Genomic DNA, 144,179 nt, shown 5'->3' with positions numbered 1-144,179 from the left:
TGCCTGGGCCACCAGGCGCACCTAGGTGGGCTGTGCCCCCCTTGGGCCACCGCTCTAGTACTTCCTTGGCGCATTGGTGGTCTTCTGGTCCAAAAAAATCTCCAAAAAGTTTTGCCGCGTTTGGACTCCGTTTGGTATTGATTTTTTCTATGATGTAAAAAAGAAGCAAAAAACAGCAACTGGCACTGGGCACTATGTCAATAGGTTAGTCCCAAAAAATGATATTCAGTTGCTATAAAATGATTGTAAAACATAGAAGAATGATAATATAACAACATGAATACTTAATAAGATACGTTGGAGACATATCATACACCTGTGGAATTGTTTGGGCCTACCACAAGGATGCCCAGCGACACATATGGACCAGGCCCGGGGCTCCTGTCTATGCGGCAAACATTTTTGTTTGCCGCCCGGAATTGTGCATAGGCCTACTGACGATCATGCACCAATTACCAAGACATGACACAAGATAATCCAGAGATATCGCTAATCGTGTGATCAAGGAGTGCATTAAGAAGATCAAGTCAACAGGAGAACTCCTCAGGAAGGACTCCCTTGCCAGGCAGGAGAACCTGCCTAGGTCGAGACTGCCCCCAACGACTAAGCCTAAATCGCCTCGGCAAGGCTCCTAGGGCCATCAAGGTGAGATACCAGCAGGATCTGTACCCACAGGCCTCCGCCAAGACGCCATCGCTCCACCCCATCGCATGTAAGTCATTAATTGATGCAGTGTCGAGCTCTCAACTAGCTAGGTGGATCCTGTCAGATATGCTGCAACCTGCCGGATAGAGATTAGCTTTATTGACACCTGTCCAGATGGCGTGTCATCCTAATAAATAGTAGATGGATAAGCGGCGCGGTAGGCTTTCCATACTTCAACCTCAACATGACACCTAGCAGTGCATTTAATGCACTTTATCCTAACTGCCAGAGTTAGGTATGATAGCACTGTTAGCTATATAATCATACTAAAATAACTATTTTGCCACTGTGGTGGCCTCTTAATCTATAAAAGGAGGCCCGAGGCAACCTCGCAAATGAGTTCAAACTTTTTCAACGCATCAACACTCGTATGTGAGCGCTGCTCTCCCTGAGGCACACTTTGCGGGCTTGAGCTCGTCGCATCTTTGTGTTCCTCTAGATCAATCCACCATAGTAGAAGTAGGCTTTTACGCTGCAAAGCGGCCCGAACCTGGGTAAAAGAGAGGTGTCCATCATCGTGTTGCCCTACTATTTCTGCTCTTTGTGGAATGTGACCATCTGCTTGCCGAACCATAAAGGGAAAGCCTTGCCCCATAGGTGACAAATGTCTGCTTATTTTATAACTCCCCCAATAATAATTAACTGACTGAACCTGATGTGTCTAATCAAGTTTCTAGTGCAAACATACAAGCTCATGTTGTTCTTGAGCCTGTAATGTATAACGAACAAACTCCTAATGAAGGATTTTATGCAAACATTTTACATCCTCCTATTGATGAACGTCTGTCTAATGAGGGACCTAACGCAAGCATTTTGCAAGCTCCCATTGAAGGATTTCGTGTCTATTGATGATCTGCTATGTTGCGAGAGAGAGAGAGATTTGCAGGAATTGATGACAAGCAAATTATAGTACTATGACGCCCCAAGACCGATGCTCGAGAAGACTTCCATAGGTTCCGGGTTTCTCTGTGTGTTTCATTTTTGCTTGCTCCTTTTATTTTTTGCATTGCATAATGTCATCATGTCATCATGTCATAAATCTTATGCGTCTCAACTAAATAATTTGTGTGGATGTTTGATCCATTTAAATCGAGGGAAGAGTGACTTCTCTTTATAACATTATCCTCCTAATATTTAGGAAGCTATTATAAATATTCCATTAATTTGGAATCATCATAACACACTTGCCAAGTAATTCCATGTATTTTTCTACTTCAAGTTTGGTCCTCAAACTTTGCCCATAATTTTCTTTCATCGCTTTCCTGATCTCCACAAAATTCCCGAACATATTTGGAAACTTCTCAAACCCGTCCTAGTTGAAACCATTTGAATTGAATTCAAAGGAATTTGAATTTAATCTTTCTTTCATGCCCACTCCTATTTTTCTTGGCTCAAGCTCCTTTTTATGAGTCCAAGAAAATTGGCGTCCTGCTCGAATTCTTCTCCTATTTCTCTCTACATTTCTTAAGTCCCTGTTTTTTTTTGTTAAACAAGGAAAATAGTCTGGGGGCAGAGAGAGAGGCTGCCTGCTCCGCTGCCCACTTGGGCCTCCCCCCAGGCCGGCCCAACCATCTCCCATTCCCTCAGCCCACCAAATCCCTAAACCAAACCTAGAGCCCGATTCCTCCCTCGACACCTCTCCCCTTCCTTCGTTCCCTTCCGTCCCGCTGCCAGAGGAGTCCCCCTCCTCGATCTCCCTCGAACCCATACTATGGCACTAGACCTTGCCCCTAGCTCGCGACTGCTACGCTCCTCCTGCCATGCTCCAGCGCTGCGCCGTTGCATCCTTGCTGCGTGCTGAGGCGCTGCCTCCTCTGCACGTCGCGCCCGAGGCCTCGCGATCCTCCCGCTCGTCCACTGTACCTCCTCCCCTCCGCAGGCCCCATCCTTGGCGCCCTTATCCTCCACCTCCTGGTGCCTGTGGAGCCGCACGCCCCTTGCCCTCCTGCTTCTCAGCCAACCTCCTTCCTCCATGGCGCCTCCTCGCCACCCGAGGCCTGCAGCCCCATGCCTCCCTCCGCGGGCGGGCTTGAGCAGGAGCTCCCCGAATCGGTGCCCGTCGGTCACCTCCACATGCTCTCCGTCGTCCGCTTCCGGCGCCTCCGACCCTCCTCTACATCGTATCCCCATCACCATGGCCTCGCCTCTGCTCGAAGTAGATGAACAACAGCGTCCGCCGCACGCTTCCTTTGCTTCGGCACGTCCGCGCCAAGTCCTATTTGTGGATTTCATCAAGTTCGAGCTTCGTTGAACGAGGGCTTTTGCCTTGCTCATTCTGGGACGCGACAAGTTCATCTTCGAAAGTACGTCTACATGATGACCTGACAAGTACCGTGGCACCGAAGACCTTTCATGCGTCAAGTCCATCTCCGAGGATTTCACCAAGTACCACGACGGCCGTTATTCGTCCAGTACCCCTTCGGATCACCAAGTTTCGGCTACCATCATCGTGAACTACTTTCAAAACGTGTATCACTAACGCCAAGTACTAGTTCTATGAGGACCACCAAGTTCGTCTTCTGTCGTCTCCGAAATCGTCAAGTACCATGTCGATACGAGAACAACTACCCTCGACATGCATTTTGCCAAGTAACACTACCGTTGACCCTCGAGGACACCGTGGACGTCAAGTTTCTTGCCGTGACCCTGAACATCTATGAAAACTTGTGCGACTAAGAACGTGAATGACTACCGTCGTGAGAACGTCCACTTCCCCTACACCGCATCGAACTTGAACCCCTCCGATAACGCACGCCTCGAAGGTATAACCCCGAGACGACCGCTAGTGAACGAATGCATGTGTGATGCATGAGATGCTCGTGGTTGCTCCATGCTCGAATTGTCGGTGCACATTGCTCCTCTTTTGCCTTGTCACCGTCATCGAACCATGGGAACCCAGTAACCAGGATCACCCCACCATCTTTTGACATGCCCCCATCACTTTTCCTTTTGCACCGGCATCTCAATCGAGTTACCGGACCGGAATGTTGCTGTGGCACCATTTCCGTTGTGGTTGCCGTGACACCCCTTTCATTTCTGCCACGATGACAAAAGCCTCATATCTTATCATGTCAACATTTTCATAAATACTGCATAAAACTTGCACATGTCCTTCGCATCATGATAATAACATTTAAATGTTTAAAATTGTTGTTGCACCAAATTGATAATTGCATATGGGGATTTACCAGATTTGTTGTTTGTTATATCCGGCCCCATTTGAATTGTTTAGATAGTATAGTTTTGTTATGCTCCACCTCTTGCCATGTTAACCAACATTTAATATTTTTTAGTACATAAACGAGAGAGAACTAAATAATTGATGTGGTGTTCCGTTAATATGCAGCTCATTGCATATTGAGCTCCACTTAACTTGTAGTTTTGTTTGTGCCCTTTGCCATGCCATGCATATTTAAACCAGACATGCATCATACTTGTTTGCGCATCATGCCATGTTTATGTGATGGTTGTTTACTATGTTGTTTGCTTCTTTCCGGGTTGCTTCTCGCGTTAGCTTCAGTTTTGTTCCGGAGTTGTGAGGATCCGTTCGACTACGTCCGTTTGTCTTCTTCAAGGACTCGTTCTTTTTCCTTGTTGGATCTCAGGCAAGATGACCATACCCTCGAAATCACTTCTATCTTTGCTTGCTAGTTGCTCGCTCTTTTGCTATGCCGTGATACCTACCACTTGCTATATCATGCCTCCCATGTTGCCATGTCCAGCCTCTAACCCACCTTGTCCTAGCAAACCGTTGTTTGGCTATGTTACCGCTTTGCTCAGACCCTCTTATAGCGTTGCTAGTTGCACGTGAAGATGGAGTTTGTTCCTTGTTGGAACATGTTTTTGTTGGGATATGGATATGTTGGGATATCACAATATCTCTTATTTAATTAATGCATCTATATACTTGGTAAAGGGTGGAAGGCTCGGCCTTATGCCTGGTGCTTTGTTCCACTCTTGCCGCCCTAGTTTCCGTCATACCGGTGTTATGTTCCTTGATTTTGCGTTCCTTACACAGTTGGGTTATAATGGGAACCCCTTGACAGTTCGCCTTGAATAAAACTCCTCCAGCAAGGCCCAACCTTGGTTTTACAATTTGCCACCTAGCCTTTTTCCCTTGGGTTCTACAGACTCAAGGGTCATCTTTATTTTAACCCCCCGGGCCAGTGCTTCTCTAAGTGTTGGTCCGAAATAGAGCCACTTGCGGCGCCACCTCGGGCAAACTTGAGGGCTGGTTTTAGCTGTACGTAGTGTTCATCCGGTGTTGCCCTGAGAATGAGATATGTGCAGCTCCTATCAGGATGTCGGCGCATCAGGCGGTCTTGCTGGTCTTGTTTTACCATTGTCAAAATGTCTTGTAACCGGGATTCCGAGCCTGATCGGGTCTTCCTGGGAGAAGGAGTAATCTTCGTTGACCGTGAGAGCTTGTGATGGGCTAAGTTGGGACACCCCTGCAGGGTTTTGAACTTTCGAAAGCCGTGCCCGCGGTTATGGGCAGATGGGAATTTGTTAATGTCCGGTTGTAGAAAACTTGACACCTAACTTTAACTAAAATGCATCAACCGCGTGTGTAGCCGTGATGGTCTCTTTCCGGCGGAGTCCGGGAAGTGAACACGGTTTCAGAGTTATGTTTGAACGTAAGTAGTTTCAGGATCACTTCTTGATCACTTCTAGTTCACGACCGTGCTTTGCTTCTCTTCTCGCTCTCTTTTGCGTAAGTTGGCCACCATATATGCTAGTGCTTGCTGCAGCTCCACCTCACTACCTTTTCCCTACCCATAAGCATAAATAGTGTTGATCGCGAGGGTGTGAGATTGTTGAGTCCCCGTGACTCACCAATTACTTCAAACAGTTGCAGGTGCCGATGATAACCGTATAGGTGACGCAATCCGAGCTCAAGGAGGAGCTCGATGAAGATCGTGTCCGTTGTGTTGTTTCTTTTCCAGTTGATCAGTAGTGGAGCCCAGTCGGGGCGATCGGGGATCTTTTGCATTAGGGGTAGTCTTCTTTTATTTTGGTTCCCTAGTCGGACCTTGTTTGTATCTGGATGATGTAATGCTATATTCATGTATTGTGTGAAGTGGTGATTGTAAGCCAACTCTTTATCCCTCTCTTATTCAGTACATGGGATGTGTAAAGATTACCCCTCTTGCGAGATGACTACAATGCGGTTATGCCTCTAAGTCATGCTCCGACACATGGGAGATATAGCCGCATCGTGGGTGTTACAAGTTGGTATCAGAGCCTTCCCCGACTTAGGAGCCCCCTACTTGATCGAATCGCTGGCATTGTTGAGTCTAGAAAAATGTTTTGAGTCTTTAGGATTATATATATCGGAGAATAGGATTCTTTTTACTCCTCAGTCCCTTCGTCGCTCTGGTGAGGTATCCTGACGTAGAGTTTTGACTCTTCTCTTCTCAAATTTCACTAAAAAAAATTTAGGATCACGCGGCTATCTTGGAATCCTTCCGATGGTTTTGTGATGAGAACATTGTTCTTGGTGCCTCTTGACATTTAGGGGTTGTGGCAGTGTCCCGGGGAGTTGAGCTCCGAGGTGTTGTCATCACAATTTTATCGTTGCAGTTCTGGAATACCCGAGTTCGCCGACATCGAGAATCTCTTTTATGCAGTTGTTGGTGAGATAACCTCGATGCCACCCAGTACTGGGGCGGGAGTTCGGGAGTATTGCCATAACTCGTATAACGGATGCTTTTTGAAGGTTGAGGTAAACGATTTTTGAAGGTTTCTTGGTTATGTGTTGAAGGATGGATACAACTGGATGTAGGATTTGTTAGTTTTGGGTGAGATATTATGCTTCCCCTATATCCCCAACACCTGATTGCATAACCAGAAAATTTCGGTTGTTTAAAAGTGGGAATTCAAGTAGCTCCTAGGATAGCTTTCTGACAGATCTATGATATGAAATTGGGGTTCGACGTCTAGTGGTCCGCCCATCCACGGTTCGTTTTACAGTGGTCTCATTGTGTCTTAAAGATTCCTTGGCTATGCTGCCTCGGGGACGCTTCCTATGTCATGTGCACTACCTTGTACATGATGGCGTTGTACGATCGAGCCCGTGTGGGCCCCACCACGAAAACTTTAGACGAAATCTCTATCATATGTTTGTTTCCGGCTGGTTCTGCAAGCCAATCCTTTGTTTTGTTTTGATTGTGGTATTCGAGTTGCTTCAATGTCAAGTGTTGATTCCATACTTTTCCTAAGTGGTGTTCTCATACTTCTATGTGGATACTAATCCTTCATGATAATCGAGATTGTCATGTCAATCCTTCTCAACCGGCGTATTTCTCTTCAAGTGGATCCGATCGTTTTCAACATCCGCAAGATCAACTCAAGTCTTCTCAACGGTGTTCGTTTCATCCGTTCCTAAGTAGCTTTTGTTTTTCCCGCCCTCCCACCCTTGTTTCTTCAAGAACTCAGATTTGTTTATCAAGTATCCATCTTATGGATGTGAAGTTTCTTCGTTCCTTCCATCAATGTTTTTATCTGGTGATTCTCAGGAAGATTCTGACGGAGCTTCAAGATCATCATTCATCATTCTTTTTCTTCTCCGGTGGATTCAAGTCAAGCTTTGTTGACCATATCCTTTCCTTGTTTCAACGCTTTCTCATGCCGGTGCACCTCTTAATCATCCACTTCTTGCCATTCATTTGTTTTCGAGAGCTGAAGATATATCGAAGATTTGTGTTTCCACTCTGCTTTCGTTCAAGCTCTTTCGAGGATGTTATCTCATTCAAGCGATTTAATTCAACCGGTGCAATCACTCTTCAATTCATTTCAATTGTGTTTCTTTTGAGTGGGCCCTAGCCCACATGTATTTTTCCAGGATCTTACCTGACTCTTCTTTTCCCGGTGTTATTCTCAAATTCATTTTAAAGTTTGACGTAAGAATGAATTATCATCAGTCATATGTCTTTCTCCAAGATCTTTCAAATTCTTTTCATCATTGGTTCAACCTTTCAATTCGTCATCCCGGAGTATCTCAACTAGTCATGGTTGTGGTGATCATCGTCATTCTCTGATTTTGATGACCGAAGAAGAGTTTTTCCTCCAAAATTTGTCCATTCTCTCGAAGATTCGTGGTTCTATCTTAATGCCTTCCTCACATAATTGTTTTCGAATATGGGAATTCTTTTCAACCATCTAGAGTAATTCAGAGTATTTTTAGTTTGTTTCTCCCGAGCCCATCATCTCAGAATTATTCATTCTAGCTTTCAGCTCTCGTTATCCGAATCTTACCGGTGCATTATTCAAGTGATCTCTAATCAGCTCGTGTTCTCTTCGTTCTCATGTATCTAAATTATGTCAAGTATCATCATTCGTTCTCTAATTCTTTCCGTTGTTTCTTTATCTTTTATGCGTTCATTTTCAATTCTTATGGTGGTTTTCTCACGATTCTCTTCCATGGTTATCATATTTATTTATTCGTTCTTTCAAATCCTACCGGTGGTTTGTTGAAGACCTTCCCATGTTTGTGCTACATCTATCTTAATCCTTGCAACGAGAATAAGTAGTATGCAAAAATTCGTTGCTTGTCATCAATTTAAATTGGTGGAGGATACGCATAACATAATTCTTATTCTTGTTCCATCCAAGTGATTAATTCCTTATTTCGGAGGTTCATCAAATTCTCGGTTTCAATTGTTTCATCTTTTTCTTTTCCCAGAGTTCCAAGCTCTCTCAGTTATCTCGTCGTGAGCTCCATCTAAATCATCGCAAGGCTTGACCTTTTGTTTTCAACTTCTCTTTCCTTTTGTTTGATCATCCTTTTGTTACCAGAGTTGGTCATGGAGGTTACATGGTGGTTCGTCAAGGATCCTTTTTCACTCTTCTATTGTTCTTCAAGATATCTCTCGAAGCTATGACCTGTCAAACTCTACTTCAAGTATTCTTCATCTTGCGTTCCGAAGTACAATTCGTTCTATCTTATCTTTTGAGGTGGTGTTATGTCATTGTTGATAATTTCCCTTCGTGTTTCATGATTCACAAGTTATCAAGAATGAGATAATTTAAATCCATGAATCTCGTCATTGGAGTTATCTTGGGTTATATTTCACCTAAAGCCTTCCCTAAGGATTGTTGCTATTTATGGTGCTTATAAATGACCCAAGTTCTTCTTTTATCCTCCCGGTGAAATAGTTTCTTGTCTCCTTGTTCTTATCAATCCAATCTTTTACGTGAGTGGCAGGTTGTCACCTCATAATTTTGAGATGTATTCCATAAGACCATATCAAGTTTATGCTTTTTGTTGTTGATAATCCAACAACTCCATACCAGCATTTGTTGTAAGCATGCTCTCTGTCGGCATTCTGGCAACGGGGGTTCCCAGACTTGCCTGCCTGCGGCCTGCGGCGTGGCTCAAGTGGGGGCCTACCACGACCCATCTTCATCAGCTCAAGCTCAAGACCCTCGCGAGGGGCCAAGCCTCGCGGGGCGGACGACAGAAAGCTTCCTCAGAGGCGGCCTCATCCGGCAGGCTCGCGAGGAGGCGGAGAGATCAAGGCAGGCATACCTCGCGAGGAACCCGTGACGCAAGCCATACGATCGAGACCAGGGGGGCGCCAGGTGGGCGCTGGCCTACTCAGTGTCCTTGTTTCCCCTTTGGTGCAAAGGGGGCAAGCACAGGCCAAGGCATCAGGCAAAGGTTGCCATTCCGGTGCAACAAGAACTAGACCAGCAGAGCGGCAGGCCGGAGGTCACCGTGGAGCCCAAGACGACATCATCTCTAGTACTTTTGGCAGTCGAAGACCACCTTTGGTCAGGATAACTTGTACTAGATGTTACCCTTCAAAATGGCCAATTGTTGGCGCCCTCCCCGCTCATTATTTGGGGAGAGGCCCAGGGCCTCTATAAATAGAGCTAGCCACCACAGCGTAGATACATCGAGGGGAGATGGACAAATCTGGTAGAGCCCTAACATAGAGAGAGAGAGAGAGAGGCGACTGAACCCACCCTAGCAGTTCATCGCACCAGCTCAAGAACACCTCTCGCGAGGCTGTTCTTCCTTTGTACTGTTTGGCATCAGCCCCCTCAGGCAATCCACCACACCACACACTGGAGTAGGGTATTACACCACAACGGTGGCCCAAACCAGTATAAACCTTGTGCCCCATGTGTTGTTCGTGGTTTCTAGTTTAGATCACGCGAGGAGATTGGACGTAGATCAGTAGGGGAGAGAGCACCGCGCGCACCCCATTGTTCGAACCTCAAGGGTCTGCTGGAACCCGAAATCCGACATTTGGCGCGCCATGTAGGGGTGCACCGGAATCCTTCTTCCCTCGCATCGCGTTCCATCGCTTCGCTGTTCAGATGTCAACCGACCTGGCAGCCAACGCCGACCGCTGGGCAGCGTGGCCCACCCACGCCGTGGCACCAGCCCAGGCCGACCTCAACCTTGCGCCTCAGGCAGCCCGCGCCCCGCAGGGCGCTGCGGGGTGTGGGCGACGCGGCCAGACGCCGCCTGCCCTCACACCACGGCAGGTGCGGGCCGCAGCAAGGGCCTCAGACCATGCCGCGGCCACGGCACCGTACACCTAACGGGAGCAAGCAAATTCCAGGGCCGCGCTCATGGTGGCCCGAGAGCTGCTACGGTGCCGACTGCTGGAGCGTGGCAGCGACGTGTTGTTGGAGCGAGTAGCTGAGCTCCTGGATGCCGCCACCTCTGGAACACCTCCTTTCTGCGTGCAGCTGCCACCCCAGACCCAAGGCGGGCCGCATGGCGGCATCGTGCGCACGCACACGGCATCCAGTGGACTCCAGGAAACATCCGACGCCAACTCCTCCACCAGCACCGGGCGACAAGTCATGCTAGCCCCCTCTCAGGCCAGCGAAGGGGTGCACGCCGCGGCCTTCGGCCTCGGCGGACTGCTGCGCCATCACCCCCAAGAGGGCGCTCCAAGCCAGGCTGCATGGCATGCGGGGCGCTACGGCGGGGCGCACAGGGCGGCGACCACGGAACCTTATGTGCCCCGCATGGTGGATCAGGGGTGCGCACTGGAGGAAGATCATGGCTCGTTCCTTGGGCCAGGCTGGGACGAGGAGACGCCAAAGGCTGAGGTCTTTCGGGAACCCCAGGAGAGCCTCGACAACCGCACCGGTGGTGGCAATTATCGGGTACCACTCATCCCTCAGGAGCAAGCTTATGCTAACCATGGGTCGCAGGAGATACAGGTCACCGCGGTAGGTGGCTGCCCCAATTCTGCAGCCTCATACCCCTCAGGAGGAGGGCGCATGGGGCTGCAGGAGAGGGGCCGAGATTCGGGTTCGTCACCGCGGCGGTCGGAGCAAGGCGTTCTCAGGAGGTAGGCCCCCTGTCAGGGAGGTGCCCCAAGGCCTGCCCCCGGCAGGGGACCCGTGGTCGTCGGGGGAACCGCTGGCGACCGCTCTGCCTCATTGGCGTCGTCCTGGTTTCCGGTCGCTGTGGATGGCGGAAGATTTTGGCGCAAGGCAGGGCCCTTGCCTGGCGATATGAAGCAAGGCCGGTACCTGTGAAGAAGGTCCACTTCCTGTGAAGCTCGTCGCCCGTGACACTCTCACGTAATAATGAGTGGGGCTGTACAAGCCCCGGAGTCTCCGGAGAGCCGCCCTTGGGCCTCGGGGGCTCCCGCCCACGCCCAGTGGCAGCACTTAGCTCCGCGCTGGTGAGAAGACGTCGAAGACTAGACTAGGTGCCGAACGCGGCCTTTTGCTTTTGCCTTTCCTTTTTGACAAGTTCTTCGATTTGGATTTAAGTTGGATTTGAGCTCGATGCTTGCGTGTGTTTGGGGGAAGGGGTGTTTAGTCTCGTTTGCCCAATCTCTCACGTTCTGGTTTCAGCTTTGCATCTAAAGTCAGCATCGGCTGCCCCCCTCGCGAGCCCCTCGCGAGCCGGGCCGGGCCAGGCACGTTTACAACCAGGACCGTTGTTACCGCACCCTTTCCGGAGGTTTTCATCGCGGAACCTACAAGTTAATCAGAAGACACCCGAGGTGCAGCGGCCCCCGCAGGCCCGCTCAGGACTCGTCGGGGTCGGAAGGTACACAAGTCAGCTGACCCATCACCGGGCCAGCGGCTAAGTTCACACGCAACATTATGCTTGCCAGGGTACTAATTGCAAACCTTTACATGAGGGGCCACCCCTCCCAAAATGCTCTTACATTCTTCAGGGCCAAGCCCGAACCTTCTTCGTGTAGGATAAACAACAGTGACATGCGGTCCGTCGGACAAATCACTCACCGCGTCTTCTCAGGCATCCTCGGAGTCACCGTTGCTGTCGTTGACATCGCCCCACCGCCGCCAGCATCTCCGTCAGCGCAAGGCTCATCCACGACCATGCCATCATCATCAGATGCAAAGGCCCTGACGAGGGTGTTCACTTTGCCCTCCACCCATCACGCTAGGGCGCCCTAGACGGCTATGGGCACGGGTGCGATGGCAGCATCGAAGTCAAAGTGGGGGTCCCTGTCCAGCAGATAGCTGAAGACACGGGAGAATGCACGCCCGAGCAAGGCTCGGCTCCTCTCTTTGACAAGCCAACTGGACCTTTCGGAGCGGTTCTCCAGAAGCGTCACCACATCAGTGAAAAACTAGAGGTTGCCGGCGTAGTTGACCTCGTGCGGCTCCTTGGCGGCAGCCTCGCAGATGTTACCCAAAGCTGTGTTGGCCCTTTCTCTGAGCGTTTGAAGCATGGGGGCATGATCATGCTCCAGGACCCGTCGCCGATGGATCTCGTCCTCATTCCGCTGTGTGATGGCCTCGGCGTCATCAACCCTCTGTTGGAGAAGAAGTTGCTCGGCCCGAGAAGAGGACAGCTCCGCCTGTGCTGCACTAAGGGCGGCTGCAGAGGAGTTTGCATGGCGCGTCACTTCAGCCAGTTTGGCCCTGAGGGCCGCAGTCCTGCCCTCAGCCTCGGCCTTGATCATCCCAACCTCATCTCGTATTCGCGCTCAAGGGCCGAGCGAGCTTCCGCCACGCGACGATCGACTTCTTCCTGGGCCCGTGCTTCCCGCGCGGCAAAGTCATCCTCCGCCCGAGCCACCAGGCACTCCCTCGTCTCCCACCACTCAAGATCAAGGTTGCGCTCGGCGGCCTCCAGCGTCAGCACCTCCTCGCACTTCAGAAGCTCTGCCCGATCAACAGGGGCCCCCTCCATCGACTCAAGGGATGCCTAGCGCAGTTCCACTTGCTACTCCAGGGAGTTGCCCCAGGCCAGGAGCTCCCACGAGCGCTCCTCCACATCCTTGCGCAGTCGGTCTGCTTCCCGAGCCTCCTCGACAGCCTGGGAGCAGGCCTCCCGCGAAGCTGCCAACGACGCTTCAGTCTTTGCGTTCTCGAGATCACGCTGGTGACGCGCGAGGGCAATGGCTACCTTTAGTTTGTGTCTCTCCTCAGCGAGGCGCAAACCTTCGGCCTCGAGGCGCGCATCCTCGTTAGCAAGCTCTGCCCTGATCCGGCTCATCGCATCCACCGCCCTCTGGAGGAACTCTTCGTGAAGGGCGCGTCGCTCCTGAGCGCGCCTGAGCACGTCTTCCGCATCACCCTCTTCCACCGGAGCATGCGGAGGGCCCCGAGGCGTCAGGCCCCCTCCCGGCGCGGGGCTGGGGGCTGGCGCCCTAGCCATCGCCGAACGGGCCTCTCTGGGAATCCGGCCTGGCGTCGGTCCACCCACGGCGGAGGACCCAAAGACAGACTTCAGCCATTCACCATCTATGATCAGAGGAGGAGCACGGGGCAGGACGGATGTGCCCCAGGAGGACTCATGAAGAAAGGACAGCGGGCGCGCAGGCTCGAGGTGCCCTATGGAACGGACCACTCCATCAACTAGTCTGGCAGCAGGGGTGCCGCTCGAGCTCGGCGAGCCCAAGGCCAGTAGAGAAGGCGAAGCTTGGGGGATAGCTCCCGGGCTGGCTCAGTGGGTTCCGCAGGTCAGGGCCTGAAAGGGCCACACTTAGTCGCAGGGATAGCAAAGTAAACGAGCAAGTAAAGAAGAAGACTTACTCGTCCATGGCAAGGTACTTCCTGCGATTCAACAAGCGGCAAGGGCGGTCGTTGCCACCCGAGGCCTCCTTCCTCTTGCGGAGGGCCTCGAAGTCTATGCGGAACCGACCTAAGCGCCCGGCGCAGGGGTCGGCCCCTGGTGTGGAAGAAGCGTCAAGATGATCAGCGCTGGAGGAATCATCCTGGGAGCGCCGTCAGGCGTCGCCTCGCAAGGAACGGCTAGGTGCTTGGGAGCCCCGGCCTGAGGAACCACAGGCCACAACTCCACACCTGCCGCCACTCCAGGGCGGGCATCGGGAGACGTCGCCTTCGAGGCTTCTCGCGGCATCAGCACCTCGACATCGGGCGCCTCAACTCTCGCCGGTTCTCGTCTCCCTGCCCTGTCGCCTGAGGAAGGACCGCTGTGGGCAACAGGAGAAGCAACCACAGCGGCTGGGTTCTCACGGGGCCCCATGAAGCCAGCAGGGCGCAGTCCCCAATCGTCGAAGCTGGGCATCTGCCTCACAAAATCGGCCCTGCCAGAGCAAAGATACAAGAGGACACCATTACTCCGAAGGCTGCCTGGGGAAGGATCGCCAGTTAAGACCCTGAGCACCGTCTGCAGCACTTCAGGCGCCAAGTCCTCCTCCTGAAGCCGCATGCGGTCTCTGTGCCCCACAAAGTCCCACATCCGTCGAGAGTGGCGCTGGAGAGGAGCAATGCGACATTGGAGGAACTCCTTCACCACCTTGGGCGCTTTCACGTTGAGCGTCCTCTAACTCTGGAAGCGGCGCCAGACGAAGGCGAGCCGGGGGCTCGCGAGCACCTCGTGATCCCAACCGGCATGGGAAACAGTAGGCGAGGTCGGATGCGAGAGCAATGGGTTGGGCACTCCAACATCCACATACAGCCACCGCTCTCTGAACCTGGCCTCAGGAGAAGGAAGGCTGAAGTCGCTCCCTGACGCGGCCGTCTCTGGCACGACGAAGAAGCTCACGCACCCTGAGCACTGAGTGGGGTCGCTCAAGCGCAAGGAAAAGAAGTGGCGCAGCAGGGCCACGGAAGGAGGAATGCCAATCATCGCCTCATAGACAAAAGCAAAGACAGCCAGAAGAGTAATGGACTCTGGCCAGAGGTGCATCATGCGGATCTGATAATGGGAGAGCACCGCGTTGAAGAAGGCAGAAAAGGGGGGAACCAGACCCGCGCATCGGCTAAGAATCGGACCTTCATGATGATCCTATCAAGGGAGGCATGGGATGCAGGCCAGGCCGTGGTCCTGCCGCACTCGTTGAAGATAGTTGCAAGGGCAGAGCGGACCTTATCCAAAGCTTCTGGATTGAGTATGATCGACCAGGCGACGGCAGGGGTCGCCACTTGAGGTGTGCGGGGCAAAGGCGCAGGCTTCTTTCCCCTTCCTTTCTTCATTGGCGCCATGGCGGTGAGGAAGAGGAAGAACTCAAGCCGGATTGGCGGCGGAGGCTGGAGCTCAAAGAAGAAGGAAAGTAGGAGGCGGGCGAGCAGCGGAAAGGAGGAACAACTATGTGCAACTACAGGTTCGCTTAGCCGGGCGCGTAACAAGGCATCGTGGGGAAGCGCAGACGCCCACGTCCAATCAATTGCAACATGGCGCCCAAGGCCGCAGGCTGTTAGGACCCGGGGTGCTTCGCGCTTGCCCCTTCACCTTCCTGCTAGGCCAAGCCCAGGCATGCCTTGGGCCCGGGGGCTATTGTCGGCGTTCTGGGAATGGGGGTCCCCAGACTTGCCTGCCTGCGGTGTGGCTCAAGTGGGGGCCCAGCGTGACCCATCTTCATCAGCTCAAGCTCAAGACCCTCGCGAGGGGCCAAGCCTTGCAGGGCGGACGACAGAAAGCTTCCTCAGAGGCAGCCTCATCCGACAGGCTCGCGAGGAGGCAGAGAGATCAAGGCGGGGATACCTCGCGAGGAACCCGTGATGCAAGCCATGACGATCGAGACCAGGAGGGCGCTAGGCAGGCGCCGGCCTGCACAGTGTCCTTGTTTCCCCTTTGGTGCAAAGGGGGCAAGCACAGGCCAAGACATCGGGCAAAGGTTGCCATTCTGGTGCAACAAGACCAAGACCAGCAGAGCGGCAGGACGAAGGTCACTGTGGAGCCCAAGACAGGGTCATCACCAGTACTTTTGGCAGCCGAAGACCACCCTTTGGTCAGGATAACTTGTACTAGATGTTCCCCTTCAAAATGGCCAATTGCTGGCGCCCTTCCCACTCATTATTTGGGGAGAGGCCCAGGGCCTCTATAAATAGAGCTAGCCACCACAGAGTAGAGACATCGAGGGGAGATGGAGAAATCTGTTAGAGCCCTAATAGAGAGAGAGAGAGAGAGAGAGAGAGAGAGAGAGAGAGAGAGCCGACTGAACTCACCCTAGCAGTTCATCGCACCAGCTCAAGAACACCTCTCGCGAGGCTGTTCTTCCTTTGTACTGTTCATCATCAGCCCCCTGAGGCAATCCACCACACCACACACTAGAGTAGGGTATTACACCACAACGGTGGACCGAACCAATATAAACCTTGTGTCCCTTGTGTTGTTCGTGGTTTCTATTTTAGATCACGCGAGGAGATTGGGGGCGAGATCTCCGTTCGCACCTCATTGTTCGAACCTCAAGGGTCTGCCGGAACCAGAAATACGACACTCTCTCAAGATCTTGTTCCCCTCCATCCATTCCATTCCATTCTTTCATTTCTTCCGGAGGCTTTGTGATGTTTCTCTCTTCACCCATCATCCCATTTTTGTCAAGTTCATGTTCAATTCCTTCCATTTACAGCCGGAGTGTTGCCCAAATTATATCAGTCTTATTCCTTCTCTACCTTATTTTAACTGGAGTGTTGTGTCCTCTGCTCATGTTCTTTTCATCTTATCAAGTCTTGCATCTCGTTTCTACCGGAGTGCTTGCATGTACTTCTTGTCCATTGCAACCCTTTTCTTATGTCTTTCAACCTACAACATTCTAGTAATGTTCCTTGTTACTCTTTTCTAACGGAGTGTTTTCAACCATGTTCATCATCGTTGTTTTCTTTCTTTCAAGTTTTTCTACCTCTCAAGGTTCTTTGATTTCACTCATTTGTCAAAGAAGCAACTTAGTTTTACCTCTTCCCCTTCCTCTTTCGTTTTGCCCGATGCCATCCTAGATCTCGGGACGAGATCCTCTTGTAGTGGTGGAGTGTTGTGACGCCCCAAGACCGATGCTCGAGAAGACATCCATAGGTTCCGGGTTTCTCCGTGTGTTTCATTTTTGCTTGCTCTTTTTATTTTTTGCATTGCATCATGTCATCATGTCATCATGTCATAAATCTTTCACATCTCAACTAAATAATTTGTGTGGATCTTCGATCCATTTAAATCGAGGGAAGAGTGACTTCTCTTTATAACATTATCCTCCTAATATTTAGGGAGCTATTATTAATATTCCATTAATTTGGAATCATCATAACACACTTGCCAAGTAATTCCATGTATTTTTCTACTTCAAGTTTGGTCCTCAAACTTTGCCCATAATTTTCTTTCATCGCTTTCCCGATCTCCACAAAATTCCTGAACATTTTTGGACACTTCTCAAACTGGTCCTAGTTGAAACCATTTGAATTAAATTCAAAGCAATTTGAATTTAATCTTTCTTTCATGCCCACTCCTATTTTTCTTGGGTCAAGTTCCTTTTTATAAGTCCAAGAAAATTGGCGTCCTGCTCAAATTCTTCTCCTATTTCTCTCTACATTTCTTAACTCTCTGTTTTTTTGTTAAACAAGGAAAATAGTCTGGGGGGAGAGAGGCGGCCTGCTCCGCTGACCACTTGGGCCTCCCCTTAGGCCGGCCCAACCATCTCCCATTCCCTCAGCCCACCAAATCCCTAAACCTAACCTAGAGCCCGATTCCTCCCTCGACCCCTCTCCCCTTCCTTCGTTCCCTTCCGCCCCGCGCCGCCAGAGGAGTCCCTCTCCTCGATCTCCCTCGAACCCCTCCTATAGTGCTGCACCTTGCCCCGAGCTCACGATTGCTACGCTCCTCCTGCCATGCTCCAGCGCTGCGTCGTTGCATCCTTGCTACGCGCTGTGGCGCTGTATGCTTTGCATGTCAAGCCCGAGGCCCCGCGAGCCTCCCGCTCGTCCGTCGTACCTCCTCCCCTCCGCAGGCCCCATCCATGGAACCCCTTCTCATCCACCGCTTGGTGCCTCCGTAGCCGCACGGCCCTCGCCCTCCTGCTTCTCAGCCAGAATCCTTCCTCCATGGTGCCTCCTCGCCGCCCGAGGCCTGCAGCCCCGTGCCTCCCTCCACGGGTGAGCTTGAGAAGGAGCTCCCCGAGTCGGTGCCCGTCGGTCACCTCCACACGCTCTCCGTCGTCCACTTCTAGCACCTCTGACCCTCCTCTGCATCGCCTCCCCATCACCATGGACTTGCCTCTGCTCGAAGTAGATGAACAACAGCGTCCGTCGCATGCTTCCTTTGCTTCGTCACGTCCGCGCCAAGTCCTATTTGTGGATTTCGTCAAGTTCGAGCTTCGTTGAACAAGGGTTTTTTCCTAGCTTATTTTGGGACGTGATAAGTTCATCTTCGAAAGTACGTCTACATGATGACCTGACAAGTACCGTGGCACCGAAGACCTTTCATGCGTCAATCCATCTCCGAGGATTTCACCAAGTACCACGACAGCCGTTATTCGTCAAGTACCCCTTTGGATCACCAAGTTTCGGCTACCATCGTCATGAACTGCTTTCGAAATGTGTATCACTAACGCCAAGTACTAGTTCTACGAGGATCGCCAAGTTCATCTTCTGTCGTCTCCGAAATCGCCAAGTACCACGTCGATACGAGAACAACTACCCTCGACGTGCATTTTGCCAAGTACCACTACCGTCGACCCTCGAGGACACCGTGGACGTCAAGTTTCTGGCCGTGACCCTGAAAACTGGAACCCCTCCGATAATGCACGCCTCTAAGGTATAACCCCGAGACGACCGCGTGTGAACGAATGCATGTGTGATGCATGAGATGCTCGTTCTTGCTCCATGCTCGAATTGTTGGTGCACGTTGCCCCTCTTTTGCCTTGTCACCGTCGTTGAACCGTGGGAACCCGGTAACCGGGATCACCCCACCATCTTTTGACACGCCCCCGTCACTTTTCCTTTTGCACAGGCATCTCAATCGAGTTACCGGAACCGGAATGTTGCCGTGGCACCATTTCCGTTGTCGTTGCCCTGGCACCCCTTTCGTTTCCGCCACGATGACAAATGCCTCATATCTTATCATGTCAACATTTTCATTAATACTACATAAAACTTGCACATTTCATTCGCATCATGATAATAACATTTAAATGTTTAAAATTCCTGTTGCACCAAATTGATAATTGCATATGGGGATTTACCGGATTTGTTGTTTGTTATATCCAGCCCCATTTAAATTGTTTAGATAGTATAGTTTTGTTATGCGCCACCTCTTGCCATGTTAACCAACATTTAATATTGTTGAGTACATAAACGAGAGAGAACTAAATAATTGATGTGGTGTTCCGTCAATATGCAACTTGTTGCATATTGAGCTCCACTTAACTTGTAGTTTTGTTTGTGCCCTTTTCCATGCCATGCATATTTAAACCATACATGCATCATACTTGTTTGCGCATCATGCCATGTTTATGTGATGGTTGTTTACTATGTTGTTTGCTTCTTTCCGGGTTGCTTCTCGCGTTAGCTTCGGTTTCGTTCCGGAGTTGTGAGGATCCGTTCGACTACGTCCGTTTAACTTCTTCATGGACCCGTTCTTCTTCCTTGCGGGATCTCAGGCAAGATGACCATACCCTCGAAATCACTTCTATCTTTGCTAGCAAGTTGCTCGCTCTTTTGCTATGCCGCGATACCTACCACTTGCTATATCATGCCACCCATGTTGCCATGTCCAGCCCCTAACCCACCTTGTCCTAGCAAACCGTTGTTTGACTATGTTACCGCTTTGCTCAACCCCTCTTAGAGCATTGCTAGTTGTAGGTGAAGATGGAGTTTGTTCCTTGTTGGAACATGTTTTTTTGGGATATGGATATGTTGGGATATCACAATATCTCTTATTTAATTAATGCATCTATATACTTGGTAAAGGGTCAAAGGATCGGCCTTATGCCTGGTGTTTTGTTCCACTCTTGCTGCCCTATTTTCCGTCATACAGGTGTTATGTTCCTTGATTTTGTATTCCTTACGCGGTTGGGTTATAATGGGAACCCCTTGACAGTTCGCCTTGAATAAAAATCCTCCAGCAAGGCCCAACCTTGGTTTTACCATTTACCACCTAGACTTTTTCCCTTGGGTTCTCCAGACTCAAGGGTCATCTGTATTTTAACCCCCCTGGGCTAGTGCTTCTCTAAGTGTTGGTCCGAAATAGAGCCACTTGCGGCGCCACCTCGGGGAAACTTGAGGGCTGGTTTTAGCTGTATGTAGTGTTCATTTGGTGTTGCCCTGAGAACGAGATATGTGCAGCTCCTATCAGGATGTCGGCGCATCGGCGGTCTTGCTGGTCTTGTTTTACCATTGTCGAAATGTCTTGTAACCGGGATTCCGAGCATGATCGGGTCTTCCTGGGAGAAGGAATATCCTTCGTTGACCATGAGAGCTTGTGATGGCCTAAGTTGGGACACCCCTGCAGGGTTTTGAACTTTCGAAAGCCGTGCCCGTGGTTATGGGCAGATGGGAATTTGTTAATGTCCGATTGTAGAAAACTTGACACTTAACTTTAACTAAAATGCATCAACCGCGTGTGTAGCCGTGATGGTCTCTTTCCGGCGGAGTCCGAGAAGTGAACACAGTTTCGGAGTTATGTTTGAACGTAAGTAGTTTCAGGATAACTTCTTGATCACTTCATGCTTCATTAAAAAATGGTTTTGCTTGTTTTATATGATATTTCTTGAAGAAATAAGTGTTAAAGTTAGAGTTGCATAGGTGTGTAAGCTAAGAGAGCAGTAAAAGGATATCGAAACATCGTCGGAATAGTGCACATGGGAGCACTACAAAAAAAGACACATCTATGACATTTTGGGCCGAACAATTTTTTTCTGTCATGCTTATGACGATAATTGTGACAAAACCCAGTATCATCATAGATGTGGTGGGCTCCTACTTATATGACAAAAAATCTTGACAGAAAATGGGCTTTTTGTCCTGGGCGGGCCGGAGACACAGCTGCATGACATTCTTTGGGCCGTCCATGATGGAAAAACCATGGTAGAAGCGCGGGCGAGGAAAATATTGGAGGAGTTCCCGGTTCAGTGGGTGGTTAGGACCCTAGCGATGCGCATTCCTCTTGTACATACGCACGTGTGTGCGAGGCGTTTCGCTCTAACTGAACCCGAGCGAGGCATTGGGCTCTAACTGAACCCGAGCGATTGCACTAGCTACGTTACTGAACCCGGGTTATTCCCTGACTACTGCTGCTAACTGAAGCTGATCGATGCTACCTCTTGATGAAAAGTGAGCGTTGTTGGGGGTTTGGATGAACAATTCACGGTGGGGGTTGGATGAACAGGACCCCGTGGTGTTGTCGCTGGATGAACAGTACCCCGATCGATTGAGCCGATGGGTAAACAGGACCCCATCGATCCTTTGACGTAAGTATGAGTTATCATCAGTCAAATATCTTTCTCCAAGATCTTTCAAATTATTTTCATCGTGGGTTAAACCTTTCTAATTTTCATTTTGGAGTACCTCAACAATTCATGGTGGTGTTTCTCGTCATCATTCTCAGATTTTGAAGACCAAAGAAGAGTTTTCCTCCAAATCCTACCCGTTCTTCCAAAGACGTGAAGTTCAAGCTTGGTGCCATCCTCTCATAATTGTTTTTGATCGTGAGAATTCTTTTCACCCATCCAGAGCAATTTAGGAGTCTTTTCAATTTGATTATCCGGAGCTCGTCATCTCAGAATTATTCATTTCATCTTTCAGCCCTCGTTCTCGAATTCTTCCGATGCATTGTTCAAGTATTCTCCAATTATCTCGTGATCTCTTCGTTCACTTGTATCTAAATTCTCTCAAGTATCTTTGTTGAATTTACAATTCTTCCTGGTGATTCGTGCTTTTACCTTCATGTGTTTCAAGGTCCTACGGCGGTTTGTTCAAGATTCCTCTTCCTATATTCTCATAATAATTTATTCGTTGTTTCAATCCTACCGGTGGTTCGTTGAGGATCTTCTCAAGATTACGCTATATCTCTCCTGAATCCTTTCTAATGAGAATTTGTAGTATGCCAAATCCGTTGTGTGTCATAAATTTAATTGATGAAGGATAAGCAAAATGTAATTCTTATTCTTGTTTCATCGAGTGAATTCAATTCCTTATTCTGGAGGTTCATCAAAATTCTCGGTTTCAATTGTTTCATCTTTCTTTTTCCGGAGTTCCAAGTTTTCCGCATTATCTTGTCGCGAAGCCCCATCTAAATCATCGCAAGGCTTCACCTTGTGTTTTCATCTTCTCTTTCTTTTTGATCATTCTTTTACTACCGGAGTTCTTCATGGTGGCTACATGGTGGTTCGTCAAGGATTCTTTTCATTCTTCAATTGTTCTTCACGATATCTCTCGAAGTTATGATCCACCAAGCTATACTCAAAATTAAACAGGGTGCTTAACACATGTTTTGTTTTGAGGAGTTCAAGTATTCTTCATCTTGCATTCCGAAATGCAATCCGTTCTACTTTATCTTTCGAGGTGGTGTTATGTCACTCTTGACAATTTCCCTTCGTGTGTCATGATTCAACAGTTGTCAAGAATGAGATAGTAAAACCATAAATTTCTTAAAGCATGAGCTCTTCTCAATCCATCAATCTCTTTGTTGGAGTTATCTTGGGTTATATTTTACCTAAATCCTTCCCTAAGGAATGTTGCTAATTATGGTGCTATTTATTGATCCAAGTTTCCTCCTACACACGCGGAGAAAGAAGTTTTTACCATCTCTCCGTTCCATTCAGCTAATCAATCTTTTGGTAGTGGCAGAATTTCACCTCAAGTTTTGGGATGTTTTCCATAAGCCGACAAAAAGTTTATTATTTTCATTGTTCATTTCCCAACAACTCCGTCCAATCCTCTATGGAAGGATGCTTTCAAATTCATTCGACGTAGAAGATGTTGTTTTCTTCTTTGTCACGTTCAGTCCGTACTATGTTTTGTTTCGGGGGCATTGAGATGTCGCACACTTCGACCCATCATCCCATTTTTGTCAATGATCTTGTTCTTTCCTTTGCTTATCCATTCAAGTGGAGTGTCGTGTCCTCTTTCGAAGTTCTTCCCATTCTGTCAAGTTTTGCCTCCCTTCTCAACCGGAGTGCTGTTTGAAATCTTTCTTACCCACTGTGCCGTTCTTTTAATAGTTCCGGAGGCAGTGTGTTGTTGATTTAATCAAGTATACTCTCATCTTGTCAAGTTCATGTTCAATTCCTTCCATTTACAGTTGGAGTGTTGTCCCAATTATATCATTCTTATTCCTTCTCTATCTTGTTTTAACCGAAGTGGTGTGTCTATCATTCCTCTTCTAAGCGGAGTCTCATCCATGTGCTTTCATTTTTCCAAGTACATATTATTGCCTTCCATTTCCACCCGGAGTGTTGTCGTAATTGATCTTTATCATTCCTTGTACAACTCGTTTCAACCGGAGTGCTTGCGTGTACTTCTTATCCATTGCAACCCTTTTCTTATGTCGTTAAACCTACATGGTTATAGTAATGTTCCTTGTTCCTCTTTTCTAACGAAGTGTTTTCAACTTTCTTCATCTTTGTTGCATTCTGTCTTTCAATTTGTTCAACCTCTCAAGGTTTGTGGTTTCACTCATTTCTCCAAGAAGCAACTTAGTTTTACCTCTTCTCTTCCTTTTCCGTTTCCCTCCGGTGCCATCCTTAGATCTCGGGACTTGATCCTCTTGCAGTGGTGGAGTGTTGTGACGCCCCGAGTCTGATGCGCCAGGTGTCTTCTAGTTATTTCGCTGTTGTTGCCTTATCATTCGCTTGCATGTAGCATCTTGCCATGTCATCATGTGCATTGCATCATCATGTTTTCAAAACTTGCATCCGTCCGGGTTCCCCAAGTTCTCTCCGTTGTACGTTCTGATCCCAGGCACACTCGCACTCGCCCGCGGCACGTCCGAAATAGTATTTTTATAAGTGCCCGGAAAATGTTCTCGGAATGGGCTGAAAGTTGGCATGCGGTGTTGCTATGTTGTCAGTAGGCCGCCTGCCAAGTTTCATCGCATTCGTAGTTTGTTTGATGCCCCAACGGGTAACTAGAATGGCCTTGGTCTTTTCGTCAAACGTTTTCGGTCTTCGGAAACCTTATCGGGTTGCATTTCCATCTCTCTCTTCTCAGCCCAAGGCCCCTCTTCACGGCCCACTCCCACTCTAAACCAGCCCACCAAACCCCACCTCCGACCAAAACCGTCTGGTCGACATCGGAGGGTCCAGAAATAACCCCTAGACCCAAACCCTAGCAATTTTGCTATATATGTACATGCTCCTTCCAAATTTGGCATCCGCTAGTCTCCACCTACCCCTAGCCGCAGCCAACCCCGCCTTCCGCGTTTTCAGCGCCAAGCCACCCCGCCGCCGCCACTTGTCGCCGGCCGCCACCACCCGTCGTCGGCACCGGCCAATCCTCTTGCTCCAAGCCGCCAACCTAGCGCCTCCTCATCCAACGCCGCACCTCCATGTCGCCCCTGCGTCCCTCCACCTCCTGCAGGGCCCACTGAAGCTCATCTCAGGCCCACCCTGACCTGGATCAGGGCCCGGACGATATTGATATGCTCACAACTAAATAACAGTGCATCGGTTTAAAAAAAACTTTATATGAAAAATGCTTAGAATTTCATCTAGTTTCCTTTTATGCAACGTTCATGCATGTTTGAATTGTTTAAATGTGTAGTTTGATTGAATTTGCTCATATGCCATGTTAAAATGATTTATTTCATAACTAAATAACCATAACTCCAATTTCAACAAACTTTATATGTAAATGGGGAAGAAAAACGCATAGATTAACATGGTGGCATTACTTTGCATGTTTAGCAACTCTAAAATATGGTTTAGGGAAGAACAGTACCAGCTCTAAAATTTGCATATGACGATTTTCTGGAATTGTTGTTTGTTGTTTCCGGCCTCACTTAAACTTGCCTAAATAGCTAGTTTATATATGTTTCACCTCTTGCCTTGTTTAGCAACATTTAATATTGAAGAGTACATAACCGAGAGAGAACTAAATAAGTCATGTGGTGTTTCGTCAATATGCAACTCATTACATATTGAGCTCCGCTTAACTTATAGTGTTGTTTGTGCCCTTTGACATGCCATGCCTCTTTAAACCGGACATGCATCATACTTGATTGTGCATCATGCTATGTTTATGCTTGTTGGTTTACCATGTGGTTTTCTCCTTTCCGGTGTTGCTTCTTCTTGTTAGTTCCGGTAACGTCGCCTTTGTGAGGATCCGTTTGACTACGTCTGTTTGTCTTCTTCATGGACTCCTTCTTCTTCCTTGCGGGATTTCAGGCAAGATGACTATTACTCTCGATATCACTTTTACCTTCGCTTGCTAGTTGTTCGCTCTATCACTATGTCACACTACTTACCACTTGTTTATCATGCCTCCCATATTGCCATGTCAAGCCTCTAACCCACCTTCCTAGCAAACCGTTGTTTGGCTATGCTACCGCTTTGCTCAGCCCCTCTTATAGCGTTGCTAGTTGCAGGTGTCTTGTAGGTTGTTCCATGCTGGAACATGGATATGTTTGGGATATCATATTATCTATTCTTTAATTTAATGCATATATATACTTGTTAAAGAGTGGAAGGCTCGACCTTTTGCCTGGTGTTTTGTTCCACTCTTGTCGCCCTAGTTTCCGTCATACCGGTGTTATGTTGCTTGATTTTGTGTTCCTAATGCGGTTGGGGTTATGGGACCCCCTTCATAGTTTGCTTTGAATAAAACTCCTCCAGCAAGTCCCAACCTTGGTTTTAACATTTGCTGCCTATTCCTTTTCCCTTGGTAGTCGCGCTCCCAAGGGTTATCTTTATTTTAACCATCCCGGGCCAGTGCTCCTCTGAGTGTTGGTCCAAACTAGAGCCCTTTCCAGCGCCACCTCGGGGAAACTTGAGGGCATGTTTTAGTTGTACGGATTGCTCATCCGGTGTGCCATGAGAATGAGATATATGCAGATCCTATCGGGATTTGTCGGCACAGTCGGGTGGTCTTGCTGGTCTTGTTTTACCATTGTCGAAATGTCTTGTAACCGGGATTCCGAGACTGATCGGGTTTTTCTGGGAGAAGGAATATCCTTCGTTGAGCGTGTGAGCTTGTGATGGGCTAAGTTGGGACACCCTGGCAGGGTATAAACTTTCGAGAGTCGTGCCCGCGGTTATGTGGCAGATGGGAATTTCCTAATATTCGGTTGTAGAGAACTTGACACTTGACTTAATTAAAATTAATCAACCGCGTGTGTACCTGTGATGGTCTCTTTTCGGCGGAGTCTGGGAAGTGAAAACGGTCTTGTGTTATGCTTGAACGTAAGTAGTTTCAGGATCACTTCTTGATCACTGGTAGCTTCACGACCATTGTGTAGCTTCTCATCTTACTCTTACATGCGTATGTTAGCCACCATATTGGCTTAGCGCTTGCTGCCGCACCACCTCATTACAACATCCGACCCATAAGCTTAAATAGTCTTGATCTCGCGGGTTTGAGATTGCTGAGTCCTCATGACTCTCGGATACTTCCAAACAGTTGCAGGTGCCAATGATACTAGTGCAGGTGGCGTAACCGAGCTCAAGTGGGAGCTCGATGAAGATCTCGGTCATTGTTATGTGTTGTCGGTGTCAAAACCAGTAGATCTCTGGTAGGGGGTCCCGAACTGTGCATCTAAGGCGGATGGTAACAGGAGGTAGGGACACAATGGTTTACCCAGGTTCGGGCCCTCTTGATGGAGGTAAAACCCTACGTCCTGCTTGATTAATATTGACGATATGGGTAGTACAAGAGTAGATCTACCACGAGATCAGAGAGGCTAAACCCTAGAAGCTAGCCTATGGTATGATTGTATGTTGTAGTTGTTGTGTCCTACGGACTAAAACCCTCCGGTTTATATAGACACCGGAGAAGGTTAGGGTTACACAAGGTCGGTTACAAAGAAGGAGATACACATATCTGTATTTCCTAGCTTGCCTTCCACGCCAAGTAGAGTCCCATCTAGACACGAGACGAAGTATTCAATCTTGTATCTTCATAGTCTGACAGTCCGGCCAATGGATATAGTCCGGCTGTCTGGAGACCCCCCAATCCAGGACCCCCACAGTAGCCCCTGAACCAGGCTTTCAATGACGATGAGTTCGGCGCGCCGTATTGCCTTCGGCATTGCAAGGTGGGTTCCTCCTCCGAATAGACCACGGAAGAATTTGAATATAAGGATAGTGTCTGACCCTGCAAAATAAGTTCCACATACCACCGTAGAGAGAATAATATTTCCACAAATCCAATTTGCTGATTTTTTTGGCAACACGACATTACATCACGGCCCGGTGATTATTTGAACCGTTTCTTTTAACTAGCCGCACGCATAAAGCAAGGCAGTTTTTGGACACATCTCGCCAAAGCAGAGATCGTGTCCCCTTATCACAGAACTCTCATCAATACGGGGGTGGGTAACGCAACTGCGTCTAGGACTCCTAGATTATAGGCAAGTCACAAACGGCCGTGGAGAGGATGCTTGGTATTCACCCTCTTTGTAAAGGGCCAAGGTTTTCACTCTTTTCCCTCCCGTGCTCAGTCGAATCCTTCCCCCGCCTCGAGTTCCAACACCCAAAGCCCAGGCCAGGTGCTCCGGGTCTTCAACCATGTCCAGATCCAGCCTACAAGGCCGATGGATGCCCTCCTCCGTTACGGAAGAAGACATCAAGAAGTTGAGGGAGGCCAGATACCTGACCGCCGAGGTTTCGCATAGGCTGCCTGCCCGAGGGTAGGTCGTCCCTACTCCTGAACCCAACGAAGATGTCGTGTTCATCTCCCACTTCCTCCGAGGTCTAGGCCTCGCTCTAGATCCCTTTGTAAGGGGTTTGATGTTTTACTACGGGCTAGACTTCCACGATCTAGCCCCGGACTCCTTTCTTCACATCTCGGCATTTATTGTCGTATGTGAGGCCTTCCTCCGCAATAGCCCCCACTTCGGCCTATGGCTTAAGACCTTTGACGTGAAGCCGAAGACAATCGAGGGACAGCACGCAGCGTGCGGAGGAGCACTAATAAACAAGATTGCGGGAGCTCCGTGGCCAAAAGGTTCCTTTCCAGAGGTGTCCAGAATGTGGCAACAGGAGTGGTTCTACGTCACAGCTCCCAGAAGTGCCAAGTGGGTGGCTTCCCCCGCTTTCCGCTCGGGCCCCCCACCACAACTGATGTCATGGATTAGCAGAGGGTTGAGCTGGGGGTCCAGCCAAGGACGTGCCCATACCGCAAAGCCGCATTCAATATCTCTTCGAGGGAGATTTTAATTTGGTTATGGTAATGCAAGTCATGTTGGTTCGTCGAGTCCAGCCTTGCAAACGCCGGCCCATTCGCTTGTGGGAGTTCAACCCAGAAGGACCGCACGCTATTCAAAGTTTCCTTGGCCTGACGCACGAGGAGATGTACAAGTCATTCTTCGGACCTCAAATAGAGTGTCCGGACACTACCGAGGACATGGGCCTGAGTAGCAACCGCACCGCCAAACAAGTAAGTAATCCTCAAGCCGAACACACCGTATTTTATTTATCATGACGTCATTTCTGAGAAATCGCCTTTTGAGCAGGACTGGCTAACCAAGGCGAAGATGATTCAGTGTTCGGCCCCCCTCCTGAGGTTTTGGAAAATCCGGCGCTGGAAAAGATGCTCGAGCGCGCACCTTGCCCGGAGCCCCCGAAGGAAGATGCGGGGGGGGGGGGATGATATGGGCGCAAGCGGGCCCCCATCGCTGCCAGTTCCAACCGAGGGAACGAGCGCCTCCACAAGGGAGGATAACCAAGGAGAAGATTCTGGTCTTCTCTCGCTATGGGGGAGGAAGAGGACTGCCTCTGAGGATCCAGAAACCTAGGCCTCCAAACGGGAGAAGAAGTCTCCAACAGAGGGTCCTGCTTCGGGGGGTGCTCTTGCCGCACAAAGTCCGCGTGGGGACCAGCCCTCCAACGAGCCCTAAGTGATCAAAAAAATACTTTAATAGTGAAGGTATACTACCTTTCTTCTGAGAAAAATAACCGAAGCATATATCTTGCAGTTCGGATCTTAGCCCTTCTGAGCTGAGCTCATCTTCAGGGGATCTTCTTCCGGAGATGATGGAGAGCGAAACACCTCCCCCGAACTCCCCCGCTCAAGAAGCGGGCGACCTTGAAGTGTCGTCACGGAGGGCCTCTCCGGGTCCAGTGAGGCCAGAAGACAATCCCGTAGTCACCCGAAGTGCCCAGCGTCCGGCTCTTGAAGAGAGCAAACAGAAGAGTCTGGCACCGTCTGGTATGTGGTCGGACGTTCTGAGGGAGCTCTTGGAGTGAGCGGCCATCTCAGAAGAAGACCGTACTTTGATGGATACGGTGATGGAAAGAATTTCGTCTGCCGAAAGCGGATTACATGAAGCCTTTATGAGTCTACTGACGGGCTTTGAGGTACGTGAAATGATATACTTTTTGATAGTACCGCACATGTTAAGTGTGCCCTGTGTAGATAGTAGCCCCTAAGACTCTGGTTGTCATCGAGAATGGCGGCGAACAGAGGATCATAGTCCCAGGTAATAACCAGACTTCCTTTATCACTACTAGGAAAAGGGCTATAGATAGGATTGATACTAATGGCGCACCATGGAAGCAGTGCGCCACTACTATATGCTAATGGCGCACCGGTTGGTGATGCGCCATTAGTGTGGAAGACACTAATGGCGCACCAAAAACAGGGTGCGCCACTAGTATTAAATTATTTTTTTCCATTTTTCCATACATACTAATGGCGCATCAGGTCGAAGTGCGCCATTACTAGTTCTAAGTAGTAATGGCGCACCAAGCAGACAGTGCACCATTACTGTAAAAAAAAATTATTCTTTTTTTGCAAAACTACTAATGGCGCATCGTTTCACAGTGTGCCATTACTAGTTTAAACTAGTAATGGCGCACTATTACCCGGTGCGCCATTAGTATATATATATTTTTACTTTTTTGCAAAACTACTAATGGCGCACCACCTGCAGGTGCGCCATTAGTCACCAGGGTTACTAATGGCGCATTTGCTGGTGGTGCGCCATTAGTAACCTGGGACCCCAACAAGATATTTTGGACAGCCCCACACCTACCCACTCACTTTCCCCACTTCATTCCCTCCACCTCCTTCTCCAAGCTTTCGGCCATCTCCTCCTCCTCACCTCATTTCCACCATAGATTCATCAAAATTAAGTGGTGAAATTACCTTTTTTTGGTAGGTAAGTAAGGGGAAAGCTATCTTCATGATGTAGATCTACTTTTTTTCACCCTAGCTCGCTCCAACATTGTGCACATGCACTTTTTGTGGCCTAGCTAGATCTATGTATGTTTGTGGTGTTGCATGTGTTTGTGGTGTTACATATATGTTTTTGTTTGAAGGTACCGGTATTTGAAATGCGATAGTTGCCAATATTTTGCCGGAATGTTTTGATTCATTTCCGTTTCGGCGAGAATTTTGGCACTATGCATTCTTTTTGGTCCTATTTTTAGGGAAGGTCATGCCAAATTTTTGCTTGGTTCTAAAATGTCGTTTTGCTCTACCCCGCAGGCGACCATGGTCCGCACGATGACTGAAGGAATCGTGAATAGGCTTTTGAGCTCCGCGAAGGCCAAGATGCTTCAAAAGAATGAGACAGAGATAAGATGTCCGTGTCGAAGATGCAAGCTGAAGAGCCTTATTGCGGACCCGGATTCCGGGCAGGTGCGGGACCACCTGCTCTTGCGTGGTTTCATGGATGGCTATCGGTGGCAAGGTGATGAAGATGACTATGAAGTCGTCCATGGGGGCCGGGCAAGAAATGAGGAAGGGCAACAAGACAAGTACCACCGCAGCGAGGGCGGGCGAGAAGACGAAGAATCTCCAGGACAAGATCACGACGGTGATGCTGTACACAGTCATCATGTAGAAGATGTCGTACATGATGATGAGGAAGATCAATACGAAGGGCATGAGCATGAAGATGAAGATGCCGGAGCAGACGACGATGGAGGCTGGGTGCAGGACCCTCATATTCAAGAGCTGCTTCTTAAGCAGACGGATAACGCAAGACCTGCTGCCCGAGAGAAAGCCAAGCTGGATCAACTGGAGATAGACGCGGTTACTCCATTGTATGAAGGATGTAGGCCCGAGGATACCCGCCTGAAAGTAACTCTCATGGCTCTGGAGATGAAGGTAAAACACAAAATGACCGACGCATGCTTCGACGAGAACATGTCATTCTGGCACAAACGTCTTCCCAAGGGGAACAAGTGCCCGACCAGTTTCGAGGAGGCGAAGAAAATCGTGTGTCCTCTGGATTTACCGCACGTGAAATACCATGTGTGCATGAACAATTGTATCATTTATCAGGACGAGCACGCGGAGTCTACCATATGTCCGGTGTGCGGCGTCACTCGATACAAGAAGAGGAAGAAAGCTCCTCGAAAATCTGTGTGGTACTTTTCGATCACTCCTCGTCTGCAGCGGTATTTCGCGGACCCTAAGGTAGCAAAGCTCCTGCGTTGGCACGCGGATAGGGAGGAGAAGAAGGGGGAGGATGATGGAAATGATCCGGAGAAAAATAAAAAGACAAGATGCTGAGTCACCCTAAGGATGCGAGCCAGTGGCAAGCGTTGAACTTCGAATACCCAGAATTTGGGAAGGATCCAAGGAACATCGTGCTGGGCGCGAGCACCGATGGAGTCAATCCGTTTGGTAGCGAGAAGCACACATAGCACCTGGCCTGTGTTTGTGTGGATGTACAACCTTCCCCCCTGGTTGTGCATGAAGAGGAAGTACATTCACATGAGTATGCTAATTGAATGGCCGAAACAACCAGGGAACGACATCAATCTGTATCTGCGGCTGCTGAAGGAGGAGCTAGACACGCTGTGGAAAACGCCAGCCAATACGTGGGACACCGCAGAGAAAGAATATTTCCCTATGAGAGCCGCACTGCTCACGACGGTGCACGACTATCTCGGTTACGGATATCTTGCGGGGCAGGTAGTCCACGGATTTTCTGGATGCGTAAGGTGCATGGATGACACAACATATCGCCAACTAGATAGATATCCCAGGTCTTCGAAAACCATGTTCATGGGACATCGAAGGTGGCTTCGCGATGATGACCCGTGGAGGAAATGCAAGGATCTGTTCGATGGTGAAACCGAACCCCAAAAATGCCCGTGTACGAGGAGCGGCGAGGAAATAGACGAGCTGTTGAAAAATTGGAAAGACTGCCCACTGCCGAGAAAGAAGCCAAAGGCGCCAGAGCCGGGAAAGAAGCGAAAGGCACCAGAGCCGCTGCTGAAGGTATGGAAAACGAGGTCTGTTTTCTGGGACTTGCCGTACTGGAAGATCCACCATGTGCCTCACAGCCTTGATGTCATGCATATCACGAAGAACATGTGCGAGAGTCTGCTTGGTACCCTGCTCAACATGCCAGAGCGGACCAAAGATGGGCCGAAAGCAAGGGCAGACTTGAAATCAATGGGCATCAGGCAGGAGCTTCACGCTAATGATGATGATGATGAGGCGAAGCAGGACATAGAAAGTCGTTGCAAAGGCAAAAAGGCCAAGAAGACCGGAAATGACTACCCTCCCGCGTGCTTCACTCTAAGTCAGGAGGAGATCGAGAAGTTTTTCACCTGCCTTCTAGGAGTAAAACTTCCTTACGGTTACGCGGGGAAGATAAGCAGATACCTAGACCCAGCGAAGCAGAAGTTCAGCGGGATGAAGTCTCACGACTGTCACGTGCTGATGACGCAGATACTTCCAGTTGCAATCCGTGGGATCATGGAAGCGCACGTCCGTGAAACGCTATTTGGCCTATGCAACTTTTTTGACGTCATCTCTCGGAAGTCGATTGGCGTGAGGCAACTCAGAAGGCTACAGGAAGAGATCATGGTGATACTATGCGAGCTTGAGATGTACTTCACGCCCGCATTCTTTGATGTTATGGTGCATCTGCTGGTCCATATCGTGGAGGATATCATCCAACTCGGGCCGACGATCCTGCACAGCATGATGCCTTTCGAAAGGATGAATGGTGTCATCAAAGGATACGTTTGCAACATGTCACGTCCATAGGGAAGTATAGCCAGGGGCTTTCTGACCGAAGAGTGCATCTCCTACTGCACGAATTATCTAGGCATCGAGAACCCCGTTGGTCTGCCCGTCAACAGGCACCTCGGCAGGCTCGCTGGATGGGGTCACCGTGAGGGTCGCCGTGAAATGCATGTCGACTTCGAGGGTCGACTCGCCGACTTTGAAAGAGCAAACCTAGTCGCGCTACAACACATAGACGTGGCCGATCCTTGGGTGGTAGAGCACAAAACCTTTATTGAGAAGACATACAATGACCGAGGCCAACAAAGGACGGATGGAGATATACTCAAAGAGCACAACTCATGTTTCACGTGTTGGTTCAAGCAGAAGCTTCTGTCGTACCCTTTACATGAAGATTCTTCCGCGGAAGAACAACTCATATTCGCCTTGTCACAGGGCGCCGAGCACAACCTGATGGCCTATGAGGCGTACGATATCAACGGCTACACATTCTACACCGAGGACAAGGACATGAAGAGCGATGGTTATCAGAACTCCGGGGTAACGATGGAATCCTACACCGGTAACAACAAGGACAGATACTACGGAAGGATCGAGGAGATCTGGGAGCTGAGCTACGCTGGAGAGAAGGTCCTGATGTTCCGTGTCAGATGGGCCAAGAGTGTCCTAAAAAAAGACCGGTATTTCACCACCATGGTTATACCCGAAGCCAAATCCAAGACCGCGGGCGCAAACGTCACCGCGAAAAATGAGCCATGGGTACTGGCTTCCCAAGTGGACCAATGCTTCTTCATTACCGACCTGTCAAAGCCTAGTTGTGTTGTCGTGAGGAGAGGCAAAAGGAAGATCATCGGAATGGATGGAGTAGCCAATGAGCAAGACTTCGACAAGTACGGCGACCCGAAGATCAAACATGACGACGACGATGAAGTAGCAGCATACACCACAAGAAGAAGCAGGACCACCCTACATAAAGGATTTCCGTTCCACAGAAGAACTCCATTTGCAAAAAAGAAGGGCAAGAAGATTGTGAACAGATAGCTAGCTAGCTAAGATCGATTGTATTTAAATAGTAGTCTTCATTTCTCGATTGTATTACATGGGCATTTTTTGAACTCATGAATATCTTTAAATTTCATGGGCACTTTTCGAATTCATGAATATTTTTTCAAATTTGATGAATATTTTTAAATCTCGATCGCTATCCCCCTTCATCTCGATCTCGACCCCCCCCCCGCACCCTCCCCCGCTAGCTCCACCGCCGCCGACGACTCACCGCACGCTCCCCCGCTCCACCGCCGCCGCCGACCCACCGCACCCTCCCCGGCCCGCTCCACCACCGTCGAACACCCCCTGCACCCGCCCCCGCTCCACCGTCGCCGCCGACCCACCGCACCCTCCCCGGCCCGCTCCACCGCCGCCGAGCACCCCCATTTGATGATGTTTTTTCATATTCATAAAAAAATTATTACTATTTTTATAAAAAAATATTAAAAAATAGCAACGAAAAATAATAATAATAAACATACTAATGGCGCACCGCTCGTGTAGTGCCTATTGCTATCTAAAAAACATTCTAATGGCGCACCGCTCTAGTAGTGCGTCATTGCTATATAAAAAAACATTCTAATGGCGCACCGCTCTGGGATGCGCCATTGCTATCTAGAGAAAACATTCTAATGGCGCACCGCTCGGGGGTGCGCCATTAGTAATCTTCCCCCCTAGCTCTACCTAGCCCGACCCCTTCGTCCCTCCCTCTCGCCAGATCTAGTCCCCCCCCCCCCCCCGCGCGCTGCCCCGCCCCACGTCACCGCCGCCCCTACGTGCGCTGCCGCCCCCGCGCCCCCACCACTGCAGCTCCGCCATAGCCGACGCCTCCGCGACCTCGCCGTCATCGACAACCTCCCCGCGTCGGCCCCTGCCCTGCGCCGCCTCTACCTCAGTCCGGGCACGGGGTGCAGGACGACGACCGCGGCCGCCAGCCTCCCCACGACCAACCGAGGCGCCCAGGAGGCCTCCCCGACGACCAATCGAGCCATCCCTTCGATGCCGCCGCCGCCAACCCCAACCCTGACCCCAACCCCTCCGTCAACCAGCCGCGCCCGCCCGGGTACCTCTCCTCCTTCCTCCTTCCTCCCTCTCCACCCTTCCTCCCCATTCCATCCCTCTCTCCCCTCGACCGTGTCTGTTATCTTCTGATGATATTTGACAGCTTATGGACAGAAATGCATATTTCAGTGTTTATAGCTATTAACACTTGCAAGTTACTGCACTGCTAGCTAAATTCTGGTTAGTAAGTCTGTATCCGCCTCCTGTTGAAATTTGGTGATGTGTGTGGCTGTCTAAGTACCTACACAAAATTCCCCGTGGAGAAAATGATATAGCTCCTCCTACAACATGTATAGATCAATCAGTTCAGTTCTAGTGCTGCTGGACTTTTGCACCATACAAAAATGTACTACTAGTTGAAAATCTTTACTTGAGAGAGCTTCATAAGTAGAAGGTTCCAAAGAATAAAAACCAGTACTAGCACACTAGCACAGTAGTACTGCCACCTCCCAGTAAACAGCAGGGTCTTTGATCAGCAATGTAGTTAATTAGTCAGGGCCTGAAAGCCTGCAAATGCATGTACACACAGGTAGCGAATGTAAGATGAAGCATGTACTTTACCAACTAATCTAATGGGCTGGCACAAAGTGAAAACCAAAACAATAGTTAATCAAGCAGAGGTAGATTAGATTAGATGGCAAAAAGCACAAATGTCCCTGCCTATCCATTTTTTCTCTAGTTGAGCTGGTAAGTTTCAGATGTTCAATGATGCTATAGGAAAAAATTGGATGAAGAAAGATGTGTGTGGCTGCCTGAGAGAAGTATTTGCACAAACAAATTATAATTAATGTGTTGATGAAATTTTGGGTTTTCAAATTGGAACCAAAAACCAACCCATACCTTTAGACTCTTTTGGAATTTCCCGAACATTTTTTTGTTTGTTCCCTTTCACTGTTTGGGGACTTTTGACTTCAGAATGAACCTTACTAAGATTCAATTAAGACTAATTAACTGCATTTGATGTCACTATATTCTATGAATAACTTCAGTTATGATCTGTACTAGAAAACTTCAGTTAACACTCATTTTTCAGTTAACTCCTTACAGTTCAGATCATATTTTGATTGTCAATAATAGTGGACTTTTAAGGCTTTCTTAGAGGCAATACTAGTGGATTTTAGGCTTTTTTACATGCAATAATAGTGGAATTTTAGGCTTTTTTGGAGGAGTGTGTTTCATGCCGGCCTACAGTGATGAATTAGTCAGAGGATTGTGCTTTAGGATTGTGCCAAAGCTACCCATTGTATCTATTTGCTTGTCCTTCAAATAGGGGCAAGACTATTACAGAAAAATTACTTGCAAGCATATTGTGATTTACTTGCAAGCATATTGTGCCTTAGTTACAGAAAAATTACTTGCAAGCATATTGTAACTATTTTCACTCTGTCCTGAAGGTTTTTGACTACAGAATCTGTGGTGACCCACACTTTGTTGGTTCACACTCATTGAGTTCGCTCGTGAAGGGCCGCTGCTGCTTGAGGCCCTTGAGAGGCCCTTCGTGTCGTGATGATTTTGCAGGTACCCCGAGAGGCCCTTGAGTTTGCCAGAATGTCGATTAACTTGCGTTCTGGCAAATTCGGGTACTCCATATGTCCTATTTTCAGCAAAGGTCATGCTGAAATTTTCCGTGAATTTTAGCATGACTTTGCTAAAAATCGGACATATGAGGTACTTGCTACTAATGCATGGGCCGGGGTATCTTAGTACTTAATTAAGTAGGATCAACTGCCCCTTTATTCTTGCTGTATTAAACCATAGGTGGCAATAGAGTCAAGTGATTAGTGCCAAGTGATTAGGCCCAACCTAGGGTGCCTCGGCATCAATAAACCCTAAATGGTGAAAACTTAACTTGGCTGCCCCGGATGCCTCGGTGTCGATGAGAACCTAAATGATGTATGCTTAGGATTTTAGGGTGCCTCGGCGTCGCCAAACCCTAAATGATGAAAGCTTAGGCTTTTAGGGTGCCTCGGTGTCGACAAACCCTAAATGATGAGACCATGATCTTGTTCCTTAACAATAACCAACTTTTTGACCAAACTTTTTTCCTATTTAGAGTGAAACATGGCCCACAACAATGAGGCCGGTGGTTCGGGCGGCAAGCAATTCTGGGAGCTGTCCCAGGAGATGGAGGAACAACCTCACCGCTATGAGGACGCCGCGGAAGACACCGTTCCTGATTACACAACCCCTAGTGGTGTCGGGGATGACACCACTGATGGTGCCGCCGAGGATGCCACCACTGATGATGGTGGCGCACACACAGATGGCAGCCAACCAAAGAAGCAAAGGAAGGACCGACGCCTGAATGCGCTCCACACCGTCAAGGAGGAATTCACTCAATTGGACTCTGACGGGAATCCAACAGAGCCCAAACATATAGTCAACGGGGTACTCGGTTCAGCTTGGGTGCATTCTCCGGAGCACCATCTCGATCAAAACCGAGAACCTTAGGCATAAGGACTGAGGGAATTTGCACAACCTCCTCTTCACGAAGCTGCACGAACGATACAAGTTCCCCGCCGAATTTGAAAACACACGCCTCTCAGGGAATAAAGTGAACAGTGCCGCCCTCACGAAGATGAGCACGGCCCTGTCTACTTGGAAAAGTGTGGTGAAGAGAATGATTGATAAAGGTGATAGTTATGAGAAGATCAAGGAAAAATATCCTTTGATGAGCGAAGATGAGTACAAGGAGTTTAAGATCAAGTGCGAGAGCAGTGCAACCTCCGAATCAAGTCAGTGGGGGAAAGAAATGCGGGAGTTGAACTTAGGGGAACACAAACTCGGTCCCGGCGGTTACAGAGTGGCGGAGCCTATATGGGACAAGGAGGACGCGGAGCGTGCCGAGCAAGGCCTACCGCCCCGCTTCGAGAAATACAGCGGTGACAAGCAGACCAGGAACTATGTCAGGGCCCGGTACAAGGAGGACCCGATAACAAAGGAGCTTACCACGGATCCGAAGAACTCAAGGCATAAGTGGCGCGGATTCCGGAGCTTGTCCAAGAGCAAGTGCAACAACAACTTGGAACGACGCTCAACGCCATGGTGCCTATGTCGATTCATGGGCTGACGATGTGGATTGCAGGCGGCCAACAAGGGCCTCCCCCGATTCCCAGCTTCACGGCCAGCAACTCGCACAGCGCGCAGGCGGCTCCATTGGTGTCTCCGGCGGCGGCGCCATTGGTGTCTCGAGCGGCGGCGCCATTGGTGTCTCCGGTGGAGGCGGTATTCGTGTCTCTGGCGCCGGCACGGGCATTGGAGCTTAATGCACCCGGGTGTACGCCGGCCGGCACCTCGCCAGCAAGCGCCCCCTCCGTCAGTTGCACGCCCGCCGTTGGCGGTGCCTCGACATTAGCCGAGCTCGACGGCATCACGGTAACTAAGCCTCTTGGCCGATGACTTCATCTCCTTGCCATTGACTGGGCATCCCTGATGCCCTGTACATGTTTTCGGAGGGCACCGCCGATATTCCTTGCACTCTTCTGCACTTCGTGGGCGCCGAGTTGGTCGATGTCGCCAAGGGCAGAATCGTTCAACCGGGCAACCCCATGTTCCACGGTAATCCGATGCCACCCACAATGTATAGGGTTGAAGTGGTTCGGGTGCTGCCAGGCTGCGACGAGCTGTTACCTCCGATTCGACCCGATGGTCGAAAGTGATCGATTGAGACGACCAGTGGCAGGACTCCACGGTGACAGGCCCTTGGGCATATTTTTCTAGGAGTGCCGCTTTGTTTCTCCCCTTAATCACGTATAACACATTGACTGTTTTGACTTCTGGTGGAAACTTCTTTTGTTCCCAAGTGTCTTGCTTGAGAGGCTCATCCTCGTCTTCGCTTGGTGTATCCTCCCCCTTGTGTACGGCGTTGATCTTGCCGGACTGCTTGAAGACCCAACATTCTTTGTGGGTATGATTAGCGGGTTTACCAGGGGTTCTATGGATCTAACATACTTGGTCCAGAATTTTGTTTAGGCTGGACAGTTCGTCTCTGCCGCCTTTAAAGGGTGGCTTTTGCTGACTTGGCTGAGAGCTTTTGAATCCGGAGTTTACTGTCGTGCTCTTCGTGCTGTCTTCTTTATTCCGGCGTTTGTTATTGTTGTTGCACTGTGATTTCCCGTTTCCATCTTGTAGCGACCCGACCTCAGATGGTCAAGTCTCTGTGCTTCAGTCTCATCCCTGGATCGGTAATGCTGACACACACAGTACTCGAAGGATTTATAACAGAGTAGCAATCACACACTATTACATCGAATGTCTCCAATGAGAACTTATTACAATAATATGGCTTAAGGCCATCTAATGCGATAACAGCGGTAGGCTTGGAAGATAAAGTGAGTCCATCAACTCCAACGGTATAGCTGAGCTGCACGGCAACGACCTAACGAACCTTACTCCTCGTCTGAAAAGTCTGCAACATGATACGTTGCAGCCCGAAAACGGGTTAGCACATGGAATATGCTGGCAATATAACACAGTAGAGCAGAAACAGAATATTGATATCACTACATGCATATATGGCTGGTGGAAAGCTCTATGGTTATAGTTTTTGCGAAAAGCCAATTTTTCCCTACAACAAAGGAATAGATTTTAATTTACTAACATGGTGGTTGAAACATCATTGAGAAGGTACCCCCAACTCAATCCCAATTAAAGTGATTAACAACTCGACAGTATTAATTAAACATGGTGAGATACATGTGATAGCCCAAGTACTAGATATTCAAGTGTTGTCCATAACCAGGGGCACGACTAACCATGATTAGATTGTACACTCTGTAGAGGTTTGCTCACTTTTCCCCACAAGACTCGATCGCCTCCGTTGGATTTCTCGCACTACATGGTGTTTGAGAAACGGATGACCGAGACACAGTCTTTCAGAAACGTTAACTCTCTACTCTGGGTAGACCATACAAACCTACAAAACCCACTACCTACTGATCTACCTCTTCAAGAGCTTCACGTAACTTACTCAACTATGCTAGAGCCCATAATAGCTTGTGGCTGCACACAGAAGTTTCTAGCATGAATCATCTCAGTTCCCTTTGAGCCTGGGTGGCGGTCCATAGGAAGATCACACGGGTACCCCGGGATTTCCAAAAAAAACAGACAACACTGGGTTCCCCAGGTGCCTCAATCCACCCAGTTGTTTGATTAAGTTGCCACCTTAAGTAGAACCATTAATTAACAATCTCACATCTGCCATGAATTTCACTCAAACCCAAACCACGTCTATGAGCATAGCATGGCAATATAAGCAATACGTAGAAGTAACTCCCAAGGGTTTGAATATAACAGGGCAATAGGTTCTACCTCAGCAACTACTTCCCAACCTACAAGTTACTGACATCCTAATCATGCAATGTTTGAGGATTGGAACTAATGCACAAAAACTGGTAATAATGGGATATGATCAAAGTGTTACTTGCCTTCCTGATGATCCGCGAATCCGAGAGACTCGTAGTAACACGCTTCGCACTCCGGGAACTCTATCGCAAGCAAACAATAACATACATAAGTAACAAGCAACGATGCACAAGAAAAACTCAAATAAGAGAGGTTTACCAGAAAGTTCAACTTAAGAACTCCGGTACGCAAAAAGAATCAAGTCAAACGAAGCAACGAAAGTCAAAGGGCGAAAGAAAGAAGCTTCATTTACTAATCTGAAATTAGGTCAAATTTTACAGTAACAAAAACTTGTTTTAGTTGATTGACCGGAGAGAGGCTTTCGAGACGAAACTCCAGGCACTTGAATCGCCTGATTCCGCTAAACAAGCAAAAAGATAAACAGAAACTAAGATCGGATCAGAAATTGCGATCAGAAAAATCGCGGAATAAATCCGATAAAAAGAAAAACGACAAATGCGTTAACGAAAGAACGTTCATTATCTGGATCTAAATGAAGAATGCGTTCGTTAAAACGAACGAACGAGCGAACACTCGCTAAATAAATAAACCAGAGGAAAACCGATCTATTTATTAAAAAACGAAAACTAGGGTTTTTAAAAAAATAAAACCGAACGGTTTTTTAGAAAAACCGGCGGTTGGAACCGGCGGCTACCTCTGGCGAGGGCTTGGAGGCGGGGCGGCGGCTCGTGGGGCGGCGGGGTGCGGCGGCGCGGGCGGCAGGCGGCGCGGTGTGGTGGTGGGGGGGCGCGTATATATAGGAGGGGGTGCGACTTGGAATAGGGGGCAAGGCGCGGCGGCAGAGGCGGAGTCCGGCTCGGACTTTGTCCGAGTCGGCGGAGGCGGCGCTCGCGCGCGGGGAGGTGGCGGCGCGGCCTGGCGCGGCTGGGCCTTAGGCCCAGTCGGCGCGGAACTTTTAAGAAAAAAAATCTTCGCCGACCGAAATAAAATCCTAAATAAATAAATAAAAACCTAGAAATGCCAAAACAAATTTTCACCGTCCAAATAAAATATTTAGGACGAGTTGAACATTTTCTTGGCCCTAAAATGCAATTTTGAAAAACATGCAATTTTTCTAATGCAAATAAAATCTGAATAAAATCAAATAAAAATCCAATAAATGATTTTAATATTTTTCCTCCAATATTTCATTTATTTTTGGAGAAGTCATATTATCTCGACTCATTTGATTTAATATGAAATATTTTTCGTCGAGAAAAATTATTGAAATCAAAATCCTCGTTTCATTATTTGATAAAAGAATCAAATATGAAGACCGGGAAAATCCCCAACTCTCTCCGAGGGTCCTTGAGCTGCTTAGGATTTCGAGGATTACGGAACGGAAAAGTAGTAAAACATGATATGCATGGATGATCTATGTATAACATTCCAAATGGAAAATTTGGGATGTTACACATCTCTAACTTCGGATGTACTTCGGTCGCTGATGCTGCATCTGGCTAGCCAGCTATCCTCACCCGCGCAAAAGCGGGTCATGAGGCTTGTTAATGCTGCCATTGTTCTCGGCTTTTCTTGGCTGAGATGGCTGGCAAGCCATTCGTCACGGACGCTATGCTTAAAAGATGCCAAGCCTTCGGCATCCGGACAGTCGACTATTTGGTTCTTTTAGTAAGAAACATGTTCCAAAGCTTTCGGGCTGACTCTCCGGGCTGTTGAGTTATATGACTCAAATCATCCGCGTCCGTAGGTCGGACGTAGGTCCCCTGAAAATTTGCCCAAAAAGCATCTTCGAGCTCTTGCCAGCTTCCAATGGAACTTTCGGGGAGGCTCTTAAGCCAGCGCCAAGCTGGCCCTTTGAGTTTAAGGGGTAAATACTTAATGGCGTGGAGGTCATCTCCTCGAGCCATATGGATATGGAGGATATAATCCTCAATCCAGACACTAGGGTCTGTTGTTCCATCACATGCTTCTATATTTACGGGTTTGAATCCCTCTGGAAATTCATGATCCAGCACCTCATCGGTGAAACATAGGGGGTGTGCGGCACCCCTGTATCTGGGTGTACCGCGTTCTGCGGATGTTTGTTGTGTTGCGTTGTATGCTGGAGCGCGCTTACGTGGTCCATAGATGGATCTGGTTGTGCAGTCCTTTTGATGCGAGTCCTCACGTAGGTCGCGTATTAGCTTATGTGCGGCGTTCTTTGCCGCTCTATGTTGGCCATGAGGTTGCTTATCCGGCCAGATGGCTATTTTGATTTTTGGTTGTGGGGGATCTAAGGCCTCCTCATCGAATTCAGGTAGCAACTTCCACTTCGGGTAGCTCTTGGTGGGGCGATTGCCGCCGTACCTCACTGCTGTGTTGAGTACTTTGTTCCATCTGATTTGGAGTGTGTCTTCCGCAGCCTTGAGCCTTTGCTTCTGATTTTTTAGACTCCTCGCGGTGGCAACGAACCTTTGATGGGCGTTTTGTTGCTCCGGGTGTCTGTCCGGTGTGACGTCATCTGGACTATGATGTTTGACAGAGTCAGGTTGTTCGGCTTGATTCTCTGTGTTGCCGTGGTCCGGCAATGGTTCCCCCTACTCTAACACTGGGTCTGTATGATCGTTTTTTCTACCGAGGCGGGATTTGGGGCGGCGCTTACGCCACCATTTTGACTGCTTCTCGAGGGCACAATCCTTCGTTGCATCCTTCCATTCCTCCTCGTCGTTTTCCTTTGGTGTGTCTACCATGTATACATCGTGTGGTGAAGTGGCTGTCCAGCGCCCTATGGGCAGTGGTTCCTCTTTGTCTCCCGCATCGTCGTCCATACCGTCGATGTCTTCGGAGCTGAAGTTGAGCATGTCGGTTAGGTCATCGACAGGGGCTATTAAGTGGGTGGTGGGTGGGCGCAAATTTCTTCGTCATCCGCATCACAGTCCTGCCGGACATAGTTCGGCCAGGATCCTCCTGACAACGAGAGAGACCTTAATGAGTTCAGTATGTCGCCAAAGGGCGAGTGCTGAAAAATATCCGCGGAGGTAAACTCCATGATCGGCGCCAAATTGGATTCGATAGGAACGGGCGCAGGCGGTTCGGAGTCCGCGGCCGGAGAAGGATCCGGCAGTTTAACAACACGGCTCTCGTGCAAGGTAAGGTCGATGTTTGGCTCAATCGCCGCTAAGGGTAAGGCCTCCGTGGCGGGGCCAACCCACCCGTCCGTGGACGGCACAACTGGCTCCGAATTAAGGGTCGGAGCGGCTGCATGTGCGGTCTTCTGAACACTGTCCGATGGTAGAGCTAAATCGTACTTATTGGGACCGTGTGACGAACAAGGCAGGGGCTCGGATCCGTCGAAGATCAAGTCTCCACGGATATCGGCCGTGTAGCTTAAGCTTCCAAACCTAACCTGGTGGCCAGGGGCGTAACTTTCAATCTGCTACAGATGGCCAAGCGAATTGGCCCACAGTGCAAAGCCGCCGAATACGAAGATCTGTGCGGGGAGAAAAGTCTCACCCTGGACTGTATCGCTATTGGTGATAGTAGGAGCCATCAAGCCTAACGGCGACGACACAGAGGAACTCTCAATGAAAGCACCAATGTCGGTGTCAAAACAGGCGGATCTTGGGTAGGGGGTCCCAAACTATGCGTCTAAGGCGGATGGTAATAGGAGGCAGGGGACATAGTGGTGTACCCAGGTTCGGGCCCTCTTGATGGAGGTAAAACCCTACGTCCTGCTTGATTAATATTGACGATATGGGTAGTACAAGAGTAGATCTACCACGAGATCAGAGAGGCTAAACCCTAGAAGCTAGCCTATGGTATGATTGTATGTTGTAGTTGTTGTGTCCTATGGACTAAAACCCTCTGGTTTATATAGACACCGGAGAAGGTTAGGGTTACACAAGGTCAGTTACAAAGAAGGAGATACACATATCCGTATTGCCTAGCTTGCCTTCCACGCCAGGTAGAGTCCCATCCAGACACGAGACGAAGTCTTCAATCTTGTATCTTCATAGTCTAATAGTCCGGCCAATGGATATAGTCCGGCTGTCCGGAGACCCCCCAATCCAGGACTCCCACATGTGTCTTTTCCGGATGATCAGTAGTGGTGCTCAGTTGGGACGATCGGGGATCTAGCACTTGGGGTTGTCTTCTTTTATTTTGGTTCCGTAGTCGGACCTTGATTGTACTTTGGATGAGGTATGTTTAACTTTTTATTTGCATGAAGTGGCGATTTTAAGCCTACTCTTTACCCCTTTCTTATTCAGTACATGGGATTGTGTGAAGATTACCCCTCTTGTGACAAAACCACCATGCGGTTATGCCTCTAAGTCATACCTCGACACGAGGGAGATATATCCACATCGTGGGCGTTACAGACTGCGCGGTGAAAGAGTCGATCTTTGCCCTGCTTCGCTTGCGCATCACCGCGGGTGCCACGGTCGATGGCGTCGCCGAAGATGAAGATGGCGATGAATATGACGTGCTGCGCGCGCTTTCAGGTTTGCACAAGAGAGCCCCCTACCTGGCACGCCAAAGATGTCGCCGGATATCCGTGGCCACCTTTGGGACCGGGCGGCCCCTTGCTGGTTCGGCGGGGGACGTCGCATTGCACGAAGAGCAGACCAGTACACGGCAGCGCGGCAGAGAGCACACAAGCAATTTACCGAGGTTCGGGCCACCACGAGGCGTAAGACCCTACTCCTGCTTTGGTGGATTGATGGTGGAAATGAACATGGTGGTGCATGGTACACTTGCCCGGCAAGGCCTGCCTCAGGACTACGGTGACCACAAGCGTATGGCGGCTTGGGTTTGTCAAGTTTCCAACCCTCTAACCCCCTCCTACGATCACCTTGGGCCTCCTTTTATAGATTAAGGGGTCACCACAATGGCAAAACAGTCATTACCCACTGATATGATAACAAATAGTGCTATCATACCTAACTCTGCGGGCTAGCAGGGTGCATTAAATGCACCACTCAGTGTCACGGCAAGGCCAGCCAGGCTTATCTCACCATCTCCGCATCTGTTCTCTTGACACATCGCTGGATGGGTGTCACCTATGGGTTTCTTCTGTAGGAGATGGCTACCATGTGGCAAATGCTACCACTTAATCACCTTGCGGCTTGACACCGCATTGATTGACGACATGGGTCGTACTTGTGTGGTTGGCGGGGTGGTTCAGGCCCCGCAACCCCGGCAGGCGCTGCCAGGGAGTCTTGGTTCCTTGCTTCGGGTGGTGGCCTGACCCCTTGCTAGGCTTGCCGGCCCGGCATGGGAGGCTCTTTCCTCATTGATATGTTGTTCTCTGAGCCATTCTAGGTCCTCCTTGGTTGCATACAGGTTCCTCAAATCTCTTGGGCCTTCAATCCTCGCCTCGCCCTTGTCTTGTCCATGCACTAGTCAGGGGAAAATGGATGCCCCTGTATATTTCCCTGACAAATGTCGTGTCCACTTCATGGCCTACTGCTGGCATTGGGACCGTTGTGGGAGGAACGGGAGGCGCGCCACCCCGTCCGCCCCTAACATGGGCGCCACGTCGACCTCGACCATGCCCCAAAACTTCACCTTTTGCAACTGCAATGGGGTAGGAGCAGGGTTCGAATTTAAGCCCTCGTCGCCACCATCAAATCCCGAGCTCGGACCCTTCCCCTTGTCATGGTGGATGCAAAAACAGGGAAGGAGGAAGGAAGAGGTGTGTATGAGCATCGCCATCCCCGCGCGCTCCCTTTTATAGCAGGGCTGGGAGGGAGGCTGGCCCTCCACTACTCTGGGACGGCTGCCCCACTCCTCTATTCCGGCCTCTCTGCGCTCCTGGTGGCGTCCAGCTTCATTGGCCGCCCCATTACGCCAATCCAGGGCATTGCATTTTCTGCCAAGGTGCACGTTCCTGCGCCTTGCGCATCCACCACCAACCCTGCACAATGCATGTGGCGTGCGTGGCGAAAATGGCAGGCATAGTGATTGCGGTAAAGATAAAGTGGCAGTTACCCCCGGTTCACGCGCCGATTCCCTAATGGGCTCATACGGACGTGTACTCCCCCGGTTTACGACATGAACGAACTGCACCGTTTCAATGTTGAAGATGCCATGGGAGACTTGGGAGCAAGATCAAGCCTAGGTCAATGAAGAAGCAACGAAGATCTAAAAAATACAAGCGTCAGCCCTGGCACGGTCAGTATGTACACTAATGTCTACTACACAACTTTATTCTTGTAGACACGTGTTGGGCCTCCAAGTGCAGAGTTTTGCAGGACAGTAGGAATTTTCCCTCAAGTGGATGACCTCAGGTTTATTAATCCATGGGAGGTGTAGGATGAAGATGGTCTCTCTCAAACAACGCTGCAACCAAATAATAAAAAGTCTCTTGTGTCCCAACACACCAAATACAATGGTAATTTGTATAGGTGCACTAATTCGGCGAAGGGATGGTGATATAAGTGTAGTATGGCTAGTAGATATTGATTTTTGTAATAGGAACAATAAAAACAACAAGGTAGCAATTGATAAAATGGAGCACAAATGGTATTGCAATGCTTTAAAACAACGCCTAGGGTCCATACTTCCGCTAGTGAAATCTCTCAAAAATGCTAATATAATTGGATCATATAACCATCCCTCAACGTGCGATGAAGAATCACTCCAAAGTTCCTATCTAGCGGAGAACATAAGAAGAAATTGTTTGTAGCTATTCCTTCCGATCGATCTATCAAGAGTTCGTACTAAAATAACACTAAGTTATTCTTTCCGATCAATCTATCATGATTTTGTACTAAAATAACAATAAAGCAAAATCATATTCATAATACTCAATCCAACACAAAGAATATCAAATAGTGCCCCAAGATTTCTACTGGAGAAACAAAAGACGAGAACATGCATCAACCCCTATGCATAGATTACCCCAGTGTCACCTGACGAATCCGTGAGTTGAGTGCCAAAACACATATCAAGTGAATCAATATGATACCCCATTGTCACCCTAAGTATTCATATGCAAGACATATATCAAGTTCTCTCAAATCCATAGAAGTATTTAATCCGATAACAACGAAATCTCAAAGGAAAAACTCAATTCACAACAAGATAGAGAGGGGAAAATCCCATATGATCCAACTAAATTAACAAAGCCCGCGATACATCAAGATCGTGACATCTCAAGAGCACGATATATATATATATATATATATATATATATATATATATATATATATATATAGGACAAATGTTTCCTACAAGCAGTGGTAGTTACCACCACTTGTGTTTTGTATGTTCTATGTAGTATCTATCGAAACCAAGAGTATGTACGTGTAGTATGTAGTATATAACAATGATTAGGTAGTATATATACTAATTTTTAGGTAGTATGTACCATGTTTTGACTATGCTCTTTTTTCGTACAAATATGTACGTATTTCATAAATATAACAAAAACTATGGGCTCATATGCAATTTTTTCATGTAACTTGCTTTGAAATATCTTAGATATATTATATGAACATATTTAAAATAATAAAATAGTATATATAGTACCACATGTTAGTATATGAGATATGTGGGGTAACTACCACCGGGTGGTAGGATGGATTTTCCCTATATATATACATATATATATATTGAACACATAGCTACTGGTACAAACCCTCAGCCCTCGGGGTGGACTACTCCCTCCTCATCATGGTGGCCGCCGGTATGATGAAGATGGCCACCGGTGATGATTTCCCACTCCGGCAGAGTGCCGAAATGGGGTCTGGATTGGTTTCTTATGGCTACATAGGCTTGCAGCGGCAGAACTTCTGATCTAGGGTTACCCCAGTTTTTTTTGAATATTTGAGATTTATAGGTCGAAGAGGCGGTGCAGGAGGCCACCGAGGTGGGCACAACCCACCAGGGCGTGCCTGGGTCCCCTAGGCGCGCCCAGGTGGGCTATGCCCCCCTTGGGGCACCCCTCTAGTACTTCCTTGGCCCATTGATTGTCTTCTGGTCCAAAAAAATCTCCAAAAAGTTTCGTTGCATTTGGACTCCGTTTGGTATTGATTTTTCTATGATGTAAAAAACAAGCAAAAAATAGCAACTGGCACTAGGCACTATGTCAATAGGTTAGTCCCAAAAAATGAGATAAAGTTGCTATAAAATGATTGTAGAACATCGAAGAATGATAATATAACAACATGAATACTTCATAAGATACATTCGAGACGTATCATACACCTGTGGAATTGTTTGGGCCTACGAAAAGGATGCCCAGCGGCACATATGGACCAGGCCCGAGGCTCCTGACCGTGCGGCAAACATTTTTGTTTGCCGCCCGGACTTGTGCATAGGCCTACTGATGATCATGCACCAATTACCAAGACATGCACAAGATAATCCAGAGAAATCGCTGTTCGTGAGAACAAGGAGTGCATTCAGAAGATCAAGTGAACAGGAGAATGCCTCAGGAAGGACTCCCTTGCCGGGCAGGAGAACCTGGCCAGGTCGAGACCGCCCCGACGGCAAAGACAAGATCGCCTCGGCAAGGCTCCGAGGGCCATCAAGGTGAGATCCCAGCAGGCTCTGTACCCACAGGCCTTCGCCAAGACGCCACCACTCCACCTCATCGCATGTAATTCATTAATCCATGCGGCGTCGAGCTCTCAACTAGCTAGGTGGATCCTGTCAGATATGCTGAAATCTGCCGGATAAGAGATTAGCTTTATTGACACCTGTCCAGATGGCGTGTCATGCTAATAAGGACTAGATGGATAAGTGGCGCGGTAGGCTTGCCAGACTTCAACCTCAGCATGACACCTAGTAGTGCATTTAATGTACTTTATCCTAACCGCCAGAGTTAGGTATGATAACACTGTTAGCTATCTAATAATACTAAAATGATTATTTTCCACTGTGGTGGCCCCTTAAGCTATAAAAGGAGGCCCGAGGCAACCTAGCAAACGAGTTCGAACTTTTTCAACACATCAACACTCGTATGTGCACGCTGCCCTCCCTGAGGCACACTTTACGGGCTTGAGCTCGTCGCATCTTCGTGTTCCTCTAGATGAATCCACCATAGCAGGAGTAGGGTTTTACGCTACAAAGCGGCCCGAACCTGGGTAAAAGAGAGATGTCCATCATCGTGTTGCCCTACCATTTCTTCTCTTTGTGGAATGTGACCATCCCCTTGCCAAGCCTTGCCCCATAGGTGATTGTGCTTCCACGCTGAAAAATGTCTGCTTATTTTATAACTCCCCCATTAATACTTAACTGACTGAACCTGATGTGTCTAATCGAGTTTCTAGTGCAAACATACAAGCTCATGTTGTTCTTGAGCCTGCAATGTATAATGAACAAACTCCTAATGAAGGATTTTATGCAAACATTTTACATCCTCCTAGTGATGAACATATACTGTCTAATGAGGGATCTAATGCAAGCATTTTGCAAGCTCCTATTGAAGGATTTAGTGTCTAATGATGATCTGCTATGTTGAGGGAGAGAGAGAGAGATTTGCAGGAATTGATGACTAGTGCGAAAATTGATGACAAGCTCCTATTGAAGGATTTCATCGCTTCAGGAAACTCCGAGGCCATCTACCACAACGTCCCTGTATCATCACAACCTAGCATGAATACTTTTCTTATCTATTGGTTCAAACTATTGGCATACTTGTGCACGATAGATATATTGATATGCAGTTTTCGCACTGGTTATTGGTATAGTTAAACTTGGATATTTTTGGCCAGAGAGTGAATAATTCAAGCAGGTACATTCCATGTTAGTAGTCCATGTCCACTATGTTGTATTTTTTATTTTTTTGGTGCTTACATCATCTAGTTCATTATAATCTGGAACTACTTTGGATCATTAGCTGGTTTTCAAAGTGCATGTAGCTTCACATTCCTCTAGTTATGTTGATTTCCGGAGTGCAAGTGCCTTTGTATCTTTTAAGTTAAATTTTCACCCTTGGTAACTTGAATTCATGGATCCTCCACTACACACAAATCATACACACAGGCCAGTGCGAATTAAATGAAATGCAGGGACCTACGTAGCTCATTGTATAGGCTCACTTCAACTCTGCTTGTGCTTGGAATGTTCCATGTACAAGTCCATGTTACCACTTGCTTGGATGTGCAGGCCCTACGCTCCTTCCACCCCCTCTACATTTTTGGCATGGCGAATGGTTGATATAATGAGAGGAATCAACCTTGTTGTTGTACCAGAGGACCTATACTTACAACGTTATACCGGCATGTAGGATGTGTACACAGATCCGTAGCGCTGTCATGCTTCATTAAAAAATGGTTTTGCTTGTTTTATATGATATTTCTAGAAGAAATAAGTGTTAAAGTCAGAGTTGCATAGGCGTGTAAGCTAAGAGAGCAGTAAATGGACATCCAAACATCGTCAGAATAGTGCACATGGGAGCACTACAAAAAAAGACACATCTATGACTTTTTGAGCCGAACAATTTTTTTTTCTGTCATGCTTATGACACTTCTATGACGATAATTGTGACAAAACCCGGTATCATCATAGATGTGGTGGGCTCCTACTTATGACAAAAAATCTTGACAGAAAATGGGCTTTTCGTCCTGGGCGGGCCGAAGACGCAGCTGCAATACATTCTTTGGGCCGTCCATGATGGAAAAAACCATGGTAGAAGTGAGGGCGAAGAACATATCGGAGGAGTTCCCTGTTACGGTGGGTGGTCGGGAGCCTAGCAATGCGCATTTCTCTTGTACATAGGCGCGTGTGTGCGAGGCATTGCGCTCTAACTGAACCCGAGCAAGGCGTTGGGCTCTAACTGAACCCGAGCGATTGCACTAGCTACGTTACTGAACCCAAGCGATCGATCCCTTGCTGTTAATTGAACCCGAGTTATTCCTTCACTACTGCTGCTAACTGAAGCCGATCGATGCTACCTCTTGATGAACAGTGAGCTACATTGGGGGTTTGGATGAACAATTCCTGGTGGGGGTTGGATGAACAAGACCCCGTGGTGTTGCCGCTGGATGAACAGTACCCCGATCGATCGAGCCGGTGGATGAACAGGACCCCGTGGAGTGGTGGATGAACAGGACCCCATGGAGGGCCGGATGAACAGGACAACCCCGTGGAGGGTTGGTTGAACAGTAGCCGGTGGAGGGCTGGATGAACAGTAGCCCGTGGAGGGGGGGTTGAACAGGACCCCGTGGAGAGGGGAGGTTGAACAGTAGTCGGTGGAGGAGCGCACGGTGGAGGCTAGATGAACAGGAGCTCGTGGATGAACAATTGCAGGTGGACGCTGGAGGAGGTCGATGGTGGATGAACAATAGCCCGTGGAGGTAGTCGATGGTGGAGATGAACAGTATCCCGTGGAGTCTCGTTTTGCGATACGCCACACCCCTCCCGATGAATAGGACCCCTGTTTCGACCGTAGCGCTCCAACACAAGTCCGTTTCCTCCATTTTGCAGTACACCACACCCCTCCCAATCAATAGGACCCCATTTTGACCAAGAGAAGTCTGTTTCCTCTGCTTTGCGGTATGCCAGACCCCTTCTGATGAACAGGATCCCGTTTCAACCGTGGCCGGTAGAACACAAGGCCGTTTCCTCCGTTCTATGATATGCCAGGCCTCGTTTCCATCGGTTGTTTCGTCCAAGATTTTTAGCTCCCAATGAAGAACACGCGTTCCATTGCCTCCCGGTGAACACGACGCATTCCCTTGCCTCCCCATGAACACGACGATGACACAGTTTCTCCGTTCTGACCCAACCATGTACGAGAGCCCTGGCCGTACGTATGCGCGAGTAGGGATTCGAGACTCTGCCCGTATGTACGTACGTGGCCGTATTTACTTTCTTGCACCTTGGCCGATGTACGTACGTGTACATGCTACGTGTGCGCCTCTACTATGACACGTGCGTGCCTCTACATCGACCAGCATGTACGTACACGTTCGTGACCAGAATGACAATGCTACATACGCTTCGACCAGGTGGGTCCCGACTGTGAGGCACTTCCTTGCGTGTGAATATGTAGCTGGTGGGTCCCAGCAGTCAGGGGGGGAACTTTTTTTGCCAAATACGGTGGCCCATCCGATGGGTCCCTGCTGTCAGGTGGAGGAATAATTATTTTGCGCATAATAAGGAGGCACTTCCTTGCTGCTGCCGTGGACCCAGCTGCCAGCCACTCCATGTATAGTAATCTTTCGATGGAAGTCGTTCCTTGAACACGTTGACCATGCCGTGCCGAGAGCACCAGGGTGGTGGACGACGATGAGGCATACGAAGGGGACGACGTAGATCCGGGGAAGACGAGGCAGTGGAAGCCCATGCGGAGAGGAGAACGAGGGTTCACTAGTTCGGCTGTGGTGTGAGGTTGTCATTGCTGCAGAATAACAGGGGGTGTGGGTGAGTGGATGGCCTGGCCAGCGGTGGGAGTAGTAGGGGGCGGTGCGGCCTCCACGGCATCACAGCCGGCCAGGGGAGGCGGGAGTAGGCGGCACAACCGGCGCTGCTTTCGGCGGCTGGAGCAAGAGGACCAGATGTTTTAGAAGCACTACGGTCGTTGGCTGGACATCGTATGGTCACTAGAGCTAGAATCATTCATATTGACTAAGTAGACAAAGCCCTCCGTTTGCGTGAACATAGTAGGCCCACAAGTCAGCCTCCCATATGGTGGGTCCCACCTAGTAGGGGGAGTATTCATTTTTTTGTGCGCAATAAGGAAGCACTTCCTTGCATGCGAAGATATAGCTGGTGGGTTCGAGATGTCAGTGGCGGGAACATTTTCTCGCAAAATACAGAGGCCCTTCTGGTGGGTCCCAGATGTCAGGTGGAGGAATCATTATTTTGTGCGTAATAAGGACACATTTCCTTGTGTGCGGCCATGGACCCAGCTGTCAGCCTCTCCACGTATAGTCCACTTCCGATGGATGTCGTTCATTGACCATGTTGACCACGCCGCGCTGAGAGCACCAGGGCAGTGGACGACGTCAAGGCCTAAGGGTACAACACGAAGCCGGGGAAGACACAAGAGTGGCTGCCGTCACGATGGGGAGTACGAGGGTTGACTGGTTCGGCTGCCGTCGCCGAAAAATAACAAGAGGTGTGGGTGAGTAGAGGGATAGACAGGTCAGGGATGCGAGTATGGTCGGGCCGTGAGGCCTGCCTGGCAGCACAGCCGGCCATGGGAGGTGGGAGCAAGCGGTTCCGCCGGCGCTGGTTTTGGCGGCTGGAGCAGGGAGATCAGACACTGAAGAAGCACGATTGCCGTTAGATTGACTGTAACAGCCTGATTTTTGGCCCTTTCTTTTTCTTTTGATTTTCTGATGTTTTTGCGTGGGTTTTCTTTTTCTGTGGCTTTGTGGTTTGGAAACTGAAGAAGATGAACTCTTCTTTGCTTCCAGAGTGGCTTTTCATACCCAAATCCTTCCCTAGACCTTTACATTTTCATCCTAGCCCAAATCCCAATATTCTTTTTATTGGGGATATTCCTCATCCATTAAAGGAATAACTCAATTTGCCCTAGGTTGCGAAGCAACCTATATTTCCATCACTCCTAAAATTCCCAAATAATTCTCATAAATTTGTTGGGTCATATCTTTCTCAAATATGGCAAAATATTTCTTGGCCATGTTTCCCATCATCCTCAGATAATTCTTTTCCTATTCTGTCATGTAACATCCTCGATGCGGCTATATCTCCCACGTGTCGAAGCACGACTTAGAGGCATAACCGCATTGAAAGCAATGTCGCAAGTGAGGTAATCTTCACACAACCCATGTAATACATAAGGGAAAGAGATACATAATTGGCTTACAATGGCCACTTCACACAATTACATGAATAAAGCATTACATCAACCAGATACAATCAAGGTCCGACTACGGGACCCAAAATAAAAGAAGACTACCCCAAATGCTACACAGATCCCCGATCGACCCCAACTGGGCTCCACTACTGATCAACTAGAACGAAACAACACAAAGGACAAGATCTTCATCGAGCTCCTCCTTGAGCTCTGTTGCGTCATCTGCATGGTTCAACGGCACCTGCAAGCTGGTTTTGGAAGTATCTGTGAGTCACGGGGACTCAGCAATCTCACACCCTCGCGATCAAGACTATTTAAGCTTATGGGTAAGGCAAAGCTATGAGGTTGAGCTGCATCAAGCGACTAGCATATTTGGTGGCTAACATACGCAAATGAGAGCGAGAAGATAAGGCAAAGCACAGTCGAGAAACTATGATCAAGAAGTGATCCTTGAACAACCTACGTCAAGCATTACTCCAACACCGTGTTCACTTCCCGGACTCCGCCGAGAAGATACCATCATGGTTACACACGCGGTTGATGTATTTTAATTAAGATAAACTTCAGGTTCTCTACAACCAGACATTAACAAATTCCCATCTGCCCATAACCGCGGGCACGGCTTTCGAAAGTTCAAATCCCTGCAGGGGTGTCCCAACTTAGCCCATCACAAGCTCTTACGGTCAACGAAGGATATTCCTTCTAGCGGGAAGACCCGATCAGGCTCGGAATCCCGGTTACAAGACATCCTCGACAATGGTAAAACAAGTCCATCAACCCCGCCCGAATGTGCCGACAAATCCCGATAGGAGCTGCACATATCTCGTTCTCAGGGCACACTTAGATAGGTCAAGCTACGAGTAAAACCAACCCTCAAGCTGCCCCGAGGTGGCCCCGTAGGCTGCCCAGTTCGGACCAACACTCAGAGGACCACTGGCCCGGGGGGTTAAAATAAAGATTACCCTTGAGTCTGCAGAACCCAAGGGAAAAAGAGTCTAGGTGGCGAATGATAAAACCAATGTTGGGCATTGCTGGAGGAGTTTTATTCAAGGCGAACTGTCAAGGGGTTCCCATTATAACCCAACCGCGTAAGGAACGCAAAATCCGGGTACATAACACTGGTATGACGGAAACTAGGGCGGCAAGAGTGGAACAAAACACCAGGCATAAGGCTGAGCCTTCCACCCTTTACCAAGTATATAGATACATTAATTAAATAAGAGATATTGTGATATCCCACAAAATATCCATGTTCCAAACATGGAACAAGCTCCAATATTCACCTGCAACTAACAACGCTATAAGAGGGGCTGAGCAAAGCGGTAACATAGCCAAACAACGGTTTGCTAGGACAAGGTGGGTTAGAGGCTTGGTTCAACAACATGGGAGGCATGATAAGCAAGTGGTAGGTATCGCGGCATAGGCATAGCAAAAGAGCGAGCAACTAGCAAGCAAAGATAGAAGTGATTTCGAGGGTATGGTCATCTTGCCTGAGATCCCGCAAGGAAGAAGAACGAGTCCATGAAGAAGACAAACGGACGTAGTCGAACGGATCCTCACAACTCCGGAACGAAACCGAAGCTAACGCGAGAAGCAACCCGAAAAGAAGCAAAACAACATAGTAAACAAACATCACATAAGCATGGCACGATGCACAACCAAGTATGATGCATGTCCGGTTTAAAGAGGGCATGACATGGCAAAGTGCAGAAACAAAACTACAAATTAAGTGGAGCTCAATATGCATCGGGATGCATATTGACGAAACACCACGAGACTTATTTACTTATCTCTCGTTTAGGTACCCAACAATATTAAATGTTGTTAAACATGGCAAGAGGTGAAGCATAACAAAACTATACCCTCTAAACAATTTAAATGGGGCCGGATATAACAAACAACAAACCCGGTAAATCCCCATATGGATTAGTAATTTAATGCAAACAACAACTTAAAACATTCTTGATGTTGTTATCATGATGCGGATGACATGTACAAGTTATGCAAGTTTTAAGAAAATGTTAACAAGAGAATATTATGAGGCATTTGTCACCGTGGTGGAAAGAAGAAGGGTGCAACGGCAACGATAACGAAAACGGTGCCACTGCAACGTTCCGGTTCCAGTAACTCGTTTGAGATACCGATGCAAAGGAGAAGTATGCGGATGCGTGCAAAAGATGGTGGGGCGTCCCCGGATTCCGGGTGTCCCACGAGTTGGCGACAAGGGAACGAGTGACAAATTGGACACGGTGCAAACACGAGCATCTCAAACATCACAAGCATTTGTTCACGAACGTCGCCTCGAGGTTATACCTTCGAAGCGTGCATTCTCGGAATAGATCAAGTTCGGCGGTAGGGGTACACGTGTTGAAGGGGAAGTAGTTGTTCACAGGGTCGTCATGGGAAGTAGCGGTTCACGCAACGGTAATTGAACTTGATGTTTGCGTTACACGGGTCTTCGGCGACGGTCGCCATACATGGTTCGGAGTGGTACTTGCATCTTCGGAGTTGTCGGTCTCGATTCTTGCGATGATAGCGGTATACGTCTCGTTTTCGGAGAGGTACTTGGGGTCATTTGAACTTGTCGGTCTCGTCATCTCGAAGGGGTGCTTGACGTTCTTAGCGATTCCGAAGACGACGGTAGAGGTACACTTGTTGTAGGGGTACTTGTCGGATCCACGGCGACGGTAGAGGTACAAACGTTCTCGCGTTACTTGGGTCGTCGTGGAACTTGGCACATCCAAAGGGTACTTGACGGGTCCGAGGTCTCCGGCCGTAGTGGTACTTGGCGTCTCGTAGCGTAGTCGTTTGTTGTAGTCGGACTTCACAAAAAAAACACCAGCTATAGTTGTGGTACTCGTCCTTGTTGATCCAAAACATTTCGAGCTAAAAAGGCCTCTGGTCAGCAGCAAGGCCGGGCGGTGCGTGAGCAGCGGCAAGAAGCGGGCACGGGCTCGCGGTAGAGGAGGTCCGGCGAAAAAGTTGGCAACCGGCCGCGGGGCTCATTGGTCACTGGCTGGAGACGATACAGGACAGGGCATGCGAGGCCATGGAAACGGAGGCGTGGCTGGAGGAGCTTGCCGCTGAACTACAGAGGTGGCGCTGCTGCCGGTGGCTTGCAAGCAGGGAGGCCACGGACGCGGGAAGAAGGAGGGAAAGGGCAGGGAGGCCCTGGTGGGGTGGGGACGAAGAAGCAAGGCGGCGGCCTCTCTGGAGTGGGGAAGGCGGCGGCACTAGACCTCGAGGGAACCAGGCGCGGGGCTTGAAGGCGAGGAGGAGGGCGCGGGGACCGGGTCCGGCGAGGAGCTGTGGGCGCCGGTGACTGCAGGCGATGGCGGTGCTCCCCGAGTCCGGTGAGGCGCTGTGGTCGCTCGAGGAGATGGCCGAATGGGCCAGGCGGCGGCGGACAACGTGCACGACACAGCTGGAGGGTGCCATGGCGTGCGCGGGAACGAGGTAGCCGAGGACGGCGGATTGGTGTTGCGGCGGGCGACCGCGCAGGAGAGGGAGGCACGCGAGAGGATAGAGGAGCGCGAGGGGATCGAGCGAGTGGTTTCTGGCGACGCAAGGGAACGAGAGAGAGAGGGTGCGCGAGGGAGATGTGGGTCGAGGCTAGGGTTAGATAGACAGGGGCCGGCTGGGCCTTGGGCCACTGGTGGGATGGGGCTGCTGGAGGCCCAAATGGCCAGGCTGGGCTCTCTCTCTCTCCCTCTTAATTCTTCTCTTTACAAAAACAGAGAGAAACAAGAGAAAGAAAAGTAGAGAAGAGAAGGTTAGAGGAAGAATTTGGGCATGTGGTTAATTTTCTTGGACTCCCAAAAATATGCTCGGTCCGAGAAAATTAGAAAAGGCGATGATTGAAAGATATAAATTCAAACTCATTTGAATTATATTCAAATGGGTTTGAACTGGGACTTGGTAAAAGGAAGGTCCAAAAATGTTCGGATTTTTGGTGGAGCTCCGAAAAATGACGAAAGAATTTATGGACAAAGTTCGAGGTCAAGAAGCGAGATAACAAAGGCATGGAGAAATTTTGCAAGTGTGTTTTAGGTGATTCCATAAGAATGGACTATTTATCATAGCTCCCTTATATTGGGAGGGTATGTTATAAAGAGAAGTCACCCTTCCCTTGATTTAAATAGATCAACCATCTATGCAATTTATTAATTGAGTTGAGATGCAAAGGTTAATGACATGATGGCATGATGACATGATGCAATGCAAAAAAAAAAAGAGCAAGCATAAAAGAAACACACGGCGAAACTCGGAATAGCTGGAAGTCTTCTGGAGCGTCAGTCTCGGGACGTTACAACACTCCACCACTACGAGAGGATCTCGTCCCAAGATCTAGAATGGCACCGGAGGGAAAACGAAAGAGAAAGAGGAGAGGTAAAACTAAGTTGCTTCTTTGACAAACGAGTGAAACCAAAGAACCTTGAAAAGGTTAAGCCATTTCGAGAAAAGGATACAATGGAGATGAATGAAGTTGAAAACACTCCGTTAGCAAAAACAAAACAAGGAAGAACAACTTCGGGCGGCACTCCGATTGAAAAGAAAAAGGAGTTGAATAAGAACTTGGTAAGATGAGAAGGTACTTACTGGAATCACAAAACATTGCCTCCGTAACTATTGAATGAATGGAACAAGGGGTAAGAAAGATCTCGGATAGCACTTTGGTTTAAAAGAGATGAAAAACTTGATAAAATGAAAAGAACTTGAGCAGAGGGCACAACACTCCGGTTAAATGGATAAGCATGAAAAGAACATGATCTTCACAATTCGAGATGATGGTTGAAGAAAGCAATATCACAATGCCTCCAGAATGAAGGAATAGAAGTTGGATCGTCGGAACAAAAGAACAGAGAAGAAAACAACATCTTCTACCTCAAATGAGCTTGAAAAGCATCTTTAGGAGAAGGGTCGAACGGGGTTGTTGGAAACCCAACAATGAAAAGGATAAGCTTGATGTGGGCTTATGGCAGACATCTCAAAATTATGAGGTGAAATTCTGCCACTAACAAAACAATAGATTGGATCGATATGAACAAGGAGACGAGAAACTTATTTCACCGGAAGTATGAATGAAGAACTTGGGTCATTTATAAGCATCATAATTAGCAACAATCCTTAGGGAATGCTTTAGGTGAAACATGACACAAGATACCTCCAATGACGAGATTGATGGATTTAAAATAACTCATTCTTGATAACTTGTGAATCACGAAGCACGAAGGGAAATTATCAAGAATGACATAACACCACCTCAAAAGAAAGAATTGCACTCCGGATTGCAAGATGAAGAATGCTTGAAATCCTCAGAAAAGAATCTCAATGAACCCTTCGAGAAGGGATTAAGTCCTTGATGAACCAACATGTAGAACCTCTGTGAAGAAACTCCGGTAACGAAATGATGATATAAAGAAAGAGAAGTTGAAAACACAAGGTGAATCCTTGCAATGATTGGATGAAGCTTTGCGACGAGATAAAGTGGAAACTTGGAACTTCGGAAGGAAAGATAAAGCATCTCGAACCGAGAATGTGATATGATGAACCACTCCGGAAAGCAGAAATTGAATTTACTCGATGAAACAAGAATAAGATTTACATTATGCTTATCCTTCACCAATTAAATTGATGACAAACAATGGATTTGTCATACTACTTATTCTCGTAGAAAAAATTAAGAGAGATATAACATAAACTTGAGAATGTCTTCCATGAACCACCGGTAGGAATTTGGAAGGACGAATAAATTGATAAAGAAGACAAATCTTGAATGAACCACCATAAGAATTAAAAATAAACAAAGAGAAGATAAAGAAAACACCGGAAAGAATTAGCAAATGAATGAAGATGCTTGAGAGAATTTATATATGAGAGAACGAAGAGATCATGCACTGATTAGAGGATATTTGATTGATGCACTCGTAAGATTTACATAATTAGAGCTGAAAGCTGAGGATGAATAATTCTTCTGAAATGATGGGCTCTGGATGAATCAAACTAAAAATACTCTGAATTACTCCGGATGGGTGAAAAGAAATTTTCACAACCGAAACAATTATGGGAGGATGGCAGAGAATGGGGCAAGATTTAAAAGAAACTCTTCTTCGGTCTTCAAATGTTGAGGATGACGACGAGAAACAACACCAAGAATTATTGAGGCACACCGGAATGAAGAATGGAAAAGTTGAGCCAACAATGAAAAGAAATGAAAGATCTTGGAGAAAGGCATTTGACTGATGACAATCATTCTTACGTCAAACTTCGCAAAGAAATTTGAGGATAGCTCCGGAAAAAATAAGAAGAGTCGGGTATGATGCTGGAAAACGACCTGTGGGTTAGGGCCCACTCAAAAGAAACACCGTAGAATGATTTAAAAGAGAGAATGGACCGGTTGAATTAAAAGACTTGAATGAGAGAACATCCTCGAAAGACCTTGAACGAATGCAAAGTGGAAACATGAATCTTCTGAGATATCTTGAGCACTCCGGAACAATCGAATAATGAAAAGTGGAAGGTTAAGAGGTGCACCGGCATGAGGAGGTATTGAAACAAGGAAAGGATATGATCAACAAAGTTTGAATTGAATCCACCGGAGAAGAAAAGGAATGAGGAATGACGAACTAGAAGCTCCGTTAGAATCTTCACGCGAATAACCAGGTAAGAACATTGACGGAAAAGAATGGAGAGACTTCATAATCATAAGATAAATACTTGATAAATAAATCTTAATCCTTGAAGAAAAAGGGTGGGCGGGCGGGAAAAACAAAGGCAACTTGGAGACGGATGAAACAAACACCATTGAGAAGAACTGATACTTGATCTTGCGGATGTTGAAATGTTCGGATCCACTCGAAGAGAAACACACTGGTGAAAAGGATTGACATGACAATCTCGATGATCATGAAGGATTAGTATTCACATAGGAGTATGAGAACACCGGTTCGGAAAGGTATTGAATCAACACTTACATTGAAGCAACTCGAATACCACAACTCAAAACAAAAACAAAGGATTGGCTTGCAAAATAAGCCGGAACAAACATATGATAGAGATTTCGTCCGAAGTTTTCGTGGTGGGGCCTACACGGGCTCGATCGTACAGCACCATCATGTACAAGGTAGTGCACATGACATACGAAGCGTCCCTGAGTCGGCATAGCCAAGGACTCTTTAAGACACAACGAGACCACTGTAAAACCAACCGTGAATAGGCAGACCACTAGACGTCGAACCCCAATTTCATATCATACATCTGTCGGAAAGATATCCTAAGAGCTACTTGAATTCCCACTTATAAAATCCCGAAATTTTCTGGTTATGCAATCAGGTGTTGGGGATACAGGGGAAGCATAATATCTCACCTAAAACTAGCAAATCCTACATCCAGTTGTACCCATCCTTCAACACATAACCAAGAAACCTTCGGAAATCGTTTACCTCAACCTTCGAAAAGCATCCATTATACGAATTATGGCAATACTACCGAACTCCCGCCCCAGTACTAGGTGGCGTCGAGGTTATCTCACCAACAACTGCATAAAAGAGATTTTCGATGTCGGCGAAACTAATCTCAGGTATTCCAGAACTGCAACGATAAAATTGTGATGACAAGACCTCGGAGCTCAACTCCCCAGGACACTGCCACAACCCCTAAATGTCAGGAGGCACCAAGAACAATGTTCTCGTCACAAAACCATCGAAACGATTCCAAGATACCCGCGTGATCCTAAAAAAATTAGTGAAATTTTAGAAGAGAAGAGTCAAAACTCTACGTCGGGATGCCTCACCAGAGCGACGAAGGGACTGAGGAGTAAAATAAGTCCTAACCCTCCGATATATATAATTCCTAAATGACTCAAAACATTTCTAGACTCAATAACGCCAGCGATTTGATCAAGCAGGGGGCTCCTAAGGTCAGGGAAGGCTCTGATACCAACTTGTAACGCCCTCGATGCGGCTATATCTCCCATGTGTCGAAGCATGACTTAGAAGCATAACCGCATTGAAAGCAATGTCGCAAGTGAGGTAATATTCACACAACCCACGTAATACATAAGGGAAAGAGATACATAGTTGGCTTACAATCGCCACTTCACACAATTACATGAATAAAGCATTACATCAACCAGATACAATCAAGGTCCGACTACGGAACCCAAAATAAAAGAAGACTACCCCAAATGATACACAGATCCCCGATCGACCCCAACTAGGCTCCACTACTGATCAACTAGAATGAAACAATACAAAGGACAAGATCTTCATCGAGCTCCTCCTTGAGCTCGGTTGCGTCATCTACGTGGTTCAACGGCACTTGCAAGCTGGTTTTGGAAATATCTGTGAGTCACGGGGACTCAGCAATCTCACACCCTCGCGATCAAGACTATTTAAGCTTATGGGTAAGGTAAAGGTATGAGGTGGAGCTACAGCAAGCATATTTGGTGGCTAACATACGCAAATGAGAGCGAGAAGAGAAGGCAAAGCACGGTCGAGAAACTATGATCAAGAAGTGATCCTAGAACAACCTACGTCAAGCATTACTCCAACACCGTGTTCACTTCCCGGACTCCGCCGAGAAGAGATCATCACGGTTACACACGCGGTTGATGCATTTTAATTAAGATAAACTTCAGGTTTTCTACAACTGGACATTAACAAATTCCCATCTGCCCATAACCGTGGGCACGGCTTTCGAAAGTACAAATCCCTGTAGGGGTGTCCTAACTTAGCCCATCACAAGCTCTCACGGTCAACGAAGGATATTCCTTCTAGCGGGAAGACCCGATCAGGCTCGGAATCCCTGTTACAAGACATCCTCGACAATGGTAAAACAAGTCCAGCAACACCGCCCGAATGTGTCGACAAATCCCGATAGGAGCTGCACATATCTCGTTCTCAGGGCACACTCAGATAGGTCAAGCTATGAGTAAAACCAACCCTCAAGTTGCCTCGAGGTGGCCCCGCAGGCTGCCCAGTTCGGACCAACACTCAGAGGAGCACTAGCCTGGGGGGTTAAAATAAAGATGACCCTTGAGTCTGCAGAACCCAAGGGAAAAAGAGGCTAGGTGGCGAATGGTAAAACCAATGTTGGGCATTGCTGGAGGAGTTTTATTCAAGGCGAACTGTCAAGGGGTTCCCATTATAACCCAACCGCGTAAGGAACGCAAAATCCGGGAACATAAAACTGGTATGACGGAAACTAGGGCGGCAAGAGTGGAACAAAACACCAGGCATAAGGCCGATCCTTCCACCCTTTACCAAGTATATAGATACATTAATTAAATAAGAGATATTGTGATATCCCAACAAAATATCCATGTTCCAAACATGGAACAAGCTCCAATCTTCACCTGCAACTAACAACGCTATTAGAGGGGCTGAGCAAAGTGGTAACATAGCCAAACAACGGTTTGCTAGGACAAGGTGGGTTAGAGGCTTGGTTCAACAACATGGGAGGCATGATAAGCAAGTGGTAGGTATCGCGGCATAGGCATAGCAAAAGAGCGAGCAACTAGCAAGCAAAGATAGAAGTGATTTCGAGGGTATGGTCATCTTGCCTGAGATCCCGCAAGGAAGAAGAACGAGTCCATGAAGAAGACAAACGGACGTAGTCGAACGGATCCTCACAACTCTGGAACGAAACCGAAGCTAACGCGAGAAGCAACCCAGAAAGAAGCAAAACAACTTAGTAAACAAACATCGCATAAGCATGGCACGATGCACAACCAAGTATGATGCATGTCCGGTTTAAAGAGGGCATGACATGGCAAAGTGCACAAACAAAACTACAAATTAAGTGGAGCTCAATATGCATCGGGATGCATATTAACGAAACACCACGAGACTTATTTAGTTATCTCTCGTTTAGGTACCCAACAATATTAAATGTTGTTAAACATGGCAAGAGGTGAGGCATAACAAAACTATACCATCTAAACAATTTAATTGGGGCCGGATATAACAAACAACAAACCCAGTAAATCCCCATATGTATTAGTAATTTAATGCAAACAACAAATTTAAACATTCTTGATGTTGTTATCATGATGCGGATGACATGTTCAAGTTATGCAAGTTTTAAGAAAATGTTTACAAGAGCATATTATGAGGCATTTGTCACCGTGGTGGAAAGAAAAAGGGTGCCACGGCAACGATAACAAAAACAGTGCCACTGCAACATTCCGGTTCTGGTAACTCGATTGAGATACCGATGCAAAGGAGAAGTATGCAGATGCGTGCAAAAGATGGTGGAGCGTCCCCGGATTCCGGGTGTCCCACGAGTTGGCGACAAGGGAACGAGTGACAAATTGGACACGGTGCAAACACGAGCATCTCAAACATCGCAAGCATTCTTTCATGGACGTCGCCTCGAGGTTATACCTTTGAAGCGTGCATTATCGGAACTGATCGAGTTCGGTGGTAGGGGTACACGTGTCGAAGGGGAAGTAGTTGTTCACGGGGTCGTCGTGGGAAGTAGCGGTTCACGCAACGGTAGTTGAACTTGATGTTTGCGTTACACGGGTCTTCGGCGACGGTCGTCGTACAGGTCTCGGGGCGTCACATGTCATGTATGGCATACTGTGAAATAAGTGCCATTTATCTTTACCCAATTGACTCCAAAGTTCTTGGACATATTTTCATGTCCAAACAATTGTCTCATGAGAAATATCCACTTAATTTGCCTAGTAAATATTCCTGAGCAATTTTTCCAAGTTCCTGTCTGAGAGAATTGGTTGTGAAGGAAGTACTAGCTAGGTTAATCCAATTGAGTTAAAATTTTGCATGGTCTTTCATATCATCAAATAAAAGATCTCCCCAAGATTTGAGCTCATGCAATGTATCCATGTGAGTTGAGCATTAATTCTTTGTTTCTGTTGAAATATTCAGTTAGTGAAGCAAGTATATTTTATATTGCTGCATTATGGCTGGAAATTTTCCTAGGCCTTCTCCTATCTATATGACCTAGCTCCCCAAAATTTGGGCTCACTTCATATAGCCATCTTCCCTCAGCAATTTTTCTCAAGTTCCTGTTCAGAGAGGACCATTATGAAGGAAGTACCACTTTGGCTTTTCCAAATGGTCTGGAATTTTACTGTCACCTTCATATGCCTAAATCACCCTGACCTGCCAAATTTTAGATCAAGTTGACACTCCATGTGAGTGCATCATCATGATCAAGTTTCTAGACCTAATCTGAGGTTACAAAGCAACACCGTTGTTTTGTGACGCATTTCCCCTCAAAATTCATAGGATCATAGTCCTTCCTTATCTAAACACCCCAGACAACACCATTTGACCTAATCAAGTTCATGTTGATCAGCAGTTCACCTCCAAGTTTGATGGAGCAAACTTGCCGCGATGCCACACTCCTCTCCTTGGCTCCTTTTGTCGATCCATCAACTCCCCCAGCCTGTATAACGCAGGGACTAGCCACTTGAAAACTCCTCGCAGCCTCCCTTGCCCCCTTCGTGTCAGTACTGGTGGTGACCACCGTTTTGGCATGTTATGGCCGCATCCAGAGCGTCGTTTGCTTCGGGCCCCTCCTCCTATCGTCGTCCTCGCGCGCGTGAGCATGTCTAACAGCTAGCACGCGTCGTCGCCATCCTCCTGGAGCCATTTCCCCCTCTCTTTGATTCCCCGGCGACCCATCCCCGTCGAGAAACAAAGCGCACCCGTGACCATGTCATTTTCCGTGGCCATGTCCTCTTCCTTCTCTTGTACCCGAGCTTTGCCTCGTCTCCATGAGCTCTGCCAGTCGTTCGTTCCCTCCCTCATCGCCTTGCGACCCCTCCCCATGACCCTTGGCCGTGCATGCCCATCGCTGGAGCACGAACACGTAGCCGCGCGCGTGCCACCTCAACCCCTCGCTGCCCCGGCTATATAAGCCCACCCCGAGGTGCCCCAACCTCTCCACCGGCCTTCCCACACCCCTTTGGTCCCACCTAGCCACTAGCCCGAGCTCGAGGAGATCTTGTTGCCCTCCATGGCCGCCATAGCCGCCGCGGTGCTCGCTCAAATTCGAGCAACCCCGAGCTCGTCCACTCCTCTGGCCACAACGCCCATCGCCGCCCGACATGCCATGCAGCCGCGGTTGATGCATCTCTCATTCCAGCCCTCCCCGGTACTCCCAAGCTGCATGGACGGGTGCGGCTCCTTTCCCTCATCTCGCCGGTGGCCGGAGCCTCGCCGAAGGTGGCCTGTGCCGCCAAGGATCGCCAGCGCACGCGCGGCCTCGCCCTCTATCTCCTCCCCGTCGTGAGCTAGAAGAACGCAGGAGGGAGAGAGAAAGAGTCAACACGGGCCCCATCTGTAAGTGACCCAGGAGCCCGTCCCCGCCCCTCGCTGACGTGGATATGTGGAAGCGCATTCGTGTGAATGTGTTTTCCCTTTCTGAAGGCATATTTCCTTGCGGCTTAGGCGAGGAATGCACTTTCCTCTCTAGAAAGCGTATTTTCTCAAAACCGCTTCTGCCTAATCCACTCAAGGACTAGTTTGTAATGATATTTTTGCAGAAAAGTCCCTGATCTTCATCACTTCACAATTTTTTACTCGTAACTCTAAATGAGGTGAATCCAATGCCTAGTTCTACATCTTGTCGAGCCCGAACTTTTGGTACCATTTTCACTATGGTTTGACATACTGGAAATGACCATTTTACCCTTGCCCCTAATCAGCCCCCTCCAAGAGAGTACCTTTCCGGTGATTCTTTCCGCGGTCATTTCGCACTTCTCCCCAGAGCCTTCTTCATCCCCAGGCAAGACACAACCACCATTTGCATGATAGCCATGCAGAAGTATTGGTTTTCAACCTGAATCTTTAATAACTACTTGATTACTTTGCTACTGTTGTCGTTATTTCGGTTATGCTTACGGATCGGTGTTTACCGTCATGATATGTTTTCTTGCACTCTGTTATTATGTTCTTCATGCTAGTATTACTTTAATATTGGCAATGTTTAGTAGTAGTACATGTTGGTGATGGTCTTTGGTGCATGACTATCGTCTGTTCCAAGTTCCATTGTTATGCATGTTCCTTTTCATCCAGTTGATGAAATACTTGCATGGTAGTTTTATCGTTATGTTACTACGTGGTATTTATTGTTGATGCTAGTGGTCATGTTATGCTATGGGTAGTGTTCTAGTTATGATATCCATGCTCGTCAGTATGCCATGCTCATCTGGATAAATGGTTAAATGTTTTTCTTTTGCTCGTTGATTGGGATGCACCCCCATGTTTATGTTAATATCATGTTCATGCATTGGAGTTGCATCTTGTTATTCTTTTTATCATGACTCGGCATATTGCATTCAAGGTTAACCAGATTAAATTGAATTTGAACAACTGTTGGCTGAGTCATGGTGCCACCATATCGAGCTGACCAGTGCAACCACGCTTACCTCATGCGGGGTCCTAACTGGGTCTATTGTCATGCCTCTCGCCGGTGCCTCCCGTGAGGGAAGGTTATGCGCCGGTGTTACCTTAGCCAGGTAGGACGGCATAAGCCTTGTGTGCCCATTGTTTTGTAAGGATCCTTGTCCCCGTTTGGGACCATTTTGCCACGACGGTGGCCGTTGGTGCCTTTAGTAGGCACGGGGCCACCCAGGAGTTACCCCAAAGGGGAGTTGGTCGGAGTGGCCGGGAGAGTGTCATGGTAGTAGGACAGTTTTGTCGAAATGCCGTTAGTCCACCCGAATGGGAGTGCGAGGCCATGGGTTCCGTGGTGTAGGTAAAGTGTGCTAACCTCTGTAGAGTGTGTGTGTGTGTGTTAAATCTGTCAGTAGCCGCGCCCGCGGAGATGGGCCCAGTTCGTGTCGGTCACACTATGGGTCAATAGTAATAATAATAATTTGCTAAATAACAACCCTGGTTCGCTGATGAAAGAAGTCGGTTGATATTTACGTGATCGTGAGAGGATCACTGTGGTATCGTGAATACCGACTTGTTGGATATTTGTGATGTTATGTGAGAGTCAAGGGTAAAGATCAAGCTCCTTGTGGTCAGAAATGATTACTACGGTATTGTTAATACCAATCTTGATTGGATCCTAAGATGATCATGTGATGTCTGTGATGGTAAGGGATGCATGTGATGGTTACGATGTAACCCGAGCAGAGTAAGTTGGGGCATGATAGTTTCATCATGTTGCATGCTAGTCTCATCATGTTTGTATGTTTATGCTATGCTTGTATTGTTCTAGTTGTATCATGTTGTACATGCCATGTTGTTCTGATAGTATCGTGTTCATCATTGCTCAATAACCTGCAATTGCCTTGCTATTGCTTGTCTTGATTGCTTTGGTTGCTGTGAGCTTGCAAGTACATTCAATGTACTAACCTGGCGTGTCATGCCAGTTTGTAGGTCACGCCAGACTTGATTGCTTGTTTGTCGTGGATTACTTGTTTGCGAGCTAGGATAAGCGGTCCAGCCAGAGTCCCTGTGGAGTGGTGTTCACCACCATTGACGTTGTTCCGCTTACAGGAGTTATTCCACTGCATCGTGTTGTTCTGCTACTTGCATGGAGCAACCGTGGCAGGCCTAGTGTCGCCGTGCCGATGTAATCCCCTTGTACCCATATAAATTGTAATAAAGAGATGAGTTGTTCTATGCTAAGCAGTGCCATATTCCAGAAGACTTCTCCTCGATCTCTGGGCTAGAATACGGGGCGTTTCGTTTTCTCTGAGCCGGGGTGCCATAGGCTTGGTATCAGAGCAGGTCTCGCTGTAGGATGCCCTAGCCCGCATGAAAGATAGAATGCGGTAGTATAGAGCATCGTTGGTTTGTTGCAATTGATTGCTGCATTTCTTTGTTGCATAGCATGCATATAGATTATTATCTTGTCACTAACAGTTAATCTTGAGAGTGTAGATGGCATTGGTTCTGATCCACTACCTGCACCCTCCTACTTTGCATAACGTGCTCTTCAGTATGTTGTGACCACATCATCATCCAGGCCCTCCATCTCGTTCCTTTGGCAAACCTTGCTGATCTTTGTTATTAGAAAATGGCAATGCCATTAAACTCAGTCTTCCACTGTTATCTTGCCTTGTCATTTCATTCTTTGGACGGGTACGATTCCCTTCGTACGCTTGATGATGAAGTAGTCATGACCTCCATGCCTCGCTGCATGATCGCCAAGTCCGTCCTCGCCTCCGTATCCATCCAGATCTAGCCGGTATTCAGCCAACGCTTGGTGTAGCCTTGGTTACGCCAACTCTTTCCACACACAGACTCACTTTCGTGCACACCGCCACAGCATACTAGACCGTAGTACCAGAGCTTCAGGGACTATTGTGTGCTTAGGTGTGCATGCATATTATTGTGTGAGTAGCAGTAATATGTGCTGATTGCTTTATATTATTAGTATGCTTGTGTGCTTTTGTTTTCGTCATTTCTTTTGTTTCTTTCTTTAGGCCTTCGGTGTTACAAATTTTCCCCTTATTAAAGTTGCTCGTCAACCGACACCGGACCTGAAGAGCCAGCAAGGAGTCCAAAAATTTGGAAATTCTGTTAAACAGAATGGAATTATCAGCAGACTACAGTGAAATTGGAATATCTTGTCTCAATGCAAAAGAAATCCTGGATGGATTGTCAATATCAAGTTGGCATCAGTATGTAATTCTCAGCCGGCTGCATTGAGATCTGGGGATATCTGATCATGATACAGATAATCAGGTTTGCCTCAGTGTGCACACTTCATAGAAGAAATGGTCAAGAAGATAAGCTATGTGCAAGATTGACAGTATATGGTAGTACATCTCAAGAATCAAATCTGCAACAGTTCAGTCAGAACGCAAGTCTGCCTCGGGAATCAGATTTTCACATATAAGCGGTTAGCATAGCATCAAGGTCTTGCAAGTCACTCGAAAGCGGATTTGACAGGCACATGAGGATTGTTAAAAGAAGGAAACCTGCTATACACCATAGTGTGACAAGGGAATGAGCTCAGTACATGTACCTGTGAACCTGGAAGATGATCCTGATGAGCCCTTGTCTTATTTCTCCAATAACGGCATCACGCCTATGATCTGAGCCATTTTTAGCTATCTGGGGTGGATGCCAATTTTTATTTCTCCCTTCAACGACTGTGATGAGTCTGAGCTGCTTTTTGGTCATCTCATACAACTGTTGAGTTTCTTTTTGTGACAGTAGCCCTATAACTGCTTTTGGCTATTTCAGGGAGCTGCCACTTTATTCTTAATGACCCGGTCTCATGCTCTGAGCTGCTTTTCAGCCGTCCTGAGCCATGGCTGAGTTATCTCAGTAAAGTCCCAGATCTAAGTTGTAAAGACCATTCTGGTGGCTACTGATTTATTTGCCGATTTCTTGCAAGGGTTCAGATGATCATTTTTCTACGGTCAGAACTTGAGAGGTGATGAACCCGCAATTTGAATCATGCTACCATGTCAGGAAATGAGGATAAGAGTATGCATGTCAGAATATTGCACCGGACAGAATCCATGGTCACATGAAGAAGCCATATGACTGAGCTCTTTCAACAAAGGATCCAGACAAGAAAAACAGTAATGGAGTAGCAAGACCAGTGATGCAGGTATGAAAATAGATGCAAGACCCACATGGTGCAGATACCCGGACAGTCTTAGTCAAGATGAATCACCATGGATATTCACCTAAGATTTGTCAGTATCAAATATCCGAATCTGCAAAGTCAGACCAAAGGTCAAATCAATAGTATGACTCCAGCAACTATGGTAAAGCATCCCACAACCTACTATCCCCATGGATATGCCGACAGAATGAATAATCAGGATGTCAAGTAACAGTCTTGAGGAATGTGCCCTCACTTATGAGGATTATCAAAGGATAATGGAAGTGCAACTATCCCTGAGTGGTTTTGGTAATTCCTAACAACATATAGCTCATTGAACTAATGCTATTTGAAGATAAATATTTCAGGAAAGCTCAATGATTGGCATGGCATGGATTAGAAAGTGCACCCCTCAAAATGCTAATGACGAAAGATTGGCTCAAGCTCAAAGCACAAGACTCTACATTTTACTTGTAGTGATCCAAGATCACATTGAGACCATAGGAAAAGCCAATACTATTAAAAGGGGGTGAGGTGTTGCTTAATGAGTTACTTGCACAAAATGCTTAGTGATATGCTCCAAAAACCTTCAACAACTTTCTCACATCCACATATTTCCCAAACCAAAAGTGAAACTCGGCCCCACCGAAATCTTCTATTCGGTGCCACCGAGTTCACTTGACATAGCCACTGCGAGAAACCCCAGTCACTTCCGTCTCACCGATAGGGATCTCGGTCTCACCGAGATGGGATTGGATACTCTTTGTTTCCCCTTCGTAATGTTTCGGTGTAACAAAGATGAGCGATCGGTCCCATTGAGATTGCAATGCAAACTCTCTGTTTCCCCTTCTAATGTTTCGGTCTAACCGAGATGAGCGAATCGGTCCCACCGAGTTTGCCGGACCAACTCTCTGTTTGTCTATTACCAAAATCGGTCCCATCGAGTTTTTGTAATCGGTCACACCGAGATTATGTTATGCCCTAACACTAATGGAATCGGTCCCACCGAGTTGACATGTCAGTCCCACCGAAATGCCTAACGGTCACATTATGAACAAAATCGGTCTGACCGAGTTTTATGATTCGGTCCCACTGAGTTTGGTGATTTGTGTGTAACAGTTAGATTTTGTGTGGAGGCTATATATACCCCTCCACCCACTCTTCATTCATAGAGAGAGCCATCAGAATATGCCTACACTTTCAACATACATTTTCTGAGAGAGAACCACCTACACTTTTGTTGAGGTCAAGATATTCCATTCCAACCACATAAATCTTGATCTCTAGCCTTTCCCAAGTTGCTTTCCACTCAAATCATCTTTCTACCAAATCCAATCCTATGAGAGAGAGCTGAGTGTTGGGGAGACTATCATTTGAAGCACAAGAGCAAGGAGTTCATCATGAACACACCATCTATTACCTTTTGGAGAGTGGTGTCTCCTAGATTGGTTAGGTGTCACTTGGGAGCCTCCGTCAAGATTGTGGAGTTGAACCAAGGAGTTCGTACGGGCAAGGAGATCACCTACTTCGTGGTGATCTACCCTAGTGATGCTAGTCCTTCGTGGGCGATGGCCATGGTGGGATAGACAAGGTTGCTTCTTCGGGGACCCTTCGTGGGTGGTGCCCTTCGTGGACTCGCGCAACCGTTACCCTTCGTGAGTTGAAGTCTCCATCAACATGGATGTACGATACCACCACCTATCAGAACCATGCTAAAAATCTCCATTTCTACATTATGTTTGCTCCCTCCAAACTCCTCCCTTTCAATTGTGTAACACCCCGGATAAAACTTTCCATATTTGTAACTCCGACTCTTGCCTTTTCCGGAGATGCGATATGAGATTCCCTTCTTGGCTGGGGTTTTATCTTTCATTTGCATTTTTTTCATGTCATGCATTTCATATCATGCCATCATGTGCATCGCATTTGCATTCGTGTTCGTCTCATGAAACCGAGCATTTTCCCCGTTTTCCGTTTTGCAACCCGACACTCCCACATGCACCGGCGCACCCCTCTTGTCTCTTTTCGTGGGTGGGTGATAAACGTTCTCAGAATGGACCGAGATTTGCCAAGTGGCCTTGGCACACCACCGATAGACCGCCTGTCAAATTTCGTTCAATTTGGAGGATGTTTGATGCTCGGACAGTTAACCGGGTAACCGCAAAAGCCTCTTTGTGTTGCAGCCCAGCACCCCTCCAAAACAGCCCAAGAACCCATCTAAACCATCTCCATGTTCTCCGCCGTTGGATCACGATCGTGTGGGCAAAAAACGCACCTCATTTGGACACTCCTACCTCCATCTACCTATAAATATGTGCCCCTCCCCGAAATTCGCGGTCTAAACCTAGCCTCCTTCCACCTCGCGCCGCCGGACACGTCCAACTCCGGCCGGACATGTCCAGCCTCCATGTCGCCCGGACCAATCCGGGGAAGTCACGTCACCTCACCGCCGCTCTCCGCCAACCGGAGTGCCCCACGCCGCCCTCTCTCTCCTGCCACCGCACCAGGCCCGCCAGAGCCCATTGCAGGCCCTCCCAGCCCGTTTCCCCGCCGCCGCCGCCAGCGGGCGTCCGTGCCCGAGCGCCGCCCTTTCTCCGCTGCCCGCTGCCACCTCACCGCTCTGCTGCTATGCTCCGCCCGCCGCCACCTCGCCGCCGCCTTGGGCCGTGCATCGCGCCGCCCCACTTCCTCCCGTTGCCGCGGTCGCCGCCGGCTGGAACCACCCACCGTCATCGAAGTTGGCCCTGGCCAGATCCACCCCGGGTGGATGAGATCCACTGGGAGTTGAACCAAATGGCCTCCCAGCGCCCCGGATCTCTCTGTCCCAAATATCCTCGTCCCGTTGACTTTTCGGAGGGTAATACTCCACCAAGTCCTTTTCCCTGTCATTTTTCATGCCTCCTTCATCGCATCGTATCTCCGTGCTCGGTGATCCAAATCATGCATATGATATGTCGAATTGTTCGTATCATTGAGTTCCCCATAATAGAAGCATTTCCATGCATGTTCATGTTCATTATGATTCCATTTTCATTGATGCAAGAGTGCTATTAATTGTTAAATCCTGGTACTTATCAGATCATGAGGTTTTGTCATTTTTTATTGCATTTGTTCTATGCATCGTATGAGTATGAGGTCTACATATGTTTTGAACTACATCATGCCATCTTTACATGGATTCTTGTCTTGTATTTTTGTGATCTATGTGGTGACTAGCACAAGCATGCAAACTAGGCTTCGTGGTGTTGCTGTTTTCAGGGACTTAGGATTTTGTTAAGTCTTTGCCTGTTGTTATTTTGATGCCATGTAAACTTGATGCTACAGTGAGATACATGCTTATTTTGAGACACTTAGGTAAGGATGTTTTGAACATGTGGTCATGATCTTCCCATCCATGCCCCTGTTTGCAATTATGGAGTTTTCTAGCATGTCTTGTTCTTGCTCTACCTTTGCTATAAAATGTTCCTGGCAAATTTTTAATAAGTTAATCAATATTGCCATGGTTGTTGCTAGTGATCCGTGCATCCTATGAACCTGCTCTTGCCATTGTTAGCTTCACGAACATGTCATCTTGTTATTGGTATGCTTATATTGTCATGCAATGCTTTGTGGTGAGTGGTTTGAGCTCGCGAAATTGCTATCATAATTATGTTTATGCCATGCTATGTTTACATTGGTGCCATCATATCTTATGTGCCTGTTTGTCTCATGTTCAGTAATGGAATTTTGACCCATGATTTTAGTAGAATCATGCCATGCCTTTGTTTGCTATGATATGTTCCTGTAGCATGTTTTTTGCTTGCTCTAAATAGTGCTTCCTGATGTTGTTTTTGACATCTTAGTATTTTCACGAAGTCTGTGATGCTGATATCTTTTGCACTTTTGCCATGCTTGTTTGAACCTGCTCTTGTGTGATTTAGCCATAGCTCAGTGTTCATGTTTTGCCAATCATCTCTTGTACATAACTGCCATAGGCTTTGTTGCTATGTTGGAGTGGAGTAGCTTAGTTTCTTGTTGCATTCTAACTAGCATCATGCTGTTAATCGCAGAATAGCATCAACCTTGTTTTGCTTGCCATTTGCAAACCGTGCATCCGTTTCCGGTGATCTTTATATCAATTTTAACTGACATCATCTCATCTTTCCAGTGGCGCACTTGGTTTGCCAGGTTGATGCCTTGATCATTCTTTCCCTTTCGGAGCACGCATATGCAAAGCATATCATGTGTTGCATATCATGCCATGTATTGCATCATGTTGCTTGTGCATTTCACCGTGATTGATTGTTGGTCCTTTTCTTGTGTTATTGCTTTGGGTAGAACTGGGAGACGAGTACATTATGAGTAACCTATTGAGTACGCTTTCGAGGATCAAGCTTTCGACAACTGTGAGAAGTTTGCAGGCAAGATGACCATACCCTCGAACTCACTTCTATCTTTGCTTGCTAGTTGTTCACTCTATCGCTATGTCGCGCTACCTACCACTTGTTATATAATGCCTCCCATATTGCCATGTCAAGCCTCTAACCCACCTTCCTAGCAAAACGTTGTTTGGCTATGTTACCGCTTTTGCTCAGCCCCTCTTATAGCGTTGCTAGTTGCAGGTGAAGATGAAGTTTGTTCCAAGTTGGAGTATGGATATGTTGGGATATCACAATATCTAATTAATGCATCTATATACTTGGTAAAGAGTGGAAGGCTCGGCCTTATGCCTGGTGTTTTGTTCCACTCTTGCCGCCCTAGTTTCCGTCATACCGGTGTTATGTTCCTTGATCTTGCGTTCCTTACGCGGTTGGGTGTTATGGGAACCCCTTGACAGTTCGCTTTGAATAAAACTCCTCCAGCAAGGCCCAACCTTTGTTTTACGTTTGCCTAACAACCTATTACCCTTCCCTCGGGTCGGCCAACCCAGGGGTCACCTCAGGGAAAATTGAGGTTTGGTTTTACTCGTAGGATGTCTCATCCGGTGTTGCCCTGAGAATGAGATATGTGCAGCTCCTATCGGGATTGTCGGCACATCGGGCGGCTTTGCTGGTCTTGTTTTACCATTGTCGAAATGTCTTGTAACTGGGATTCCGAGACTGATCGGGTCTTCCCGGGAGAAGGAATATCCTTCGTTGACCACGAGAGCTTGTGATGGGCTAAGTTGGGACACCCCTGCAGGTTATAAACTTTCGAGAGTTGTGCCCGTTGTTATGTGGCAGATGGGAATTAGTTAATGTCTGGTTCTAGAGAACTTGACACTTGACTTAATTAAAATGCATCAACCGCATGTGTAGCCGTGATGGTCTCTTTTCGGCGGAGTCCGGGAAGTGAACACGGTTCTTGTGTTATGCTTGAACGTAAGTAAGTTCAGGATCACTTCTTGACCATTCCTAGCTTACGACCGTTTGCGTTGCTTCTCTTCTCGCTCTTATTTGCGTATGTTAGCCACCATATATGCTTAGTGCTTGCTCTAGCTCCACCTCATTACCCTGTCCTACCCATAAGATTAAATAGTCTTGATCTCGCGGGTGTGAGATTGCTGAGTCCTCGTGACTCATAGATACTTCCAAATAGTTGCAGGTGTCGATGATACTAGTGCAGGTGACGCAACCGAGCTCAAGTGGGAGCTCGATGAAGAACTTGATCGTTGCTTTGTTTCTTCTCCAGATGATCAGTAGTGGAGCCCAGTTAGGACGATCAGGGATCTAGCATTTGGGGTTGTCTTCCTTTATTTTGGTTCCGTAGTCGGACCTTTCATTGTATCTTGGTTGATCTATGTTTAACTTGTTATTTGTGTGAAGTGGCGATTGTAAGCCAACTCTTTATTCCTTTCTTATTCAGTACATGGGATTGTGTGAAGATTACCCCACTTGCGACTAAACCACCATGCGGTTATGCCTCTATGTCGTGCCTCGACACGTGGGAGATATATCCGCATTGTGGGTGCTACAAGTTGGTAATCAGAGCCATCCCCGACCTAGGAGCCCCCTGCTTGATCGAATCGTTAACGTTGTTGAGTCTAGAACAAAATGTTTTGAGTCTTGGGAATATATATATCGTAGAGTGGTATTCTTTTTACTCCTTAGTCCCTTCGTCACTCTCATGAGGCCTCCTCGGTCCCTTCGTCACACCGGTGAGGCCTCCTGACATAGAAGTTTTGACTCTTCGCTCCTCAAAATTCACGAATTTGTTTTAGGATCACGCGGGTATCTTGGAATCGTTCCGATAGTCTTGTGACGAGAACATTGTTCTTGGTTCCTCCTGACATTTAGGGGTTGTGGAAGTGTCCCGGGGAGTTGAGCTCCGAGGTGTTGTCATCACAATTTTATCGTTGCAGTTCTGGAATATATGAGTTTCGCCGACATCGAAAATCTCTTTTAGGCATTGTTGGTGAGATAACCTCGATGCCACCCAGTGCTGGGGCGGGAGTTCGGGAGTATGGCCATAACGCGTATAACGGATGCTTTTCAAAGGTTGAGGTACATGATTTCCGAAGGTTTCTTGGTTATGTGTTGAAGGATGGATACAACTGGATGTACGGATTGTTAGTTTGGGTGAGATATTATGCTTCCCCTATATCCCCAACACCTGATTGCATAACCAGAAAGTTTAGGAAGTTTATAAGTGGGAATTAAAGTAGCTCCTAGGATATCTTTTCGGCAGATGTATGATATGAGATTGGGGTTCGACGTCTAGTGCTCCGCATATCCACGGTTGGTTTTACAGTGGTGTCGTTGTGTCTTAAAGAGTCCTTGGCTATGCTGACTCGGGGACGCTTCATATGTCATCTGCACTGCCTTGTACATGATGATGTTGTATGATCAAGCCCGTGTGGGCCCCACCATGAAAACTTCGGATGAAATCTCTATCATATGTTTGTTCTGGCTTATTTTGCAAGCCAATCCTTTGTTTCGTTTTGAGTTGTGGTATTCAAGTTGCTTCGAAGTCAAGTGTTGATCCCATACCTTTCCTAAGCGGTGTTCTCATACTCCTATGAGAATACCTATCCTTCATGATAATCGAGATTGTCATGTCAATTCTTTTCTACCGGCGTGCTTCTCTTCAAGTGGATCTGATCATTTTCAACATCCGCAAGATCAATTCTAAGTTTTTTTCTCAACGGTGTTTGTTCCATTCCATATGCTCCAAGTTGCCTTTGTTTTCCTGCCCTCCCACCCTTTTTCTTCAAGGACTCGGATTTCTTAATCAAGTATTTTTTTATTGATGGGAAGTATCTCCATTCTTTTCTGTCAATGTTATTATCCGGTGATTCTCAGGAAGATACTAATGAAGCTTCGAGTTTATTATTCTTCGTTCTCTTTTCTTCTCCGGTGGATTCAAGTCAAGCTTTGTCGATCATATCCTTTCCTCGTTTCAAATGTCTCTCATGCCGGTGCACCTCTTAATCATCCACTTCTCGCTATTCAATTGTTTCAGAGTGCCGAAGATATCTCAGAAGATTCATGTTTCCATTCTCGATCCATTCAAGTTATTTCGAGGTTGTCATCTCATTCAAACCATTTAATTCAACCGGCGCATTCTCTCTTTTAAATCGTTCAACGGTGTTTCTTTTGAGTGGGCCCTAACCCACAGGTCTTTTCCTAGGATCTTACCTAACTCTTCTATTTTTCACGGAGCTATCTTCAGATTCTTTTCGAAGTTTGACGTAAGAATGATTTATCATCAGTCATATGTCTTCCTCCAAGATCTTTCAAATTCTTTTCATCGTTGACTTGACCTTTCTATTATTCATTCCGGAGTGCCTCAATAATTCATGGTGGTGCTTCTCATCGTCATTCTCAACATTTGAAGACCGAAGAAGAGTTTATCTGCAATCAAATCCGTTCTCTTCAAGATTCATGCTGCTAGCTTTATGCCTTCCTCTCATAATTGTTTTCGATTGTGAGAATTCTTTTCACCCATTCAGAGCTATCTAGGAGTCTTTTTAGTTTGATTCTCCGGAGCCCATCATCCCATAATTATTCATTCCAGCTTTCAGCTCTCGTTCTCCAAATCTTACCGGTGCATCATTCAAGTATTCTCTAATCAACTCATGATCTCTTCGTTCTCATGTATCCAAATCCCCTCAAGTATCTTCATTCATTTTCCAATTCTTCTCGGTGAATGGTGCCTTTGCCACGTTCATTTTCAATTCTTATGGTGGTTCATTCAAGAGTTATCTTCCTTCGTCATCATATCAATTCATTTGTTCTTTTCAAGTCCTACCGATGGTTCGTTGAAGACCTTCCCAAGTTTGTGCAATATCTATCTTAAACTTTTCTATGAGAATAAGTAGTATGCCAAATCCGTTGTTTGTCATCAATTTAAATTGGTGAAGGATACGCATAACCTAATTCTTATTATTGTTTCATCCAAGTGATTAATTCCTTATTTCGGAGGTTCATCAAAATTCTTGGTTTTCTAGTGCTTCATCTTTTCTTTCCGGAGTTCCAAGTTTTCCTCTTTATCTCATCACAAAGCTCCATCCAATCATTGCAAGGCTTCAATCTTATTCTTTTCATCCTTCACTTCTTTTTTATCATTCTTTTATTACCGGAGTTCTTCATGGAGGCTCTACATGGTAGTTCATCAAGGATTCCCTTCATTCTTCATTTGATCTTCAAGATTTCTCTCGAAGCTAAGATCCGCCAAGCTATACTCTCAAATAAACATGGTGTTCAACACATGTCTTGTTTTGAGGAGTTCAAGCATTCTCCATCTTGCATTCCGAAGTGTAATTCTTTCATATCTCATCTTTTGAGGTGGTGTTATGTCTTTGTTCATAATTTCCCTTCGTGTTTCATGATTGACAAGTTGTCAGGGATGAGATACTTAAACCCATCATTTTCTTCCTTGGAGTTATCTTGATATAGGTTTCACCTAAAGCCTTACATTGGGAACGTTTCTCTTGGTAATGATTATCTATGATCCAAGGTTTCTCCTTATCACCTCGGTGGAAGAAGCTTTCTATCTTTTCTAGCTCTCAATCAAATCTTTTTCCTGTGAGTGGCAGGTTTTCACCTCATAATCTTGAGATGTCTTCCATAAGCCCACATCAAGCTTATCCTTTTGTTGTTGAAAATCCAACAACTCCGTTCTCGCATTTGTTGTAAGCGTGCTCTCTCAAGATCTTCTTTCCCTCCGTTCATTTCATTCCATTCTTTCTTCTTCCGGAGGCATTGTGATGTTGTTCCCTCCACTCATCATCTCGAATCATGAGGATCGTGTGCTTTTCATGATTATCCATTTAATCGGAGTGTTGTGTCGTCTGCTCAAGTTCTTTTGATCTTATCGAGTCTTGCATCTCTTTTCAACCGGAGTGCTGTCTGAATTTGTTCTTCTTCATTCCTATTTTCTAACGGAGTGTTTTCAACTTCAATCATCTCCGTTGTATTCTTTTCTCGAAATTGTTTAACCTATCAAGGTTCTTTGGTTTCACTCGTTTGTCGAAGAAGCAAATTAGTTTTACCTCCTCTCTTCCTCTTCCATTTTCCCTCCGGTGCCATCCTAGATCTCAGGACAAGATCCTCTCATAGTGGTGGAGTGTTGTAATGCCCCGGATACAACTTTCCATATTTGTAACTCCGGCTCTTGCCTTTTCCGGAGATGCGATATGAGATTCCCTTCGTGGTTGGGGTTTTTTCTTTCGTTTTTGTTTTGTTCATGTCATGCATTTCATATCATGCCATCATTGCATCGCATTTGCATTCGTGTTCGTCTCATGCATCCGAGCATTTTCCATGTTGTCCGTTTTGCACTCTGACACTCCCAAATGCACTGGCGCACCCCTCTTGTCTCTTTTCATGAGCGGGTGATAAACGTTCTTGGAATGGACCGAGATTTGTCAAGTGGCCTTGGTACACCACCGGTAGACCGTCTGTCAAATTTTGTTCCATTTGGAGGATGTTTGATGCTCTAACGGTTAACCGGGTAACCGCAAAAGCCTCTTTGTGTTGCAGCCAAACACCCCTCCAAAGCAGCCCAAGAACCCATCAAAACCGTCTCCATGTTCTCTGCCATTGTATCATGATCGTGTGGGCAAAAACCGCACCTCATTTGGACACTCCTACCTCCATCTACCTATAAATATGTGCCCCTCCCTGAAATTCGCGGTCTAACCCTAGCCTCCTTCTAGCTCGCGCCGCCGGACACATCCAACTCCGGCCGGACATGTCAGGCCTCCACGTCGCCCGGACCAATCCGGGGACGCCACGTCACCCCGCCGCCGCTCTCCTCCAACCTGAGCATGCCACGCCGCCCTCTCTCTCCTCCCACCGCATTGGGCCCGCCGGAGCCCATCGCGGGCCCTCCCGGCTCGTTTCCCGCGGCCGCCGCCCGCGGGCGTCCGTGCCCGAGCGCCGCCCTTGCTCCGCCGCCCGCCGCAACCTCGCTGCTCCACCGCTGCGCGGCGCCCTCCGCCACTGCGCCACGCCGCTGCCTTGTGCCGCGCCCTGCCGCCGTGCACCACGCCGCCCCGCCGCCTCCCGACGCGATCGCCGGCCGCTGCCTCACCGGAACCACCCGCTGTCGCTGGAGTTCGGCCCAGCCAGATCCACCCCGGGTGGATGAGATCCACCGGGAGTTGAACCAAACAGCCTCCCCGTGCCCCAGATCTCTCCGTCCCGGATATCCTCGTCCCATTGACTTTTCGAAGGGTAATATTCCACTAATTCCTTTTCCCTTTAATTTTTCATGCCTCCTTCATCGCATCGTATCTCCGTGCTCGGTGATCCAAATCATGCATATGATATGTTGAATTGTTTGTCTCGTTGATCTCTCCATGATAGAAGCATTTCCATGCATGTTCATGTTCATTATGATGCCATTTTCATGCATTATGATAGATGCAAGAGTGTTATTAAATGTTAACTGCTGGTACTTATTAGATCATGAGGTTTTGTCATTTTTTGTTGCATTTGTTGTGTGCATCATATGAGTATGAGGTCTACATGTGTTTTGAACTACATCATGCCATGTTTTACAGTGGTGTTTATCTTGTATTTTTGTGATCTATGTGGTGACTAGCACAAGCATGCAAACTAGGCTTCGTGGTGTTGCTGTTTTCAGGGACTTAGGATTTTGCCAAGTCTTTGCGTGCTGTTATTTTGATGCCATGTAAACTTGATGCTATAATGAGATACATGCTTATTTTGAGATACTTCACTAAGGATGTTTTGAACATGTGGTCATGATCTATCCATCCATGCCCCTGCTTGCAATTATGGAGTTGTCTAGCATGTCTTGTTCTTGCTCTACTTTTGCTATAAAATGTTCCTGGTAGATTGCTAACATGTTAATCAATATTGCCATGGTTGTTGCTAGTGATCCATGCATCCTATGAACTTGCTCTTGCCATGGTTAGCTTCATGAACATGTCATCTTGCTATTAGTATGCTTATATTGTCATCCAATGCTTTGTGGTGAGTGGTTTGAGCTCGCAAAGTTGCTAGCATAATTCTGTTTATGCCATGCCATGTTTTTCTGTTGTTTGAAACTGTTAATAAAAATTGCTATGTTTACATGGGTGCCATCATATCTTCTGTGCCTTTTTGGCTCATGTTCAGTAAGGGACTTTTGATCTATGCTTTTAGTAGTATCATTCCATGCCTTTTTTTGCTATGATATGTTCCTGTAGCATGTTGTTTGCTTGCTCTAAATAGTGCTTCCTGATGTTGTTTTTGACATGTTAGTATTTTCACTAAGTCTGTGATGCTGATATCTTTTGCACTTTTGCCATGCTTGCTTGAACCTACTCTTGTGGGATCTAGCCATAGCTTCATGTTCATGATTTATCAAGCATCTATTGTACATCACTGCCATATGCTTTGTTGCTATGTTGGAGTGAAGTAGCGTAGTTTATTGTTGCATTCTAAGTGGCATCGTGCTGTTAATCGCATAATAGCATCAACCTTGTTTTGCTTGCCATTTGCAAACCGTGCATCCGTTTCCAGTGATCTTTATATCGATTTCAACCAAAATCATTTCATCTTTACAGAGGCACACTCGGTTTCCAAAGTTGATGCCTTAATCATTCTTTCCCTTCCGGAGCACGCATATACATTGCATATCATGTCTTACATATCATGCCATGTATTGCATCATGTTGTTTGTGCATTGCACCGTCAATGATTGTTGGTCCTTTCCCTGTGTTCTTTCTTTGGGTAGAGCAAGGAGACGAGTACATGATGAGGAACTTATTGAGTATGCTTTCAAGGATCAAGATTTCGACAACTCCGAGAACTTTGCAGGCAAGATGACCATACCCTCGAAATCACTTCTATCTTTGCTTGCTAGTTGTTCGCTCTATCGCTATGTCACGCTACCTACCACTTGTTATATTATGCCTCCCATATTGCCATGTCAAGCCTCTAACCCACCTTCCTAGCAAACCATTGTTTGGCTATGTTACCGCTTTTGCTCAGCCCCTCTTATAGCGTTGCTAGTTGTAGGTGAAGATGAAGTTTTTTCCATGTTGGAGTATGGATATGTTGGGATATCACAATATCTCTTATTTTAATTAATGCATCTATATACTTGGTAAAGTGTGGAAGGCTCGGCCTTATGCCTGGTGTTTTGTTCCACTCTTGCCGCCCTAGTTTCCGTCATACCGATGTTATGTTCCTTGGTTTCGCGTTCCTTATGCGGTTGGGTGTTATGGGAAACCCTTGAAAGTTCACTTGGAATAAAACTCCTCCAGGAAGGCCCAACCTTGGTTTTACATTTGCCTAACAACCTATTACCCTTCCCTCGGGTCGGCCAACCCGTGGGTCATCTTTATTTTAACCCCCATGTGCTAGTGCTTCTCTAAGTGTTGGTCCGAACCGAGTAGACTGCAGGGCCACCTCGGGGAAACTTGACATTTGGTTTTACTCATAGGATGTCTCATACGGTGTTGCCCTGAGAAAGAGATATGTGCAGCTCCTATCGGGATTGTCGGCACATCGGGCGGCTTTGCTGGTATTGTTTTAACATTGTTGAAATGTCTTGTAACTGGATTCCGAGACTGATCGGGTCTTCCCGAGAGAAGGAATATCCTTCGTTGACTGTGAGAGCTTGTGATGGGCTAAGTTGGGACACCCCTGCAGGGTATAAACCTTTGAGAGTCATGCCCGCGGTTATGTGGCAGATGGAAATTTGTTAATGTCCGGTTGTAGATAACTTGACACTTGACTTAATTAAAATGCATCAACCGCGTGTGTAGCCGTGATGGTCTCTTTTCGGCGGAGTCCGGGAAGTGAACACAGTTCTTGTGTTATGCTTGAACATAAGTAGATTCAGGATCACTTCTTGATCACTCCTAGCTTACGACCATTTGCGTTGCTTCTCTTCTCAGTCTTATTTGCGTATGTTAGCCACCATATATGCTTAGTGCTTGCTGTAGCTCCACCTCATTACCCAGTCCTACCCATAAGCTTAAATAGTCTTGATCTCGCGGGTGTGAGATTGTTGAGTCCTCGTGACTCACAGATACTTCCAAACAGTTGCAGGTGCCGATGATACCAGTGCAGATGACGCAACCGAGCTCAAGTGGGACCTCGATGAAGATGTTGGTCGTTGTTTTGTGTCTTTTCCAGATGATCAATAGTGGAGCCCAGTTGGGACGATCGGGGATCCGGCATTTGGGGTTGTCTTCCTTTATTTTGGTTCCGTAGTCAAACCTTTGATTATATCTTGGCTGATGTATGTTTAACTTGTTATTTGTGTGAAGTGGCGATTGTAAGCCAACTCTTTATCCCTTTCTTATTCAGTACATGGGATTGTGTGAAGATTACCCCACTTGCGACTAAACCACCATGCGGTTATGCCTCTAAGTCGTGTCTCGACACATGGGAGATATAGCCGCATTATGGGTGTTACAAATTGTTTTACATTCCACTACTATACTCTTAGAATTGCATGTGTAGGTTGATTACATGAATTGTGCTAAGTTGCTAAAATCTCCCAAGACTTAAAATTGGGAAAGGTTTAGATTTTTATTTGGTCAAGTAGTCTAATCACCACCCCCCTCTAGACATACTTTCGATCCTACAAGTGGTATCAGAGCTTTGGTCTCCATTTGCTTTAATTTCCATAGCTTTTGGTGATGATAGCCTTGGTTTCACCACCTAGGAGAGTATGGCATCTAGTGAGGGAAATTACCACTGTAGAGGTCCTTACTTTGATGGTACTAATTTTGCTAGTTGGAAGCATAAGATGAAAATGCATATTCTTGGGCATAACCCCGCCGTTTGGGCTATTGTGTGTATTGGCTTGCAAGGTGAATTCTTTGATGGGAGCGAACCAACCCGTGAAGCTATCATGGAAGAGTTGAATATGCTGCAATACAATGCTCAAGCTTGTGATATTCTCTTGAACGGATTGTGCCCCGAAGAATTCAACAAAACCAGCCGTATTAAGAATGCAAAGGAAATTTGGGATACTTTGATTGATATGCATGAAGGTACCGACTCCGTCAAGGAATCCAAATTGCATGTGCTTCAAAGTCAACTTGACAAGTTCAAAGTGAAGGATGGTGAAGGTGTCGCTGAAATGTCCTCTAGGCTTGCTCTCATCACAAATGAGATTGCCGGCTTAGGAAGTGAAGAGATGAATGATAGATTCATCATCAAGAAGATCCTAAGAGCCTTGGATGGAAAATATAATATTGTGTGCACACTGATCCAAATGATGCCCAATTACAAAGATCTCAAGCCAACAGAAGTCATTGGAAGAATTGTTGCTCATGAGATGTCACTCAAGGTTAAGGAAGAGATTCACAACAAGTCAAGTGGTGCTTACAAAGCCTCATGTGATGCTCCCACACCATCAAGTGAGAAACAAACCTTCAACGAAGAATCGAGCCTAATGGTGAAGAACTACAACAAGTTTTACAAGAGTAGAAGAAAGGAAAGAAGTTCCAAGTCAAGGTCCTATAATTACAAAAGATCTTCTAGTCGTGAGCGAAATTGCTATAATTGTGGAAGACCCAGACACTATTCCAATGAGTGTATGGCTCCCTATAAAAGAAGATAAGATTCTCCTAAAAGAACAAGTAGAAGAGAAGAATCACCACCAAGAGAGAGAAGGAGTAGAGATGACCATTATGAACGAACAACATCACGGAGAAGAAAGGATTCGGTAAGGAAGGACAAGCCATCAAAGAGCTACACAAAACAAAGACATCAAGCTCATGTTGGTGAATGGATATCCGGCTCCGACTCCGATGATCACTCCGAGAGAAGTTATCACTCCGACTCCGAATATACTCAAGATGAAGGTGTTGCGGGTCTAGCACTTGTGTCAACCAACTCCTACGACATATCTCACTCACCAAATGAAGGGATTGGAAGATGCTTCATGGCTAAAGTCCCAAAGGTATCAGACCCCGAGTATGTTGATTTCAATAGTGATGAAAATGATTTCCTAGGTGAGGATGATTTACTTGTTGACAACTCTAGTTATGAAAACTATGATGAACTTGCTATTAATCATACTAATCAAGATAAAACGAATGACAATGATAAGAAGGAGATTGAGCATCTAACTAAAGGACTAAACACTCTTAAGTTAGCTCATGAAACTACCTTGGAAAATCATCGAGAACTGTTAAAGACTCATGAGAAGCTACGTTTTGAAAAGCTCTACCTTGAGCAAGAGCATGAGTTCTTAAAAGCAATCAATGATGATCTTCGCAAGAAAAGTTCTTCTTACATTGCCAAGCATTTACTGTTGTCTACTTACATGCCACAAGTTAAATCTAGCAACAAGGACAAGAAAGATTCTTCTTCTAGTAGTAACAACAATCATGCTAAATCCAATGGTGTTGCTTCTAGTAGTTCTCTTGATTCCACTAATGATTCCCTTAGCCAAGTTACACTTGAGCAAGAAAATTGCTTATTGAAGGGAATTATAGAGAAAGGTGTTTACAAGAGCCTTGGCGGAAGTAAGCAATTTGAGGAAATTGTACGTAAGCAAGGAAGACACCAGAAGAATCAAGGTCTTGGTTTTGAACGAAAGTTCAATGCCAATGGAGTTGAGTGGGAAGAAGATCAATACCCCAAGACGAAGTTTGTTGCTCAACGAGAGAAGTATGATCCTACTTCTTTCCAAGGAACACAAGCTCAAGATGATCTTCCACCACAAGACCACAAACTAAAAGGCAAGGACAAGCTTCAAGAGGAGATTGATGCATTTGAAGAAGCACCTAAGGCCTTGGTCAAGTGGGTTCCCAAGACTACATCAAGTTCCACTTCATAAAGTACAACTACAACTCCAAGGATTCCCATCAAGATGGTGTGGATCCCTAAGAAGAACTAGAAAGTTCTTGAGGGTGACTCCGCCAACATACTTCACTCTTATCATCTCGGCAAGCACAAATGCAAACAACTTCCATATCTTGCACTAGTTCAAGGAGTCACAAACCCTCTTGTTGGTAGGACAAGGGACAAGGTAACCTGATGCTTTCATGGACATCATCCTATGTGAATATCACTCTATGTCTATGGATATCCCTGTTTGTTCCTTGTGGGACTAATCCGTGTAGGTATTGAAAGTGCAACTCACTCCAAAGGATTGCTCCGAATGATATACATCAACATTGAGCATCTACATCTTCAACACCTACATGAAGTCATCATCGACAAAACCCAAGGTTAGTTCATCCGTCTTAGGGGGATATCACATCTAGGGGGGGCTTTACTCTAATCAATTGAGCTAAAGCAACTCTAATGATGTGAGCACAACAATGCTTTATGTAAAAGTGGCAACCCCACTTGTGCTTAAACGATGAGTATGACCTATGATCAAATGTTCTCATTTGACTCCTAAGTCAATATACACATATATAGATGACCTAGTCATCCCAAAATTGGTTGATAGATGCTAGAGTGATTGTGCATGCTCTGTCACATATTTCATTTGTCATTTTATTGTGTGAGCATGTTGATTGCATATTTCTCTCATTCGAGGACATCCATTTGTTGCTTTGATTGGTTGCCTTTTCTCTTTTGCCAAATGGATGGACAAGAATGCCTAAGAACTCCCTCTAGCTATCTATGATTTTCTCATCTCAAACTCTACTCATGTTACATCACAAAGTTTGATCAAGTTAGATTCAAAACACTTTGTGTGAGGAGCACTTGGAGTCCCCGATTCGTCATAGACTTAAACTTCCAAAACCTATTTGTCCATTTCGGTATGACCGAGTCATCCATTTCGGTCACACCGAGAACACTAAGTTGATCTAGGTTTTCAATCTCGATGCAATCGATTAGAAGTTTTCGGTCACACCGAGTTGCAGCAACCGCTTGCGATTCTGCATCTTGGTGCCACCGAGTTGTTCCACTTAGTCACACCGATAGGGTCGGGATATATAAACCCACGGGTGATATTTTGGAAATTTCTTCTAAACCTCTCAGCCCGCGCGTATCCTTCTCTCCCGCCTCGGGTCTCCGGATCGTCCTCTCACCGCCAGCGACCTCCTGCCGCTGGTTTCCATCGCTTTCAACGGATTTCTGCCCCTCCGTTGCCGATGTACCGAACTCCACCGAATTAGGGTATGAGTTTGATCCTTTGTGTTATTCCTTTAACTTCGATTCGTAGCACATTACTTTGCCATGATCATGACCATGTGTCCAATCAATCTATCCACTGAAAACATCCTTTAGATTAGATTCGATTTGGAAATTTAGGGTTAGGTCTCCGCCGAACTCATCTCGGAACGATCGAATTGTAGAAATCGGTCTCATCGATTTGGCTTAGGCCATTGCAGTTGCACTTTCGGTCTGACCGAAAACTGCAAATCTGTATGACCGAGTTCGATTCTTTGTGAAACACTAGCAGTCTCGGTGCCACCGAACTATGACTCGGTCTGATCGAGTTGACTAGTTTAGGTTCCAAAAGGTGCTTCGGTATCATCGAGTTTACAAATGGGTAGCTCCGAAATACTTTCTGTGAAGAACTAAAACTAAGTTTTAAGTCATCCCTGTTGCAAAAACTCTGCACTTTGTGATGCTCATCCACTCTACCTCATCTATATCTATTCATAGGGTCTGCTGTCAGTAAGTTTGCAGAGATGTCTGACCAGAGCGACAGCCAAAACAAGTTAGAGGAACAGGTGCAATTGAGTGAGGGCACTAGTCCCTCTAGCACTTCTGATGATGGCAATAGGAGGACGCCAAGCAACTTGCCCAAGGCAGCCACCAGGTCAAGGAAGAAGAAAATCTTAGATTCTGAAGATGAGGACTATGTGGATGTTGAGGAGGAAGTCAGCTCCAAGAAGAATGTACTGAAGAAGGAATATGGCATAGCTGCATCAACTAAGTCTGGCTTTCACAAGAAGGCCCCTGCCAAGAGGGTGCTAACCTTAAAGGTGAGATCCTCAACTACTGAAACCTCCAAGCCAACTGAATAGGTTGTTGGAGAAGGAAAGAAGAGGAAATAAAGGGTCAAGAAGACCACTACCAGAGTGCTAGGTAGATCCTCCATTATGAGAGATCCAGAAGAAGAGGAGGAGGAAGAGGATGCTGCACCAGCTCCCAATTCTCAAAAGCTTATGGGAGACGCAATTAAGTCAGGGGCTACTCAATCTAAGCCCAAATCTGCTCCCCGGTCTGCTGCTCAGAAACCCCCAAAACCCAAGAGGAACACTAGGAGTATACCTGCTGAGGAGAAGAACAAGGATCCAGTGCCTGAAGCTGAAGAAGAGGAAGATGATTTTCATGTCTTGAGGAAGTTGAAGCCCAAAATTCTTGACCACAATGATACTCATCCAGTCGCTGAGGACATGCACATCAGGAAAGATGCAGGACTAACATTGTGGAGACAGTCTGATCCCTATGCTATTAGGAGGAGGACTGCAGTTGACTACAGGTTCCATACAAAGGAACAACAAGACTTCTATGAGACAATTTGGCTTGACAAGGATCCCATTGTATGTCACATGAAATGGGTCGATTGGGAATACATCTAGTAAAATGAGGATCACTTCCCAGGAGTATATGACTTCTTTAGGGCATGTGGAGTAGATGAGTTTGTTGGACAAAATCTCACTAAATGGAATGATGAGCTGATCATGGAGTTTTACTCCACTGCCCACTTCTATCAAGATGGAAGGATAATATGGATGTCTGAAGGTACTAGGTACCAGTCAACATTTGAATAGTGGGCCAAGCTAATCAATGCCCCCGAAGAACATGAAGATGACTTGGATGTGTATGCCACCAAGAAGAAAGACCACAACTCCATGGCAAACATGTACAAAGAGATCCCTGATAAGGCTTTGGAAACACATAAGCTTGGATCTATACACTTCTTATTGTCTGGTCTGCCTACTATTAACTGGATCTTAAGGCACACATTGCTACCCAAGTCAGGAGATCACAAGATGATCAAAGGACACTCCATCAACATGTTGCAAATCTTTGATATTCCTCATAAGTTCAAAGTTATGAGTTTGATTGTAGAAACGGTCAAGAGGACTGCTGCTGATCAAAAGAGAAGTTGTGGGTATACTCCACATATTGAGGACCTCATCAATTCTAAGATGGGCACATGAATTTATTTGCTGGACAAGGAGCATCTACCCTTACATCCTGAGTTTGAAGACAACACTGTTGTCATAAATGAGGAGGCACCATCATCAGCTCAACTCCAGGAGAAGAGAGCCAAGGCAAAGTCTGAGGAAGCTGCGAAGATGCCCACTATTGAAGAGGCATCTCAAGTTTTCCTAAAGAGCAAGCAAGATAAACTAGGCTATATGATTCAAGCTACACTGAGGATTGAGAAGGGCTTGGCCACCCGGACTTAGAATCAGGAGAGCTTGGAGAGGATTGTGGAGACAAAATTCTATGATCTTAACCTGAAGCTGACTGAGATTCAGACTGCAGTTGAGCAACTTTAGGAGGAAGCAGAGGATAGGAGAGGAAAGGCAACTACTGATGCTTTTCAGCATGTGCCACGAGGTCCAAGGTCTGCTGCAGTGCCAGTTTCAGATGCTAGAGCTACAATGTCAGCACCAGCAGCTACAGCTCCAGTGCCACCTCCAGCACCCACTTCACCTCCACCAACTCCAACTACATCATCGGAAGCCTTCGTCCTTGGAGTTCTCTCTACACCACATCTCCAAGACCAATCCTGAGAGACATATAGCACTATGCATTTTTAAACTTTTTGGTAACTTGTTGCCAAAGGGGGTGAAATATGTATAGATCATAGGCTTCGAGAGAGAGTGTCTTGCTTTTTATCTCTCTTGCTTTTTGTTGAACTTCTTGTTTTTGTGTGAGATACTTTATGTCCTTATGTCCTTGTGAGATACTTATGTGATCATATGGTTGATCATTTGCTACCTTAATGCTTGTTGAATGATACTATCTTTTATATCTCATATATGATCATTCACTTGCTTGGTGATGAGTGCATGCTTTTAATTTCTATTATTTTGAGCGCTCCACCAAGATGTATGTGACACGGAAGAGTAACCCATGAAACTAATCGATTGTGCATTTGCATTCAAAAGCAAATTCTAAATAATGCAAAAATTTAGGGGGAGCTCTTGCTTATCACATACTTCTCAAAGCGACGATGTATTTCAATCTTATTATCATTTGTCGAAGTTTGATCTATATGTTGTCATCAATTAACAAAAAGGGGGAGATTGAAAGTGCAACTATCCCTGGGTGGTTTTGGTAATTCCTAACAACATATAGCTCATTGAGCTAATGCTATTTGAAGATAAATATTTCAGGAAAGCTTAATGATTGGCATGGCATGGATTAGAAAGTGGACCCCTCAAAATGCTAAGGACAAAAGATTGGCTCAAGCTCAAAGCACAAGACTCTACCTTTTACTTTTAGTGATCCAAGATCACATTGAGTCCATAGGAAAAGCCAATACTATTAAAAGGGGGTGAGGTGTTGCTTAATGAGTTACTTGCTCAAAATGCTTAGTGATATCCTCCAAAAAACCCCAACTACTTTCTCACATCCACATATGTCCCAAACCAAAAGTCAAACTCAGCCCCACCAAAATCTTCTATCCGGTGCCACCGAGTTCACTTTACATAGCCACTGCCAGAAACCCTAGTCACTTCAGTCTCACCGATAGGGATCTCGGTCTCACCGAGATGGGATTGCAAACTATCTATTTCCCTTCGTAACGTTTCGGTCTAACCGAAATGAGTGATCGGTCCCACCGAGATTGCAATACAAACTCTCTGTTTCCCCTTCGTAACGTTTTGGTCTAACCGAGATGAGCGAATCGGTCCCACCGAGTTTGCCTGACCAACTCTCTGTTTGTCTATTACCAAAATCGGTCCCACCGAGTTTGTGTAATCGGTCACACCGAGATTACGTTATGCCCTAACCCTAATGGAATCAGTCCGACCGAGTAGACATGTCGGTCCCACCAAAATGCCTAACGGTCACATATGAACCAAATCGGTCTGACCGAGTTTTATGATTCGGTCCCACCGAGTTTGGTGATTTGTTTCTAACGGTTAGATTTTGTGCCGAGGCTATATATACCCATCCACCCACTCTTCATTCATAGAGAGAGCCATCAAAATATGCCTACACTTCCAACATACATTTTCTGAGAGAGAACCAGCTACACTTGTGTTGAGGTCAAGATATTCCATTCCAACCACATAAATCTTGATCTCTAGCCTTTCCCAAGTTGCTTTCCACTCAAATCAAATTTCTACCAAATCCAATCCTATGAGAGAGAGCTGAGTGTTGGGGAGACTATCATTTGAAGCACAAGAGCAAGAAGTTCATCATCAACACACCATCTATTACCTTTTGGAGGGTGGTGTCTCCTAGATTGGTTAGGTGTCACTTGGGAGCCTCCTCAAGATTGTGTACTTGAACAAGGGAGTTCGTACGGGCAAGGAGATCACCTACTTCATGAAGATCTACCCTAGTGAGGCAAGTCCTTCATGGGCGATCGCCATGGTGGGATAGACAAGGTTGCTTTTTCGTGGACCCTTCATGGGTGGAGCCCTCCGTGGACTCGCGCAACAGTTACCCTTCATGGGTTGAAGTCTCCATCAACGTGGATGTATGATAGCACCAGCTATCGGAACCACGTAAAAATCTTTGTGTCTGCATTGTGTTTGTTCCCTCCAAACTCCTCCCATTACCTTCATATGCAATTGTTTTACATTCTGCTGCTATACTCTTAGAATTGCATGTGTAGGTTGATTACTTGAATTGTGCTAAGTTGCTAAAATCTGCCAAGACTTAAAATTGGGAAAAGGTTAGATTTTTATTTGGTCAAGTAGTCTAATCACCCCCTATAGACATACATTCGATCCTACAGATAGCCTGTAGTGAGCCAAATTCTTCTACCAGAACCACAGTCTGTCAAGTTTGCAAATATTGTCATCGTACCCCTTCATGATGGCCCCGACAAGAGATAATCAAATATTTGGAACGAATCTCATACTCCAGAAGGTGGAGAGAGATAAGATGATTCAGAAACTTCTGCGATGGGTGAGAATCTGTCAGGAAACGGTTAAGCCTAAACTCACAATTTGGAACCAAAGGACCTGCATTCAGTGAAGAAACCCAATGTAAGGAGTCATAGCTTGGGTGTTCACCAGGAAAATGTGGCCACAACTTCATGAAAGGTTGTCAGTGTTGGATGACGCACCCATTAGAAATCACTCTCGGATTTGTGAGACAGACACATATTTCAGTCATAGAATCTCAAATAAGTCAGCGGATATGAAAATAATTGGATCCAGTATAAGCATGAACAAGCGAGGTAAGATCTGTCAGAATTTGGATACAGTGAATAAGACCACCCAAAGCCGGTCAGATAAAAAAATTTAGTGGGAACAACAATAAAGGAAAAAGGAGACCCGAGTTGGAAACGGTTTCCTTAAGTCATTATATTCATACATGTTCCCTGAGCAACCAAATCTCGAGGACGATATTTCTTCAAGGGGGTAAGGTTTGTAACAGCCTGATTTTTGGCCCTTTCTTTTTCTTTTGATTTTCTGAGGTTTTTTCCTGGACTTTCTTTTTCCGTGGCTTTATGGTCTGGAAACTGAAGAAGCTGAACACTTCTTTGCTTCTAGAGTGGCTTGTCATACCCAAATCCTTCCCTAGACCTTTCCATTTTCATCCTAGCTCAAATCCCAATATTCTTTTTATTGGGGGTATTCCTTATTTATTAAAGGAATAACTCAATTTGCCTTAGGTTGTGAAGCAACCTATATTTCCATCACTCCTAAAATTCCCAAATAATTCTCATAAATTGTTTTGGTCATATCTTTCTCAAATATGGCAAAATATTTCATTGGCCATGTTTCCCATCATCCTCAAATAATTCTTTTCCTATTATGTCCTAAATGGCAGATTGTGAAGCAAGTGCCATTTATCTTTGCCCAATTGACTCCAAATTTCTTGGACATATTTTCATGTCCAAACAATTGCCTTATGACAAATTTCAACTTAATTTGCCTAGTAAATATTCCTTAGAAAATTTTCAAAGTTCATGTCTGAGGGAATTGGTTGTGAATGAAGTACTAGCTAGGTTAATCCAATTGAGTTGAATTTTTGCATGGTATTTCATATCATCAAATAAAAGCTCTCCTCAAGATTTAAGCTCATGCAATGCATCCATGTGAGTATATTTCATATTGCTCCATTATGGCTCCATTATGGCTGCAAATTTTCCTAGGCCTTATCCTATCTATATAACCTAGCTCCCCAAAATTTGGGCTCATTTCATATAGCCATTTTCCCTCAGCAAATTTCTCAAGTTCCTGTTTAGAGAGGACCATTATGAAGGAAGTACCACTTTCGCTTGTCCAAATGGTCTGAAATTTTTATGTCACCCTCATATGCCCAAATCACCCTGACCTGCCAAATTTTAGATCAAATTGACACTCCATGTGAGTGCATCATCATGATCAAGTTTCTAGACCTAATCTGAGGTTACCAAGCAACCCCGTTATTTTGTGATCCATTTCCCTCAAAATTCACAGGATCATAGTCCTTCCTTATCTAAACACACCAGACAACACCATTTGACCTAATCAAGTTCTTGTTGATCAGCAGTTCATGTCCAAGTTTGATGCAGCAAACTTGCAGCGATGTCACACTCCTCTCCTTGGCTCCTTTTGTCGATCCACCAACTCCATCGGCCTCTATTACCCAGGGACTAGACACTTGACAACTCCTCACAGCCTCCCTTGTCCTCTTCGTGCCAGTACTAGTGGTGACCATCGTTATGGCATGCTATGGCCGCGTCCAGAGCATCGTTTGCTTCGGGCCCCTCCTCCTCTCATCGTCTTCGCGCGCGTGAGCGTGTCTAACTGCTAGCACGCGTCGTCGCCATCCTCCTAGAGCCATTTCCCCCTCTATTTGCTTCCCGGCGAACCGTCCCGTCGAGAAACAGAGCGCACCCGTGACCACGTCGTCTTCCGCAGACATGTCCTCTTCCTTCTCGTGTCCCCGAGCTTTGCCTCGTCTTCGTGAGCTTTGCCAGTCATCCATTCCCTCCTTCGTCGCCTTGCCACCCCTCCCCGTGATCCTTGTCCATGCGTGCCCGTCATCGAAGCGCAGACACGTAGCCGCGCGCGTGCCACCTCACCCCCTCGCTGCCCCGGCTATATAAGCCCACCCCGAGGTGACCCGACCTCACCACTGGCCTTCCCACACCCATATGGTCCCGCCTAGACACTATCCCGAGCTCGAGGAGCTCCCGTTGCCCTCCATGGCCGCCATAGCCGCCGCAGTCCTCGCTCAAATTCGAGCAACCCCGAGCTCATCCACTCCTCCTTCCACCACCAGATGACTCCACCACCCCTTTAGAGCCACACCAGCACCCCTCCCTCTCCTCATATGGCCTATGGCCGCGATGCCCATCGCCGCCCAACGTGCCCTGCCGCCGCGGTCGATGCTTCTCTCATTCCAGCTCTCCCCGGTACCCCCAAGCTGCATGGATGGGTGCGGCTCCTTCCCCTCATCTCGTCGGTGGCCAGAGCCTCGCCGGAGGTGGCCTGTGCCGGTGGGGGTCGCCGGCGCACACACAGCCTCACCCTCTATCTCCTCCCCGTCGCTAGCTAGAAGAAGGCAGGAGGGAGAGGGAAAGAGTCAACATGGGCCCCGTCCGTCAGTGACCCAGCAGCACGACCACGCCTCTCGCTGACGTGGATAAGTGCAAGCACATTTGCACGAATGCGTTTTCCCTTTCTGAAGGCGTACTTCCTTGCATCTTGGGCGAGGAATGCACTTTCCTCTCTGGAAAGCGTATTTTCTCAAAACTGCTTCTGCCTTATCCACTCAGGGACTTGTTTGTAATGATATTTTTGCAGAAAAGTCCCTGATCTTCATCACTTCACAACTTTTTACTCGTAAGTCCAAATGAGCTGAATCCAACACCCAGTTCTTCGTCTCGTCGAGCCCGAACTTTTAGTACCATTTTCACTATGGTTTGACATATTGGAAATGACCATTTTAAACTTGCCCCTAATAAGCCCCTCCAAGAGACTACCCTTTCTGGCGATTCTTTCCAAGTTCGTTCTGTACTTCTCCCCGGAGCCTTCTTCATCCCCAGGCAAGACACAACCACCATTTTCATGATAGCCATGCAAAAGTATTGGTTTTAAACTTGAATCTTTAATAACTGCTTGATTGCTTTGCTGCTGCTGTCGTTATTTTGGTTATGCTTACAAATCGGTGTTTACCGTCATGATATGTTTTCTTGCACTATGTTATTATGTTCTTCATGGTAGTATTACTTTAATATTGGCAATTTTTGGTAGTTGTACATGTTGGTGATGGTCTTCGGTGCGTGACTATCGTCTGTTCCAAGTATCGTTGTTATGCATGTTCCTTTGCATCCAGTTGATGAAATACTTACATGGTAGTTTTATCGTTATGTTATTGCATGGTATTTATTGTTGATGCTAGTGGTCATGTTATGCTATGGGTAGTGTTCTAGTTGTGATATCCATGCTCGTCAGTATGCCATGCTCATCTGCATAAATGGTTAAATGTTGTTGTTATGCTCGTTGATTGGGATGCACCCCCATGTTTATGTTAATATCATGTTCATGCATTGTAGTTGCATCATGATATTCTTTTTATCATGACTCAGCATATTGGATTCAAGTTTAACCGGATTAAATTCAACTTGAACAACTGTTGGCTGAGTCATGGTGCCACCATATCGAGCTGACCAGTGCAACCATGCTTACCTCATGGTGGGGTCCTAACTGGGTCTATTGACATGCCTCTCGCCGGTGCCTCCCGCAAGGGAAGGTTATGCGCGGGCCCTACCTTGGCCAGGGAGGACGCATAAGCCTTGTGTTCCCATTATTTTGTAAGGATGCTTGTCCCTGTTTGGGACTGTTTTGCCATGACGGGGGCTGTTGGTGCCTTTGGTAGGCACGGGGCCACCCACGACTTAGCCCAAAGTGGAGTTGGTCGGAGTGGCCGGTAGAGTGTCATGGCAGTAGGATGGTTTTGTCAGAACGCCATTGGTCCACCCGAATGGGAGTGCGAGGCCATGGGTTCCGTGGTGTGGGTACAGTGTGCTAACCTCTGCAGAGTGTGTGTGTGTTAAATCTACCGATAGCCGTGCCGATGGGTATGGCCCAGTTTGTGTCGGTCACACTATGGGTCAACAGTAATAATAATAGTTTTCTAAATGACAACCCTGGTTCGCTGATGAAAGAAACCGGTTGATATTTACGTGATCGCGAGAGGATCACTTTGGTATCGTGAATACCGACTTGTTGGATATTTGTTATGTTATGCAAGAGTTAAGGGTAAAGATCAAGCTCCTTGTGGTCATAAATGATTACTATGGTATTGTTAATGTCAAGCTTGATTGGATCCTGAGATGATCGTGTGATGTCCGTGATGGTAAGTGATGCATGTGATGGTTACGATGTAACCCGAGCAGAGTAAATCGGTGCATGATAGTTTCACCATGTTGCATGCTAGTCTTCTCATGTCCATATGTTAGTACGATGCTCGCATTGTTCTAGCTGTATCATGTTGTACATGCCATGTTGTTCTGATAGTATCGTGTTCATCATTGCCTAATAATATATAATTTCCATGCTATTGCTTGTCTTGATTGCTTTGGTTGCTGCGAGCTTGCAAGTACATTCAATGTACTAACCTGGCGTGTCATGCCAGTTTGCAGGTCATGCCATATTTGATTGCTTGTTTGTCGTGGATTCCTTGTTTGCGAGCGAGGATAAGTGTTCCAGCCAGACTCCCTGCGGAGTGGAGTTCACCACCGCCGACGTTGTTCTGCTGACATGAGTTATTTCGCTACATCGAGTTGTTTTGCTGCTTTCATGGAGCAACTCTGGCAGGTGCAGTGTCGCCCTGCCGATGTAATCCCCTTGTACCCATATAGATTGTAATAAAGAGCTGAGTTGTTCTATGCTAAGCTATGCCGTATTCCAGAAGACTTCTCCTTGATCTTTGGGCTGGAATATGGGGCATTCTGGTTTCTCTGAGCCGCGGTGCCACATTGACATCTAATGGTCTAATGCTGGTAGAGTCGATTGTTGACTAAGTTTCTATTTTTGAGAAGCCTTGTGTACGCATGAAGTTAGTAGGCCCACAAGTCAACCTCCAAATCAATGGCAGACAACATATAGCCCATTTGCTATTTTTTTATAATTTGCAGTCCGTTTGCTCACTCTTAAGTAATTTATTACATCCCATTTTCTGCCCAGGACCACAGTCAAAAAGTTCAATCTTATTTTGCATATTTCGGTGGAGTCCGAACTGTTGTAACCCCAAAATGATAAACATTTTTTAAGAACTTATTGATTTGCCAAAAACTCGTTTTGTTTTTCTAAGGAAATAAGACGTGGGACAATTGAGTTTGTTTAAGGGAAAACCAGTGGTAAAAAAATCAGCGTTCGGAGGGAAAACAACAACAAAAATAAGGATGTAAATATGAAAACAGGAACTTTATGTCTTTTCAATATAATGATACATGTATATGAACTAGTAAAACTATAGGTAGAGATTATAAAACAGAAGTAGGACATGGCGTTTCAAGAGGACAATAGAACTGGGCCGTGTGTTTGATTCAGTAAAAAAAACTATCTGCAGATGTTGTAGGACAAAATATAACTAACGCTGGCGGGCCAGAGGCCAGTAGATACCTGCTGGATCTTTGTGCCTCGTTGTCATCATGGGATGGTCCTATGAAATACAAAACCAAGCCTGGGCAGTCTATAGCCAAGTTGAAACTTGCTCGACCTGAAAAAAACAACACACCTGCTTAATAAACGAGAGAATTCTGTAAGTACAGACTAATAACTAGAATGCAACAGTGTGTTGTCTTTTCATCATGATAATGCACTTGTTTCGAAAAATTTGGAGAACCGGGAATTCGAACGGCAGGTGCTTATGCTACCCATCAAATAAAAATCTGGTGCCTGAAAATTCATTTCGAAACAAATGATTCAGCTTTATATCCACGTTGACACTCGGCATGATGGTTGGAAGCAAATCCAAGTTCATACGGAAAGATCGTTAACAACAATACCAAATTGTGGACGACAAGGTAGTACAAGTACCAATACCAAACTTACTTATAATGTTTTTACTCCTGGCCCTAGTGTTCGTCTGGTAGAAAATATTGCAGAGGACCAGCTCCCACTCCTTCTCTTGCTCTAGCATCACCAAGTTGGTCCTCTGCTAGTCGAAGTTCTAGTTGGTGTGCAGCACCATAATCTTTTTGCTGCCCGTCTACCGGCCGTTGACCATCACCGGCAAGGTATTTCCGGTCTTGTGCCGCATCGCATGCATGCCGACCTCCGACTGTATCTTGCCATGCGTCCAAGTGCCCTTTTGAATGCCCTAGAATTGCGCTGGAAGAAATGCTTGCTTAGGAAACTCAATGTGATACCTGCAGTATTGTAGAATACAGGTTTTAGTGTACGTCGTTGGCATTTTCATAACATCTTTGGCATGTTGCAGTCACTTGTTTCACTTTTTATTAACTGTCAAATGGTAATTCCTTCACTAGATCTGCGTCTAAAAAATATAGAGCTATAAACAAAGGAATATGTTTGTGCACGTAGACGGCCGATCGGTGTCTTACCTGGAAGTTTCTCACGATGGATGTAGCATATGTTGTGCTCGCTGTTGATGGTTGGTATGAACAAATCGGTGAGAGGGTGAGATATCATGCTATCAGCACTCACTTTGGCCTCAAGGCGCTCGATCAACTCCTGATCCATGGGATCGAACTTGACTCTAGCCGGCAGCACTGGCCAATCCTTCTTGGACTTGCATTGGTTAATTCCCGTTATATCACTACTAGGAAAAGGGCTATAGATGGAAATGACACTAATGGCGCACCAGACATGTGGTGCGCCATTAGTATATACTAATGGCGCACCACCTTCTGATGCGCCATTAGTGTTGAAACTACTAATGGCGCACCCTGCCTACGGTGCGCCATTAGTACCAAATTTTTTTTTTTGAACTAGTGCGCCTGTCCAAACATACTAATGGCGCACCGTGGGTGTGGTGCGCCATTACTAGTTAAACTAGTAATGGCGCACCATGCCACGGTGCACCATTAGTAACCTTGGCCACCACTTCCACCGAATGCACCCCCCCCCCCCCCCGTGGATCGCCTTTTCAGTTTTAAAAAAAATAAAACAAAATGATAAAAATGTCAAAAAAATAAAGGAAAATAAGTTTCCCATGTGATATGTGGCCTAGTTATTGGGAAAATTTGCAAATATGAATTTTGACTTCATTTGCAAAATCTCGCGAGAATTTGTAAAAATGGGCATAACTTTTGCATACTAACTCGGATGAAAAAGTTTTTTATATGAAAAATCATCTACTCGAAAAGTTACATCCAAATTTTATATGAAAATGGACATTGGCACAACCTGATGTGCCGGACCTATGCCTCCCCCAATGGGCGCAGGCGTAAGCTTCGCCACCCACGGTCCCGACAGGATACCGCCCTACCATCCTGGTGCGCCGAGCCAAGCGACGTGGAGCGTGGGGCACCTTAGCGAGGTTTCCGTGGCGATGGCTCCGGAGGCCTATGTGGCACGCATGATGGACCAGGAGTACACACCGGAAGATGACCCCGGCTTATTCCTCGAGCCGGGTTGGGAAGAGAAGATTCTAGAAGCTGAGGCCTTCCAAGAGCCGCCTAGGAGCCTCGCCGACCACGCCGGCGACAACAGCTACATGGTACCACTAATCTCTCAGGAGTAGGCTTACGCTAACCATGGGTCGCAAGTGAATCAGTTTACAGTGGTGGACGACGGCCCCATCATGGCATTCACCCTTCCACTTGGGGAAGCGCATTGGGGGCTGCGGGGGAGGAGCCCAGAGCAAGGCCCCTCCCTGCATCGTATGGAGCAAGGCTTCGCCCGGAGGTAGGTCCTCTACCGGGGAGGCACTGGAGAGCCTTCGCCTGGCAGAGGGCCCGTGGTCGCCGAGAGTGCCGCTAGTGTCCCCTTTGCCCCTTGGCATCGTCCTGGTTTCTGGACGCCCCAGTGGAGGTCGAGGGCGGTGCAAGGCGGGGCCCTCCTCTGGCGATATGAAGCAAGGCCCACGCCTGTGAAGGTCTCCGCTCGTGACACTCACACGTAATAATGACTAGGGCTGTACACGCCCCGGAGTATCCGGAGTGCCACCCTCGGGCCTCGAGGGCTCCCACCCATGTCCTAGTGGAAGCACAATGCTCCGCGCTGGCCGTCGACACTGTCCCCCAATGCCTATGGTCACGGCCTGTGAAAGCACTTAGCTCCGTGCTGGTGAGAAGACTCGAAGACAAGAAGACTAGCTAGGTGCCAGACGCGGCCATTTGATTTTGACCTCTTTTCTGTAGCTCAGACTTGCAGCTTTTGATCTTGAATTTGAAGTTGCATTTGCATTGGCAATCGTGGGCGGGGGAGCGATCCTTTCTCGTTCATGTTGATTTTGCGAGTTTCTAGATTCGTGTTTTGTTTGAGGTTCGCGTCCGCTACCTCCCCCCTTCCGAGAACCTCACGAGCGGGGGCTGGCAGCGGCGCACACGCACTACGCGCACACCTTGCCATTACTGTTGCTCGCTTCTCGCGAGACCCTCTCGGGCAGACCGCCGGACCTCTCAGAAACCATAACATTGCAAGCTCGTGAGGGGCTCCTCTCAGAAGGAATGCACGTCCACAGCTGCCAAATCAGTTTGAAGCCCGGCTAAACCAAAGTAAGTTACGACATCAAGCCCGCAAGGGGAGTCGCAAGCACCCAAAAGCGCTCTTTCAGCCTATCCTAAGGAATGAAGTGCTAGCCTATTTACATGAGGGGCTTACCCTCTCCAAAATTTTCTTACATTGTGAGAGGCCGTACCCAAGCTTTTGCATGCAGGTTCAAAATAAAGGAGCGAGGGCTCAGCCGGACATATCGCTCGCCTCGTCTCTCGAATCACTTCCGGACAGGTTGTTGGCGCCGTCGTTGTCATTGTCCACACTGCCATCAGCCACACCGCCATCAACCACACCGCCATCAACCACGTCGCCCTCATCCGCTGCAACCACCACCACGTCATCATCAGAAGCAAAGGCCCTAACTAGAGCGTCCACATTGTCGTCCACCCAGTGCGCTAGGTTGCCCTAGATGACCTCAGGCACTGGGCAATGGCAGCGGCAAAATCAAAGTCAGGATTGGTGTTCAGGAGATGGCTGAAGACATGGGAGACCGCGCGCCCAAGAAGGCCTCGGCTCTTTTCGTCACCAAGCTCGCGATCCTTCTCAGCACGGCTCTCCAGGCGCGTCACAACATCAATGAAGAAGCAAGATGGCTGGCGTAATCCTCGGTGTGGGGATGAGGGGCATGCTCATCGCAGATGGTACCAAGTGCCTGGTTGGCCTTCATCCTGAGGTCCCGAAGCATGGGAGCGTGTTTGCGCAGTAGCATCTGCCAGTGAAGTGCCTCCTCCATGCTTTGCTGCATGAAGGACCCGGCGCTGTCATCCCGCTACTGAAGAGAGAGTAGCTCGGCATGGGCAGAGGCCAGCTCATCCTGCACCAAGATCATGGCGGTTGCGGCTACTTTCTCGCGCTGTTCCACCTCAGCCAGCCCTGACATGAGGGCAGCGGTCCTGCCCACACCTTCGGCTTCCACGAGGTTAAGCTTCAGGTCGTACGTGCCAACAAGATCCGTGCGAGCCTCGGCCACCCTGCGGTCGACCTCTTCTTGGGCCCTGGCCTCACGCGCGCTGACAGCATCCTCTGCTTGGGCGACTTGGCACTCCCTCGTCTCCAACCGCTCAAGCTCAAGGCTGCGCTCCGTGGCCTCCAACAACAGTGCTTCCTCACGCCTCAAGATCTCCCTCTCGTCGGACGGAGCGCCCTTCATCGATCCCAGGGCAAGTCTGCGTGCCTCCACCTGCTGCTCCAGGGAGGCGTTCAAGACCTGGAGCTCCTGCCTGCGCTCCTCCCTCACCTTCTCCAAGGCTCGGGCACTAGCATCTCGCGAGGTTGCCGGGGGTGCCTCGGCCTTCTCATTGGCCAGCTCGCGCTGGAGGCACCCGAGGTTGATAGCCACCTTCAGTGGATGCCACTCCTCCACCAGCCGGAGGCCTTTGGCTTCAAGGCAAGCGTCAACATCCACGAGTTCTCCACCGAGCAGGCAGATCGCGCCCATTGCCTCCTGAAAGAGCTCGCGGCGGACGACACTCCGCTCGTGCGCAAACTTAAGCGCGCGATCGGGTACGTCCCTCGTAGTGGGAGTTGCTGACGGTATCCAAAGCAGCTCACCCCCTTTCGGCAAGGGGCTGGGGGCTGGCGCCTCCTGGGTCACCGACTGGGCTTCGGCAAGGGTCCGGATGGGTTAGGCCCGTTGCTCGAAGAAGAAGCAAGGATCGAATCCACCCAGCCGACATCCATAACCAAAGGATGAGCCCTTGGCACACTTGCCACACCCCAGCCGAGGCCACGAAGGAGAGACGGCAAAGGCACGGGCTCAAGGCGCCAGGCTAGCGTGTTTGCCTCTCCGGCTGACCTCGCGCCGGGAGCGGCATGCTAGGTTTGGGCGCTCAAGGCCAGTAGGGGATTCGAGGTAGGAGGAGGTTGCTTCCCGGGAGACTTCACTGCCTTAGCAGAAGGGACCCTGAGGAGCAACAGTTAGGAGGGGAAGCAGCACTCAAGAAATTACAAAGATAAGGTACTGATACGTCTGCAACGTATCTATAAATTTTGATTGTTCCATGCTATTATATTATCTGTTTTGGATGTTTTGGATGTTAATGGGCTTTATTTTACACTCTTATATTATTTTCGGAACTAACCTATTAACCGGAGGCCCAACCCAAATTGCTGTTTTTTGCCTATTTTAGTGTTTCGCAGAAAAAGGAATATCAAATGGAGTCCAAACATAATGAAACCTTTGGGAGCGTTATTTTTGGAACATACCTGATCCAGGAGATTTGGAGTGGATGTCAAGAAACAATCGAGGAGGCCACGAGGCAGGGGGGCGCGCCCACCCCCCTAGGCGCGCCCTCCACCTTCGTGGGCCCCTCGTTGCTCCACCGACCTACTTCTTCCTCCTATATATATCCATATACCCCGTAAACATCCAGGAGCACCACGAAACCCTATTTCCACCGCCGCAACCTTCTATACCCACGAGAACCCATCTTGGGGCCTTTTCCGAAGCTCCACCGGAGGGGGCATTGATCATGGAGGGCCTCTACATCAACTCCATGGCCTCTCCGGTGATGTGTGAGTAGTTTACTTCAGACCTTCAGGTCTATATCTAGTAGCTAGATGGCTTCTTCTCTCTCTTTGGATCTCAATACAAAGTTCTCCTTGATTCTCTTGGAGATCTATTCGATGTAATTGTCTTCTGCGATGTGTTTGTCGAGATCTGATGAATTGTGGATTTATGATCAAGTCTATGTATGAACATTATTTGAATCGTCTCTAAATTCTTTTATGCATGATTGGTTTATCTTTGCAAGTCTCTTCGAATTATCAGTTTTGTTTGGCATACTAGATTGATCTTTCTTGCAATGGGAGAAGTGCTTAGCTTTGGGTTCAATCTTGCGGTGCTCGATCCCAGTGACAGAAAGGGAAATGACACGAATTGTATTGTTTCCATCGAGGATAAAAAGATGGGGTTTACATCCTATTGCATGAGTTTATGCCTCTACATCATGTCATCTTGCTTAAGGCGTTACTCTGTTCTTATGAACTTAATACTCTAGATGCATGTTGGATAGTGGTCGATGTGTGGAGTAATAGTAGTAGATGCAGGCAGGAGTCAGTCTACTTGTCACGGATGTGATGCCTATATACATGATCATACCTAGATATTCTCATAATTATTCGCTTTTCTATCAATTGCTCGACAGTAATTTGTTCACCCACCGTAATACTTATGCTACATTGAGAGAAGCCACTAGTGAAACCTATGGCCCCTGGGTCTATTCTCCATCATATAAGCTTCCAATCTATTTTATTTTGCAATTTTTACTTTCAATCTATATCATAAAAATTACAAAAATATTTATCTTATTGTTATCATCTCTATCAGATCCCACTCTTGTAAGTGGCCGTGAAGGGATTGACAACCCATTTATCGCGTTGGTTGCGGGGTTCTTATTTGTTTGTGTAGGTACAAGGTGAGTCGCGCGTGGTCTCCTACTAGATTGATACCTTGGTTCTCAAAAACTGAGGGAAATACTTACGCTGCTTTACTGCATCACCCTTTCCTTTTGAAGGGAAAACCAATGCAGTGCTCAAGAGGTAGCATGAAGGATTTCTAGCACCGTTGCCGGGGAGATCTATGCCAAGTCAAGACATACCAAGTACCCATCACAACTCTTATCCTTCGCATTACATTATTTGCCATTTGCCTCTCATTTTCCTCTCCCCCACATCACCCTTGCCGTTATATTCGCCCTCTTTCCCTTTCGCCCTCTCTTTCCGTTCGCCTTTTCTTCGCTTGTTTGCTTGTCTGTTGGATTCACAATGGCTCAAGATAATACTAAATTATGTGACTTTGCCAATACCAACAATAATGATTTTATTAGCACTCCGATTGCTCCTCCTGCCGATGCTGAATCTTGTGAGATTAATACTACATTGCTGAATCTTGTCATGAAAGATCCGTTTTCTGGCCTTCCTAGTGAAGATGCCTCTACCCGTCTAAACAACTATGTTGATTTGTGTCATATGCAAAATAAGAAATATGTGGATAATGATATTGTTAAGCTTAAGCTATTTCCGTTTTCGCTTAGAGATCATGCTAAAGCTTGGTTTTCGTCTTTGCCTAAAAATAGTAATGATTCATGGAATAAGTACAAAGATGCTTTTATCTCTAAGTATTTTGCTCCCGCTAAGATCATCTCTCTTAGAAACGATATTATGAATTTTAAGCAACTTGATCATGAGCATGTTGCACAATCTTGGGAGAGGATGAAATTAATGATACGTAATTACCCTACACATGGTTTGAATTTATGGATGATTATACTAAGTTTTTACGCCGGATTGAATTTTGCTTCTGGAAATCTTTTAGATTAGGCCGCGGGAGGCACTTTGATGGAAATCACTTTAGGAGAAGCTACCAAACTCCTAGATAATATTATGGTTAATTATTCTCAATGGCACAAGGAAAGATCTACTAGTCAAAAGGTGCATGCAATTGAAGAGATTAATGTTTTGAGTGGAAAGATGGATGAACTTTTGAAATTGTTTGCTAATAAGAGTGCTCCTACTGATCCTAATGATATGCCTTTGTCTACTTTTATTGAGAATAATAATGAATCTATGGATGTGAATTTTGTTGGTAGGAACAATTTTGGTAACAACGCTTATAGAGGTAATTTTAATTCTAGGCCATTTCCTAGTAATTCTCTAATAATTATGGTAATTCCTACAAAAATTCTTGTGGAAATTATAATAATATGCCCTCTTATTTTGAATCTAGTATTAAAGAATTTATTACTTCGAAAAAGTGTTTCAATGCTTTGATTGAAGAAAAATTGCTTAAGATTGATGAGTTGGCTAGGAACGTGGATAGAATTTCTCTTGATGTTGATTCTTTGAAACTCAGATCTATTCCACCTAAACATGATATCAATGAGTCTCTCAAAGCCATGATAATTTCCATTGATGAGTGCAAAGAAAGAACTGCTAGGATGCGTGCTAAGAAAGATTGCTTTGTAAAGGTGTGTTCTTCTAGTTTTCATGATAATAAGGATGAAGATCTAAAAGTGATGGATGTGTCCCCTATTAAATCTTTGTTTTGAAATATGAATCTTGATAATGATGGGACTAGAGATGAGTTAACTTTAGTTAGAAGGCGTCCCAATGAATCGGAGTTTTTAGATCTTGATGCAAAAATTTTTAAAAGTGGGATTGAAGAGGTTAAAACTTTAGATAGCAACGAACCCACTATTTTGGATTTCAAGAAATTTAATTATTATAATTGCTCTTTGATAGATTGTATTTCCTTGTTGCAATCCGTGCTAAATTCTCATGATGCTTATAGTCAAAATAAAGCTTTTACTAAACATATCGTTGATGCTTTGATGCAATCTTATGAAGAAAAACTTGAGTTGGAAGTTTCTAACCCTAGAGAACTTTTTGATGAGTGGGAACCTACAATTAAAATTAAAATTAAAGATTATGAATGCTATGCTTTGTGTGATTTGGGTGCTAGTGTTTCCACGATTCCAAAAACTTTGTGTGATTTGCTAGGTTTCCGTGAATTTGATGATTGTTCTTTAAACTTGCACCTTGCAGATTCCACTATTAAAAAACCTATGGGAAAGATTAATGATGTTCTTATTGTTGCAAATAGGAATTATGTGCCTGTAGATTTCATTGTTATTGATATATATTGCAATCCTTCATGTCCTATTATTCTTGGTAGACCATTCCTTAGAACGATTGGTGCAATTATTGATATGAAGGAAGGGAATATTAAATTCCAATTTCCGTTAAGGAAACGGATGGAACACTTCCCTAGAAAGAAAATTTAATTACCATATGAATATATTATGAGATCCACTTGTGGATTGCCTACCAAAGATGGCAATACCTAGATCTATCTTCGCTTTTATGCCTAGCTAGGGGCGTTAAACGATAGTGCTTGTTGAGAGGCAACCCAATTTTGTTTTTATTCCTTGCTTTTCGCTCCTGTTTAGTAATAAATAATTTATCTAGCCTCTGTTTTGGTTGTGTTTTTTGTGTTTAATTAGTGTTTGTGCCAATTAGAACCATTGGGAAGACTTGGGGAAAGTCTTTTTGATCTTGCTGTAAAAAACAGAAACTTTAGCGCTCACGAGAATTGCTGCCATTTTTTATTGGAGAGTGCTATTTCGTTAAAAAAAATTGCATGCGATTAATAGATAAATTCCTCACGTCCGGCAATTTATTTTAGAATTTTTGAGGTTCCATAAGCTTGCGTTAGTTACAGATTACTACAAACTGTTCTGTTTTTGACAGATTCTGTTTTTCACGTGTTGTTTGCTTATTTTAATGAATCTATGGCTAGTAATAGAGTTTATAAACCATAGAGAAGTTGGAATGCAGTAGGTTTAAGACCAATATACATAAATAATGAGTTCATTACAGTACCTTGAAGTGGTGTTTTGTTTTCTTTCGCTAACGGAGCTCACGAGATTTTCTGTTAAGTTTTGTGTTGTGAAGTTTTCAAGTTTTGGGTAAAGATTTGATGGATTATGGAACAAGGAGTGGAAAGAGCCTAATATTGGGGATGCCCAAGGCACCCCAAGGTAAATCCAAGGCCACCAAAAAGCCTAAGCTTGGGGATGCCCCGGAAGGGATCCCCTCTTTTGTCTTTGTTCATCAGTAACTTTACTTGGAGCTATATTTTTATTCACCACATGATATGTGTTTTACTTGGAGTGTCTTTTATGATTTGAGTCTTTGCTTTTTAGTTTACCACAATCATCCTTTATGTACACACCTTTTTAGAGAAGCACACATGAATTGGAATTTATTTGAATACTCTATGTGCTTCACGTATATCTTTTGAGCTATATAGTTTTTGCTCTAGTGCTTCACTTATATCTTTTAGAGCACGGCGGTGGTTCTATTTTATAGAAATAATTGATCTCTCATGCTTCACTTATATTATTTTGAGAGTCCTTTAGAATAACAGGGCAATTTGCTTTTAGGCATAATAAAAACTTCCGTATAAGTGCATTGAATACTAAGAGAAGTTTGATACTTGATGATTGTTTTCAAATATGGAGATGGTGATGTTAGAGTCATCCTAGTTGAGTAGTTGTGAATTTGAGAAATAATTTTGTTGAAGTTTGTGATTCCCGTAGCATGCACGTATGGTGAACCGTTATGTGATGATGTCGGAGCATGATTTATTTGTTGATTGCGTTCCTTATGAGTGGTGGTCGGGGACGAGCGATAGTCTTTTCCTACCAATCTATCCCCCTAGGAGCATGCGTGTAGTACTTTGTTTCGATAACTAATAGATTTTTGCAATAAGTATGTGAGTTCTTTATTACTAATGTTGAGTCCATGGATTATATGCACCCTCACCCTTCCACCATTGCTAGCCTCTCTAGTACCGCGCAACTTTTGACGGTACCATAAACCCACCGTATACCTTCCTCAAAACAGCCACCATACCTACCTATGATGGCATTTCCATAGCCATTCCAAGATATATTGCCATGCAATTTTCCACTGTTCCGTTTTGTAATGACACGCTTCATCATTGTCATATTGTTTTGCATGATCATGTAGTTGACATTGTATTTGTGGCAAAGCCACCATTCATAACTTTTTCATACATGTCACTCTTGATTCATTGCATATCCTGGTACACCGCCGGAGGCATTCACATAGAGTCATATTTTGTTTTAAGTATTGAGTTGTAATTCTTGAGTTGTAAGTAAAAAAAGAAGTGTGATGATCATCATTATTAGAGCATTGTCCCAGTGAGGAAAGGATGATGGAGACTATGATTCCCCCACAAGTCGGGATGAGACTCCGGACGAAAAATAAAATAAAAAAAAGAGAGAAAAGAGGCCAAAAAAGATAAACAAGGCCCAAATAAAAAATGAGGGAAAAAGAGAGAAGGGACAATGTTACTATCATTTTTCCACACTTGTGCTTCAAAGTAGCACCATGGTCTTCATGATAGAGAGTCTCCTATGTTGTCACTTTCATAAACTAGTGGGAATTTTACAATATAGAATTTGGCTTGTATATTCCAATGACGGGCTTCCTCAAATTGCCCTAGGTCTTAGTGAGCAAGCAAGTTGGATGCACACCCACTTAGTTTCTTTTGTTGAGCTTTCATACACTTATAGCTCTGGTGCATCTGTTGCATGGCAATCCCTACTCACTAACATTGATATCTATTAATGGGCATCTCCATAGCCCATTGATATGCCTAGTTGATGTGAGACTATCTTCTCCTTTTTGTCTTCTCCACAACCACCATTCTATTCCACCATAGTGCTATATCCATGGCTCACGCTCAAATATTGCATGAAAATTGAAAAAGTCTACGAACATCAAAAGTATGAAACAATTGCTTGGCTTGTCATCGAGGTTGTGCATGATTTAATATTTTGTGTGATGAAGATAGAGCATAGCCAGACTGTATGATTTTGTAGGGATAACTTTCTTTGGCCATGTTATTTTGAGAAGACATAATTGCTTAGTTAGTATGCTTGAATTACTATATTTCTATGTCAATATTAAACTTTTATCTTGAATCTTTCGGATCTGAACATTCATGCCACAATAAAGAAATATTACATTGAGAAATATGTTAGGAAGCATTCCACATCAAAAATTCTGTTTTGATCATTTACCTACTCGAGGATGAGCAGGAATTAAGCTTGAGGATGCTTGATACGTCTCCAACATATCTATAATTTTTGATTGTTCCATGCTATTACATTATCTGTTTTGGATGTTAATGGGCTTTATTTTACACTTTTATATTATTTTTGGGACTAACCTATTAACCGGAGGCCCAGCCCAAATTGCTGTTTTATTGCCTATTTTAGTGTTTGGCAGAAAAGGAATATCAAACGGAGTCCAAACGGAATGAAACCTTCAAGAGTGTTATTTTTTGAACACACGTGATCCAGTAGACTTGGAGTGGATGCCAAGAAACAATCGAGGAGGCCACGAGGCAAGGGGTGCGCCCAACCCCCTGGGCACGCCCTCCACCCTCGTGGGCCCCTTGTTGCTCCACCGACTTTCTTGTTCCTCCTATATATATCCATATAACCCGCAAACATCCACGAGCACCACAGGAGCTCCGCCGGAGGGGCGTTGATCACGGAGGGCCTCTAAGTCAACTCCATGGCCTCTCCGGTGATGTGTGAGTAGTTTACTTCAGACCTTCAGGTCCATAGCTAGTAGCTAGATGGCTTCTTCTCTCTCTTTGGATCTCAATACAAAGTTCTCCTCGATTTTCTTGGAGATCTATTCGATGTAATCTTCTTTTGCGGTGTGTTTGTCGAGATCTGATGAGTTGTGGGTTTATGATCAAGTATATCTATGAACAATTTTTGAATCTTCTCTGAATTCTTTTATGATGATTGGTTTGTATTTGCAACTCTCTTCGAATTATCAGTTTGGTTTGGCCTAGTAGATTGATCTTTCTTGCAATGGGAGAAGTGCTTAGCTTTGGGTTCAATCTTGCGGTGCTCGATCCCAGTGACAAAAAGGGAAACGACACATATTGTATTGTTTCCATCAAGGATAAAAAGATGGGTTTTACATCATATTGCATGAGTTTATTCCTCTACATCATGTCATCTTGCTTAAGGCGTTACTCTGTTCTGATGAACTTAATACTCTAGATGCATGCTGGATAGCGGTCGATGTGTGGTGTAATAGTAGTAGATGCAGGAAGGAGTTGGTCTAGTTGTCACAGACGTGATGCCTATATACATGATCATACGTAGATATTCTCATAATTATTCGCTTTTCTATCAATTGCTCGACAGTAATTTCTTCACCCATCGTAATACTTATGCTATCTTGAGAGAAGCCACTGGTGAAACCTACGGCCCCGGGGTCTATTCTCCACCATATAAGTTTCCAATCTTTTTTATTTTGCAATATTTACTTTCAATCTATATCATAAAAATACCAAAAATATTTATCTTATTATTATCATCTCTATCAGATCTCACTCTTGCAAGTGGCCGTGAAGGGACTGACAACCCCATTATCGCGTTGGTTGTGATGTTCCTATTTGTTTGTGTAGGTACGAGGTGACTCATGCGTGGTCTCCTACTGGATTGATACCTTGGTTCTCAAAAACTGAGGGAAATACTTACGCTGCTTTACTGCATCACCCTTTCCTCTTCAAGGGAAAACCAACGCAGTGCTCAAGAGGTTGCAGGTACTCACTCGTCTATGGCGATATACTTCCTCTGCTTCTACGGCCGGAAGGCATCACTACTGTAGCTTGGAGACCCTTTCCTCTTGCAGAGCGCATCAAAGTCCAGACGGAGCCGACCGTAGCCCTGGACACGGCAACTAGCACAAGGTGTGGCTGGTGAGGCACCCGAGAAGACGACCTCGGGAGTGTTGTCTGAGGGGAGCCCTCTGGCTCCGCCTCATGATGACCTGCTGAGACCTCGGAGGCTTCGGCCTCAAGAGCAATGGATTGCGTCACCCCCTCAGTTGTCACCCCAGGGCAAGAGTCACGGCTCCCGGGGATGGCACCTCAGGAGCCTAGAGCGGTGTCAACGCCTCAGCACCCGCGCCTCCGGCCTTCAGCGGTGCTCGCCCCCCTGCATCCACTCTTGGGGTAAGTTCAGCGCTGCCGGCAAGGAGGGGAACCACGGAGACAGGGTTCTCGCGGGGCCCTTCAAGGCCGACTGGACGTAGCCCCCATTCATCGAAGGGGGCATCTGCCCCATGAACTCCACCCTGTTTGAGCAGCAGTACAAAAGACAGCCCTCCTGCGGCATATCGGCTGGCGAGGGGTCGCCTGTCAGGACATCGAGCACCGTTCTTCGCGCCTTGGGTGGAAGCCCCGACTCCTGAAGCCTCATGAGATCCTGGCTTCTGGACAGGTCCCACATCATCCGGGAATGGCGCTAGAGTGGGGAGGCGCGGCGTTAGAGGAACTCCTTCATCACCATGGGTGTAGTCACGCCGAGATCTTTCCGCCTCTTCAACCGGAGCCAAACGAAGGCAAGGCGGGGGTCCGCAAGCTTCTCGTGGCCCTAGCCAGAGCTGAGAACAGCGGGCGCCGAAGGGGGCGAGAGCAGGGGGCTGAGCACGCCAACTTCGACAAACACCCACCGTGTCCGAAACCCGCTCGCAGATGTTGGGAGCTCAAAGTCAATCCCCGAGACGGCCATCGCATCCATGGCCTGGAAGCTCAGGCATCCCGAGCATTGTCGAGGATCAGTCAGGTGCAGCGAGAAGAAATGGTGCAGTAGGGCCACGAAAGGAGCAATGCCCACCATGGCCTCGCAGGTGAAGGCGAAAACGGCAAGAAGGGAGACGGATTGGGGATCTAGGTGCAGCATATGGATCTGATAGTGGGCGATTGTCCTCCTCCCTCGGCTCCTCCAAGGCTGGGGCGCTAGCCTCTCGCGAGGTTGCTAGTGATGCCTCCGCCTTCACATTGGCGTGCTCACGCTGGAGGTGCCCGAGGTTGATAGCCACCTTCAGTTGATGCCGCTCCTCCACCAGCTAGAGGCCTTCGGCTTCAAGGCAAGCGTCAACATCCACAAGTTCTCCACCGAGCCGGCACATCGTGCCCATTGCCTCCTGAAGGAGCTCATGGCGGACGACACTCCGCTCATGCGCAAACTTAAGCGCGCGACTGGGTCCGCCCCCCGTAGTGGGAGTTGCTGACGGGATCCAAAGCGGTTCACCACCTTTCGGCAAGGGGCTGGGGGCTGGCGCCTCCCGGGTCGCCGAACGGGCTTCGGCAGGGATCCAGATGGGTTGAGGCCCATTGCTCGAAGAAGAAGCCAGGATCGAATCGACCCAGCCGCCATCCATAACCAGAGGAGGAGCCCTTGGCACACTTGCCAAACCCCAGGTGAGGCCACGAAGGAGAGACGGAAAAGTCGCGGGCTCAAGGAGCCAGGCTAGCGTGTTTACTTCTCCGGCCGACCTCCCGCCGGGAGCGGCATGCTGGCTTGGGGCGCTCAAGGCCAGCGGGGGATTGGAGGCAGGAGGAGGTTGCTTCTCGGGAGACTTTACTGCCTTAGCAGAAGGGACCCTGAGGAGCCACGATTAGGAGGGGAAGCAGCACTCAAGAAATTACAAAGATAAGGTACTCACTCGTCATTGGTGATATACTTCTTCTGCTTCAACGGCCGGAAGGCATCACTGCTGCAGCTTGGGGATCCTTTCCTCCCACGGAGCCCATCAAAGTCCAAACAGAGTCGGCCGAAGCCTTGGACACGGCAACCCGCGCAGGGTGCGGCTGGTGAGGCACCCGAGAAGACGACCTTGGGAGTGCTGGGATGAGGCGATCCCTTTGGCTCCGCCTCATGATGACCTACTAAGACCTCGAAGGCTTCGGCCTCAGGAGCAGCGGATTTTTCGCCCCCTCAACTGTCAACCCAGGGCAGGAGTCACGGTGTAACACCCACGATGCGGCTATATCTCCCACGTGTCGGAGCACGATTTAGAGGCATAACCGCATTGTAGGAAATGTCGCAAGAGGGGTAATCTTTACACATCCCATGTACTGAATAAGAAAAGAGGTACATAGTTGGCTTACAATCGCCACGTCACACAATAGCATAAATATATCATTACAATCATCCAGATACAATCAAGGTCCGACTACGGAACCAGAATAAAGACAACCCCAAATGCATTATGTCCCCGATCGCCCCAACTAGGCTCCACTACTGATCGTCTGGAAAGGAAATGTAGTATCGTCCTGAATCCTCATCGAACTCCCACTTGAGCTCAGTCGCATCTCCTGGAATGGTATCATCGGTCCCTACATTTGGTTTTGGAAGTAATCTGTGAGCCAAGGGGACTCAGCAATCTCACACCCTCGTGATCAAGACTATTTAAGCTTATAGGTAGGGAAAAAGGTATGAGGTGGAGCTGCAGCAAGCACTAGCATATATGGTGGCTAACATATACAAATGAGAGCGAGAAGAGAAGGCAAAGCAGGGTCGAGAATCTATGATCAAGAAGTGATCCTAGAACAACCTACGATCAAGCATAACACGAGGCCGTGTTCTCTTCCCGGACTCCACCGAAAAGAGACCATCACGGCTACACACGTTGTTGATTCATTTTAATTAAGTTAAGTTTCAGGTTTTTCTATAACGGGACATTAACAAATTTCCATCTGCCCATAACTGCGGGCATGGCTTTCGAAAGTTCAAGTCCCAACTTAGCCCATCACAAGCTCTCACGGTCAACGAAGGATATTCCTTCTCCCAGGACAGCCCGATTAGACTCAGAATCCCGGTTACAAGACATCTCGACAATGGTAAAACTAAACCAGCAAAGCCACCTGAATGTGCAGACAAATCCTGATAGGAGCTAAACATATCTCGTTCTCAGGGCACACCGGATTGTCCAAACTTCCGATAGGTCAGCCCAGAGTTGCCCCTGGTGGCCATCGACCGCTGACAAGTTGGACCAACACTCAGAGGAGCACTGACCCGGGGGTTTAAAATAAAGATGACCCTTGAGTCCGCGGAACCCAAGGGAAAAAAGGCTAGGTGGCAAATGGTAAAACCAATGTTGGGCCGTGTTGCAAGAGTTTTATTCAAGGCGAACTGTCAAGGGGTTCCCATTATAACCCAACCGTGTAAGGAACGCAAAATCAAGGAACATAACACCGGTATGACGGAAACTAGGGCGGCAAGAGTGGAACAGAACACCAGGCATAAGGCTGAGCCTTCCACCCTTTACCAAGTATATAGATGCATTAAGGTAACCAAGATATAATAATGATATCCCAAAAATAAACATGTTCGAACAAGGAACAAACTCCAAACTTCACCTGCAACTAACAACGCTATAAGAGGGGCTGAGCAAAGCGGTAACATAGCCAAACAATGATTTGCTAGGACAAGGTGGGTCATAGGTTTGACATGGCAATATGGGAGGCATGATAAAGCATGTGGTAGGTATCGTAGCATAGGCATAGCAATAGAGCAAGCATCTAGCAAGCAAAGATAGAAGTGATTTCGAGGGTATGGTCATCTTGCCTGCAAAGTTCTCCGAGTTGACGTAAGCTTGATCCTCGTAAACATTCTCAATGGGCTCCTCGATCACGTACTCGTCTCCCGGCTCTATCCAAAGCAAGACACAAGCAAAGGGAGACACAATCAACCACGGTGCAATGCACAAGCAACATGATGCAGAACATGGCATGATATGCGGGATGTGAGATGTAGTGCATATGCATGCTTCAGAAAAGAAAGATTGAGCCAGGCCTCAACTTGGAAAACCAAGAGTGCCGCTGGAAAGATGAGTTGATTTCGGTCGAAATCGATATAAAGATCACCGGAATCGGATGCATGGTTTGCAAATGGCAAGCAAAGCAATAATGGCACAAAGCTGCAATTAACAGCACAAGGCCATTTAAATGCATCAAGAACAACAAGCTACTGCACTCTAACATAGCAACGAAGCACATGGCAGTGATCCAATCAAGATGCTTGACAAAAGATGAACACTGAGCTACAGCTAATTCAAACAATAGCAGGTTCAAACAAGCATGGCAAAAATGCAAAAGATATTCGGTGACAGACTTTGTGAAAATAACAACATGGCAGGATTTAACATCAGGAAGAAATGTTTAGAGCAAGATAACAACATGCTACAAGAACATTTCATGGCAAAGCAAGGCATGGTATTAAGCTACTGAAAGCATATAACAAAAGTCCCTTACTGACCATAAGCCAAAAGGGATTAGAAAATACAATGGCACCCATGTGAACATAGCAAGTTTCGTTAACAGATTCAGACTTAGCAGAAAACTGGAACATGGCAAAACAAAATTACGTAGGCATGTTTACGAGCTTGATGCACTCACCACAAGGCATTGCATGGCAAACTAAGCATACACCAAGCAAGTATACATGATAAATAAGCTAACCATGACAAGAACACTCTCATAGCATGCATGGATAAACTATAACAACCTCGGCAAAATTGCTTAACATGTAAACAATCTGCCAGGAACATTTTATAGCAAAAGTAGAACAAGATTGAGTCATGCTAGGGGGCTCCATAATTGCAAACAAAGACATGGATGGATAGAGCATTACTGTAACACCCCAGATGTAACTTTCCCCATTTGTACTCCAACTCTTGCCGTCTCCGGCGCTAAGTTATATTTATTTCTCGGGTTCGGGTCCTTGTCTCCGTGTGTTGTTTTCATTTTCATGCATCTCATACCATGTCATCACGTGCCTTGCATTTGCATACGTGTTCATCTCATGCATTCGAGCATTTTCCCCGTTGTCCGTTTTGCATTCCGGCGCTTTGTTCTCCTCCGGTGGTCATTTCTAGCTTTCTTTCGTGTTTGGGAATTAAACATTTCCGGATTGGACCGAGACTTGCCAAGCGGCCTTGGTTTACTACCGGTAGACCACCTGTCAAGTTTCGTACCTTTTGGACTTCGTTTGATAGTCCAACGGTTAACCGAGGGACCGAAAAGGCCTCGTGTGTGTTGCAGCCCAACACCCCCCAAATTTGGCCCAAAACCCACCAAACTCTGCTCCATCGTCTCGGTCGTTCGATCACGATCGTGTGGGCGAAAACCGCACCTCATTTGGACTCTCCTAGCTCCACTTATGCCTATATATACACCCCCCCCCCATTCCTAATCTCAGATTCCTCCCCGTCCTCCTCGAAAAAAAAACAGATCAACCCCCCCCCCCCACCGACGGACGTGTCCGGATCCGACCGGACAACGTCCGCCCACCGCCGCCAGCCACCCAGCGCCCGCCACCTGTCCCCAGGGCGGGACCGCATCGCCGCCGGCCCGCCTGGCCCGCGCCCGGCCCCCGCGCGCCGTCTCCCGGGCCCAGGCGCCCCCGCGCCTCCCCGCCTCCAGCGCCGCCGCCCCTTCCGGCTCCGGCGGCCGGAGCAGCCGCCGCCGCCGCGCCGCAACTCCGCCGCCGGCGCACGCCTCCCCGTCCGAGCCGGCCGCCGCCGCCTCGCCGTCCCCGGCGCCGCGCCGCGCCGACCGCCTCCACGCCGGCGCCGCCCCGGCAACCTCCTCCCCGACCGACGGCCCGCGTCTCCGGCGAGCTCCGACTCCGGCGAGCTACAGTACCCCGGCCGCCTCGGTTCCCGTGCCTCGATCTGGATCTCAGATCTGGAATTTTGAAACCCTAGGGGTTGACTTTCCCTCTCCCCCTTATTTTTTTTGCTACCTTTGACTGCTTGTATCTCCGCAACCGTAGCTCCGTTTTGGGCATATGATATATCAAAATCTTCGCCTCGACATGTACATCATTTCATTCCATTGCATCATTTGCATTTGAGGTCATCTTGATGCCCAAAATGCTGTTAGAAGGAGGCTTCATGAGTTAAATTGCAGATCCGTTAGTTCATCATGCACTTTTGTCATTTTTGCTATGTTTAATTCGTGCATGATATGCCTGTGCTCCTTTGGGATGAATTGTTAAGCATTTTGTCTTCTTTCCAGAGGTGTCACCCATGCATTTTTAGGATGTGTGTGTTGTCTTGTGCAAGCTTGCGAAGAGAGGTACCTGAGATTGCTGATTTCAGGGACTTAGTGATTTTTCCCTAAGTCTGGGATATTTTAGTTCATGATGCTATATGTCCAGCTTGTTTCCTAATGATCCGTGCCTCTTTTGAGGATGATCAGTAAGGGAGTTTTGATATTTATGTTATGCTCTATCCATCCATGTCTTTGTTTACATATGTGGAGTGCTCTAGGTTGACTCAATCGAGCTCAACTTTTGCTTCGTTGTTAATCTGGGCAGATCGTCAACTTGTTTGCGATTTTGCCGATGCTACCGTTAGTGTTCCATGCATGCTATGCCTTTGTTCTTGCCATGTGTAGCTAGCACATTGTGCCTTCTTGCTAGTTATATGCTTTCCTTGCCATGACTTGCACCGTAGTGAGTGCATCGAGCTCGTTTACATGCCTTCGTGAGTTATATTTCAGCGTGTCTCAGTTTTCACTAAGTCTGAAAACTGATTGTGTTCGAGCGATGTTCGTGAGCTCGGTAGAGTATTTTGTGAACCCTTTTGGCCCCAGGTCACTTTGGGTGTTTTGTTAAGCTTGTTGAGTAGCTCCATGCCATGTTCTTACTTGTCATGTTCAGATTTTCTATCATGTTGTTTTGCTGCTCCGAAGAGAGCATCGTGATCTGAAATTTCAGACTAGTGTTAATTTCACTAAGTCTGGAATCTGTTTTGCATTTGCGTTTTAGCCATGCTTGTTTGAACCTCTTAAGGGATGAATTTGCCTATGGCTCAGTGCTAGTGTTTTGTCAACCATCTTGTGTACATCACTGCCATGTATTTTGTTTTCATGTTTGGTGGTTGTAGCATGTTCATTTCGTTGCATTTAGATGCCTACTTGCTGTAAATCGCAGACCGGTGTCATATCTTAAAACGCTCGCCATTTCCAAACCGTAACTCCGATTCCAATGATCTTTATATCGTTTTCAAGCGATTTCATCCCCTCTATCCAGTGGCACACTTGGTTTTCCAAGTTGATGCCAGGTTCATGCATTTCCTGTCATATCTTGCATTTTGCATCCCGCATCGCATCCCGCATAGCATATCGTCATTTCATCATATTGCTTGGTCTTGCCCGTGGTTGATTGTATCCTTGTTGCTTGTTTGTCTTGTTGGGTAGAGCCGGGAGACGAGTTCGCTACCGAGGAGCCCGTTGAGTTTGCTTGTGAGGATCCAGTCAACTCTGACAACTGTGCAGGCAAGATGATCATACCCTCGAAATCACTACTATCTTTGCTATGCTAGTTTGCTCGCTCTTTTGCTTTGCCACTGCTACGATGCCTACCTTTTGCTTGTCAGCCTCCCAATTGCCATGTTGAACCTCTAACCCACCATTGTCCTAGCAAACCGTTGATTGGCTATGTTACCGCTTTGCTCAGCCCTTCTTATAGCGTTGTTAGCTGCAGGTGAAGATTGGAGCCGTTCCTTGTTGGAACATTTATTTACTTGTTGGGATATCATTATATTGCTATGTTATCTTAATGCATCTATATACTTGGTAAAGGGTGGAAGGCTCGGCCTCTCGCCTAGTGTTTTGTTCCACTCTTGCCGCCCTAGTTTCCGTCATATCGGTGTTATGTTCCCGGATTGTGCGTCCCTTACGCGGTTGGGCTATAATGGGAACCCCTTGATAGTTCGCCTTGATTAAAGCTTTTCCAGCAATGCCCAACATTGGTTTTACCATTTGCCACCTAGCCTCTTTTTCCCTTGGGTTTCCGGAGCCCGAAGGTCATCTTTATTTTAGCCCCCCACGGGCCAGTGCTCCTCTGAGTGTTGGTCCGAACTAGAGCCCTGTGCAGCGCCACCTCGGGGAAACTCAAGGGTTGGTTTTAGTTGTACGGATTGCTCATCTGAGTGTGCCCTGAGAAAGAGATATGTGCAGCTCCTATCGGGATTTGTCGGCACATTCGGGCGGTGTTGCTGGACTTGTTTTAACCTGTCGAATCATCTTGTTGTACCGAGATACCGAGTCTGATCGGTGTGTCTTGGGTGGAGGTCTATTCCTTCGTTGACCGTGAGAGCTTGTTATGGGCTAAGTTGGGACCCCCCTGCAGGGATTGATCTTTCGAAAGCCGTGCCCGCGGTTATGGGCAGATGGGAATTTGTTAATGTCCGGTTGTAGATTACTTGAACTAAACTTAATTAAAATGAATCAACCGTGTGTGTTACCGTGATGGCCCCTTCTCGGCGGAGTCCGGGAAGTGGACACGGTGTTGGAGTTATGCTTGCGCAGGATGTTCCTTTAGCTTCTCGCTCGTGCTTCGCCTTCTCTTCTCGCTCTCTTTTGCGTATAAGTTAGCCACCACATATGCTAGTCGCTTGCTGCAGCTCCACATATATTTGCCTTATCCATTCCTATGAGCTTAAATAGTTTTGATCGCGTGGGTGTGAGATTGCTGAGTCCCTGTGGCTCACAGATACTACAACTCCAGATGCAGGTCCAGGTGTTTCTGCTCCAGTTGACGATTACGAGCTCAAGTGGGAGTTCGACGAGGACTCTCAGCGATACTACGTGTATTTTCCGGATGATCAGTAGTGGTGCCTAGTTGGGGTAATCGATTCAGGGCCTTGTCGCATGTTGGGGGTCTTTTCTATTTTGGCACCGTAGTCGGGCCATGAGTGATTTGTATGATGGATGTTATTTATGTACTCTGATGTGACGTGGCGAGTGTAAGCCAACTATGTTATCTCCCCCTTTTATTATATATTACATGGGATGTTGTAATGATTGCCTGACTTGCGACATTGCTTTCAATGCGGTTATGCCTCTAAGTCGTGCCTCGACACGTGGGAGCTATAGCCGCATCGAGGGCGTTACAATAACATTATCTCAAAATCATCCTTACTGAACATGCTCAAAAGAGGCATGGATCACTCTGTAGAAACATGAAAACGTGGCATAACAATATTATCAAGGAAATGACTTAGAAGAATTCAAAGTCCCTGAAATCAGCAACATCACGAGAGCTAATTTGCATGCTTGTGCTAGTCACCACAAAGATCACAAAAATACATGGCATACACCCCTGTAAAGATGGCATGGCATACTTCAAAACACATGAAGGGATTATGTTCATAGGAGGCACACATTAAACATGGCAAAAATGACAAATGACCAAAATCTGTTAAGAATCTGAAACTAACATTACATAGCACTCTTGCAACAGCATTTAGGGCATCCAGATGAACTCAAATGAACATGGTTCAATGGAATGAAATGAAGTACACATCGAGACGAACAATTTGATATGCTACACACCCAAAATGGAGCCACAGATGCAAAGTTATGATGTGATGAACTATGCTAAAAATTACTCGGACTTAGAGAAGAAATTAGGTCAACCCTAATATTTTAAATCTTGATCGGGCACGCGGATCGAGGTGGATCTCGAGCTTGCCGGAGCTTCTCGCCGGAGTAGGAGGGTTCGCCGGAGGAAGGGGAAGGAGAAGCCGGCTGGGGCATCGGAGGTCGCCGGAGGTGGCGCGGGGCCGGAGCGGGCGCGGTGCCGGGACGGCGCGGCGAGCCGGGAGGAGGCGTGGCGGCCGGGCGGGAGAGGCAAGCGTGTTCATCTCATGCATCCAAGCATTTTCCCCGTTGTCCGTTTTGCATTCCGGCGCTCCTATGTCCTCTGGTGTCTCCTTTTACCTCTTTTCGTGTGCGGGTGTTAATCGTTCTCGGATTGGAAGGAGACTTGCCTAGCGGCCTTGGTTTACTACCGGTACACCGCCTGTCAAGTTTTGTCCCATTGGGATTTCGTTTCATACTTCAACAGTTAATCGAGGAGCCGAAAAGGCCTCGTGTGTGTTGCAGCCCAACACCTCTCCAAAGTGGCCCAAAACCCACCTAAAACCCCTCCATCATCTAGGTCGTTCGATCACGATCGCGTGTCCGCAAACCGTGCTCAATTTGGAGCCTCCTAGCTCCCTCTACCTATAAAAAGGCATCTCCCCCCGAAATCCCGGGTCTCTTCCACCCCTAACCTTAGCTCCCTCGTCCTTCCGCGCGCCGAACACGTCCGGGCGCGCTGGACACAATCGCCGCCACCACTCCCCGTGCGCCATGTGGCACCAGCCGCCTCCCTCCACTGCCAGCCCGCCGAAGCCCGCGGAGAGCCCCCGCGGCCCGATCCCGCTGCCGCGCGCCCGAGGCGCCCGGGCCTTGCCGCGCCGCCCCGCTTCCTCCTTCGCGCCGGTGACCCCTCGCTCCGGCCGCCGCGCGCCAACATTGCCCCGCCGCCACACGCATCCGGCCCAGAGTCGCCACGCCCTCGCCGCGCCGGCCACCTCGTCGGCCTCCCCGTCCATCATCGTCGGCGTCCCGACGTCCCCCCGCATCGGCGAGCTCCATCCCGCAACTCCGGCGACCTCGTGTACGACTCTGGCGAGCTCGAGTTCGTCCTCGGGAGGCATGCATGAACCCTAGATCTGAATCTCGAGGGTTGACTTTTTCTCCTAAGTCCCAGAAGTTTTAGCATTTTTCATCGCATCATAACTTTGCATCTGTGGCTCCGTTTTGGGCGTGTAGCATGTCAAATTGTTCATATCGATGTGTACTTCATTTCATTCCATTGCACCATGTTCATTTGAGTTCATCTTGATGCCCTAAATGCCGTTGCAAGAGTGCTATGCAATGTTAGTTTCAGATTCTTATCAGTAATTGGACATTTGTCATTTTTGCCATGATTAATGTGTGTCTGCTATGAACTTGAGCCCTACATGTGTTTTGAAGTTTGCCATGCCATCTTTACAGGGGTGTATGCCATGTATTTCTTTAATCTCTGTGGTGACTTCCAGAAGCATGCAAAGTAGCTCTTGTAATGTTGCTGAATTCAGGGGCTTAGAAATCTTCCAAGTCATTGCCCTGTTAATAATTTTATGCCATGTATTCTTGTTGCTATAGAGTGATCCATGCCTGTTTTGAGCATGATCAGTAAGGATGTTTTGGAGATGATGTTATGCTCTATCCATCCATGTCTTTGTTCGCAATTATGGAGCAACCTAGCTTGACTCAATCGAGCTCTACTTTTGCTACAAAATGTTCCTGGCAGAATGTTTACATGTTAAGCAATTTTGCCGAGGTTGTTGTAGTTGATCCATGCATCCTATGAGAGTGTTCTTGCCATGTTTAGTTTCTATGCCATGCCTACTTTCCGGGTGTATGCTTAGTTTGTCATGCAATGCCTTGTGGTGAGTGCATCGAGCTCGTAAACATGCCTACGTGAATCTGTTTTGCTATGCTCCAGTTTTCTACCAAGTCTGAATTTGTTAATGAAACTTGCTATGTTCGCATGGTTGCCATTGTTTTTTCTGATTCCTTTTGGCTTATGGTCAGTAAGGGACTTTTGTTGTATGCTTTGAGTAGTTTCATGCCATGACTTGCTTTGCCATGATATGTTCGTGTAGCATGTTGTTATGATGCTCTAAAGGTTGCTTCCTGATGCTAAATTCCTGACATGTTAATTTCACTAAGTCTGTGAACCTGTTATCTTTTGCACTTTTCCCATGCTTGTTTGAACCTGCTATTGAGTGACTTAGCCGTAGCTCAGTGTTCATATTTTATCAAGCATCTTGAGTGGATCCCTGCCATGTGTTTTGTTGTTATGTTAGAGTGCAGTATCTTGTTGTTCTTGATGCATTTTGATGGCCTCGTGCTGTTAATCGCAGTTTTGTGCCATTTTTTTTGCTTGCCATTTGCAAACCGTGCATTCGATTCCGGTGATCTTTATATCGATTTCGACCGAAATCAACTCATCTTTCCAGCGGCACTCTTGGTTTCCCAAGTTCAGTCTAGGTTCAATCTTTCCTTTTCGAATCATGCATATGCATTGCATATCACGTCCCTCATATCATGCCATGTTTTTGCATCAGGTTGTTTGTGCATTGCACATGGTTGATTGTGGTTCCCTTTGTTTTTGTTCTTGCTTTGGGTAGAGCCGGGAGACGAGTACGTGATTGAGGAACCAGTTGAGTACGCTTACGAGGATCAAGCTAACGTCAACTCGGAGAACTGTGCAGGCAAGATGACCATACCCTTGAAATCACTTCTATCTTTGCTTGCTAGATGCTCGCTCTATTGCAATGTCTATGCTATGATACCTACCACTTGCTTATCATGCCTCCCATATTGCCATGTCAAACCTCTAACCCACCTTGTCCTAGAAAACCATTGTTTGGCTATGTTACCGCTTTGCTCAGCTGTCAGGACCCCGGTTCCAAGTCACATCGGTCTAGCCGGTAACGCCTCATATCACTTTGTGGCCTCACGCACGGTATTCCCATGGGTGTCGCCTTACCATGGCCCGGGACCGTTTGCGCCTTTTGGCTCACGTATATGATAGTGTTGCTAGCATCCATATGACAGAGAACCCGGGCCGATATGGATAGTCATGAACCCAAAGCGGCACTAACCTATGGGGACGGGCATACATGAATCACATCGAGCATGTCGGTCAGCAGCGTGCGAATCCGGGCTATAGCACTGGGCTAACAGGACTCTGGGAACCCGGGCTATAGCAGGCTAGGCAGGACTCTGGATGTCACCGCGTGACATTTCCCCGAAGGGACAAACAAAGGAACGAAGTGAAACACATGCCGGCCAGTCAAGTGTCCTGAGAAGTAGTGCTGGGCTAGCAGGACTCCGGTGAACTGGGCTGTAGCGGACTACTATGGCTCATGGAAGCACTAGACTACATTTCCCCATAAGAGAGGCTGTCAAGGATAAACAACTAGATTGTCGGATCCCACACATACCAAGCATTTCAATCATACACACAATATGCTCGATATGTGTAAATACAACATGGCATCACAACATAATTCTACAACTCAAGTATTTATTCCTTAGGCTCCGAGGAGCGAGATATTACAAACATGGGTCTCGTGACCCAACAATCACAGCATACAAATCAAGCACATGCGGAAGCTTAACATGTCTGAGTACAGACATCTACAAATGGAAAAAAAAGCTAAGAAGTCTGACTATCTACCAGATCCTACCGAGGGCACAAGCTCGTAGCTGAGGTATCAAGCTAAACGTCGAAGTCCACACGGAACTACTAGCGAGACTGAAGCCTCTCTGCAAAAACATAAATTAAGCAAATGTGAGTACAATTGTACTCAGCAAGACTTACATCAGAACTAATTACATATGCATCGGTATCAACAAAGGGGGTGGTGGAGTTTAACTGCAGCAAGCCAGCTTTGACTCAGTGGCTAACCTGAACTACGACTGCAACCAACTCTTTGAGGTGGCGCACACGAGTCCACATATTCACCATTCAATACACCACTATGGATCCGCTCCCGTCTCCCTACGAGAAGGCCATCCATAGCACTCACACTTATCTTGCAAGTTTTATAGCATCCACTTTCATTTGTCTATCAACTATGCAAGGGGTCCAAGTTTCCATATCTGAGGAATCCGGCTATTTGAATAGATATTGATAACCCTGCAGGGGTGTACTTCTTCACACACGCTCCCACCACTTATCGTCGTTTACACGACATGTACTCGGCAACCTTCAAGCGGAAGCCCAACGAGGGTGTCGGCCACGGCCTACCTAAACACTTAAGTCTCTAGTCCAGGTTTATCGCCTATCCAGGTTCCATCCGCAGGGAGTCCGGCCGAGGTTTCCACATAAGGCCCCGAACGATGTGTACAGGGTTCCGAGACACCAAACGGGCGCCCGACATGCCTGGCCACGGTGTATCTACTGCAACATAGCCCACCCCTAGGGTCAGTGCTATGCACGGCCGCCAACACATAACCTACAAACACCAGAAACTAGTTGCAACTCCTGGACAGACTACTAGGGTGATTAAGAAGCCGAGAGGGTCAATTAAGGATCCCAATGAGTGGTAGTAGCTGTTCATGGATCACAGACACAGAACTCAGTTCCTGAGGACGGTTTCAATGAGACAACCCACCATGTACTCCTACATGGCCTCTCACCGCTACCTTTACCAAAACGTGTTCACACACTTAGCTCACACACAGTAGGACATGTTCACACACCTCTGATTCATTCCCGATGAATCAGACCTGACACAACTCTATGCAATAGCAGGCATGACAAACAAGCATGAATGAGTAAGCACATCAGGGCTCAAACAACTCCTACTCATGCTAGTGGGTTTCATCTATTTACTGTGGCAATGACAGGTCATGCAGAGGATAAGGGGTTCAACTACCGCAACAAGTAACAGATGAATCATTGTTGTCCTAATGCAGTAAAAGAGAGCAGGAGCGAGAGAGTGGGATTGTATCGGAATGAACAAGGGGGTTTTGCTTGCCTGGCACTTTTGAAGATATCGTTGTGTCTTCATCAGTGTCAACGATCACAGCGTCGGAACAACGTCTACCGAGAGGGGACAACCAACGGCAACAGAGAAGGAACACAATCAATGCAATGCATAGCATGATGCATGATAATGACATGGCAATATGTTGTTGATTGAGCTAATGCAACTAGCAACACAATTAAATGAAGTTGGTTTGAATACAAGATTCAAATTCAAACTCCATATATGATTAGTTAAATGCCATTTATTTGTTTTGTCCAAAACAGAGGACAAATATTGTTCAAACATGCATGAAAATGCCATAAACAGATTCCTTGAATTTTTCTGATAATTTTTCATATATAAATTATTTCATTTGGAGTTACGGTTGAATTTCTATGATTTTTGGAAGTTTTGGACATTTTCTGAATTAAATAAATCATTTCTAATTTATTTAAAATCCAGAAAGTATTACTGCGTTGAGGTCCGGGCAAGTACTATCATCGAGGTCGTTGGGAAGGCACTCCTCCACTCGTCGATGTCGATCTCCTTGTACTCGGGTCCCACCTCGACGCCCTCCGTGCCGCCGTCGCTGCCGCCTTGGACCTCATCATCAGATGAGAGCACGATAACCTCACCGCCCTCCGTGCCGCCGTCCTCGCCGCCTTTGACCTCATCATCGGATGAGAGCATGATAACCTCGCCACCCTCTGCGCCGGCAAAGATCGCCCGCTCCGCCTCCACGAGCTCTGGGTGCTGCCAGTGGAGCTCTTGCATGTAGGCCTCGTCGACGGCCTCGGCCTCAAGACACTCCCATGCCTTGCGGTCCTCCGGCACCATAGCCGAGCTCACCACCCATGGCTCCGGTGGAACAAGGTGGACCGGACGTGTGCGGAAGGGGAAATTGAGCCTAGCCGTCATGCCATGGTAGCGGACCTACTAGCGGTCGTACTGCATGGCCGCGAGGTCAGCCGTGTGGAAGCTACCGAGCCACCGGCGGGTGCGGGTCTCTCGATCTATAATCTCGGCGACCACTTCCCCCACCGCCGCTACCGGACACCGAGGTAGGACTTTGTTGGTTGCCGGGTGCAGGAGAGCATGGGGAAGTCCTCAAACCGGCGTAGGGGCGCGGCGGCAGGCAGATCGAGGGACTGACAACGGCGGATCGGGCCCATGGAGGACGATGGGGACACCTCAGCGGCCACCTCGCCGGCGTCGGGCGAAAAGGCTGCGATAAACCTCTTTTTAGCCATTGCCTACTTGAGCTCCCCGGCACACAGGCAGAGGTTGAGGATGGAGGCACCGGCGATGGCGGCGACCTACCAATGGTTTCGAGGGTTGTGTGTGTCTGTGTGAGCAGAGGTTGCGTTTGAGGAAATACTGCGGCAACTGAAATTTTTACTAGGCGGGAGTAACAAGGCGGGGCTACTCAAAATTTGGATCAAGGGCGAGCAGATATTTTTGAGATTGCGAGGGATGCAGAGGTGGGAGTAAAATGATGGGGGTACTAAAAATCTGAATCAAGGGACTAAAGCAGAGAGGGATGCAGAGGCGGGAGTTTTGGGGGAGCGAGCTAGTGTGCTTGACACAACGGCTATGGACTATAGCCGACGCACGTTCTTGCGTAAGCCATAGGCGTACTACACACTGATGGTGCTCCAAGATATTTTGTACTACATCTCACACGGTTGGTGAGAACAAACTGTGTGGGGTCTATTTGATTTGAATTACAAAATGGGGTCACAACGGCAATGGATGGTGTTTGAATTGCTAGACCTTTTATCTATAGTGAACATGCAACTGTACGTGTGTCATAAAAGAATTGGAACTATTCAGGGTTCGTTTGGACATTTCATACATTAAACTGGTTTTCTAGCCATTTCAAGTGCACAATTCAAAATTAAATTACATGCACATGCTCCAGTGCATACAAATTGGTTGAAAAATCAAATCTGTGTCCTTCAGTGCATGCTTAGGTCCCATGGAAGATATGGAAATGAATTTTTCGGGGTTCGTTTGGCCTTTTTTATACATTAACTGGTTTTCTAGGCATTTTATGTGCAGAATTCAAATTTGAACTACAAGCACATGCTCCAATGCACCAACGTTGGTTGAAAAAACACATGTGTGTCCTTGGGTGAATTTCTAGGTCCCATGCAAGAGATGGGAATGAAATTTAGGCAACATGGCATTGTTGATTGCCGGCAGAACATTGAGATGCCTGGTTTTTAAATTCTAGTAAATCCAAAACTCGTCTGAAATTCATGAAACTTGGCATGATATCATGCAGTGGTATCAACATGCCGTGGTGAAAATTTTGTCCCATTTGGGGAAGGTTCGGGTGTAAGCTTCTCACAACAAGGATGATGGTTTTGATAGGGAACATACCCCCTTTGGTGACAAGACGATATCCGTTGCCTCTTATTTCTTTCAAAAAAATTCTAGTGTCAACATAGAACAACAGGGGTGTTCTGTTCAATCTTGAAATTTTTTAGGGTTCGTTTGATCTTTTTTTATACATTAACATGGTTTTCTAGGCATTTTATGTGCACAATTCAAATTTGAACTACAAGCACATGCTCCAATGCACCAAAGTTAGTTGAAAAATCACATGTGTGTCCTTGGGTGAATTTCTAGGTCCCATGCAAGAGATGGGAATGAAATTCAAACACCAGGGCACTATTGATTGCCGGAAAAACATTGAGATGCCTGGTTTTTAAATTCTAGTAAATGCAAAACTCGTATAAAATGCATGAAACTTGGCATGCTATCATGGAGCGGCATCAACTTGCTGTGGTGAAAATTTTGTCCCATTTGGAGCAGGTTCGGGTATAAGCTTCTCACAAACTAGAGCTTCTCACAACAAGCATGATGGTTTCGATAGGGAACGTACCAGCTTTCGGGATGGGACGATATCCGTTACCTCTTATTTCTTTCAAATTTTTTCTAGTGTCAACATAGAACAACAGGAGTGTTTTGTTCAATCTTGGAATTTTTCGGGGTTCGTTTGGCCTTTTTTATGCATTAACTGGGTTTTCTAAGCATTTTATGTGCATAATTCAAATTTGAACTACAAGCACATGCTCCAATGCACTAAGATTGGTTGAAAAATCATATGTGTGTCATTGGGTGAATTTCTAGGTCCCATGTAAGAGATGGGAATGAAATTCAAACACCAGGGCACAATTGATTGCTGGAAAAACATTGAGATGTTGGTTTTTAAATTCTAGTAAATCCGAAACTCATATGAAATTCATGAAACTTGGCATGATATCATGGAGTGGCATCAACATGCCGTGGTGAAAATTTTGTCCCATGTGGGGAAGGTTCGGGTGTAAGATTCTCACAAACCAGAGCTTCTCACAATAAGCATGATGGTTTTGGTAGGGAACATACCCCCTTTGGTGACGAGACGATATCCATTGCCTCTTATTGCTTTCAATAAATTTCTAGTGTCAACATAGAACAACAGGGGTGTTCTGTTCAATCTTGAAATTTTTAAGGGTTCGTTTGGCCTTTTTTTATACATTAACTGGGTTTTCTAGGCATTTTATGTGCATAACTCAAATTAAACTACAAGCACATGCTCCAATGCACCAAAGTTGGTTGAAAAATCACATGTATGTCCTTGGGTGAATTTCAAGGTCCCATGCAAGAGATGGGAATGAAATTCAAACACCAGGGCACTATTGATTGTCGGAAAAACATTGAGATGCCTGGTTTTTAAATTCTAGTAAATCCAAAACTCGTCTGAAATTCATGAAACTTGGCATGATATCATGGAGTGGCATCAACATGCCATGGTGAAAATTTTGTCCCATTTGGGGAAGGTTCAGGTGTATGCTTCTCACAACAAGCATGATGGTTTTGATAGGGAACATACCCCCTTTGGTGACGAGACAATATCCGTTGCCTCTTATTGCTTTCAAAAAATTTCTAGTGTCAACATAGAACAACAGGGGTGTTCTGTTCAATCTTGAAATTTTTCAGGTTTCCTTTGGCCTTTTTTAATACATTAACTGGGTTTTCTAGGCATTTTATGTGCATAATTGAAATTTGAACTACAAGCACATGCTCCAATGCACTAAGGTTGGTTGAAAAATCACATGTGTGTAATTGGGTGAATTTCTAGGTCCCATGTAAGAGATGGGAATGAAATTCAAACACCAGGGCACAATTGATTGCCAGAAAAACGTTGAGATGCTGGTTTTTAAATTCTAGTAAATCTGAAACTCGTATGAAATTCATGAAACTTGGTATGGTATCATGGAGCGGCATCAACATGCCGTGGTGAAAATTTTGTCCCATTTGGGGCAGGTTCGGGTATAAGGTTCTCACAAACCAGAGCTTCTCACAATAAGCAGGATGGTTTTGGTAGGGAACGTATCACCTTTGGGGACAAAACGATATCCATTGCCTCTTATTGCTTTCAAAAAATTTCTAGTGTCAACATAGAACAACAGGAGAGTTGTGTTCAATCTTGGAATTTTTCGGGGTTCATTTGGCCTTTTTTATGCATAACTGGGTTTTCTAGGCATTTTATGTGCATAATTCAAATTTGAACTACAAGCACATGCTCCAATGCACTAAGGTTGGTTGAAAAATCACATGTGTGACCTTGGGTGAATTTCTAGGTCCTATGCAAGAGATGGGAATGAAATTCAAACACCAGGGCACTATTGATTGCCGGCAAAACATTGAAATGCCTTGTTTTTAAATTCTAGTAAATCCAAAACTCGTCTGAAATTCATAAAACTTGGCATGCTTTCATGGAGCGACGTCAAGATGTTGTTGTAAAAAATTTGTCCGGTTTGGTGCAGGTTTGGGTATATGTTTCTCACAAACCAGAGCTTCTCACAACAAGCATCATGGTTTCGGTAGGGAACGTCCCACCTTTGGGGACGAAATGATATCCACTGCCTCTTATTGCTTCCAAAAAATTTCCCGTGTCAACATAGAACAACAGGAGTGTTGTGTCAATTTTTGAAATTTTTCGGGGTTCTTTTAGACATTTTTATGCATTAGCTGAGTTTTCAATGCATTTATGTGCATAATTCAAATTTGAACTACATGCACATGCTCCAGTGCATATAAATTGGTTGAGAAGTCAAATCTGTGTCGTTGGGTGCATGATTAGGTCCCATGCAAGAAATGTGAATGAATTACAAAGAACAGGGCACCGTTGAATGCCGATAAAACATTGAGATGTCTGGTTTTTAAATTCTAGTAAATCCGAAACTCGTCTGAAATTCATGGAACTTGGCATGCTATAATGGAATGGCACCCGACATGATGTGGTATTTTTCGTGTCCATTTTGAGAGAAGGCGCACTTGAATAATGACAGCCAACAAAGGCATTTTGAAAAAATAGCTGCCACATTAATATCTCAAACATTTGTATAATTCAAACCGTGTGCGTTCTATTAACCATTCATGTGACGCCACATGTCTTGGTTTCAATGGCTGTAGGAGGGGCCGTGCGGACAGTTGCTTGACCTTGACTAAACGGGAGGCGTGTGAGCGCAGTCCGGTGTGCAAGCTGACCGAGAGGCAGGCAAGCTGTCCTCCAGTGCGCAGGCTCACTAGGAAGCGTGCGAGCTGTAGGCTGTGCAGGCTCATTGGGAAGCGAGCTCTTTGATTTCCATGGCCGCCCGCCTTCCTCTCCATTAATGGCGCCTGAGCCGCAGTTTAATACAGGCGGCCTTACTTTTCGCCTCCCATTCCCCTCCCCCTGCAGACCTCCACCGCCATAGCGTAGGATGATAATCTGCCACTAGTCTTCAAGTTTGGTGAAGTCGACTCTGAGCCGGAGGAGATACAAAATAAGGAGGAATGGGGCCTCATGGACATGGCCCAAAATGAGCTGGCCGCGGCGGTTGCTGCCCCCGCTCCCGTCCCAGCTCCCATCCCCGCGCCCGTGCCAGCGACCATCCCCGTAGCATTGACAGGCTGGTCGCCGATCACTATGGCAGAGCTGGAAGCCGCAGGTGTCAGCGAGGTCTCCGTGGACCCGTGCGAGCTCGTGTACATGCCAGCGCCAGTGCCCATGCCCGTGCACCCCCCTCCAGCCACCATGGCACCAGCCCCCGTGCGTTTGGCTGCACCCGCCGCGCCCGTGCGCGCCCCTCCACCCACCGCGGCGCTGGTCCCAGTGCGTTTGCCTGCACCTGCCTCGCCCGTGCCCGTGTGCACACCCCCTCGGCGGCGTGGGACGCTGCCATCGACTGCTACCTCTCAGCGGCGCCAGTTGCTGTCCTCCCACTCCTCGCCCATCGATCGCGTGATGACATGTTGTTTGATTTTCAAATGAAGAACATTTTGTCCTACCTTGAAGACTTCAACAACAGAGTCCCGGAGGATGACAACGACAATGACGGCGTGGCACGCTGCCTCCGCCGCCACCGGAAATAGTTTTTTGGGCTTTAATACTGTATCTCGGATTCTTGATCATATGAATATAAATTCGTAGTGTGACTGAATGAAATATATGGTCTGAATGAACTTGCATTTTTCTCTCTTAATGTACAGACTTATCAAATGATTTTCTTTTCAAAAAAACGTCAACAGTTTTTAAATATAAAACACTGATCACAAACGTTTTAGTTAGAACACCCGTATGCAACCAGACAGCTTCCCTTGGAAGCCAAGGGAAAATGTGTCGAGCAGGATTTCTACATCCCTTCAACGCAAACGGTTGTTTTGCATGACCCATGTGCAACCACGTACAAACAATTGGGTAAGATTTGCATATCTGTCATTTTGGGTATGTTGCCATTTCTCAAAATGGAAAGATTGACCTTTTTTCTAGTAACATTGCCATTTGTTAACCTTGTAACACTGCGATTTGTCAAAATATGCAGCTACAAATCACTAGCACTATCTAATTTTTGCAACTAAAATCACTAGCACTGTTCATACGGACACAACTAGCAGGCATGACTTCATGGACCCAGATGCAAATGTACCAATGATTACATACAACAAGTCATCAACCCACAACGAGAACGAGGATACACGTTGGATTATAGATCAGTTCCAACAAAACATTCCAGTAAAGTTTTTCTGACACAACAAAAAACAAAGCAATGAAATGAACTTCAGCTCAACCACTCATCGGCATTGGAAACGCTTGCTTTGAACTAGAATTGATTCTCTGGGAAGGGCCAGCTACTGTCAATCTCGAGACCAACGCAGTACTGATCATCCAGGCTGAAGCGGCCTATTTCAATACCCATATTGGGATGGTAGGGAAGCATAGTAATGTCCAAGGTATAGATACAGTTGCTTATCATAAATAGTAGTAACGTTGTGTCAACAGTAGCTGGATCGCCTTCCACCATCATTGGATAGTTTTGTCCAAGGAAGAGCGAGTTTCCTCCAAGATTTTCAATACTGAACCAGGGAGAAGGAGTTGGCACTAGTATACCAGTATCCATCCCGAATACCCTGCAACCCGTGTTGGAATAGGTCCGTAGAGTGCGACCAGACGAGACAACACCTGCTTCCTTAGTAACATGAGTAGTGCACCGTATACAGACAAGAACAGGTGATCCATCAGAATAAGTTGCCAGGCGCCACTGAATAAATGGGTCCTGCTCGTCCTCATGCTCATGAATAAAATTTTCAAGTATAGCTGGTGGAATGTTCACAGGACCTTGGAAACACAAGAAGGTTAATTAGTAAAGGGAAACTAGCTAACCCGATTGCGTGTGGATGAAACAATTATAATTATGGTGGAAGACAAATGTACTGAAATCATGAGGATTCCATGCAAAAATAGTGCCACGAGTGGTGGCAGAAAACACAAGACCCTCGTATTCAATTGCATCAAAGTACTCATCCATGTATAGAAACTAATTTTTGAGCAATATCCATCGAGTCGTACCATGATGGATAGCAACAAGCTTGTCGAAGATAGCGACAACATAAGCATTCCTATAACCCCAAGAGCGGTTGGGAACTCGACAACTTGCTATCTTCCGTAGACGACAGTCAGCATGATCGTATTTGAACTCATGTAGAATACAGGTGTTCTCAACCTCTGGGCAGTCGTCTGAGATTTTTCAAAGTGGAACCCGGTGATGAGTGTACACATTCACAAGTTCCCACTCGCCGTTGTACCCAATATAAACAACCCAATCTCCATTTGCGCCTGCCCAAGCCTTCCCCTCAAGTGATGGCATCTTAACATCATACGTATCATTATCAAGCGGCATCAACTTACACAAGGCGAGGCTTCCCTCATCCCCGCACCAGTCAGAAGGGTCACAACGAAGAAGATAGGGGAGATCAAACTGCTCCTGGACCCTTGGGTTCCTTGTAATGATGTTATTAGTTGACTCAAGAATGGTCTTGAACGACCCTTCCATGCTAGCCGATGTGATGACGTCGCACTGATAAATGAGTTCCTCCACCGCGTGATCATTCAGATTGGGTCAAGAATAACGGGGTCGTTTCTGGGTTATTCCCTCCATGGAGAAGACGATCAAACAGTGGCAGAAGGAAGGGTGAAGGCAAATGGAGGAGGGAGGAAGAGCTAGTGTGCGACAACAGTTCCAAATAGAGAGGGAAAGGCGAAGAGTCGGTGGACGGTTGCCACGGTACACGAAGAGGCGCCTGGGGAGCGAGCGGTTGCCAGGGAGGTCACACACTCACGACAAGGTCCGAGTGAACCGCATGCAATCCCATTGCACAACACACATGTCTTGTTAAGTTGAACTGTTTCTTTTCGCTTGTGTCAATGCAAACAGTTCATCCGAGTGAACCACATGTCGTATATTGCACACACCTTGATCTGGCTGACCGTTTCTTTTGTGTTGCCTAATCACAAACAGTTCATCCGAGTGAACCATATGTTGTATATCGCACACACCTTGATCTGGCTGCCTGTTTCTTTTGTGTTGCCTAATCACAAACAGTCCATCCGAGTGAACCGTATGTTGTGTATTGCACATGCCTTCATCTGGCTACCCGTTTATTTTGTTCCTCCTCACCACAAATAGTTAATTGAACTAAACCATATGCCCTTCATCGAACATGCAACTAAAATCTGAACCGTGTTTGATGCGTCCTCCATCGCAAATGTTTTATAGATTTCTGATGGTTATCATACACCACTTTTTGCAATTATGGCATCACACACAGTTTCTCGAAGGGTCTCTAATTGTAGTGCCGCGTTAGCAGCATCCTACAGTAGTGATTGCTATCAAAACTATGCTTCTGATGCCTATGTTAAAGAATTTGTTGAGAGAATGTCCCCTCCTTTGAGAGAAAATAACGATATGCATGAATCTATAGATAATTATTATTTTCTTGATTTGATTGGAACAAAAGAACTTGCTATCCTTATGATGATGAACTTGCTATAGTTCCCTATGTTAAACATGAAATTATTGCTATTCCATCCACACTTGATAGCTCCTTGAACGAAAAGCACGATTGCAATGATGTTATTATAAATTTTATTAATGTCAATTGTGCTAATAATATGCCAAACCCCAAGCTTGGGGATGCTAATTTTGATATGTCCACTACTTAGTGCAGTAATCATGATTGGGATGATTCTTCTTATGATCTCAAAACTTTATTTAAGACTCATGATGAATATTCTTGCTTTAATATTGAAAGTGGGTTTGGAAGAGTTCCAACTTTAGGTAATAATGATCCCAATACTTTGGAGAATGATCAATCTTATGAAATTTTTGATAAAATTGGGCTTGGAGAGGTCATGACTTTATTTTATGATAATCCCACTATTTTGGAAGAGTGTCAACTTTTCATGCATATGGATCATGTAGAGAATATGTTATGTGATATCTATCTTGTTAAATTTGAATATGATCCCTCAAATAATTATTATGAGAGAGGGAAATATGGTTGTAATTACTATGTGATAGCTATATTGTTACTAAATTACCTCTCGTTATGTTGAGATTGTCAATGTTTTATTCTTCTTCCTTGCATATGCTAGTTTTTGCTTCCCTTGATAATTTGTGTGATTATAAAATTCCTATGTATAGGAAGCATGTTAGACTTAAACTTGTTTGTCACATGTTTTATGATGCTCTCTTTGTGTTTCAATTATTATCCTACTTGTGAGCATCATCGAAATCTCAAAGCCTAGCTTAATGGCTATAAACAATAATGCTTGTTCAGACGCAACCCAATTTTTTTCTATGCTTTTGCTTTGGTTTTTCAATAAATAGGCAATTAAGGTTCTTTTATGACTGTGTTTTAGTGTCTTAGTTAGTTTTTGGGCCAAGACCTTTGGGATGATTTCGAAGATTGTTGATTTGATTCTATGACAACACTAAAAGTTTGGGCTGAGTTCTGGAATTTAGTAAATTCATAGAAACATGTTATTGATCTGATTTTCTTACTCAAGTTTTCTATGAAAATTTTCCATGTTGTCCTAATTTTTCATAATTTATGGAGTTACAGAAGTTTGGCTAAAGTCCATATTACTACAAACTGTTATGTTTTTGACAATTCTGTTATCATTGTATTGTTTGCTTATTTTGATGAATCTATGTGTAGTATCGGGTCTATGAGCCATGGAGAAATTTTAATACAGTAGATATAACACAAATATAAATTTGGAATGAGTTTACAACAGTATATAAAAGTGGTTCTTTGCTTTGTTTCACTAACGGATATCACGAGTTTTCTCTTGAGTTTTCTGTTGTGAAGATTTCATGTTTTGGGTGAAGTTTCAATCGACTATGGAATAGGTAGTGGCAAGAGCCTAAGCTTGGGGATGCCCAAGGCACCCCAAGGTAATATTCAAGGAGAACCAAGCTTTTAATCATGGGGATGCCTCGAATGGCAACCCCTCTTTTGTCTATGATCCATCAGTAATTTACATGAGCCTATATTTTTATTCCCCACATGATATGTGTTTTGCTTGGAGCATCTTGTATTATATGATTCTTTGCTTTTTAGCTTGCCAGAATCATCCTTACTGTACACTTTGAGAGGGACACACATTAACCGTGAATTTATTAGAATAGTCTATGTGCTTCACTTATATTTTATGAGCTAGGCAGTTGCTCTAGTCCTTCGCCTATATCTTTTTAGAGAACGGCAGTGGTTTTATTTTGAAGAAATTAACAAACTCTGATGCTTCACATAAATTATTTTGAGAGTCTTATAAATAGTATTGCAATTTTCTTGGGTTATGAATTTAGTCCTAATATGATAAGGTATTCAAGAGGGACATAATAAAAACTTTCATGAAGATCATTGAATACATGAGAAGTTTGATTCCTTCCATTTGTTTTGACATATAAAGATGGGAATATTAGAGTCATGATAGTGATTAATTGTGGATTAGTAAGAATATTTGTGTTAAGGTTTGTGATTCCCGAAGCATGCACGTATGGTCTCTCATTATACAATGAAGTTGGAGCATGATTAATTTTTTATTGTCTTCCTTATGAGTGGCGGTCGGGGACGATCGATGGTCTTTTCCTATAAATCTATCCTCCTAGGAGCATGCATATTAGTACTTTGTTTTGAGGGATAATAAACTTTTGCAATAAGTATGTGATTTTTTATGACTAATGTTGAGTCCATGGATTATACGCATTCTGACCCTTCCACCCTTGCTAGCCTCTTCGGTACCGTGCATTGCCCTTTCTCACCTTGAGAGTTGGTACAAACTTTGCCAGTGCATGCAAATCACGTGATATAATACCCTCTTTCACACATAAGCCACCTTATATCTTCCTCAAAATAGCAACCATACCTACCTATTATGGCATTTCCATAGCCATTACGAGATATATTACCGTGAAACTTCCACCGTTCCATTTTATTATGACACATACAATCCTTTTCATATTTATTGCATGATCATGCTTGAGGCATTCATATAGAGTCATATGTTTGCTCTAGTATCGAGTTGTAATTCTTTAGTTGCAAGTAAATGAAAGTGTGATGATCATCATTATTAGAGCATTGTTCCATGTGAGGAAAGGATGATGGAGACTATGATTCCCCCACAAGTCGGGTGAGACTCCGGACTTAAAAAAATAAAAAGAGCCCAAAATAAAAAAAGAGGCCAAAGAGCCCAAAAAGAAAAAGGAAAGAAAAAGGAAAGAAAAAATAAAAAAAATAAAAAAAGAGAGAAAAAGAGGGAATGGACAATGTTACTATCCTTTTCCACACATTAACTTCAAGGAAGCACATCTTCTTCATGATAGAGAGTCTCCTATTTTGTCACTTTCATATATTACTAGTGGGAATTTTTTATTATAGAACTTGTCTTGTTTATTCCATTGATGGGCTTCCTTAAAATGCCCTAGGTCTTCATGAGCAAGGAAGTTCGATGCACATCCACTTAGATTTCTTTTTGAGCTTTCATAAACTTACTGCTCTAGTGCATCCGTTGCATGGCAATCCCTACTCCTTGCATTGACATAAATTGATGGGTATCTCCATAGACCATTGATTAGACTCGTTGATGTGAGAATTTCTCTTTTTTTGTCTTCTCCACACAACCTCCACCATCATATTCTATTCCACCTATAGTACTATATCCATGGCTCACGCTCATGTATTGCATTGAAGTCGAAAAAGCTTAGAACGTTAAAAGTATGAACCAATTTCTTGGCTTGTCATCGGGGTTGTGCATGATAAATACTTTGTGTGATGAAGATAGAGCATGACAAGATTATATGATTTTGTAGATATAACTTTCTTTAGCCATGATATTTGAGAAGACATGATTGATTTTTAGTATGCTTGAAGTATTATTGTTTTTATGTCAATATTAAACTTTTGTTTTGAATATTATAATCTGAATATTCATACCACATAAAGAAATATTACATGATAAACATGTTACGTAGCATTCCACATCAAAAATTCTATTTTTATCATTTACATACTAGAGTGCGAGCAGGAATTAAGCCTTGGGATGCTTGATACATTTCCAACGCATCTATAATTTTTTACTGTTCCATGCTATTATATTATCCATCCTGGATGATTTATATGCATTTTTAGGCTATTTTATATCAATTTTTGGGACTAACCTATTAACATAGTGTGAAGTGCCAGTTGTTGTTTTTCCTTGTTTTTGTCTTCTATAGAAAATCAATACCAAATGGAGTCCAAATGAAATGAAACTTTTTGAAACTTTGTCTTGGACCAAAAGACACCTAGGAAGCTTCAGGAGGAGTCTAGAAGAGCCACGGAAGGGCCACAATGTAACACCCCATATGTAAAGCTTCCCTTTTTGGCCAATATATCCACTTGATATTATTCCAATTCCATTTGGGCTCCATCATTTTTGCCTCTTTTGTTTTTATGTGTTTTTTTTATTCATTGATATGCATTACTCACCACTTGTCATATTACATTTGTGCATCATTGTCATTTTTGCTTATGCCATCATGTGATGCATCATGTTCCTTGCCATGTTGTTGTGCATTGCCATCTTTGTGTTCTCATTATCACCATGTGCATTGTCATAGTCATGCATGTTGTATTGTTGCATGCCCATGTGTGTCTCTTGCACCATCACATCTCCTTCCTCCCCTTTCCTCCATTTTTGCAAGTGCCATCTTTTCCCTCCTCCAGTAATGCTCATTTTCTCCCCAATATTCTAACACCATGGCCTAAACCTCTCTGCCAAATTTCAGCTCATTTGGAGTTGTTTTGGTTAGGTTCAAAAATGCTCCAAGTTTGAATTTAATTCAAACTTATTTTATTTTTCTACCTCTAAAATTGCCCAAACTAATTTTATCAAATAGGGTATTAATCCAGGGTCATAAGGGTATTTTTATATTCCTCATACACCTCTCCTTCCACCCTGTGCTTTTCTCTTCGTATTTTCTGTTTGACGAAAATTAAAGAAAAAGGGAAAGGCAGCAGCAGCCTACCTGGGCCTCAGCCTGCCAGCGCGGCCCAGCTAGTCCGGAACCAGTAGCCAGCCTGCCCGCTTGGCCTCCCTATCGCTGCCTTTTCTCACCCGCGCACGCACACACCCCCTGCTAGCCCCTAGCCCCGTGGCCGCTTCGGACCCGCCTGTCAGCGTCTCCCTGCTCTCCCGCACCCACCTTTTCTTCTTTCTTTTCCCCTCTGCTTCGTTGCCATGGCGCCACCATGGCCACAAAGGGCAGCCAGGGCCCCCGCGCCACAATAAAGCCAACCCCCAGTGCCTCTAGGGTTTTCCCTTCCCCTCTCCACACCACCGCCGATGTAGGTAATTGCCCACGCGCCCCTGCTTCCCCGATCCGCCATGGTCGAGACGAGCTCGTGCTCGTCGCCGGTGTAACATGTGTCGCGAGGTCCCCTACGTTGACCATGCGCTTTAGGACGCCTCCTCGACGTCCCCTTCACCGCTTCTTCCACTACTTCGCCGAGGGATCACCATGTCCCGCTCCTAGCGTCCTCCTCTGCCGCCTTCTTCCTCGGACAGGAATCGCGTCGGGTTCAGAGCTCCCTTTTGTTGTCTTCGGCTCATCTCCGTCGACCCCATCATGTCCTAGCTTGAGTTATGTATACTTGCTCCCCCTCTCTCTTCTCCTGCAGCATATCAGTCGGCGTAGACGTCGCTAGGGTCGGGTTCGCATCGTGCTTTCACTGCTCCAGCAATGTCTGAAAGCCTTAGCGTTCTTGCTGATCTACCACACCCGAGGCCTCTAGCAGATCGGCAGCCAACCCTCTGTTGCACGCACACGCTCGCCTCGCACCGCCACACCCCGACCGCTCCCCGTGCGCTCGGCTTTACCTCGTGTCGCCGTGCTCGCTTAAATGCTCGTCGTGGATGCCATGGCCTGAGCCGAGTCATGCTCGTGCTCGAGTGCCCCAACTCTCTGTTGCACGGGAGTGACCACACACACGCCCCTTGTCAATCCCGAGCGCCCGCAAGAGCTCCGATGCCCCGCCAGTCGTCGTCGTAGCTCGCCGGCATCGTCGCTTTTCCTCTCTGGCATGAAAACTGGAAGCCATCTCCGTCTTGGGCTAGTTCAAAAGAGGCAGGATGCCCTCATTGCCACGAGCATGCACGTAGCCCGACTGGTTGCTGCTCATGCCCAGCACCAGGGAGACTTGGGTTCGAGTCCCAGGCACACCCTCCTAGGCCCACTGTCATATAGGCACGCACACAGCTCCCTCCTTTCCTGTTTTGTTTTTTTCTCTTTCTGTTTCTTTACCATTTGCGGAATATGCCAGATTTGGCATATGCCGAGGTTTCCATTTAGGGCAGTATTTTTCACTTAGAGCATTTGTGGGCATTTATCTACAGCAACATATACATGTTATATATCATTTCACACTAGAAAAATCCAACGAATCCATTTGTGGCATCCATTTCTTCATTTGAGCAAGTTTGCAGACATGCCATTTTACATTACATCGTTGTTTTGTCATTTTTTGTATTAAACTGCAATCATGCTATGTGGTAACTTCGTATGTAAACATGGTCTTCATCATGCCTACTTGCTGCTAGAATTAATTGCATGCCATATTATTCATTGTAGTGAGTAAAACAAGCTTGCATACATGACTACTTATTTTTGTTTTGTCATGCTAGTTTATTTGACCAGGTATGAAATAGTTTATATCACTTGCTTCTATTTGCATGGAGCTAGCATCTTTGCCATGAGGTTTTAGTATAAGTTCAGTGAGGGAGTTTTATTAAGTACATTCAGTACTAGCATCTCATGCTCTTGTTTGCTATAATATGTTCCATGTTAACTTCAGTGAGGGAGTTTTATTAAGTCTGTGGATCTATTATCATTTGCAATCTTGCCATGATGCTTTGAGCATGTTCTAGTGGTTTCTATCAGTAGCTCAGTGTTCATATTTTGTAGTGATCTACATGTACTTCACTTCCATGCCTTTATTTATCATGCTGGAGTATTGTAGCATATTTTTATGTTGCATCTCAAGTGCCATGTTGCTGTTAATCTCAGCTTTGCATTGTAATTGTTTTGCTCACCGTTTGAGTTGTGTGCATCCGTTCCTCGTGATCTTTATATCAATTTCAACCGAAATCTCCCAATCTATCTAGTGGCATGCTTGGTGTGCCAAGATAGTGCCATGTTCATCTTTTCTCCTTCTAGAGTTCCCATATGCATTGCACATCATATCTTGCATTCCATGCCATGTCTTGCATCATGTTGCTCGCGCATTGCACCGTGATTGATTGTTGTTTCGTTGCTTGTGTTCTTGATTTGGGTAGAGCCAGGAGACAAGTTCATGTATGAGGACCTTGTCGAGTACATTTCCGATGAGCAAGCTTTTGTTCCCTCTAAGGATAATTCAGGCAAGATGACCATTACCCCCAATATCACTTCTATCTTTGCTTGCTAGTTGTTCATTCTATCTCTATGTTGCGCTATCTACCACTTGTTTTATACAGCATCCCATGTTTCAATGAAATCCTCTAACCCACCTTCCTAGCAAACCGTTTTTTGCTATATTACCGCTTTTGCTCAACCCCTCTTATAGCGTTGCTAGTTGTAGGTGCAGTGTAGGTTGTTCCATGTTGGAACATGGATATGTTGGGATATCACAATACCTCTTATTTAATTAATTCATCTATATACTTGGTAAAGAGTGGAAGGCTTGGCCTTTTGCTTGGTGTTTTGTTCCACTCTTGCCGCCTTAGTTTCCGTCATACCAGTGTTATGTTCCTTGAATTTTGTGTCCCTAACACAGTGGGGGTTCATGGCCCCCCTTGACAGTTCGCTTTGAATAAAACTCTTCCAGCAAGGCCCAACTTTGGCTTTACCATTTGCCTACAAAAAACTAAATTTTGCTAGGGAGTAATTAACATGAGGATTCTTAATCAACAACCCAGACCAGTGCTCCTCATCAGTGATGGTCCAACCTATCAACCGCCGGTGGCCGCCAGGGGAAACTCTGGATTGGCCTACCGGAAGTTTGGACAACCCGATCGTGGCGTGAGACAAGATACTCGTGGCTACTATCAGGGTGTCGACACATCGGGAGGTCTTGCTGGTTTTGTTTTACCATTGTCCAAATGTCTTGTGCACCGGGATTCTGAGACTGATCGAAGGGTCCCGAGATGGAGGATTTTCTTCGCAGATCGTGAGCTTATCATGGGCTAAGTTGGGACACCCCTACAGGGTTTAAACTTTCCAGAGCCGTGCCCATGGTTATGTGGCAGATGGGAGTTTTTAATATCCGGTTGTAGTGAACTTGAAGCTAATCTCATTAAAACACACCAACCACGTGTGTTACCATGATGGTCTCTTTTCAACGAGGTTCGGGAAGAGAACATGGTGGGGTTATGTTTGATTGTAAGTAGTCCAGGATCACTTCTTGATCATTACTAGATTAAGCCCGTTCGCGTAGCTTCTCATCTTGTTCTTACATTCGTAAGTTAGCCACCATACAATGCTTAGTGCTTGCTGCAAATCCACAATATATACATACCTTACCTTTAAGCTTTGATAGTCTTGCTACCGAGGGTGTTGAGATTGCTGAGTCCCCTTGGCTCAC

Source organism: Triticum aestivum, chromosome 4A (assembly GCF_018294505.1).
Source record: "Triticum aestivum cultivar Chinese Spring chromosome 4A, IWGSC CS RefSeq v2.1, whole genome shotgun sequence".
NCBI classification, from domain to species: Eukaryota; Viridiplantae; Streptophyta; class Magnoliopsida; order Poales; family Poaceae; genus Triticum; species Triticum aestivum.
Note: the sequence above shows the minus strand (reverse complement) of the source record.